Raw genomic sequence first — 105,564 nt, forward strand, 5'->3', positions numbered from 1 at the left:
GGTGCTGTAACATGATCATTTCCCTTGTGGGACCAATAAGGTTTCTGCCTACCTACCTGCCTGCCTAACTACCCCTTTATCTGAAAAAAGAGATCTAGGATCTTGTGCACATCTTTACCATTTTCAGTATTTGTACTTGTGTGCTTCTGGGCTCTGAATCTTTTCCAGTGTGTCAAAACTGCAATCAATAAAACATGATTTTCATTTTCAGGAAGTGGATCAAATTGCAGGCAAATCTGTCGGTCAACAAAGATTGCGTTGATATGACTAACAAAAAAGGAAAAAAAGACAAACCCAATACAAAATCCCTCCTGTGCTATTGCGATTGCAAGCTGACACAAACTACAGATATTATTATTAAATCCTTTATTTAAACAGGTGTTTTCATTGAGATTGAGATCTCTTTTTTGAGAGACGCCCGTGTACAAAGACATATGCAAAAATGAATAAAACAGGCGTTACACATGATCACAGTTTAAGAAAAACTTGCAAGAGATATAACCTTTTTAAAATCAGAGAATGTAGCTTTATAGCTTTTCATGGCCTGTTGCATTTAGACGACATCATTTTTATACAAGCTGCAAAGGTGAGTCAGAAACTAACAGTAAGAAACTATGAATGAGAATTTGTTTATCTATACAAATCCAAATTTGGGTCTCAATGTTCTTGAGAAAGTGGTTTTTAGAAGTGAGTTCAGATGGTTTCGGGAATGTTCTCCCTCACGCACTTCAGGATGTTAATGTAAGACGTTTGTGCTGACATCCTTACCCTGATGAATGTTGAAATAACGACAAGTGAGCTCCCGCTCGTGCACCTCACCTGTGGGGCTGTTTTGGAGCTCCTGCTGTCTTTGAATAAAAATTGGTTGTAACAGGACACCCAGCTCTCATGGCCGGGCGGTTACCCTTCGTATGAACCTTCGGGTCAGTTTGAAGCAGATTTTGACACTGCCTCTGTCTTCAGACACTGCTTTGTGATCACACCTCGTGAACGAGAAATACATAAAGCCTTCTGAAATACATCATTATATACTGGCACTGTAATATCAAAGATCTGTGACACTTAACTTGTAGAATAGCTAATGGAAAGGAAATGTACTGATATGCAGTGGCCTAGATATTAATCAGTCCTCTTTGAGTCATCGAATCTATTAGATAAATGACAGATAATTTTTTTTAAGATGGACATATTCACAAGTGTATTCTTTATAGCAGTTAAAGTAAGAATTACTGCACAGTGATTACGATCCAAATAGAAAGTCAGCAGGAAGAAGCAGAAGTTGAAAAGTGAATGGAAAGCCCAGAAAAGCCTGTTTGCAGTATGACTAATCTCACTATTGTGAGGGTTATCTTAATATCCACCAAGGTTTTTCCTTCTTTTTGTCCAGTATCAGATTTTGTCAAATACAGCACATTTTGAAATGATTTTATTCAGATGTCTGCAGTAGATCTTGCTGTTGCCGTTTCAAAGCTGCATGCTTTGCCTCATGTCGTTCAGTAATTGTTAATTATTTTATTCCTTAGATTTTGATACGTCTGTGATATTTGTAAGACTGAGGAGCCCATAGAGTCGTCGCTGGAGGATCTGTGCTCTAACGCTTGCGTGTAATAATGAGAATCGTGTTATGCACTGAAGATGAGACACAAAAGGAAGGCGTGAGACTGAATAGGAACATTAGAAGGCATTGTGATGGGAGAGTGTGTGTGTGAGAGTGTGTGTGTGTGTGTGTGTGTGTGTGTGTGTAAGGGCAGCTGTAGGTCAGAAGCACTATGGGTTTTAACATCTTGAAGGGTAGCAGACCTCAGTCGAGGCAGGCCGTGAGACTCCTTATCTCATCCAGTGTTATTTATCACTCGTTCTTTCTTTCTTTTCTTCTTCAAAAAGCTATGATTGCTTTCCAGTCAGTCATTAAAAGTGAAAAATGTTCTGCAAAGTCCTTCACTATAATACAAAAAACATGTCAGAAGTTTCATCCGCTCGCCTATGATGCAAACAGAAACACTTAAGAGGTTGTGTAGTATTGATTGAGCAATCGTCAAGGCCATGCCGGACAGGTTCCAGGTTCCCAGGAGATCATTGAACTGTACCCTTCTTCTTCTCCGCCCTCTTCTCTCTTCTCATGGTTAGTCATCTTTTTTTTTTTTTTTCTCGTCCTGTCAGTGAGGGCTGGTCCGCCTTCCAGGATCCCCTGCTTTTAGCGATTGTGTCAACAGTAGTCAACCAGCTCTTCCTCTGGCACTGAGCCAGTTTCACTCAGGTTGGTTTCACTGTAGTCAAAGCCTGGCAAGGAGGCCTGGGAATCAGCAGGTGCACCAACAGGTCTGCCTAGCTGGGGACAAAGCCTATTGGCTCACCGCTGCTCTTCCTCGGTCATCCAAATTGGCAGTTTGAACTTGGCAGTGCTTGTAGTTTCTCTTTCACACAGACAGAAAACTGACTTTTGTGATTATAATTGTTTTCTTCTTCTTTTTTTTTTTTTTTGCTCCTGTTATTGTTGCCTTTGGTCTAAATTTTGAGACATGTGCATGACAGAGTTGCAGCGTTCTTAAACTAAATAAGCTATTAAATGCTTAAATTACTATGGTAATCATTGTTTTCCGTGCAGTATCTATATTGATGTGTTTTGTAGAGCAAAAACAACCTGTCAGTCACATTCAGTGTGCAGAACACTGCATTATAAAAAACACAACTGCCAGTTTCGATGTCAAGCAAAGCCAATAAGGAAAGGTCCCAGTTCTCGACTCTGGCTTTGCCTGGAGGCAGCAACGATAATTTCTGTCCCACAGTCAACAGCATAAGTTCTTCTCCATGCATATGCATGTGCTGGGCTTAATATTCATGTTGGATAGTTGAGTTATACATGGGTAATAATACATCACCACCGACACGTGAGCATTGCTCCTTTTGCACTTGTCATTTCTATGGGCACGTGAGCCATTCAGCTTGTTATCAAATGCAACTCTTTCTTTCTGTTCATGCTGAGTTTTAACCTGCAAGTGAATCTGCAGCTATCAAGAGGGACAAAATGACTTCAGAGTGACCATCAACAATCACATATGATCAAAGGAGTGTGCATATAAAGGTGCACGCTGCTTTCGAAATGAGATGATTAGCACTTCAAATGGGCCTCATCACAAGGCTCGTTATTACCACAGATGACCCTCAAACACCCAGACACTATCGCCCCTTCACAGCTCAGGACAACAGCAGGACACTAAAGCTGTGACAAAGTAGCAAAATCAGTATTTTTATTGATTTTTTTTATGTGGTGTAAAAGAAGAAAGGCCTGCATGTAATGTGATGCTGTTTGTTCACTGCATCCACATCCATGTTGTGACATTTATTCTTTATCATTATTAATCAAAAGGGATTTTCTTGACTGATAGCAAATATTCATAATGAAAAAAAAAACTACAGCAGATAATATAAGGCTCCGAGCTGCAGTGCTCACATGGAAACATGGCATGAAAATCAACTCGTAGATGAATAATTAATGCTACAATAAGCAGAGCACGCTATGTGAAATTCTCAGTGCCAAGGTGCTCAAAGCTGAAGTTTGCACACAAATTTATGTGAGTCATCTTATGTGATACTCCTATGCTGTTGAAATAGCACATGCTAATGTTACACCCTAATAAATGTTTTATATTTGTGTGTATATTAGACCTGCAATAAAGAAATCTCAGCAGCTCTGTATCAATCCAAAAAAAGGTGCCAAAGTAAGTATTTTCATATAATACTCAATTACAGGCAACAACAGTCTGACCAAACTATGACTCACATACAGTACAAGTGTAGTTTTCATGAACAGAATGAGTAATCATTCACAGTATAAACTGAAAAAAAAGCAGGGGAAGTCTTTACTTTAGTAACTTTCACAACCTCCTTCAGCAGGAACTGCCTTCATCTCAGGTTTTATGCTTCCAATCTAGTCACCACTTGGATAAAAACATTATTTTAAATCTTTTCTTTGCTTGTTTTCATGAACTTGTTGCATATACCAGAGGGCAACAGCCACCGTCCTCTAAGCTTCAGGTCATGGTGGGCTGTCCCGACACTCTTCTGTAAAATGTTTTGATAAAAATCAGAATTCAATTTTGTTCTCGGTGATTCCCGGGCATTCAAGGTAAAGCAGCCGCAAACCATGATGCTCCCTCCACCATGCTGAACAGTTCACAGGAAAGTGCTGTTAAACACATTTGATTGGACAATATAGTGAGAAACTGGGACTGTTATGGAGGACCACTCCAATAAGCTGAACTATATTCTGCTTAATAATAATAATAATAATAATAATAATAATGATTGGCAGCAGTTTGTTACACACTAAAAGAAGAGTGCAACAACCACACTGAATAATAATACTGAGAAGAAGTGAAATCAGCTTATTGGTGTGGACCTCCACAACAGTCCCAGTTTCTCATGTGGCCCTTTGGAAAAATCAAGTACCCGTCCCCGAATTAAGTTTTTTGTTTATTTGTTTATTTTTCCACACTTAAGATATGCTGAAATGTGTTTTTGTCATTTTTCAAGAGAAGTTTGGGTTTCTTTTATTCACGCCATTTTATTCAGTGTATTCAGTCTTTCATAGGACAGAGAATTAGACAAAGAAGAAGCTGGATGCAGAAAGACCCACCTCAGAGAAGCCACAGCCCTGCCTTTTTTGTGTTATGGACACACAAACATTCAGGTCTAGCTTTTGTAGGATATTCCATTTTGGATTGTCACTTTAATGCTTCTTTGAAGATCCTCTTAAAATTGCTGTGATTGAGGCATGGTTTGCATCAACACGTCTTTCTTGCGAAAGAAAACTTAATATACGAGAAAGGTCATGCTTTGTTTACAGGGAGGGCCAAGCTTCACAAAACATTCTAGCTTGCACTCGAAGTGATCACTCAGTGTGAACAACAATCACATGAGAAGTTTGAGCACAAACCTTGTATGTTATTAGTTTAGTCACTCTACCATTGTCTACACTTTGGACTGGCACAGATCTTAATCAGAAGTTAGAGGGGGGTGGGGGGGTGGAGGCATCAGTGACACAAAGAGGGGATCAAAAAAATAATTCACTTTTTAACTGTATTGTTAATAAGTGCTTATTCTGTCTATGTATGGGTCTTATTTATCTCAATCAAAACAAGTATAATGAGTCTGTTACCTTTCCATGTTACTTTTGGGCTAGTAGAAACTAGTCCAAAAGTACTGGGACACGTTATCTAAATCTTCAGTGAAACCACACACTTTTCTTAACTGTTCCCACGAACCCAGAGAAATATGAGTCAGTCAAGTTACATCAAAACTAAGCCAACTTAAATGAAAATTAAACCAGATTTTATGAATAATCAATGGTGAAACCCTTGTAATTACAAATGGTTCACAAGGTGCTTCCCGGGGGAGACACACTGAATACTGACAGCAGGAAGGCGTCCTAAATTGTAAATTTTAAATCATTTTGTTATTTGTGCGTAAAGATGAGCTCATGTGTTGTATGTGAAACCAGTCTCCAGTGCCTAAACTTGTATCTGTGATGAAATACACATGCATTCGAACCAAAGTCTTCACTGAGTAATCATTTACTCAGTGCCACACTCAACTGAATAGAGACTGAAGATGAGTGAGCCTAACGCCTGCTTTCCAGTTTGAATTAAAAGAGTCTGTGGTTGTATGTGAGACTGATCGTCTTGCTCAGCGACTGTGACTACATGAATCATTATAAAGTGTGAATACACACTGGATGTGTATTAAACCAGCCACCAAAGTGTTTTCCAAACTTTTGTGACAAACTTATAGAAAAGGCAACATACAGAGTGATGGAAATGTGATGATCTTGCCAGCGTATTAAACAGTATTGAGTAATATAGTGTCAAATGAATTATAAGTAACTGATACTAACGCGAGTTTGTTTTTATCTTGCTTATCGAGTCGCATCTTAATCTGTAGCAAAGCTGGAGATGGAGCAGACAGATAAATAGAGGCAGGACTACATCAGTGTTTTAGATTCAAATCCTTAAAAAAGTGACAGTTAACTTTAGGAGGGAATATGATAGTCATTTGCATATGGGAACTAGGCAATTTGATTGGATGTGAGTCTGTGAATTGGGTGTGTGCGCGTCTGGGAATCAAGGGGGTGAGGTGTTCTCACAGTGGCGTTGGGGGATGAGGAGAGGAGGGAGGGGGTGTTGTGACATTCACATATGATGGCAGTGAAGCAAGTGAGAGCGTGATGCAAGTCAACACAACTCTCATTGTCCCAAGCCCCTTCGTTGACAAGTATATTGATTCGCACAAACAGACACGCGTGTACAGATACCACTATGTGCACATGTAGTGTTAATAGAAATGCAAGAATATAAACAAAAATATAGGTAAACCTACATGTAAACGCTCACAGTCCCCAGACTTGGAAGGACAGGTTTGACAAGACGTGATGTGGTCTGGAAGGTCAATGACAATAGATAAATAGCTAGATTGTGCGTTTCAGTCACTCTTTTTGTGAGAGTAATATGCCGTGCCTGGACTTGTTCAGCAGAGAGTGACGGATTACTCACAGAAAGTAAATCGGCTTACTCAAGATGTTTTTGTGTCACCACCGCCATCACAAAAGCGCGTCTACGTGTTTGGGGCATCTTTACAATGAAGGTGAAAAAGAGATGTCAGAAAACAGTGTATCAGTTTCTTTCTGCCTAATTGGCTGCTGTAACCTCAAGTGTTTGCATATTTTTGGAGTAAAAGTGGTAACACTAGAAGAACTATTTTATACTGATTCCAATTTGAGATTTTTTGTTTTGTTTTTAACTAAATAATGCCTCTCTTATATATATATAGAATATTATTTTAAAAAAATTGTCCTTCTACATGCCATGAGTGCTGCAAACTGCAGTTCCTGGAATGGCCACTTGTGGCTGCTTGTTAAAGCAAACAAGTAATGTTTATTTATGAAATCGCCTTTTGGTCACACAGTACTGGATATAAAACAGAGTAAACTAAAAATGAAATGCCATAAAAAAAGTTGTAGATAAAAAATAATTAAATTAGTGCAAGTATCTAGAAAAAAAGACTGTTTAAACAGAAAGATTTTTAACAAAAGAAATGTTCGAATTTAAACTCTAAAAAAATGGTGAAGTCTCTGTGACTAATTCACCAATTCTGTCTTTTCACTAGCTTGAAATGTTTTTTTGCCTCAGTAGGGGCGTGGCTGCCTTCCAGGTGGGTGTGGCCACATTTTGCTGTAGTCAGCATGCATGACAAATTCAAATCACTGAGTAGGACCCATGTTCTTGCTTTTTGGGACATTTTCAATGCAGTGATCGGACACATACAGTAATGTTTCCAGTTGCACTCACATCTTTCCCAATAGAATAGAATAGAATAGAATAGAATAGCCCTTTATTGTCATTGTACATGCACAACGAAATTGTGTGAAACTGTGCAGAAATATAAATAGTAAGACAGCAGGAATAAGAAACATGAGAGATATGTAGAAACAGCAGGAATATAAAAAAAAAAACAAGAGGAATATATATATAATATGCTACTAAGTTTCCTGCTAAGTTTATTTTATCTATAATTACTTATCTGTTACTTATCTAGTCATTCTATTTATTTATTTATTGTTGTTTTTATCTTAAGAGAAAATTAAACCAAGTTCCATGTTACATGTAGTTGTATAAAGCAGGTCTGTTGACAACAACTGTTTATGTCAAGAAAACAGGAGGAGGTCTAAGCTGTATTTTAACACTGACACAAAGACCCAGCAGAGCTAACCACAATGTCTCATCAGCTCCCTTAGCCGCTACGCTAACTGTGGTAGGGGTTGGTTTTATCATGTTTGAAGTCGTGGATCTCCTGCTAGCAAAGTTGTTTATATACAGACTCCAAGTCTCCCTTTTCAGATACACAAGTCTGTTGGGCCAGTGTGCATGTGTCATGTGTTCATGGTGACACAACAGAAATGTGCTGCGGGGCTTTCCAAGAACTGGCTCATGAGACAGCCTCCAGGATGAATCTTCTTAGTGTTGTCTCCAGAGGATGAGTCTCACTTCAGCAACAACAAAAAACGTTTCAGGATCATTTTATTGGAATTTTGCTGTCTTGTTGTTAAACAGATATTAATCTTTCTATTTCTTTTGCTCAACAATATCTGAGCTGAGCTCCACTCAGAAATGTTCTACAATTTAAAAGCCAACCAGTCCATTTTCATTGTAACCTTAATAGCGTGGACGTGAATAAGAAATTCCGATATTTTGTTTGAGGAAACTTTCAGTAGCTTCCTTTCTTCCCCTTAACTCCTCGTCCGCTCATCCCTTCTGTGTCTCAAGCCACTGTTATGTCACTTTGCATGCCACTGCAGCACGATCACCGTGCGGGTATTTTGGAAGAAATGACGGAGTGTCTTCATAATTTGCATCTTTTTGCAGCAGCTGATTACAGAGCAAGCATACCTCTCAGCGTTACACAGTGATGGGCAAAGTGACACGCATATGCGCATGCCTATCTGGAATCGCACATGAGGGGAAGAGGCCCCGAGTATTTTTCATGCTGGGATGTGTCACAGTTAAGACTGATACAAAAGTTAGGGATGGAAATTAACACAAGGCTTTCAGATGAACAATAAAAGACGTACAGCTTGGTAGGGTTGTTTGCGGCCTGCTTTTTATTTGTTTTCAATTTATTGCTGTAATATTTTATGCAAACCACAATAGCTGTGACTGAATGACTGGTCACAGACAGCTCGGCACCACTGGAAGTGAAGATACTCAGCAGCTGTCATCGTACAGCAATGGTATTTGACAGATGTGGGAGTAATGGAATGAGGATGCATACGCAATAGAAGGACAATCAGATCTCTTATTTCCAGACCACTAAAAGCACAAACCTACCCAGTGGATTTGAATACGGCAGTTTAGGCCTGCCTTCATCCACACACACAGTATTACAGGCCTGTATGCACTCATAACAATGGTTGGCTCTTTTCAATAGAGAGCGAAAGGAAGAAAAAAAGGATGTGTGTTTTAGCAGGTAGCTCCCTGCTGTCAGCTCCCCCCTGACAGACCTGTAGAGCAGGCTTGTCTTTCTTATCTGCTGCCAGCTGGTCTGACAAGAAGTTTGTCTCGCTTACCTCATGTACAGGTGACTCTGCAAGGGTGTGGCCTGAGAAGAGCCTCTTGCTTCATTGCAGATTTTAAAACAATGATTTTTTTTCTTTCTTTCTTTTAAACTGAGTGAATGGCAGATTACAAAAGCTCAAAAGAAGGGAGTCTTTTGGCTGTAACTGTGCCAAAAGGCTCAATCGTCAGCTCATCAAGAACTACAGCTGCAGCAGTAGGCAGGCAGGTTGACTGAAGTGATAGAGTGAGCCTGAGGAAAGAAAGAAGGCAACACCAGACTTTCCTGTTCAAGAGGGAAACTAATCTCTGTGTAAATAAGAACTGAAAAGAAAAGTAATGACCATGATGGAAGCTGTCCAAACCTCCACCGCTGTCACACCTTAGGTTGGACTGGTGGATTACATGAATATCAGTGAACATGTATAAAATCATAAGACAGTGTCCCCATCACTTCTAGGGGATCATCATATTATTGAGGATCTCACTATAATTTTTACTTCAAAATATAAAGTGGCTTATATACATAAAACTGAGTTGAATAGAATGAATTAAAATTTAGAATAAAAAAAATATATTGATGGGTTCTATTCAGTCAAAGTGGGCAGAATGTTATTTTTAAATAAAAGATCATTTGCATAGTTATCATATATTTATTTTAATCTAGTTTTTGTTTCATAAAATCACAGCAACAGTTGACTCAAGGCGCTTTATATTGTAAGGTAAAGACCTTCCAATAATACAGAGAAAAATCCCATCAATCAGGGTACCCCCTATGAGCAAGCACATCAGCCACAGTGGAAAAGAGTCTCTGTGAAGTGAAAACCAATTCAGGTGACTACATTATGAAGCTCATTGAGAGAAAGCCAAGGGTTTGCAGCAGTGTCAACAAAGCAAAGGGTGGTTACTTTAAGGAATCAAAAATATAAGACATATTTAGAGTAATTTAACAATTTAAATATATATATATATATATATATATATATATATATATATATATATATATTAGGGGTGCAACGATACACAACATTCACGGTTCGGTTCGGTTCAATACTTTGGTGTCACGGTTTGATATTTTTTTGATACAAAAAAAATGTTCATGCCTTTTTAATTTGTCATTTATTAAAATTATAAATATATATTTTAACTCAAAGGTACAGTTTTTAAATTTAATGTTGCTGAAACAAAAGTAATTAAAAAAATAAATATATCTCAGGGCTCTCAAAATTTCAAAATCCCTGGTAGCCCTTCAGGCTGGGACTCTTCAGTTTTTGGTAGCCCAAAATAAATTTAAGTAGCCCGAATAAAAAAGAGAGCAATTTTTTGATTGATGTTTTGTTTCCTTTACAATATTATACATTAAAGTATAATATTGTAAAGGAAACAAAACATTTATCAAAAAATTGTTGAAAAACAAATTACAGCATTGTATAAAAATTACAATCATCGACTCAAATACTTGGTTCTAATTGAACAGAAATTTCTATGAACTTGTAAGAACTGTGTAGGACATGAATCAGTCTGTGTCAGATCCTGAATTTGAAATTTCCGCTGAAGTCACGGGTAAGAGACAAGTGGAACCAAGATCGAGGCCATTTGCTTTTTGAAATACGAGAGAAAACCAACAACACACCCGGCAGAACATTATGTTATTTACACGGGTGCACATAAGTGGTCCGCATGTGCGCATTCGCTGTCAAAATAAAAGACGCGCACCAGATAAGAAGTTGCAATGCGCGTTTGCGTCCATATAAAAAGCACTGTTTTTGCCCGCTAGAGTGGGATTTTCACGGCACATTCCGCACCACATCTCTGTGCGTTCATCATTTGTTTAAAGCCAGCTCACCTCCTGCAACCACTTTTCCGAGAATACGTGCTTCTTTTGTGGTTCGGACTCCTTCTGACATTTGTTTGGAGGTAGAGGAACACCAAAGTAATTGCTTAAAGGAGCTTCTTCGACATCTTTAAGAGTTCTAAACAAATGTCTGTCCTCCTCCAGAAAATCTTATGTATGCAAACAAGCCTGAGGACAGCTAGGGCCAACCTTTCCCGTGGCATCAGAGAGGCTAAGAGACAGTACTCCAGGAAAATATCTCATCACTTCAAAGACAGCAGAGACTCACGGAGCCTGTGGCGGGGCATTCAGACCATCACAGATTACAAGCCCCCACCACAGACCTGTGATAGCACTATCCCCCTGCTGAACGAGCTGAATACTTTCTTTGCTTGCTTTGAAGTCCGAAACAGCACCACTGCACAGAAGACCCCACCCCCTCCTGGTGACCAGGTGATGACTCTGTCCCCGGACAGCGTGAGGAGATCCCTCAGCAGGATCAATGCACGAAAAGCTCCGGGTCCTGACAACATTCCTGGTCGTGTACTGAGAGACTGTGCAGTGGAGCACAATCATTCCGGTTCCAAAAAAGTCATCTCCCTCCTGCTTTAATGACTACCGTCCTGTTGCACTTACTCCCATCCTGATGAAGTGCTTCGAACGACTAGTCATGCAACACATCAAGACTGTCCTGCCCCCCTCCCTGGATCCCTTCCAGTTTGCGTATCGGCCAAACCGCTCAACCGATGATGCCATCTCCACTGCACTCCACTCAGCACTCACACACCTGGACAAAAAAGACTCATATGTTCGAATGCTGTTCATAGATTTCAGTTCAGCATTCAACACTATAATCCCCCAACAGCTCACTCAAAAACTGGTCCAGCTGGGGCTCAACACCTCACTGTGCAACTGGCTGTTGGATTTCCTCACCGGAAGACCTCAAGCAGTACGGGTCGGCAGTAATACATCCAGCACCATCATTTTAAACACGGGGGCCCCGCAGGGATGTGTGCTGAGCCCCCTCCTCTTCACTCTGCTGACCCATGACTGCACTCCATCATGCACTGCACTCCAACCTCTTCATCAAGTTTGCGGACGACACAACGGTGGTGGGTCTCATTAGCAACAGGGATGAGACCGACTACAGAAGTGAGGTGAGACGCCTGGCCACGTGGTGTGCTGACAACAATCTCTCTCTGAATGTGGAGAAGACAAAGGAGATTGTTGTGGACTTCAGGAGAGTGCACACCCAACATGCTCCTCTGACCATTGACGGAGCGTCTGTGGAGAGAGTGAGCAGCACCAAGTTCTTGGGTGTGCACATCACAGAGGATCTCTCCTGGACGTACAACACCACAGCACTGGCCAAGAAATCACAGCAGCGTCTCTTCTTTCTCCGCAAACTAAGAAGAGCAGGAGCACCAGCCCCCATCATGTACACTTTCTACAGAGGCACCATCGAGAGCATCCTGTCGAGCCGCATCACTGTGTGGTTTGGAGCCTGCAATGCGTCCTGTCATAGAACCCTCCAACGCATAGTGAGGGCTGCAGAGAGGATCATTGGTGTCTCTCTCCCCTCCCTCCAGGACATTTACAGCACCCGTCTCACTAAAAAAGCCCTTTGCATAGCGGCTGATCCCACGCACCCAATGCAAAGCTTCTTCAAGCTGCTGCCGTCAGGGAGGAGACTGCGGAGTCTCCAGGCCAGGACCAGCAGACTGAAGGACAGCTTCATCCATCAGGCTGTCAGGAAGCTTAACTCCCTCCCGATTCTGCCCCCTCTCCCCTCCACAGTCTCACTGAACTCTGTCACACACACACACACACACACACACACACACACTCTCTGACTCACTCACTGGCCTGCACCAGTTACCAGTCACTTGTGGAGCATTGGACTGCCATTACCTCATAAGACTTTGTTGTTACACTATCTCTTACCACATACTACTAAATCTCCATTTGCACTATATGCCTATTTGCACTACTATGCCTCCTTACTTGAATATTGTATATTGTATATTGCATAGCTTTTTTTTTTTGTTATACGTAAAATTGTATTGTATTTATTTAAATTTTTACTTTTTAATTATTTTATTTGCATTTTTTAATCACTAGGGTTTGAGAGTAACGAAATTTCTATTCCCTGTATGTCCTGTACATGTGGCAGAATTGACAAATAAAGTTGACTTGACTTGACTTGACTTGACTTGACTTGACTTGACGCGTTGCAACTTCATATCTTGTGCGCGGTTTTTTGGGGGTTTTTTTGACAGCGAATGCGCACCTGCGGACCACTTATGTGCAGCCCCGGTTATATAGCTCGTCATATTGCAGCCACAGAAATTCTTTTGTCCATGAAACCATAAAGCTGAACTTTCTTTTTGCCTTATAGTCTGATTTGTCACAACTTTTCCATTTTGTGGTAAGCTTTTCTTTGGCTGTCACTTCTTCACCCTGACCTGTCTTATTTGGCTCAGCAGAACTAAAATATATATCCTGCTGCTTTTACACACACACACACACATAACGGTCAGCGATTCTCTGCGCGATCGACCTCTCATATGTTTAAGCTTGCTGCGGGAGATTTCACTTGTCATGTTTGCATAGTAAGCTAACGATTGATAAGACGATGTCAGAGGAATTGGTGCGCAAATTATCATCACTCACCAATCAGTACTGTCGCTCTCTATACACAGTTCGCGCGATTGCAAAGTGAAAGCAAAAAACAAGCGCAAATTCAAACACGATTTCAATATGTCACATATTGACAGTGGCTCATCGATGCCAATGACATAATTACCCAGCTACATTTCCGAAAGAATGCAAAATCATTGACATATATTTTTCCTTCCTACGATAGGCCGACGGGCAGGGCAGAGAAAGATTTTGGTAGCCCGACTGGAAAAATCGCTAGCTCCGGGACGTCGGGCTAGCGATTTTGCGAGCCCTGTATCTGATTGAGGAATCACTCATCTTTGGAAAAGAGAGTTTATTACAGAGAAATGGCTCTTTCCAAAATAAAAGCTATACTATACGCTTCTTCTGGGCTATATTCTCAGCAGCATATTGTAGCGGGTCAGGGCTGTTCGGGGTTCTGTTTGTTTATGTTTTGTTTATGTTGCCATAGTGACGGGTGACGCCCTCTCGCTGCGACGGTGTGTCCTTCCGGGGTCAGAGGGCGCCCTGTGTGTTGTTGTTGTTGTTGTTGCTGTGCGGTTGCCGCGCTGAGCAGTTAGCTAGCGGCAGTGTTCTTCTGCAGATGTCAATAAACGGCTGTGCTCCCTGGCTAGCTCACGGGAAGCAAGACCAAACGACACCTCTGTCTCCTCCTTGTCTGAGCTCGCCACATTGGTGTCAGAAGTGGGATGATGGTGGCACCCCATGTTCTGACCCGAGTGACTTTTCCCCCGCCGGTCGTGATCGGCCGGTGCGCCAAAAGAAGGCACCTGAACATTTGCAGGACTTTGTGTGGGGTAATGGGGTCATCGGGGACGACTGACCCCTTAGGTGGGGGCTATGTAGCGGGTCAGGGCTGTTCGGGGTTCTGTTTGTACAGTTATGTTTTGTTTATGTTGCCATAGTGACGGGTGACGCCCTCTCGCTGCGACGGTGTGTCCTTCCGGGATCATAGGGCGCCCTGTGTGTTGTTGTTGTTGTTGCTGTGCGGTTGCTGCGCTGAGCAGTTAGCTAGCGGCAGTGTTCTTCTGCAGATGTCAATAAACGGCTGTGCTCCCTGGCTAGCTCACGGGAAGCAAGACCAAACGACACCTCCGTCTCCTCCTTGTCTGAGCTCGCCACATTGGTGTCAGAAGTGGGATGATGGTGGCACCCCATGTTCTGACCCGAGTGACTTTTCCGCCGCCGGTGCGCCAAAAGAAGGCACCTGGACATTTGCAGGACTTTGTGTGGGGTAATGGGGTCGTCGGGGACGACTGACCCCTTAGGTGGGGGCTATGTAGCGGGTCAGGGCTGTTCGGGGTTCTGTTTGTACAGTTATGTTTTGTTTATGTTGCCATAGTGACGGGTGACGCCCTCTCGCTGCGACAGTATGTCCTTCCGGAGTCAGAGGGCGCTCTGTGTGTTGTTGTTGCTGTGCGGTTGCCGCGCTGAGCAGTTAGCTAGCGGCAGTGTTCTTCTGCAGATGTCAATAAACGGCTGTGCTCCCTGGCTAGCTCACGGGAAGCAAGACCAAACGACACCTCCGTCTCCACCTTGTCTGATTAAACATATCAGGTCCCCATAAGGAGAATCATGTGCTAACGGCTGTCTAAATGACTCGGGTAAAGTTTGTAGCATGCATGCTTGTTGTTTTTGTCTGCTTCCACTTGTCTTTGCACTAGGATGATGTCGGCGTAAACGTGCAGTCATATTCGTTGTGTTCCCACTAGTGCTGTCAGCGTTAATCTCGTTGAAATGACGTTAACGCCACAACACGGCAAATCTCCGTTAACGAGCTACCCCTGATCGCCCCGTGTGTGGGGCTAGACGGCCAACACGTTAACGAGCTAACTGCGCTAACACACTAGTTCCCACCCATGTAATTGAGCATTGCGTGGCACATCCAACATACTGTTTTACTTTAGTCCATGACGTGGGTCATACGGGTCATACAGGGCCATACGTCACATGAAAACCAAAATAATTCCAAACACCAGATCTGAATGAGGGTGGGGGAGGTTCAGTTTGCCATGTTGCAAGGAGAGCTTAACTTCTGTCTCGCTAGCTTGCCCTGCGCTCTTCCTTCTGACTATGCTGTCTGTGTTGAGCGCTCAGTGGATTTGCGCTCGACAGTGCAACCTAGGCGGAGTAGTCGAACACAGATTCACTGTGCGCTCAACACAGACAGCATCGTCAGAAGGAAAATTGATAAAATAAATTACAAATGTTGTATTGTTCGATACATATGCGTACCGAACCGAAAGCACTGTATCGAACGGTTCAATATCGATACGAATATCGTTGCACCCCTAATATATATATATATATACACACACATATATATATATATATATACACATATATATATATATAGGTCCCTCATGTTTGTGTCGTTAATACATAGCTGGAGCAAGCTCCCAGGCCTCTGGTAGAGGACCTGAGCTTGAAGGATTGACCGCCCGCAGGGGCGAGTGGGGAATTAATTTTTATATATATATATATATATATATATATATATATATATATATATATATATATATATATATATATATATTAAATTCATATATTTAATGTGTTCTGTATGTATCTACAACGTAGGAAGTAGTAAAAAATAAAGAAAAAACATTAAATTAGAAGGTGTGTTTCTCTTTAGCCTGCCCTTGGCCCTTGGAAGCACACTATAAAGACAAAGGCTTGTTTTGAGTGAGGCTTGATCAAGCACATTTTTAGCGTTGAACTGAAGAACAATGAGGCTCTGCAGCTGGAGTCAGGGGTGGGAGGTCAGCCAGGTGGAGCTCCAGTGCCAAGAAGTTTTTTTTCCTAAGCTTTCCATGACAGGCAGATTAAAACTATCCGTGGATAAAAACGCCCCCCGAGGGAGACATGTAAATGCGAGTCCCACCGGAAAAATACACTTTTACACTTCTACCAAAGCACTGTAGGCAGTGTTCAACATGGAGGAGAGATAAGTGACCGGTAAAAGCCCCTGTGACGTTGCCAGTGAGGCGGGGAAGGCTTTTTTTTTTTCTTTTTGAGATTCAAATCCAAACTGACATCATGTTGCTCCTGCCTGTTTGAACTGGTAGATAAAGAAGATAAACTGACACATTTTAAACAATACAATAACGTTTTCTTCCTGCACCTGTCAGCCAGGAACTGGTGCGCATACACACACAGCACAACAATACAAGGACAGAACATTGTGAATACAAAGAGTAGCTTATATGCAACAAATGAAAAACCGCAGCACACAATTAATTTCAGTGGACTGCCCTAACATGTGTGTTCTGTGCAGTTCATTCATTTTGATTTTTTAGCATAAAGCTCCGAACATTACATGTAAAACATGGAGTGGAAGTAAAGCGAATGAATTTGAGTGTGTTGACTTTTAACAACAAGTACCTTGGATCCTTTATAAAATGTATATATTATTATTAGATTATTGATCTTGGAAAGAGATGAGAATACCATCATGTAAATGTTTGTATCGTTAATACGTAGCTGGAGCTAGCCTTTGGTTGGCTTGGCATAAATACTAGAATTAAAGGTATAAGGAAAGGGCAACATCGCCTCAGGACAAGAAGGTCCTGGTTTTGGGTTCTTTCCAGGTACTTCAGTTTCCGCCCACAGTCCCACAGCACGTTAGGTTAATGGCTGACTTAACTGACTGTAGTACCGGTTGTACCGGTTGAACCCCGTACCTCCGGCTGGGGTACGGGATAGGCTCATGCCCAACCATAGCCATGAGTTGGATAAGTGGAGCAAAATGGATGGGTGGTGGTATAGTGTACAGTCTAATGTAAAGCGTCTTAGATCCTCCCCTCAAACCTGGTTAAATGACTGTATATATACGAGATTTACGTCTTATCTGTCATCAATTTGAGAGGAGGTGGAAAAAAGATAAGCTTCGGGTATCCCTCTACATTTTACATAGCTGCCGCACTATATATCAGGACGCTTTTTTGTCCGACATCATCGCGACTAATAGCCATAACCCCCGGGCCCTGTTTAAAATGTTCAATTCTGCCATCAATCCTTGCCCTGATAAACTAGACTTTGCCTCCCCAGCTCTCTGTGAGCAATTTTTCAATTATTTTATGAGGAAAATCTCACTTCTAAAAACCTCACTCTCTCATCCATTGTGGTGAATCCTCTTCCTCCTGGTGGATCTCCGTCCAACTTCTACCAGTTTGAACCAATCTCACTTTCTGCTTTTAAAAGTTCAATTAATCAATTGAGAAGTTCGAACTCTGCTCGGCTCACCGAGGTGACCGTAGTGCTAAAGAGTGAAAAAGAGCCACAATCGTGCCTATCCCTGAGATCTCCACTACAGCTCAGATGGTGAGGTGGGTGGGCATGGTTGGGGTGGGGGTTGTGTTTGTGAAAAGATTTCGTATTAATTCAAAATTAAAGTTCATCCTCTCACTCGCTAGATCTATTTGTTTAATCCAAAGTTTGCATATGTATTGCATATGAACACTGAACATTTTCAGAATGCACTAAAAGAAACGATTTTGAGTGTCTTATTATCAGTAGTTATTATACATTATTAGGCATGGATTTTAGTGCTCGTATTTGAATGATCTTTAATTGTTTTGATATTCCTGGTTTAATCTGCTTTACACTGGTGTAATTACCTCAGTCTTTTATTGTCTGAAAGCAGTCAAGACTCAGAGTTTCTGTTTGTGCTTTAGTGTTTGTGAGATTTGATCCGGCCAATAATAATTTATAAATTTGTGTATTTTCGCAGTGCGTTTAGGTAGGTGGGGTTATTATTTCAGAGTCCCCTGTCTTCATGCTAAGTTAAGCTGCTGCTGATCAGCCTTAAGAGTGGTGCTGTCTCTTCCATGAAGAAAATTATGATGACTATTGGGGAAAACGTTGAATTATACCTCAAATCTACTTTAGAGTGTTTGGAAAGTGTGGGAATTCTGTTTTAATGTCTCAGAAACAAAAAAATAAATAAAATGTGTGCAGGTGTGTGGGTGTAAGTGTGTGTGTGTGTGCGCACTGCAGGAGGTAAAGGGGTTAACGCCCCTCCTCTCCCACTGAAGCACAAGATTCTCACACCCAAAACATTCAGCTGATCTTAAGCATCTGCCATCTGCTTAGATAACAGAGAAATACAGTCTTTATATAAAAAACACATTTGACTGAATTCATACATTACAATACGTGAGTCCACAACATACACAGAAGGGGAGGCACAATCGTCACAGCCCTGCTGCTATCATGGGCAATTAACGGTCCACAGCTGTAGCTCACAGGGTTTTTGCTGTTTCAAATCTTTCCCCTACTTAGGTGGAGGGGGGGTGGGGGTGTGTGATGGTGTTCCTCCTGCTTTATGGGGCCTATTTAAAAGCCCAGAGGTGCCACTCCTGGTCACTCCCAGGTTTTCTTCTTGAATTGGCTCCTGGCTGTTTTACACCTCCAGGAGGGACTATTATCCTGTCAAGGGGCTACTTCTCACAGCAGTGCGATGCTTCACCCCGTGAAAATCACACCCTTCTGCTTTTTTTTTTTTTGTTTGTTTGTTTTTTTTTTTTGGTCTGTACCACATGGAGTTCACACACGGGTCTGACTTGAATTTACTGAGTCGCCATGAAAAGGCCCTACAAAAATAAGGCCTAAAAAGAGGAAACAGAAGTGAAAGGTGGCGATGACTTGTGAGTGGCCTAGGCATTAATCTGATAGGCAGTTAGACAGTTATTGGTGTATTAACATTTATAATGTCACACTTTAAAAAAAAAAAAATTCACACTGTAATAGGTAGACACTTTACTGATGCCACAAGGGTTATTATAGTAATTACAGTGTTACAGCTGCAGGATAAAAAGAATACAATTACTGCAATAACAATATATTGATTGTCATTCAGTTGATGAGGTAACCTTGAAAAACAGTTCTGAAAACAGGTCTGGTATGCCAACAGTGATATTTCAGACTTCAGTGGTAAACGTGACCTACTGTTCCTAAGAGATGAAGGTGCAAGTAGATATGAGGAAGTGAAAATACTTTTAGGAAAAGGGTGTAGATCTTTATTTTACACTTACACACACACACACACACACACACACACACACACAGTCCATCTTATACACATATACAACTGTTGCCTTATATAACTGTGCTCAGGCTTTTGTTTTCTCACAGAGATTATATTCAAAAGCAATTCATGGAAAAAAAAACAACAATGAGCCAACAAAGAACAGGACATGGTGTACATTTGAATCACTTGTAGAAACTGATGCGTGGACCCAAAAGTTTGTGAGTAGTGCTGCCCCCTAGTGGTAAAACTAAACAACTACAACTTTTAAAGATGAGCAAATGCTACCTATATGTATGTAATTAATGAATATTGGTTTGTTATATTCTATGAATTATTTTTTTTTTTTGGGGGGGGGGGACAAAAACAAATACACAAAAGAGTGTGCTAATGGTGCCAAAATACACAAACTTGTATCATTTGTGGAATTCTAAGCATATAAAAAAACTATAAGGTTAAATATTATTTTTATGATCTTACATTACAAGTTACATTTCAAGTTAAAGAATTTGGCTTTTTAGGTTTAAACAAGTAGTCAAGACCAGTGTTTTATTTATTTTAAATTAATCATGTAACACAGTACAACATTATGACACCATTATCCTTGAAAGCAAAACATTAAGAAATGCAATGTATATAAAATACACCTAAGATGTATTAACACAAACAAGGAAGAGGCTAAAAGAAAAACATGGTGAATGACCTCAGGTGTTCCTGTATGACATGTGCTTCATTGGCACTTTGAAAGAATCTCCTGACAGCTTTTGTAGACTTTCACCAAGCAGTTCAGCCTTGGCTTTGAACTCTAAAGGGAAAAAAATAGAGTTAATTAAAAACAGGTTCCTATGAATGACACCACATCAACAGCCCTGCAGGTAATCAAGTCACTAAACAGGCTCTTGAGATATGTTCATCCTCACCTGAAACAATGGCACAACACTTGACACTGCATTGGGCTCTGAGGGGTCCTTCAACAGTACACAGAGGTAGTAGATGATCTGATGCTGAAATAAAAGCATTAGACATTAATCCAATCTTCCATGGCAAACTGTAGAATAACTACATGAGAAAATGTCAACATGTCACACAAGTACAGAGGCACAGGTTCACCAACGCACCATGTAAATAGCTTCATTGATGACAATATCCTTGATCTTGCTCATCTCAATGAAAGTGGTTATCTCGCGGCCCGAGGCATAGCTGGAGGACACCTGGATGCCTAAGGAGCCAATGACGAGAAGGGACTCGTGGTCTACCTTCACAAAGTGGATGTGAAGCATCATGCCAACAAGGGTGACAAGAATAGCGCCAGACAGAACGGCAGTGTTCTGCAAGAGAGGAAAGGTATTAAATTAAAAATAATCATTGTAAATTAAAATAATATACAACCATTCAAAAGTACCTAATGCTAGCAACAGAATGACATTATATACAGAACATCTACATACTGAGTTGGAGAGCTAAACAAAACTTTGAGCGCACTTTTGCATGATGCCAATTTGCAGGATACTAATGGTGTGGCATCCAGTCTATTCTGAGTCCAACAGAAGAGGAAGAGGAAATGCTGATAGAGAGATATCCTAGTGAATGGATCAGAAAACAATGGCCGATGCACCTGAAAAGTGACTTTTATCACCCACTCCCGGAAAGAAACCACGCTCAGTTGGAAAGAACAGAAATGATGTGAAACAAAACAACAGTAAACATCCAACTATCTTTTCATCACTGGAAAAGTCTCAAAGTGTATATATATTTATTCTTATTCTTACTCTTCCTACATTTATTGTTGTTATTTTGCACTGAATGGAACTGGAGCCTCGTCATCTCGTCTCTCTATATACTGTACTGTAAATAGCAGAGATGACAATAAAGTTTACTTTAAATGATCACACTGGACGCTCACGTAACAAGCACAGCTTTGAACACAAAGAACCCAGAGCCATTTAAAAAAAAATGCTGCAAAATTACTGCACTAACTAAAAAAGTGCATCGTCTGGATCTTAGACCGGGCGACTAGATTGAGACTTTCTTGTAAAATACTGGCCCCTTGTGGTGGGAATTAGTGTTCAATTTTACAAATTCTGATTACAACAAGTATCTTTAAGAAAGAAAGAAAGAAAGAAAGAACTGTATTCTGCCTTCTTTTTGCTGCTCCGTTTAGGGGTCACCATAGCAGATCATCTGTCTCTATCAAACCCTATCCCGCCTATGTCACACCAATCCTCTTCATGTAAATCCATTAATCTTCTCTATGGTCTTCCTCATTTCCTCCTGCCTGCCAGCTCCATATTCAACATCCTTTATCTGATATATATGGTGGTGGTGGTTACCACTGTTCTCTTACAGCAAGAGGGTACCACCACCCTCCATCTGGAGGGGGCCTTACTGTGTGGAGTATGAATGTTCTCCCCATATCAGCGTGGGTTCTCTCCGGGTACTCAGACTTCCTCCCACAGTCCAAAAACATGCAATTAGTTGGGTTAGGTTAATTGGTGATTCTAAATTGCTCAGAGGTGTGAATATGAGAGCGAGTGGTTGTCTGTCTGTCTGTGTTAGCCCTACGACAGACTGCGGACCTATCCAGCACCCCCTGCGGCACTGAATTGGAAAAGTGGAAGCGAATGAATGGATTGATTGATGGATGGATGCGTCCGGGTCATGGTAGTCAAGGTAGCTTGGAAATATCACAATGTCTCTGTAAACATCAGTCTATGGACACTCCTGCCTGACCGTCATCATCGCAAACAAGAAGGGGCTCAGAGCAGATCCCTGATGCAATCCCACTCCACCTTGAAGCCACCTGCGGCTCCTACTGCACACCTCACCACTGCCTCGCTGTCCTCAGAAACTTTGCACCTCAACCCCACAGTGAGAAGGATTTGTCAGTAAATCTGCATCACTTTGGTCTCGCCTTCATCATCTTACCTGGGTGAAGAAGAACACTGCATATGCCAGAAGCCACACGGAGCAGGTGTATACCATCACTTTGCCCATGGACACTTTTGGGGAGCTGATAATGAACTCCCTGCAAAAGCTGGAGTGACTCTGACAGTCCAGAGAGATTGGTTTACCGCTAATGTCAGTGAAGGCTTCGTCTTCCATGACGACTGAACAGCGAAACAAGGTGAATGAGCATAAAAGACGAGTGATGACCTTTGTATGGTGTCAACGCGGTTACCCTGTCAAGTTAGCATCGAGCTAGCATTAGTTGTTAACTGCAAATAGACAGGGTCAGCAGCACATTAAGACAGGCGGTGATAAATTTATAACGATGACGAAAAAAGAAAGCTGCTTTAAATGAATTAAAAGGGAAAAATAGCTAAAGAGCTGAATTAAAGAGTCAACTACAACTGTAGTGGTGCCACAATCCATCCCCACTCATGTGGCTGCACTGTTTTTACACCGGGGTGTCCAGAAAGGGTGGGGGGCTCTCGCATACACAAAAGCAAAAGACCGCGAAAAAACTCGTTCATAAAACAACTACATGTACTTTAATGCATAGAACAACTTGTAAGTGTAACATTTATTATTCTTCGTTTGATATCAACGAGATACGTGTCAGTTTCAGCTTCTGTCTCCGTCTCAGCTTGTGCCTACGGCCCACGCTGGTGTAGAACAAAAGCAGACCCTATAGTCGCTGGAAAAAGCAAAGCATTCTGGGCAACGATTGATTTTTCGTCGATATCTCCGTCAATAACTCAAGCTGGTCCACAGCTTTCGTCAAACAGTCTGTAAAAGTCAAATGCGGGGTATACGTTGGTGTATGTGCCATAAACAGGTTACAAACAGCTCGTCTTTAGCAAGCGCTTTTCCATGTCACTTGCAAGGCCTTCGTTTCCCAAAATGCTTTGTGTTTCCGTGACTTTTGACCTCTGGATAAAAACAAGCCGATCAGCTGATGTAAAAGCAGCAACATCTACAGGGGTCTGACACAATAACAGCTTGCTAACTTTGCCCCCCCTCCAGCGTCAGCTCTCCGTGGCATTCGGCGGTATGGTGTTAGGTAGTGTACGTGTCCACTTTTAGACTGTGTCGATTCAGCAGGTTATTTAACGAGACAGCCGTCGGACTGGTAGCAACTGTTAGGTCAGTCGACTCAAAAGAAGGTTGTTTGTTTCAGGAGTGTCTCTTTGTGTGAATGCTGTTAGCTAATGACTCTTTACTACTGAGTTTGAATGCCTGTTTTTAGGCATTTCTAATGTATAGAACAGTGTGGGATACTCTCATGTAGAAAGTTAGCGTTACCAGAACAAGAAAACAGATGCCGGCCAGCTATTGTTAGCTACAGAGCTGTTGTGTCAAAAGGTAAACAAACTAGTCCGAGTTTTGTGTGTTTAATTTTGCTGTTTTAATAAACTGAATATCCCCATTTAAAAAGTAAGGAGAGAGAAAAGGGGCATGGATTGCTATCGTTTTGTTGACAGTACTGCTCATGAGTGAATTTGTTTTTGGGTTTTTTTCAGTATTTCAACAAAACAGGTTATCTGACATCTGGTTATATAGATTCACGAGACGGTGCCATAACCTTGTGCCCTCTCCTGCAGTGCTTTTGCCGTCCCAATTACCCACAGTAATCCTTTGTACTTGTTTTCACACCAGGGGATTCCTGACCTCACAGGTTTGAGATGAGTGGTCAAGGTCCAGCTGTAAACAAAGGAATGAGCACCATCCTGGTCTGTCAGGAGAGCTATGCCTGTGGGGGCTCGGACGAGGCTGTGTTTGAATGCGATGAGTGTGGCAGCTTGCAGTGTGCCCGCTGTGAACTGGAGCTACATCGGCAGGAGCGCATGAGGAATCACGACCGGGTTCGGGTCGCCTCGGGCCATGTTCCTTTCTGTGACTCCTGCAAAGGGGATGGCAGCTGCTCTGGGAGACTCAGAGCGGTGGTCCGCTGCCAGGGCTGTAAGATCAACCTGTGTTTGGATTGCCAAAAACGCACCCACGGGGGAGTCAACAAGAGGAAGCACCCTCTGGTATCTTACCCACCTGCCAAAGCTCCTCAAGAGAACAGTGTCAGTGCTGGGGAGAGTGAAATGGAAATCCTCAAATCCAAACTGGAGAAGGTGCGCAGCTTCCTGCTAGTGGATGAGAAGGAGGAAATGCAGGTAAGCACTTGTTGAGGTACTCGGTGTTTGATGGTGTTTTATTAATGATGCGTTACAACGGTTGAGCTGATCTTGTCTGCATTCTCAGGTGAAGGATGAGGAGGACTTTGTCTGCAGACTGGATTGTAGTCCAGATGAACTTCTCAAGGTGGTCTCCATTTTTGGGAACACTGGTGAGGGAAAATCCTACACCCTGAACCATACGTTCTTTCTTGGGAGAGAAGTGTTCAAGACGTCTCCCACTCAGGAGTCCTGCACTGTGGGTGTTTGGGCAGCTATGGACCCTCTGCATCGGGTTGTAGTCATCGATACAGAGGGACTGCTTGGAGCTGGTATGAAATTATTGATTTACTTAATATTATGAAACAAACGGGGGTAGAAGCAGGCAGGCATTCATGATTCTTTTTTTTTCTTTCTTTTTTTTAAACTCATCAGGGGCTAATCAGGGTCAGAGAACTCGGCTGCTCCTCAAGGTCCTGGCTATCTCTGATGTGGTAATCTACCGAACACACGCTGACCGTCTCCATGACGATCTCTTCAAGTTCCTTGGTGATGCATCAGATGCCTACCTGAAACATTTCACTAGAGAATTAAAGGCAACTACCAATCGCTGTGGTCTTGATGTACCGTTGTCCACCCTGGGCCCCGCGGTGATCATCTTCCACGAGACTGTCCACACCAATCTACTAGGATCAGGTACATCAAAGAAGTTTGTCTCATCTCAGTGTTTTTCAAAGATAAGCACACAAACCACCGCCTCAATACTTTGTCTCCATCTGTATGTGTACCCCGAATTTAGACGCGCCCTCAGAATCTGCTGAGCGCCTTATCCAGGAGCGTTTCAGGAAGCTGGGCTTATTTCCGGAAGCATTCAGCTCCATCCAGTACCGTGGGACTCGAACCTACAACCCTCCCACGGACTTCAGTGGTTTGCTCCGCAGCCTGGAGCAGCAGCTGGACAACAATACGACACGCTCGCCACGATCTGCCAGTGTCATCTTCAAGGCCCTGCAGGTAGCTGTGCTTACATTTAAGTATGTTTTGGCATAGCCAATGGAAATGTGTTTATACCTTTCTCATCTCCACCTGGGGCCTTCTTTCAGGCCCTGAGTGAGCGCTTCAGTGGGGAGATTCCAGATGAACATATGACCAGTAACTCCTTCTTTCCAGATGAATACTTTACCTGCTCCAGCATCTGCCTCAGTTGTGGGTGCGTGTCCCTGCTTTGCTAAAAAAAAATATCAAAAATACTTTAAGTCAGATTTCTACAGCATCATCACTGCCAGTACCTTTTACTTTTATTTATTTATACAAACTTGCTGACTTACTGGGCACCAACTTTCAGGTCAGGCTGTAAGAGGAGCATGAATCACCTAAAGGAAGGTCTTGACCATGAAGCCAAACATCGCTGCCGGTACTCTGCACAGTACGACAACCGCATCTACACATGCAAGGCAAGTACAAACATACATCTACGCCACATTTGAAGTATACCTGCTTGACAAGGTTCTGAGCAACTGTGCTGAACTTCTCAGGCCTGCTACGAAAGGGGAAAGGAAGTCATAGTGGTTCCCAAAACGACGGCCTCGTCTGACTCGCCGTGGTTTGGCTTGGCCATCTACGCTTGGTCAGGGTGAGTCCTGCGAGTATAGAATGATTTTTCATAAATATCTTCATATGTCCCTTTAAAGTTTATGAAAAATTGAGCACAGTTGATATAAAAAGTGTGTGGCACCTCTGGAATCTTTCCTCCCTGTGCTGAAACTGAGATGGTTTTGTCTTTTTACAGGTATGTCATTGAATGTTCCCAACTGTTCAGTGATCTACAGAAGCAGGCAGTACTGGTATGGAAACCAGGACCCAGTGGAAACAGTGGTCAGAACAGAAATCCAGCACATCTGGCCTGGGGTAAGGCCACGGTGAATTCATTTAAACCACTGAAATCTAAAAGCTCAGTTTTCGTTTGCTTTGAGTCGTATGAATTTGGCCACTATGAGGCGAGTGGCTTATACTGTATGTAAATATCCAGAAAAGTAACGTCGCATGTTCTCCTGGAACATGTTGATCTAAGCATAATTAGTCACAAGTCTGAATATAGCAGTGCAAACGCCAGCTGGTAAGGCAGGCATTGTATTTCTGTCAGCACTGTTGTCAGTATTTAGTGATAATTGTGAGGGACGCTTGTATAAACACAACTTCTATGGCGTACTGTAATTATGTGTTTTTACACCGTTCTTTGCAGTCTGATGGCTTTTTGAAAGACAACAACAACGCTGCTCAGAGGTTGTTGGACGGAGTCAAATACATTTCTCAGTCTGTGTCTGAACTCAGCGTCAAGCCTGCCAAAGCGGTCACTTCCTGGCTCACTGACCAAATTGCTCCTGCCTACTGGAAACCCAATTCCCTCATCCTGGTATGCAACCAATATTTAGCTAACTATATATAAGGAATCACAGGCCCAGAATGTGTAGTTGTGAATGAAACATCACTTGTGTAACTAAAACATTTTCTTGGTGATAGCCCATGTTCCTGTTATGTTACTGTTATGCCGATAAATCACATTACTTATTATTGTGCCGTAGAAATGTCATAAATGTGGGGAGGAGTTCCAGCCCAACGACACCAAGCACCACTGCCGTGCCTGCGGAGAGGGCTTCTGTGACGCCTGCTCCTCCAAAACCCGGCCGGTCCCTGAGAGGGGCTGGGGTCTTGCGCCTGTTAGGGTCTGTGATGCGTGTTTCCACAACAGAGGAATTCCAACTGGTACACAAATGAGTCTCTCTGTGGGAATTTAAGAGTGCGGTATTGTTTGCCGGGCTGGTTCAGGCGGTTTTAATGTTCACAACATGATATGATTTGATGTGTGCATGTTGTAGAGTTGCTGGACGCTGCGTTGGAGGAGGAGGGAGGCACCCTGATAGCGAGGAAGGTTGGAGAGGCTGTCCAGAACACTTTGGGGGCTGTAGTTGGTGCCATCGATATACCTCTTGGTAAGCATAGGATCTAAAAAATAATATAGCGAGCAAGAGAAACAACTTTACAAAAAACAAAAAAGAGTGAGAGAAATAAAAACTTTTTTTCCAGGCCTAGTGAAGGACGCAGCTCGGCCGGCCTACTGGGTGCCAGATCAGGACATCCACTCTTGTTGCGAGTGCCAAAGGGAGTTCTCACCACGTCTCTCCATCCACCACTGTCGCGCCTGTGGGCAGGGCGTGTGCGATGACTGCTCCCAGGAGCGGCGCCCCGTGCCGTCCCGTGGATGGGACCACCCCGTGAGGGTCTGCAACGGCTGCAACCAGAAAACAGGGGAACTCTAGCAGGACTCAATGGAGCAATTAAAGATGCCAGCGTTTGTGGAAACTGGAATCTGCGACATCTTGAGTCTAACAGGTTTCATTGGGGGTATTTTTGTTTTTCTGGATGCCTCTAGACTGTACAGGTGGAACTCGTTTATTATTTGTTAGTGCTGGCCTCATGTAACATCAGTCCATCGATCGCTTTTCTCTTTAATATGCCTATAATTTACACTGTGAAGACAGGCCAGAGCAAGGCTTGAATATTATAAGGACAGGAGAGAAAAATAACAGAGAGATGATCAAAGTGAGTTTTGTACAAGCTTGCTTACAAATGACTTCAGGTAAATTTCCATGTTGCTCTGTAGATCCGTTCAGATTTGTATTCTTGCACACTAATCCCTGCACACCCTCTATGTGATATGCTAGTACCATTAGCTCCTTTTGCCTGGTTTGGAGCTACATATTTAAGCCTTTTAAAAAAAATACAAGTACTGACCTGTTTTTTTTCTTTTTCATAGCATTTCCAGGTAATCATGTCTTATTAGTTCTAAAATGGTTTGTGCAGGTGATCTGGATGTAATATTTAGGACCAGCTTTAGATAGAACACCTCAAAAGTCATCAACCACATTGAATTCTGATCCCTTTCTTTTGAAATACTGAGGTAGATTACCTCTAATTCACCCCTGCTAGAGCTACTTTTCTTTCGTCTTGGCTTCACAGGGACTATATTAGATCATTATATCGGAAGCCACTGATGTACTGTAGCAGCAAGATGCATTCCAACATATATAATTCGTAATTACTACTTAAATAGTCCCATTGATTATTTGTGGTTGTTCGTGAATTTGAATGGGCAGATTTAAAACAAACAAAAAAAACAAGAACAGCCTTAATAATGCTGTCCATGTTAACTGTTTGAATTCTACTTAGTATGCACAGTACATATATGGGAAAAATGTTTACTTTAATAGGGAATTTTTTTTTTAATTGCCTCATTTTATTTTTAAATGTCATAACTGCGTATCAGGACAAATCTGACTAAGGTGGGATTCAATGCAACAGAAACTGCTTTATAGTGGCTGGATCACAGTAGGGACTTAACACAGTTGAGGTTTCAAACCATGTTTGGGGCTGGCCCCTCAAAACGGAGATCATTAGTAAGAGTAGTCTTTTACTGTCAGCTCAGGCTGCGTCGCTCTTCTTTGTCAGCAACATTCAAAGTTGCTTGTATTTCAACAGGACTGTACAGAGTATCTGACCTGATTACTATTAAATGAAGATGACACTTGATGCATTCAGGCTTTCTAATGAATATCTTGGTATTATGAGATTTGACTGTGTAAGATTTTTTTTTTTGTTTGTTTGTTTCTTGTTAACGAACTGGAAGAGTTGGTTTGCTTGTGATCAATCAGATAAGCTGAAATAACAGACTTCAACATGAATAATAGATTTATCCTGTCTCAAACAGAGATCAATGACTATAGATATCACATGGAACCAATCAATACCTTGTATTTATGTATGCTCATACATATGTATTAAACAGTGGAATCTTAAGGTGTCTGTGTATGGGTTGAATACAATGCAGTGGGATAAGGTTTTTAATAAACTTTACTGGGAATCAACAAAGACTATAAAACATGTTGATTTAGTAAACAAACAGTATCATCATTTTCAAATTTCAATCCCAGCACCCTTATTTCCAGTAACAATCAAGGTTAGGTGTGTTTAAAATAAGTGCACTTCTTCTGTAAAAAGAACAGTAAGGAAAACCGAACTGTACCGGTGTGCACATGTGAATGCAGCACTTCCATTTCCTTTTGGCACAAAAACACGATCATGTGTATGATGAGGCAACTCCCATGAAATTTAAAAGCAGTTCTTTGAGGTCACCACTTCAGTCTAAATTTAGTGTAAATGGTTGTCACATAACATCTTTACCCAGCCACACTCTCAAATACACAGTGATACAGCTGGCCTCAGCACTCCTCATTCTTGGTAGTCAGTGTTGTACGGGAAGTAATAGAGGTCGTGTTTGACAGCCATGAGCAGCCCGGGGAGGCCCCTGCTGCCACCCAGGTTAGATGAAAACACAACACTTGGGATCAAGTCGTTTGCGGCCGGGTGGGGTGATGGGATGGTTCTCAATAGATGACCGTCCTTAAGGCTCCATAACCTTGTGTAGCAATCCTGACCCACTGTAGAAAGGATGGTAAACATTGAAACTGCACGCAAAAAAGGTTTATACCAGTGAGAGTATTGAGTGTTGAGAGTGTTTTATCCTCTCCTACCTGCTAGCAAAAGCCCTTCCCACTCATTGACATGGATGGGAAGGTAGGCATGCTCGTTATGATGACCTTTGTACTCCTGCACTGGCTTTGTGCCTCGCACATCCCACAGCTTAATCTGCGAAGAAATTAGAAAACACACAAAGGCTCAACAGAACTATCCTTGAATTATTACCTTTTTCAAATCATTCCTTTCTGATATTTTCTACCACAGTTTGTCAGTATGGCCTGATGGTTCTGTGTTTACCAAGTCTTTCCGCATGAGGCTAAAACATAAGTAAAATACCTGTAATTAAGAACCTGAAAGTATTATCTGCTGTAAAAAGAAAATTAAAGAGTCAAGTCAAGAACCTGACCTGGCCCAGCATGTCAGCAGCCAGCAGGTAGTTCTCATCCTGCAGGACGCGTACAGAGGTGATGGCTGATTCTTGATGGAAGCGACTGGCCTTCCAGCTGTGATCTCTGCGGCCGCGCTGTCGGAGGTCGATGCTGAAGATCTCCCCCGATCTGCAACCGTTAAACAGGACAGGAACCTGTGGACGGAAAGGTGTATTTCTTTTGCTTGGTGTTCTTCCAGAGTGCTTCAACAACTTTAAAGTTACAAATGCCTCACCCTAAGGGCAAACTGCTGAGCCAGGACATCACTGCCGACGCTGTACGTCTGTGTTCTGCCCGTCTCTGCATCCTTCACAATCACTCTACGAGACAGGCCTGTCAACACACACATAAACATGATTATTTTAGATGTGTAATTTTCTCCTTTCTATAACGACAAAAATGTTTAGCTGCAGTACTAACCAGTGCTGAACGTCTTGTCAAACTGGGGGTTGAGGCACCAAGCACAAGACCAGGCTGAGGATATCTTAAAGCTGCACAGCATCCCAGGCTGATCTGAAGGAGTACAAGAAGTAAGAGGAGAAGGGTGTTGAGGGTAACGGGGAGGTACACAACAACAGCAAAACTGCTTTCAAAACATATTTCAAAATAAAAGTCTTCTAGAATAATAATTCCAAGACTGAAGAAGCTTCTTTGAATAGCATGTTTTACCATACTGCTACCTGGGTCCTTCACAAATGAACTACAGAAGGGCAATGTGACTGCTGCATATTGCGCAAGAACCCTGACAAACCTGGGTTGGAGTTGCTGAAGAGGGAAGCAGGAAGTAAACTCACGCAGCCAGGGGTGTCTGCTACTCCCACCAGACACAGCCTGATAGTTACTTCAGTCAAGGACATACAAGTTTCACCAAAACAGTGAAGAGATGACACGCTGTGACACAGGTGTGCACTTTATAGAGCTAAAATGTTACCATTTTGATGATAGTCACCAAGTGTATTCTTTTAGAAACAACAGCAGTATGAATCCACAAATAATGCAAATGAAAAGGACAACTTATAAGTGATCTTTGTTGCCAGGTTAAGCCCTTTATTTGAAGGTTAAGTGAACTAGAGTTAGAGCTCTAATTAAACTGTGGAAGGATACAACACATGAGAATCGGGGTAATTTACCGAAGCCCAGCAGATGGAATTGACCTGAAACATGTTAACCAGATCAGAGTGATTAATATTATTTAAACAGACCAAATGTTTGTAGACACATCATAAAAACAGGCTCCAAGATAAATGTGAGTTAATTAATTTTTATTTCCTGCAGTGTACTAAATAGAAACTACAAAAATGCAAACATATTCTTTGTATTCAGGGAGGGTCTTTTATCTCCAAAGAAATGCTCCTACCTTCCGATTAGTGAAGTAGAGGTTATCACACATTTCCACAGACAGAGACCCCTTGCTGCTGCTGCTGAAGTTCATGATGCCATACTTGCAGCCGCCATGAGAGACATCGTTGACTGTGAACACTCGCTCACACGCCGAATCCCCCTGAAAAAGAAACGGCAACAAAGAAACAAAGCGTATGCACATCATCAAGTACAGATAGAGGCCATTTTTAAAGGTAACCTACTGTGTTCATTTCCAGCAATTAAGAAAAAAAAAAGGACTCTAACGTCAACGTTTAACATTCAAAACAATCTTTTTTGTTGTTGTTGTTTTTTTTTTTTTTGTTTTGTTTTTTTAAAAATCATACACAGGGCCTTGGTGGACCCAAATCATCCTCTGGATGAAGCAAACTGTTCTTACTCCCTCTCTCTCCCTTGAAACCAACTATAACAAACATTTATTCTATTGAAACATGTGTTTTGCACTGTGTTTGTGTGTGTTCTCACCACTATGAGTCTGAAGTTGTCAGTGTTCGAGATGCTGTTGTCTGTGCTCTGGATCTCTAGTTTGTGGCGTCTCATTTCACTGACCTTCACCTCATGGACGAGCCTGGAGACAAACAGTAAATGGCCTGTATTTGTATAGCGCTTTACTTAGTCCCTAAGGACCCCAAAGCGCTCTACACTACATTCAGTCATTCACCCATTCACACACACAACAGTAACCATAGTAACAGACTAGCACTGTCTGCAGACAATCTACTAACCCAGGATAATTGATACACTTTTCTCTTAGCTTTCTGACAGTGTCTCTGTAGTAATTTATGTATTTATTTAGACAGTTTGCCTGTAGCATAAAAAGAACTAGAAACTTCCTCATATGCATTTCATTACTTTTTGTTTTTCCATTTATTCATATCATTCCCAGTGATGCAGAGTATTTTCTTTGACTGCATTTATGCATGTTTCTCCATCTTTTTATTACCATTTAAAATAACTTGTCTAAATAGATTAGCATCATTATTAGTGGCCAGCAAAGCTCAGAAGAAAAGTCACTCTACACATGCAGAACTGATTAGCGTTAAAGTTTCTCTTTGTTTCCCATAATCCGTTACAGCTGTGGCTAGGACACGGGAAAAACAGTGTTATGTTGAGTTTTGCGTGCCTGCAGGGCTGTGACACAGTACCTGCAATAGGAGTGCTCAGGTAATACACCTAGATGTCGTTTCTGAAGTAGCAGCGAAGTGTTTAGTCCTTTTCTTGGTGCTTTCTGTAAATGAAAAGGAAAATATGCGTACATGTTTACGACCAAGGTTTCTTTCTTTACAACTTCTTAAACATTTATGTCCCGGATTGAAGAAAAGCATGTGCTTCTGCTAAGATCAACTGTGATCTCAAGTGTTTTATTCCTACACAGTTTGCAGTTGTGCTCTAATGCTGTACTGTGATGATGTCATTACAGCTGCTGCCATAGCCATAATCCTTTAGTACACTGCATGAGGTTTATGGTAAGCTTTCATCTAGAGGGCATAACTTTAGCATATCAGATGACTGTGTCTGTCTACAGCAACAGGAAAAAGCTTAATGGAATCTTAAAGAATAAATATGATAAAAATGCTAAAAGACAAAGAAGATTAAAAAGATTTGCCCACCACCCTTGATGACAGACTTACTTTTCTTGTTTTTTCATCTTCTGCCAACATCTTGTTCCTCTCCTTCTCTCTTTCTTTTTGTTGTAGCTGCTCTCTGGTTAGTGGGTTACAGTTGTTGTGCCCGGGCAACAGCCGGAAGTAACGGTTTTTCTCTGGGTCAAAATAGAAACCTGGCAGCTCTGGCAGGAGAAAAGGAGGCAAAAATTAGGCTTGTGCATCTTTCATTGCATCTATTTGATTTTCCAAGTGTACAACAAGAATTTTCCTGTCAATATCCTTCTACTTTAAGTGCTCCTGGACAAGACACTGCATGTAAAACTACTGTTTATGTACATATGTGTTCAATTTAAGTGTTGTGCTCTTCTGATACCTTTAATAATAAGAAATGGGGGCTTCCAACGCAAACGTGCACTTTCAATGCTGTACGTTACTGACCTGGTGCAGCACTGCTGGCCTTAGAAGAAGACGAGGAAGGCAAGGAAGAAGAGGAATGTGAGGCAGGTTGGTTAGCATGGTGCTTCTGAGATGGTCTGTGTGAGGGCCCTGCATCATCACGTTCATACCTTTGAACAGGAAACGCACACACACAACAATGATACTGACATACTGATCACTGTCATTACAAACACTGTATTCTAGTATGGCACATGCTCCATACTTTAACGTGATATAAGTGTCATTTAACGTAGCTACCACTGCTGTCGGTTTCCTCGGTGCCATCCACGGCGCTGACCAGCACCTTGTCGCGTGTGCGGTCGCTGTCCTTCTCGCCAGTTCCACTTCCTCATTTCTTATGGTTCGGTCTAGAAGTAAAATGGTCCTGACGGCGTGTTGCTTTTCATTCACTTCTCTGTGTTTGGCAGTCCAGGTGTTTACAGGCAGATTACCATCAACACCGTTGGGCTAACGTTAGCTGCACATCTTTCTACACACGTTTTGACACGTTTGCTGGACATTCACCATCGATTAAAGTAAACGACGTATTTATAGGTCGATAAACAAACTTTGAGTTGATACTGTGCTGGGTTTACCTTCTTAATAACATGGCACTAACGTGAAAGTAAATAGTCACTAGCTAGCTAACTCCCGTGTAGTAACGTCCAGCCACGCCATCCCCGCCTCCACACGGCGTTCATTGGTCCATTGAAAACAATAATGTCTGACGTTCTAGACAGCTATTGGTGAGTTTCTCCGCGAGTAGAAAATTACTTTTATTTCACTGGATTCTCGGAAAAAGTTGGATATTGAAATACAAAATAAAGTGACTGTTCGACATATATACGCCCTTAACACTATATAATTTAAAGCGGCACTGACTTTAAATTACAAAAAAAAACAATTAATGTTTGATATGTCGTTGGATTTATTTTCCAGCCGTTAAAACCTCAAACCCATCCCCCCCCCCCCCCGCCTCCCCCAAAATAAACAAAAACAAAAAACAACATTACAAGTGAGACTGTAATAGTATCCCATGCTACATAGCATTCATGTTGTGTTTTTCACTGATAAGGCTAAATTAAGTTAATTTCATGGCGTTATTACAATTGGGGTCTGGGCCATTCATTTTGACAGATTTATCTGAAGCCACGCCTAAAGTCCTGATGCTGGTGTTGTATTGGCAGGGAGCACAGCGCACAGGACCGCATTGGCTGTTTTTTTCTTCTTTTTTCTTTTTTTCATAAGGGTCCCAAACTACACCGAGATTTGGAATATTACGTTATAGTCCTACAGGAAGATGGCGACTGTCATTCATAATCCTTTGAAATCGTAAGTACATTTCTTTTTTGTTATTATTATTTTAACGAAATTACTGCATCGTGTAAGATGAATGCAACGAGCTATTATGACTGTATGGGGATTGCACGCGCTTTTAAATAAGTCTAACATTTAACACCTTTAGTATATACTTGGGCAGTCTCCGTATCTTCAGGTACCGTTGCCTAGTTGCTGTATTGTACAATACGAATATAAAAGCATGCACTTATGCACGGTGTGCGAACGGAAAACATCACCAGTCCGCGCGCAAATGACTACATTCAGTTTCATTTATGCATAAAGTTGCGGACATTCCACTTTTAAAAATAAATAGAATTAAAAAAAAAAACCCGTCTGTCAGAAGTTTGCCTGCGCTCCTTGTCGGGGATATTTGTGTAGTTAATATAATGCAAGTACTGACACAAAGCTCCCACTGCGCGACTCGTGCTTGTCTGAGCCTGACAAGCTCACGCACAGCAGGTTATTACATTAACTTTAATTTGTGTGCGTGGAGGAATAAACTGCTTAAAGCCGATCTTGGCGGTTTGAAAATGCATTTGTAGAAAAATACGTATATGAGCATGGGTTTAAAAAAAAAGGTTAATGGGATGTGATCCTAAGTAGAGTAAAGATTTAGGGGATAAAACCAACTTTCATTATATCACAGAATGCATGTCCCCCCCGCCCCTGCTGCTGGCTGACGGCAGATGTTTACCACTGGTCATGTGGAATGCGCAGTGTTTGACAGTTTCTTGTGCAAGAGGCAAGTGTTTTATTAATTTGAACGGAATGCTGCTGCGGGTCCCTTAAAATAGATTCTGAAATGATGCTCTTATTTTGTAGAGCTCTTTATTGTTGTTGTTTTTGTTGTTGTTGACAACCAGAAACATGTCATACATGGTTACTGTGTGGAGGAGGGGGGGGGACTTAATGCTTCTGTGTTGTACCGAAACAGATTAGGCTGTAGGGAATGAAGGTATATGTGTTTGCTTTTGTGTGCATGTAGAGCAGCAGATTAGAGAGCGTCCCAGTATTTCAGTGTTTCGCTGGGTCCATCTGTTAACGGAGGTACACGTAAAAAAAAAAAAAAAAAAAAAAAAAGACAGGCTGATGCTGGGGCAGAGGGAGGGAGGGAGTCCCATCTGCCCTTTGCATGCAGCAGGGCTTTCTCAGATAGACACCCCCCACCAATCTAATATCTGCAAAAAAGGGAAAGCGATATGCATATGGACACAGGACCCCACCTACCACAACAGACATACTAGTATAAGCTCAGAGCAAAATATGAGAGGCAACTGTAATGAAAAGTGTATGTGAAGTGTAATGTGTTGGAATGTAAGACCCAATATCAAGTAACATGTGAGTTACAACCTTGGGAAGTAAAGTCGCGGTCTACGTTTTAGACAGAGTCTACTGTGTTTGAAACAAAAGGCCTTACTTCTGAGTCGTACTCAGGATGTGGCATGTTAATAATGCGCGCTCAGTGAGGACGTGGTAATAATCTAGCCTGCTCTCTTGTCAGTGCCCAGCTCTGACAGATGAATTATAACCATAAGGAACATGGCAGTAAATATGTCTGGCTTTGTGGACTCGCTCGCTCATGTTTAGCAGTGCATATTTTCCTCGACTGACTCAAATTCTCATTTTCAAAAAGACTTTTGGTAATTGAATCCTGGGAGGCCGGGTGGGATAATGAGAAGCCGACATGAGAAGTATTCAAATAAGCGCTGCGATTCATATGCAGAGATGTGCATATCGCGCCTGTTACCTTCTTTCATTAGAGTTGGATTTGTAAATAAAAACCAAAGAGCTCAGGTGGGATGTGGATTGGTTGTGTTTGCACAAGGATTGAGAGAACTTGAACTGAGATTAGAGGAAATGTAAGAGAGATGTAGGGTTGTCAGTGTGTTTGGGGTCGTGGATTTTTATTGTGGGGTTTTTTTTTTTTTTTGCATGTTTGCGTAGACGTGCGCCCCTCCCCCAGTTCTTGTGAGAGGGAGCGTGAGTGAGTGATGGAGGTGGGTGGAGGGGTGTCTGTCTGGCTGCATTTAGTCCTGCTGCATACATTTATACTACACTCTGAGCGCTGGGTTGAACCCTGGCCTTTGTCTATCCGAGCTCAGGGAATGGGAATAGAATGGTTTCCAGGCACAGACAATTAAATGGACAGGAACATTGTTTTAAATGGAAACCTCCAAGCAGTGATCAATGCTTTTTCTTTTTTTCCATGTTCTGCACATGGAAACATTTTTCTCTCTCTATGGGTATATGTGAGACTTTGGAGAGCTGAGAGATAAGCATGTGGTATCCTTTACAATACAAAATAGAATCTTTTATGTTGGACAAACATTTTATCCTCCACATTTCCTCCAGTAATGCTCATGCTGAGTTGAAATGACGTATGGGTCAAGCCATGTCTACACCTTCCACTCCTTCACCTCTCCTGACTTCTGGCGTCTCTGGTCCTCCACCCATCCCTCAGCAAAACAACAGCAAGAGCATCTAATTCAGGGTTTCCCCCCTTCTGCGACACCCTTTCCTCTTCAGCTGTTTGCCCTGCCTCTCTCCTTCTTCCCTCCACCTCAGACTGCACTTTGCACCTTTCCCTTTTACTCCCTTTGTGTGTCTGTTTGCGTACAGGCAAGAGTGTGTGTGTGTGTGTGTGTGTGTGCATGAATGTGCTCGTGTGTACGGTCATTTGTGTGTTTGGGAGAAAAATGAGTGTGACAGGATTTGAAAGGGAACACGTGTGCCCCAGGACATATCGAATCCCCACCCTGTACCCCGCCACCCCCTTTCCCTCCCATTCTGCCTCCTTGGCCCCTCCTCCTCCGTCTCCCTTCTCTATGCTTCACACTGCTCGACCTACAAAGTGCCACACAAAGAAGCCGATCAGTACCCACATGCTGTTGCCCCGCTTCACACATCCCCCTAGGGCTCCTACATACTCCTATACTGGATTAGATCTCCTCTGACCATCTTTTGCTCAATATGTGGTTAACCTCCAGCATTCCCTAATGCTATTAACTTTCCTTCGAGATGCTGTGTATATGTTGTACTGTCCAGCACAGTCTATTAGAAAGATGCATCTGTGTAATGTTACAGAGATCATCCTAATTACTGTATTGTGAAAGCGTTGCCCATACAGCTTTCCATTACCTCTGACTTGCGTCCAGGCACACAACATTTAAACAGTTCTGCATGTTTCAGGGCTCCACCTCCAAAGTATTTGACACAGTCTCTTTTGCAGGATTGTTCAGTTTTCCTGTAACTCAAGACTTTTATCTATTGAACTGCAAATGCCACAACTGTACTGTACTGCGAGGTGGAAAAAATATTTCAGAAAACATGCCATACTGTTATAGTCCATGACATAAGTCATCATTTAATTACCAATCAGTGAATATACTGCTCCAATACAGTACAGAAGCTGCTCATTTAAACTATAATTAACAAAAAACAACAATAAAAACAAAAATTGCATGCCATGGTCTGTATTGATGAACCGCTTATACTCCTATATGTGAATAACAGTATTGGGTCACCTGTACACGACACCTGCTTGACCATGGAAAGCCTGCCGTGAAGCTACCAGTGCACAGTCTTTGTGATGATGTTAATGTCAGATAAGGTCTGAAACTCTGAATTTACTGAGTGAGCAGATTGTTGGTAACTTATGAGCCTCATCAGTCGATGACCTCGCTCTGTAACATTACATCAGGGGTCGGCAACCTTTCTGATGATGAATGCCATCTAAAATCTCCTCAGAAGTCAACGTGCCATATGATTGCATTAGCAATAAATTTAATAACGCTCTATATTAACAGTTACAGACTATATAGAAAAACTTTATAGAATTATATTTGTTCGCAGATGTTTGCAGCTATCAGCAAATAGTTATCAGCTATTTTGAAACAAAAAAAAGACACTTTTTTTTATCCATAACAAGAATTCAAATGAACTGTAAAACAGAAAATGCAAATGCTATTTATGGTCTCCTCACAACAATGATAAGAAAAATAACATGTGTATCTCTGTTAATACAGAGACACACATGTTAATGTGATCTATCCTCTCCCACTCAGAGGCACAGGTCCCCGAGTGTCCAGCATTCAGACGGCTACCCTGAGGACACTCTTCGTGTGAGAGAAAATCTGCTCACACAGATATGTAGAGCCAAATACTGTCAATAAGGCCTCTGTAATTTTCTAAAGACAGCTAAACTTGTCAGGTAGTGATGTCCAGCAGGTGAAAATGCAAGCTCCATGAACACGCACAGCTGTGGATTCCAGTATTGTTGGTATATGTATGATTTCTATACATTTTACGTCAGATAAAAACTTTGGTTGTAAGATTCAGATAATTATTTAATAAAAGCCAGACACTTTAAATGAGAATAAGAAAGAAAAATATTTCTTTGTGCCCCACTTTCCCTGTTTATGCCCTACCTGGAGCCCTGGCAAAACTTTTCTAGACCCGCCCCTGCACAGTTACCAGCTGTCAGCTAAATAGAAAAGGATCCTGGTGTTATTTGTCTCTCAGAAACAGTTCATAACTTCCCTTCAACTCATTCATGTCACCTAAAAGGTAAACCTGTTTCTCCATCACCTGTCCAGCTCTGATGATTCAGTAAGGACATCTCCTGGTTTCATCTTCATGTTTCCCTCTCACCACATATCCAAACCGATATCATGACCAGAAGCTTTACGGCTGTGGCTCCAACAAACATCAGCTGATACTAGAAATTAATATTGAATCAATTCTAACAACAGCTGATCAAGCTTAAACGTGCTGCTGAAAAGACACAGAATAACTCCAGCTTTGTGTCTTTTCTTTCATTCTAGCTGAAGTCCAGGACAAACTGTGTTCCTTTTCAGCTCAATACGAAATGCGTAATATTTTCTCTGAATATGTGACGATTCTGTTTTTTACAGGACGGTTGGCAACTCTACTAACTAACCTTATGAATAAAATAAAGTTCACTATCAGTAACATCATAGCACCCACCCAGCTGTATAGAAACTCCGTCATGCTAGCTAGCACACAGTACGAGTTATAGTAACTGACTGTAAAGTCAGCACAACGAAAATAAACTCCACCTAAACTTGGTGTATATCTGACCCAGATAGACTGCAGGTCATAACTTCTTACCCAAAGTTCAGTTCACCTGACACTCAGACCTGCCTCCCCTTTCCCCTCATCCACTTGCTGGCCTCTGGGAGCTGCGCCATAGCCACCACCAAACAACTGAGTTATTTTTACACACGGGCCAGCATCTGGCCAATCCACCACCTTTCATTGTTTATACCATTACCGTTACATCTTGCATACCGGGCAAATGCCTGATGGCCAGTCCAGCTTGTGCCATCAGTTAACCCTTGGCGTGTCAGCTGTGGCAGGCGTGCCCAGGGTTGCCGACCCCTGCTTTACATGGTCTGCCACTTCATGCTGTGGTTGAGTTGCTGTGTTCCTTAACACTTCCACTTTGCAATGTTACATGCTACTACAGCACCACGCTCAGATTCAGTAAACTCTTTATTCTTTCAGTAATGTTTGTGGATAGGTGTGTGATTTTATACCTGTGGCAACTGGACTGAAAATGCCAGAAATCAAAGATTAAAAGGTGTAGCCCAATACTTTTGTCCATATAGTGTGTACTAAAAACCTGGCCTTGATGGCCTTGATGACTGATATCCGCCCAGTTTATAAACTAGTGTGATAAAGAGCTGCCTACATCTCAAAATTCCAAATAACTGTAGTGAAAGAGCAACAGTTTAATCTGCTATGCATTCACACCTGCAAACATGCCTGCCCCCAGACACACAAACGCTCCGTCCAAAAGCAGGCTCAGACAGTTTAATGTGCTGTAATTAGGGTCTCATTTTGTGGTTAAGAATTGGAACTATATTAGTCGGTGCTTGCTGGAGTTCACCTACAAAAAGCATTTTTGCATGTTAGCAGATGTAATAATTTCTCATATTTGTGTTCAGAAGAAAATCAGCCCATTAATTTTACCATCCATTTTCTTCCACCTGTCCAAAACAGAATTGCGGGAAGGGGGCCTATCCCAGCTGTCATAGGGCAAGAGGTGGGGTACACCCTGGACAGACTGTCAGTCTATGGCACATGACACTTTTCTTATTTTATGTGACCATTCATAATGTCGTTTTGTGAGTTTATTTATCGCGAAAAATTGTTAAACTAAGCACTAAAGTGCTTTTAACTTTTACAAGCCAGTATAACTCACCCTTGTTAAATTAATGCAACTTAACAATTAAGCTTAAAGTTGAATCAGATGACCCCGAACCATCCCGTAGTTATGCTGCAGGGGCATAGGCCTAGGCTGTTGGGGGTTTCCCATGATGCACTGAGCACGTCTTCTTCGCTTATCTGTTTTCACTCTCTGTGTGTTTATATACCACTACTGCATTTAATCATTAGTTATTATTAAACTCTTGCTCTGTTTCTCATAGTGTGTCTTTTGTCCTGTCTCTCTGCTGTCTTCTCTTTCCCCTCACCACCAAGTGGTCGCGGCAGATGCTTGCCCATCCCTGGGCCATGAGTTTCTTCCTGTTAAAAGGGAGTTTTTCCTTCTCGCTGTCACCAAATGCTTCCTCATAGGTGGTCGTGTGATTGTTGAGGGTTCTTTCTAATATTGTAGGGTCTTTACCTTACAATATAAAGCGCCTTGAGGTGATTATTGTTGTGAATTGGCACCATATAAATAAAATAGAATAGAATTTATTTTTTCAAGTCAACAGGTTTGGATAATAAGTAAAGGCAGTTTATCACACATGGGAACGAAAGTGTTAAATGTTCACATTTGAGAACACAGGTCTAAATTTTGGGGGCCAATTTTTTTTTCTTTTTGTGTTAAAAATGCAAAGACTATTAAAAACAAAGCAAATAATCGGCTGTGAGACACAGTAGCACATTATAGCAAACTGAGATGGGATCAAAACAGCAAGAAAACAGAGAGTCTTGAGAGATTAACACAAATGCGAAGAGACGGATGACAGTGATTTATTTTGCTGTTGATGAGTTCTTTCAGTGGCTAAATATTCAATTCACCGAGGAGGAAGAGAAAGTGACAGATACGAGTAAGACTGATGAAGAGAAATGACAGCAGATATCCAAACACAAAGGCTGATTAATGGAGCCTCCACTCCCCTTGGCTAAGGACTGAGTACCACATTAAATATTCATAACGTTCATTAGCCCTTTTTGGACTTCCTTCTCTAGCATGTGTGCGTGTGAGACCCTGTTTGCTCGCCTTGAGCTGAATGCAAATGAAATTAGCCCCTCAACTGTTCAATGATGTCTCCCTTTAACTGTGATACATCATTAATGGGTACCTGTGAGGGCAATAGCCCCTGATGTCCAAACACAGAACAAAGGATGGGATTGAAATGTTCTTTACCTCTGTAAGCTTTTACCGATAGACCTACCTGCGCCTATAGGTATAGAATGAAATAGTGATCCAAGACCAATGAAACCTATACTGACTGTTGTATACACAGCTCTTTTGTGCCAGCATGGAATGAGCTGAAACAGTCGTAGTGGTGCACACAGACACAAAAACACACTTAACAACTGCAGATTCCATCAGTATCCAGGAAGCTGGTGTCCAAGAGGAATGCGTTCCCTGACATGCAAAACTCGCCTTACATAAGCTCCATCACTGCACTCAGCCATACAGTTAACTCACGGTTGGAGCACAGAGCAATTGAGGATAGTCAAATCAAGTTTGGGTAGGAATGTCTCAGGACACGCAAGCCGCAGACAGAAGTCTCGGAGGCATCCTCATACACTATTTACTCTCACGTAATGAATACAACACACAGACAAATGCACAGCAGGCAAACGAGCTGTGCACGAACACTCACTTACGTAAGAGTTTATGAAGCCGCCCGGGGAGGTTATGCAGACGCTTTGTTGTCGGAAACGGGACAGAAACGTACAGGCAATATGGGATGACACGGGGGAGGGAAAAAAATGAGGGAGGAAGGATGAGGAGAAATACCCGTAGGTACACACACACACACACACACACACACACACACACACACACACACACACACACACACACACACACACACACACACAATTCAATCTAGCCAACTGATAGTGACAGCAGAGATAACACTTTACCTCTGGGAACATGAGTTATGTGACAGGAAGTCTCTTCTGGAGATTTGGATTTGAGTGGATCACTGTGACTGCTGGTCTCATACTGTAAAAACACGTGTCACAAAAAGCACCAGCTGCATCCCTCATTTCTGGAGGTCTCTGCACAAAAACCTTAGTCAACATGAAGAGAATTATTCCTGATATAAACGAATTCCAGTCCACAGTCACCAGCAGATTTGAGTTAGAGAAATCTATACTAACAGCAGATTGACTTATATTTGTGGACTTATGGGGATCACTTGTTGGACTGTTTATTGCCTGGTAGCAATCTTGGAGTTTCTGCTGGCTGCCTGTTTCTGAAAGGAGTTGCTTCTCTCTGACATTAATCCAAAGTCATTTTTGTAGCACTGTGGATTAGATTAAATATACTTTTGATAACAATTCATTCTCTGTCAGTGCGCCCCAGGGTGGCTGTGGCTACAATGTAGCTTGCCATCACCAGTGTGTGAATGTGTGTGTGAATGGGTGGATGACTGGATGTGTAAAGCGGTTTGGGGTCCTTAGGGACTAGTAAAGCGCTATACAAATACAGGCCATTTTACAATTCACAGACAAGACACTGAGCTTTGATGGGATTTCAGTGGCATTTCTGCAATTATCATTCCTTAATAACACGAATAACTAGAGTTAAATGTGATGATTTACCCGAAGTGCGTGTGTCAGGCAGTGCTGTGCATCCAGATATAGGACACAACAGTCCTTTGTATGTTTCCAGACATGTGATATGTTTTCCACTAGGACTTTTTGCCTCCCATAAAAAGCCATTTCTGTTACTGCATTTACATTCTACAAAACTATACCCTCTAAAGCTAATTGTTGGACCAAATTTTGAGAGCCAAAAAGGTCACCAAGCAATTAAAGGTACAGATTTGCATGATTCCTTCTACACTGTGACGTGTGGTCAAACCCAGTAAAGAGGGTTCTGGGTTTAGACGAGCCTTTGTTCTCCCTGCAGATGCAACATGTGGGGAGTAAAACAAGGAAAACATCCTTGTCCATATGCACCAGTATAGCCAAAGCTGAGGTTCACATTTAACAAATATGAAAAACATGCAGCTGCCATTTGTTCTACACATGTCCGATTGTTCAGTTTTCTCTCTTCCTATTCCTATTTATGTCCTCTTTGCTCTTGCAAAGTAGGCACCCCCTTCTTACTTCTTATGTGACACTCACCCCCTCTTTTCCTTCATCTTATGCGTGCACTACCTGGTTCACGCTCCACTGCTAGTCACTCCACTTCTTACCCTTCTCCCTTCCCACTATCCATCCCTCCTTCCTTCACCCTCTGCACCCTCCATCTCCAAACACTGCACATCTTTGTGAGATTCAGTGTGACCAGAGAGCTGGTCTTTGTCCAGCTTGGCATTCTTTACATATCTGTGCGCAGTATCCACAGACCGCCCGTCTTAGCTTGGCCAGTCAGAGAGACGGGTGATAGGCAGCCAGATAGACTATGATATGTAAATAAACAGAAAAACTGACGCTGTTCTGCTGCTTTCGATATGTTCCAGCCTAGCAACAGAAAGTCCTTGTGGCATTATGGAAAACAACCTCCTTGACACTAATTATGCTGCATTGGATTAAATGATCAGGGATTTCATGCTAAACAGAAAAGTCTCTTTTACATGTGTCTCATTTAAGAAAGACTTAATCATTAAGGGAAGCAAATAAATCTTGGTTTGTTCTCTCTGACTCTAATGATCTTAGCTGCAGAAATCCTGCTGTGAGACTGGGACTGTGTAGGTTATTGATGGTTCACAACCTGATTTGTATCCTCTTATCAGTCGATGCACATCTGTTTATAGCACATCTGTTGTGTGGACTTCATTGTGGCACACTTAGTCATCTACAAATTTGACAGCATGAAACATTTCATCTCCTAATCATTTCCTGTTATATTTGTCCTCACTGTTCTAATGCCAATCACTTTCAGTTCAGCTGCCTTTATGCCGTAAAGCCAGAACAAATTTTTGTATTATACTAACACCCAGCTGATATCCAATTTATACTAGTGGCGTTAACGATCCACAAATGTTAGCATTTAGTTAATAAGATATAAACAGTTGTTGTGAGTGACTCAGTAGCCACATATAATGCATTTAATTCAGGTGTTGAATGAATGGGGCAGTTGATGTAGAAGTTAATGCTAACAAACCTGATGGATTACACTGGAATCAAAGCTGTGTGTGCCTGTTTTCCTAACATGTTCTTCGTGTTTCTCTGTGGACAGGCTTGGCGACCAGTTCTACAAGGAGGCCATCGAACACTGTAGGAACTACAATGCCCGACTCTGTGCAGAGCGCAGCGTGCGCATGCCTTTCTTGGACTCACAAACCGGTGTGGCACAGAACAACTGTTACATCTGGATGGAAAAACACCAACGTCAGCCAGGTGAGAAACACCGCAAAGGTTGAAAAATGTAGCAAAAGTTATTCATTCATTAAGTCTGCATTTGGAGATATCTGCATTTTTTTTTTGCTTCAGGGAGATGATTGATGTCACTCTCGTTTAAAAATTCAACATAAGGCTACAGCTACTGGCTGCAGCACTTAATGCAAACAGTAGTAAAAATGTAAACTTCTAATCTGTACTGCCACTAGTGTGGATTTTTTTACTCACTAAATATGTCATATGTAAAGACCTGATCAGGCTCTATTCATGAATGTGTTCATAAAAAAAATAAAAATCATTCTTGAGTAGGTGCACCATTTAACTCACTGGGTTAAACAAATAACCCATATGCCATGAGGCTAACGCAGCAGCCCAGATTTGAAACCGCCCCAGGCCATTTGGTGCATGTCTTCCTCTTACTAAAATAAATCAACTAAAAAAATATCTTGAATAAAGTACCTGGGCTATGGTTATACCTCTATAGCTACAAGTTGGCAGATATTAGAGCCCAACCAATTTATCAATGAGCCAATATTTTCGGCTGATATTAGCCTTGGTCTGATCTATCAGTACTGACATTTTTACCATCTGATAAATGAATACTTCAAAAAGTGAACAGACAGGAGAAACGGCTTTTATTTTGCATAGTTTGTCCAGAGGGCGCTCTGCAACATCCCTATCAGGCTCTCAGCAGACTGGGCAGAGTCACATTTCCCTAACAAATGTTAAAGAAATCTGTTCTTGTTTTGTGTGTCTGAAAGAAAAAAAAATATCGACCAACATATCAGATTATTGGATTTTTAAATCACTAAATATCAGCATCAGTATTCGTCTTAAAAATCCTGTATCATCGGTGTCTAGGAGATATTACATATCAACTAACTGAACTTCATCAAATCTTGTGAGTGTAGTTTATGCTTTGTGTGACATGGCACACTATGTTTATAATAAACCTTTTTTTGGCCAATAAAGCTACAGTAACTCTTTTTGGAGCTGAAAGAACTTAAACTAAAAAAAAAGACTTTAAAAAGAACCACATTATTTGTTTGCTTTTGGGATCTGAATTATGATTTTGGCCAGAAAGAAGTTACTTTCTCAGATTTAAGAAAAGAAGGAAGAACAGCTCCCTTGACTTGACTATGAATATACAAACAGTCAGTCTACAACTCACTCACCGATACAGTATATCTGCTAACAAAAGTCAAAAGTCTGAATTACTGCTGGATTAATTTTTTGGCCAGAAACAATCACTCCTCAGGGAATATTGAAATGAGCCTGCCAGGAAACCAGTGCAGACTCCAGGAAATGACTGTGAAATATAGCATGTTAATTTGCGAGCTTTACAAGTTCTGGTAGGTGAATTTAGAGCTGGGCTAGCTATTAGCTTTTGCCTTCCAGTTTTTACGCTAAGATAAGATGAACAGCCTCATGCTGGAGCTTCATCTTCACTGCACAGGCATGAGAGTGGTATCAATCTTCTTGCCCAACTCCCTGCAGGAAAGTTAATAAACATATATCAGAAAACACTGATAAATATGAATTAATGGATTTCCTCCATCAGTAAAAAAAAGTCTGCCAGCTCATCTTTTGTATATTCCCCGAGTTACTGTTCGCTGATTTATCCTTAAGCAGTTAGAATGCATTATGCACATCTGGTTCTTCTGTAAAGCCAAAGGGAACAATCTGCTATTTACTGGGAGCTGGACACAAATAGCCTGCTCTCCATCTTGTATGCAAAGCCCTTCAGGCCACACCCTATACTTTGTGGCAGACCTAAGTCACATTATATGCATTTATTCTAGGTTTATCCCTCCCCCTCCATCTCTTGATTTTCATTCACCGCTCATGCAGACTTAAAACCCCTGTTTTTCATCTCTCCCTCCTACGTGGCTATTGGTGGAATACGATTAGGGTTTGAGAGCAAACAGCATTTGACTGGAAAAAAGTAAAACTGCATCTTCTCAACATTAGCATACTGGTGTATCTTTTGGTACTTCTCAGATAAATGTCATTAAAAATCTTCAAAGAGCTGCAATTTTAGCTTGCGAGTGATACATAGTCTCTAGAATTTGATCACAAGAGCTGGACCCCTCTGAATATATGGGGTAGTGCCTGAGCACTACTGAAATCATATTGCAACATATTAAGTGTCAGGAAAGACCAGGTCTCTGTGTGCATTACTGTGTTTGTGTGTTGCAGAGCTCAATGCAAGGTTTGTTAAAATGGTATGCTTGCCAGTGGTTGTTAAAATTCTTCCTGTGTGCCTGTGTGACTCTCTGTGTGTACATATATATGGATACATATGTGTGTGTGTGTATGTGTTTCCAGGCCAGGCAGCAGGACAGATGTATACCTACCCCGCTCGTTGCTGGAGAAAGAAGAGGCGACTCCACCCTCCCCTGGATCCCCAGCTCCGCCTGTGTGAGCTTCGACTAGGTGAGACAAACAGCACAGCCATGCAGTGAAAGTCAAGACCCACAGTTACGCAACGGAGCCTACTTTAATGCATTTTATTTTATTTATTCATGCCGTCACATAAATACATCTGTTTTATTTGTGGCCTCTGTGCTGCTGGGTATCTGCATGTAGCTATTGCGCACGCTTGCTGTCTGGCCATCTGGCTCGGGTTAGCTCGTCTCTCCTACCAGGTCTCCAGGTTCATTTTCTCCCTGGAATCAATGCCGCCTCTCTCTCTGTTCTGTGGCTATAGGCGCACATATGCATAGGCACACAAATACCCCCCCGACACACACACACGACTCTTGCTCCCCGTTGCACCACAGAAGCACCCTAACTGGGCCTCTATAATCATTTGTCCATGAGGCATAACAATGTAAGTGAGTCCTATGAGGTGGAAGTGTGTTCTCTCTTATGAGTGTGTGCATCCATGCATGCATACAGAATGTGTGTTATAACGGGTGGGTTGGGATTTTAGCAAAGGAATGCCCCCAGGAACCTGTGAAGGAGGGGAATGAAGGCAAGTCTTTGTTTCTGCTTTTCTACTCTATTGTTTCCCCTCTCGCTGTCTTCCAGATGCAATCTAATACTCTGGAGCTTTCCGCTAAGAATGACTTGCTTTGCTTTCAAGATGAGGACAGAGAGTCCTTCTGATGAGGAAAAAAAACAACAAGAAAAAAACAAAAAAAACAAAAGCTACAGCTAACCAACTCATCAACCAACAAGCTTGCATAAAAACAGAAGAAATTAGAGAAGGTAACACTGTAGTTAAAGAGGCATGCAAAACATTCGGACGCCGAGAGTAGAAGTGCAGAATTCTTGTCTTTTGTTTTTGAGATATCCTATTGTGTAGTTTGGACCAGATGTCTATCATAACAAAACAGAAGAATGTGAATTCTCCCCTCGTGGGCTTTTGCAAAATGCTTTATGTTTATTTAATGCTTCCTGAGCAGAGAGGTTTGTCTCTGTGAATACACAGAAGCCATGCCACATATGAATTCCTTGTTCTTGTAGAGTTTCGCTTTTCCTTTTTCACGTCCCAGCTCATGTTAGGGTTTCAGGAACCATTTTTCTGTCCTCTCAACTAGTCTTCTATATAGCAGGTTAAAACAAAACACATGAGATCTGTGTAGGAGCAGCAGAAGCCAAGATATCCTGACTGTGAAGTCACTATCAAAATCTCACAAAGCAACTCAGCAGCATCTTCCATCGGGCCCACTTCTTTCAAACATCCAAAAACCTCTTTCTGTCACCTATTTTGATCCTCCAGAGGGAAAAAAGGTGTTGTGCAACTGCTTTCACAGGCTGAAGATGAGTAAACTGGACTTTACATGTGAAATTATTGATGCACACCTAAGAATTTAAATCCAGGCAACTTGTGCATGCATGTATTAAATGAGGCAATGTGTTCTTTAGCCCCAAAAAAGAAGGTAAAGACACGAATGAAGGACAATCTAGAGGAGGAAAGTGGGTTTCATGTACAGGAAGGAGGTTGTCAAAAGAGACCAAAGTAAAGGACAACGTGTATGTGCTGGGGAGGGGAGGCAGAGCGGTGGTTGAATGAAGAGAACACAGAGGCAGTGCAAGCACAAAGTCATAGCATACAAAAAGACAAATGAGAGGAGGAGGAAGAGGAGGAGGGAAGACGCAGAGGTACAGAAGCTCTGTATTCAATAAGTGTCTTACATCCTCAGCAGCTGTGCTCGCTCCCTGCTTTTCTTATCATAGCCTTAGTTTCATTCGGCTCTCATCCTGGTATTAGAGATGAAAGGAGAGGACAAAGAGGCAGGGCTGCTGCAGCAAGTTCGTCTCTGTGGAAATGAACAGAGCAAAAGCAGGAACGATGAAGGAGATTAGATAGGGGGAGAAATAAAGAAGAATGAGATATATGAGAAATATTACAGGCTTAAAAGCAGTGAGTGTTTTTTAAAAATATATGTATTTGGCTAATTTCCTTCCCATAGCACGCTTGTCTTATCTTTTATTGATGTTGGATCTGGTAGCCTGCTTTTCATTATTCCCAAAGCTCCCTCCTTCCTCATAAAACCTCGTCCACCCCGATGATAATCATTAAACTCTGTCACCTACCATCTGTGCTAAATTACCACAACTGCACCTCACATAATAAAACGATAAATAAAATAAATGGACTAGACGACCTGTTAACGAATGACTTTGAGGCATTTAGGCAAAATGTAACTAAATACACGTGTAAGTAACCACAGAGCTTCTTTCTTCTTTCTTCTTTCTTCTTCCTCTGTATTTATAGGAAGATATATTTACTTTTAAATGCCGTCACTCTATTTTTCTTTAATATCATCATTATATGATTTTATCTTACCAGCGGCAGCCTGGAGAGCACAGGCCGACATGAGCTGCATGGCTCACAGGCGACTTCTTATGGTGGAATATATGCTTTCAGTTTAGTAGCTTAATCTAGCATACTGCAATAAAAAATGTTTTTACATTTTTTACAGATAGATTTGAGCATCACTGTGGTTCTGTCAGGAGATTTATACTGTACAGTTGTACTTGTAAGTGTCGAGAAGCACGAGGTGCAGTGTGAAAGGATGCATTCACATAAGAGCTTTACTTATAGCAGCCTTACACCCCAAGTGCTCCTTTCTGCCTGACCACAGGTTAACAGCTTTTAGCCACTTTAGTACGAAATGCCGGGATGAAAAAGTGGGATTAAAACACACAGGTTGATGCACACTTGCCTTGCTATACACAGACACATACACATGCCACCTCAAGTGGTCTTTGTTTCCTTTTTGTCATTCCCTCCTTCGCCTTCTCTCTTCAGAAGCAGAACTGGCTCCAAAGCGTGAGGGGGCACCGGGGGAGGCCACAGCCCTGGAGGCCCTACTAAGGGGGGACAACCTGCTGGAGAAAAAAAACAACCTCAGTAAGGAAGACGAGACATTGCTAGAAATACAGGTATGGTTAATAAGATAAGGAAGATTAGTATATGTCACCAGCAGGGGTCCCTTTAACTTCATGTATGCGTCTCATTTGACATCTTATTTGGCCAATGCCCGAATATTTTTTTTTTTTCAATAAATCACAGCAGCATCTCAAGTTTTGTTTCTCCACCAACTTTCCCTGAAAATTGACCAGGTAGATTTGATGTCTTCCTGCAACAAATGACAATGAAAACCCCCTGACAATTAAATCAAACATTAACCAGGAGAATTGTAAATATGTCTGCATCTATATATTTCCAGCTTCCTGAGACCTAATGCTACCTCTGTCTAACCCCTGTCTTTCTGTTTGCGTTTGCGCTCTGCAGAGAGTACTTGAGGCAGAGGAAAATGGGGATGGCTTCCATGACGATGAAGACTTTGAACTCGATACTCCGAAGAGAAAGAACAGAAACAGAGGCAAAGTGAGTGTCGAAAGCATAAACAGGATTTATATATGACGGTGTGTGTTTTGAATTGTAATGCAATACAGAATACAATACAGAAAAATTGTCACATTAGTACAAAATCCAAATAAGTTAAGACTCAACACCACCATCAACCTGAAAGCAGAATACTTTACCAGCATTATAGGATACAGTAAGCTTTTTTTTTAACTTGTGTTGGAGGAAATAAATGGATGATCACGAGTGTCTTGTGTATCCTTTCAGAACCGAGGCTCGAGCCGCAGAAGGGCAGAACCCGTTAACATCGAGGACCAGGATAAACCTTATGTCTGTGACAGTAAGGGCAAAGAAAACTTCATTCTTTGTACATGTACCATCCTGCGATCGGTGCGATTACAGTCACTGTGTTTTCTCAGAGCAGAGATACTGTGTTCTCCTGAGATCTGGCTGTTAAGAGAAAAACCACGTGTATCAATATATATATATATATATATATTTTAAAGCCCTCTCTCTGTTGCTAAGAGCAGTCCTCTGCAGCATGAAGAAAGAGTTTGCTGTTAATCCAGACCTGACCAGCATGCCACTTTCGTACTTGGACAGAATTCCTCAGTAATGGATTGCCGCGGGAATTGTGGCTAGAGATGCTGACTGAGCCTCAGACAGATGAATTTCATCCTCATTTTTGTGTCTTGTTCTGTCTTTCCGATATTGTTTGCTTTTGTGTCTTCTCTGTTCCAGATAGATACAAACAAAAGTATAACTCAAAAAAGGCTGAAGAAGGTATCTCAACCTGTCTCCATCTTGTCTTTCTAGGAGCTTCTTGAGCTGTCTTTATGAATGGCCTTTTTGCTAGTGGGCATTTGGCGTCCTTGACTGACTGAATGCTAATGCTCTGAATATGTGCAATGCTTTAATTGCTTTAAGGTAGTCTAGGCATCCCTGTGCAAGCACTGCATGATGCTAACAGTAAACCTAATGCCTCAATGCTTGCTTGTTGCAAAGCATGCGCCAACTGATGCTTAAACACCAGCTCATCTAAGGGGTGCATGCTTAATAGGTTTCTCTATAGCTGTGTGCGATTCTTAGATAAGTGTTTGCACTGGTTTGATTTATTTCTATATATTTGAAAATAGAATTGATTGGTTAATTGTTGTTAAGGCTGAAATAGCTGGATCAATAATGCACCAGAGAGCTGTGTAATGAGAAACGTCTATAATGGCTACAAGGCCAGTGTACCCATGTAAAAAATCCTAAATGAACATGAAAATAATCATAACAAGTCTAGGTCAGCGTTAAAAGTTTCAATAAACTTGCTTATAAAATACCTCTATGTATATATAGAAATATAAATAAATGAGATGATTTTTCTTTTAAGTCTTTGTCTTTCTTTTAACTTTGCTATAGTTCCACTTATTTACCTTAGGAAACATTTTCTTAGCAACAAATAGTTGTAGTTATTTCGCAGATAGAGGTTCTGCCTTACCGTCTCCCACTGACTCTCTAGGTGTTCACAGCAACTAACTTAGACCAGTGTCATACACTGATGTTTTCACCTGACAGTGTGCAGTTTTCATGGTTTTAACTTTCCTGTGATCTAAAAAAAAAATCTGTAGTGTGTGGAAAGCGCTACAAGAACCGGCCTGGCCTGAGCTACCATTACACACACACTCACCTGGCAGAGGAGGAGGGAGAAGAGGAGAAGGAACCAGAGATGGCTCCGTCTTCTCCTCAGAGTTCAGAGAACCATAAACGTAAGTTGCTGGCTGGTATTTAATCATACTGATTAACGGGATATTTCCAGGTCACAAAAACTTGCACTTACTTACGAAAGCTCAGACTGAATGGAAGCTCGTGGACCATTCCCCTTATTTCTCCTGCTAACAGCTCAAAAGGGCCCTGATGGTGCTGTTATCCCCAACGACTACTGTGACTTCTGCCTGGGAGACCAGGACTCCAACAGGAAAACAGGACAAGCAGAGGAGCTGGTGTCCTGCTCTGACTGCGGACGTTCTGGTGAGTCCTCACTTACTGGTCATAGATGGTTTATGTGAAAACCTGAGATTTTGTATTTGCCTAAGCACTAATTGATACTACAAGTGGAGCAATAGTTATATAATCCCTCCAGTAGACTTAGTAGAAAAAAGTGAATGCCATATTAGTGATTTCAGTAGGACAGCAAGAAGGCGTATGTGCCCATTCACTTTTCTGCCAAGAGTGACATGAAAGTATTGATACAACTCATGTGTCTGTTCATATACAGTTTGCACCATCTAAGCTTAACACTAAGTTAATGGGGACCATTTGTGCTCATTTCCAGCTGTATATTTTTATTCATTGTCTGTACTAAAGTAGCTTTGTATCATTCGTATTTCAGAATGAAAATTGTTATCATACACTGGGCCTTTATGCCATCTCTTAGTTCATCCTCTGCCTGAAACAACCCACATTATTCCTTTTACGACCATCGTTCCTTTAAGCCAACTTTCTTCCAGTTGGCTTGTGTTTTGTAACCTGAAGGTTTCAGCAACTTGTGGGAATGGCTACTGTGCTCACAGCCAGATTTGTGTGCCTGCTAATAAAGTTTCTAACGAATGTACACAACTGTAAGAAAACTCTGTACGTATGTGATAACAACAGCTCAGTAACTGGAGTTTAACTGGCTTTCCTAGTTGTTTTCCAACTTTGTTCCCACTGACTTAAGTGGAAAGACAATAAAATTCCTCAAGTGGAAACTATTTTTTTTTTATTAGTTAAGCGTAAATACTGAAGTATGAGATTTGATACCATGCATAAGGTTAGGTTTTATGTATCTATTACATAGTGTCCCTGGTGGGTGATGAGCACTTGCTTCACCCCCTGAAAGTCCCATCTGTTCCAGCTTTGCCATTACTGTCCTCCACCTGGTGGTCTTAAGCCTGCCCCCCTCTCCATAAGCTTAGGCTGCCCATGTGCTGTTACCTTGCCGTGGAGGGTAGGCTTGAGCACTTGAAGCTATATTGTTGGGAGGGTTTAACCCTGGCAAGGCATGGCAAAAACAGCACATGACCCTTTGTGTTTGGGGCTAGGCATTGGGCTAACACCTCCATCTCATAAAAACGCTAACAAGTTACAGAAACTTTCATGAGAACACGGTACACTTAGGTTAGCTTAGTCCAATTTAAAAGGAACAGTTAGCCTCGTTTGCTTCAGAGGTAACAAAATCTCCTTTTTGGTTTTTAAACAGATTAAAAAAACAAAACAAAATGTGAACTTTAGGTGTGCTGGTAAGATGTTGTTACCTCATGAAAGAGCCTGTAACCCCACCGCTCCTGCCCGTTCTACATTTTTATGCTAAGCTAAGCTAACTGCCCTCTAGCTGTGTGTGAGTTGTATCAATCACTTCATTGATCTCTCTTTGCAGGTAAGAATGACAGTGGAGATTTTTCAGAAATGTGTTGTCTGCTAGACTCATACTTTACTTTAAGTCTTACTACACATCTCATTTTTGTTTCTCTTTACTTCCTTTTTGTCCACGATCTTGTTCATGTGTATCTCTCGCTTTCTTGCGATGTTAATCTTTGCCACACGGATTTAAATTGTGTTTCTCTATCGGCCACAGATGTGATGCAGTTTAAAAGTTTGCATCAAATATAAAGGAATAAATTACACACATATATTTAGGAGGGAGATGAGGGGAGGTACATGTTGTTACCCAGTTTAATGTAGTCCTTCTATATTTCAGAACAAGTTCCCCAAAAATTCAAACAAATCTGTACCTTCAGGTGATAATGTAGATTTAGATGCTTTTGGTGTGCAATAAAAGCTTTCAAGTGTCTCTTCAATGGGGTTGTCAATGAGCCTTTCAGATCATAAGAACTGAGAGCCAACCACAGGAAAGAATCATATGAATTTGCAGAATCCGCCGCTTGCTTCCATCCTGCATGCTTCTCCATGTCAGCCTCGTTCATCAGTAAAGACCTCTGCCTTTAGACAACATGCTTTCACTCTTTTGTTGCTCAGTTTTCATGCATTATCCTTTGGCACATGTGGCTGCATTTTTCCCCTTTTTTCCCCCCCGTTTTGTTTCCCACACTAGCCGAAAACGGCATCTGCTGGATATCTCAGCAAAAAACCTTTGGTTGAATCATTTCAGCAAGCAAGATGTTGTCTTACTACGGTAGAGTGTGCTAGAACAACTGGGAGACTGTGTGGCCTTGTCTGTGTTGCTCTGATGCTGATGTTTTCATGGTAGCTGGAAGAGGAGGAGCGAAGAAGGATGGGAGGAAGCGGAGCACTTTCGAAGAATTGTTCGGCAGCGCGTCAGACAGCGAGGCCTCCACGTTTCATGGCTTTGAAGATGCAGAGCTGGAAGATATTTCGTTCTCAGACAGTGATGTAGTTGCTGACAGCTAATAATGGGACAACTTGACTAGCTGAGCCTTCTGCCATTAAAGTTTTAATTGAGGGAACAATGAAAGACTCATGAGGCACATAATGGACTGCAGAAAACCACAGTGAAGACATTTCTGGAAAGTGTCTTGGAAAGGATGCAGGATATATATTCACATATGCTTCTGCTTGGGAATTTGTTTCTCATGGACACACTAATATATATATTTTTTTACCATCCTCATGGATTTTTCAACAGTTGAGCCATTTTCCATTTTTCATAAACAAAAAAATAAATAAATAAAAATGTCCTTACATTTGACTTTGCTTGCATCAGATAATCAATATAACAAACTATACATCTTTGCTACATGCCACTTAAATCTGGACCAAAAACGTTGATAGCGCTGTGGACTACGGACTAAGGAATTAAAAACATGACTTTTCCATGGTAAAATGAACACGTGACATGGGGGAGGGAGGCACTTGGACTCTCAAGTCACTCCACTAGCTAAAGAGGACAGTGAGCAGCGAGGTAAGAGCCAGTCACCACTCCATTATCCATTTAAGCCAACAGGATGTCTGTTAAAAGTGTCTCAGCGGATTTCTTCTCAACTGCAATTCCTTAGAGTAATTTGTGAGGACGGCAGCAACTCAAATATCTACACAGGTCACATTCCTTGTTATTTTACCCATGAGGCTTAGAGGGATCAGTGCGATCAGTGTTTTGGGCTTCTTTCCCAGTCCAGATATATGTCAGTTCACCCTTGCATATGGCTCATTGATACCCCATTGACACCAGTGTACTTATGATTGTCCTCTCATAACTGTGATGATGTGGGCAGGCTACAAAAACAATGTTATTAAGGCAGGCAACAAGAGGACCACTTTACATATTTCTTTTTGTGTTGTCATGGTTGTAGTTTTACCAGAAGAGGATAAAATATGTCTCGGCTGTGTTTAACTGTGCACACATGACTGCATGTGTTTTGTTTTCATGTCATATAATCACTTGCTGTATACACTGTCAACACTGTCATAGAAGACAAAGACAGAGAAACACGCAGCCATCTGGGTGAAGAGTCAAATCCTTTTTTTGTGTGTGAACTAGATCACATTAGAGGAAATATTTCACAATGTTAGCCAAGTCATTTTATGTATATAGCACATTTACACACAGCAGACATTGGTCAATGTGCTACACAGAGCAGAAATCTAACATTCATACTCTGTTGGATGCTTCGGAGAGCAACTCTGGGTTCATTATTTTGTCCAATTTGGCATGCAGACTGGAGCAGCCGGGAATCAAACCAAAAACCCTCCAATTAGTGGATGACTTGCTCTACAGCCACTCCGTTAACGTAGACAAACAACCAGCTAAAGTTCAGGAAGACAGGGGATTAAAGTGACCTTGAATGCGCCATGTTTGCTGGTGCCAAACACGGTGCATGGTGGGTATTTCAGAAAGTGCTGATCCACTGGGATTTTCCCACACAGCCGTCCTAGCCATCACACAAAGCATCAAACCATGAAACAGACAGATTACAACAGCAGAAGACCACACCAGCTGTTACTTCTGTCAGCTAAGAACAGGAGAGTTAGGGTAGAATTTACATGACTTTACCAAAATTGGAAAACGGAACCATTGAAAGAAACGCTGCCTGGTCTGATGAGTTGAATTCTGCTTGGACATTCAGATGGGATACTTTGGTCCCCTTAGTACAGTTGCTATCTTATTGCCAAACATGTTCATGCTTTTAAGACCACAGTGTACCCATCTACTGATCCAGAAGGATAATGTGCTGTCACAAATTGCTAATCAGTGATCGGAGTTTGTTTGAACATGACAATGAACTCACTGGCCTTCACAATCACCAGACAGATGGCCAGTGTTAAAATTAATTCAAAACACGTAACTGTAACCGGGCAAAGCTGCTAGGTGAGTCACAAAATAAGAGAATAAGAATATAAAGCTAGAAATCAGTTTAACAGATCCACTTTAAAATCACTCCAAAACAGTTTGTAAACTTTTTTTCGGCAATCCACTTCTCCTGCCCCTGCTTCCCTTTGTCTTTGTCTCATCGTCCCGACACAGGTCATCCGACATGTCTGCAGTTCACTGAGAACATGATGCAGGCCGTCAGGACATACCAGTGGCAGTGCATCGAGTGCAAGTCCTGCAGCCTCTGTGGCACCTCGGAAAATGATGTATGTATCACAGAGGAAAACCTTGTGTCAACCTTTGTGTCTCCAGAAATGTCGGCTCTCACTTTGAATTGGCTGTGAAGCTGTGGAATGACCTTTCACCAGCTTGTGTGCAGCCTATCAGAGAAATAATACATATTAAATTATCTGTGTGTAGATATAGAATTATATGGAGCCAAGTACGCAAAAAAAATTTGAAAGTCTGTAAAGATTAATTAAGATTTTAATTTTATATGCAATGTGCAACCAGCAAGCCCCTGTTTTATAATGTATTGTATAAAATAATGACAGTGACTGTGTGTTCATGCAGGACCAGCTGCTGTTCTGCGATGACTGTGACAGAGGATACCACATGTATTGCCTGAAGCCACCGATGACCCAGCCTCCTGAAGGTACCGCAGCCGAAAGCCACTCTGACAGCTTTTAGTGTACATCAGTGGTGCTATATTATTATATTATATGTTTGAAAGCTGCTACAGGCAAAGTCTATATATGGAAAAGATTTCAACCTTTCCTTCTCTCCTCTCTTTACAGGAAGCTGGAGCTGTCACTTGTGTTTGGACTTGTTAAAAGACAAGGCCTCAGCCTATGGAGAAGCATAAAGGACACCCTGGACATTTTTTAAAGCACATGTAAACACAATATATATATATTTGTACAGATGCACTTACTGTTTGACATATACTTTCTCCCTAGATACAACCCAACACACACACACACACACACACACAATACCCACAGATACACACTCCGGTGCATTAGCAGGCTCAGGGCTTAGTTTCCCGTGTGAGGCTCAGAGATCCTCTACCTCTCATAAAGCCAAGCAACACTCACAGATGCAAATGCCATACGCCATCTTAAGCGTAAGTCAGCTAACAGCAGATCTGCTGTTCCCTCGTTTCTCTACCTCACCTCTCAGCAGACAGCAAAAAGCCAAAGCAAGATTGATAATGGCCAATACGGTGTAGAACATGTGCATGTGAAGTACACGTTTATTTTAACTGCATTTCTGCATGTTTCCCCCCCCTGATTTGGATTTATTTGAGTATGATTTGGAAGGTGTTTCTCCTAAAGTATTTGCTGAAGCTGCATCACTTCCTTCCCTTGTAGCTTAAGTTCTCCAGTGGGGGAACCTTGAGTGAGTTTGACTAATGTTTGTTTAGATTTCTCCTTCCAGCTCTACTCCTCTGCTATGTTTAGACTTTACAGTGACATTCCCACTTTACATCTGGACAGACTCAGTATTAGTTATGCCATCTTTCACAGGTTTTGTCAAGCTTGGTGAAATTTATATCCTGCGTTAAGAGGAAATGGGGCGATAAAACAGCCTCCACTATCATTCCCTTTGGAGCGTAGTGACTTTATAGCCACGTCTGTTTTTCTGTATTCGTTCAGTTACCAGGATACTGTGGTGCTCAGTAGGACACCTTACTAATGGTGAAATACTTTAAAAAAGTAGAATTAAAAAATTATTCATCTAAATTTCATCTGTAAATCTGTGGTTCCCAAACCTTTTCTATCACCTACTTCCCAGCCAAATTATAGACTGATTGCATTTTATTAAATAAATACCTGAAATTTCTCATTAAAAATACAACTTTACGTCTTCAGTGAGCTAAGAATACAACTTCATACTTTATTTGACTGACATGTCAATGAGCCAGAGCTACAGGTTTTCTTCTCAGTAAATTTTGACATTAACCTGAATATCGTTAGCCTTGCTAGCATCAGAGCGCACTTTTGTTCTTTAAACAATTCCTTATTAATCCTTCTGTTTTTTTATAGTTAATTTGAAGGGAACGCTTGCAGTGGTAGATTCACATATCACAGTTTAAACAATTTATTTTCCTACACTTTTGCTGAATTTGGTTTTTGTCTGAAAAAATAACTTCACTAGCAGCTGCTGCTAGCCAGCTATTTCATGCTAACTCCATGAGTTGATTGAACGTTTTAAGCTATTCAGCCGACTCATTTTAAAAGAAAAAACACCAAAAAAAGGGTTTAATCAATACCATCATGCCTACAAAGCCACAACTAAAACACTGAAGCTAAGCTATCAATTCATTTTGACATAGAAGGTAAATGGATATGTTACTAATGACAATAATGAACATCTTCTATTAAGGAGCAAGGCTTAATTAAAAATGATTTCTGTGAAAAAGGTTCAATAACTAGCATTGTGATTTTAGCCTCTAACCATACATCATATCTTTAATTGGAGATTGATTATAACTCTTCATCAGACAGCAATCCAATCCATTTCTTATTATACTCAAGTCTTTCAGTGTTGCCTGTCCGGTTAAGTGCTTAGAAGTCCAATGCTGTGGACTGGTCAGCAGTAAGTAGTTGCTCTTTCTAAGCTTTGATGGAACAGCCTTTATTTTTTGAAAAATGTTCAGCTTTTATTGTTTCACTCTACACTACCCATACATACACAGGTATTTTGATAAACATAGCCTTTTCTATGCATTTTGACCTTTCGTCCAAGGCACTGAAAATGGGAGCTTCGTCCAGGGTGAAGATTTTCAAAAAGTTACGTTTCTTAGTTTTTTTTCCAGATTTTGTCCACTCTTATCATCTTTTTTTTTATATCAGACTTTGCTTTCTGCTAGTTTTTTTAGGCTCCATATTGTCTAACATTTCTATAAGGTCCGGTTTATACCATCACCTGTTGCTTTGGCAGCATGCTCTTTCATTTGGGTGAAGACATCTTTCAAAATGAACATCCATATAGAGGGCCTTTCCAACAGTTTGGGAACCACTCGTGTAAATTTTCCAATGCAACGTGTTTATAATGAAACCTTCATACATTATTATCTCTCAAGGAAGCAGCATATACTGTTGTGTCCTGTGTTTTGTATGCAGTTAAAAACAGAATATATTCTGGGAGTGCTGCATTTGTACAGCTGTGTGAATAAGGTTAATGTTTACTTGGTTCCATGTTAGACTGAGCACTAAAATCTGTGAAAACTGTTTATATTATGAAAAAAAAGTTGACTCTCAAAAACGAAACACCTCAAGAGAAGAAACGAGAAAAAGAGAAAATGATCCTCAAAGTACACATAGTGTGCTTCTCCTGACAGGATATCACATTTTGCATTTGTGTTTTGTGTTATTATGTGTTTGTATTTGATAACACGTTTCCACTGACAATCATGAGGTAGCATAGACACATTATTAACACACTGAGGGTTTCACTGTGCTTTTCTCTGGTGAGTTTTCAATATCATTTGCGTCTTCCTTACACAAATGTCATGTATGGTGTTTTTGGGTGGGGAAGAGGGGGTGATGCCATCAACTACAGTGATCCAAATGTGTGATGTTTTGTTAAAATAAATGTTTCATTATTGTGTTAAAATAAAGAGCTTGATTCTTGTTTGCTTGTATATTAAGCATATAATGAAAATAGCCCGGTCAGTAGCAGACATGTTTCCAATTTCTCCTGTGGGAATACTCTCTCATTCCAGTGAACTGTTTTACATAAACTGACAATTAGACATTGAAGTACTAGCCAAGATGACTGTGTCTAATGTGAACATGTCCTCCCCATCACATATTGCTGCTTTCCTGTCTCTCACCCTCTGTGTATGAATACTCTACGGTGAGCAGTGACAGAAAAATAAACTCATTTTCCAGTAGTATCAAATGAATGTTCACCTTATGAAAAGCACTTTCCACTCTCATCAATGATTATATTATATAGATAGATAGTCATATATTATAGATCCGTATAGTCATTGCTAGAAATCTTACTTGGTAGTATTTACATTTTTTTTACCACTAGGTACCAGTATTGGTCTGGAGTTGAACTCTGGATTTACGCTGCAGTAGACTACTCATTGTTGAATTCATGGAACACTTATTTCTTTAGATTTAGGCATAGGTCAAAATCATTGAGAATTTGTTTTAAATGAGATCAGATCGTGAGATCATGCTTGAGCTAAACTATAAACCCATCTAGCAGAGCTTTTTTTTTTTTTTTATAATCATATCCTTAATTAAGTAGAAGTAGCTGTACTACAGTGGAAACATATTGCTGGAAAATGATTATTTGTGGAAAAAAACTTAAAAAAAACAAATCTGTGAGACACATTTTAGAACACTAGTTGAACTGGAGCCAAGAAATTACTTTAATGTACTGCCAGGTATACACCACAGATAAGTGCAACAAGTTGACCTTAAAAAACAGTGACAAAACAACTTTGTTTAATGGACAAAAATGTCCATTAAACAGGAGAAAAAAAATAATTTCAGGAGAAAAAATTAATACCGTTATGTATTTATCTTGTGTGTTTGACTCAGCAGCTTGTAGTCATCTCAGAGATGATGGACAGGAAAGTGCTTGTAGCAAAGCTGGGATTCAGGAGGAGCTGCTCCAGCACCTGTGCACCTTTTTGCCTTGTGTTTACTGAACACATGGCACCTTTCCACAGACGCACCAATGTCCCACCTGGTAGATCATCATCATGAGCAAAACTTAAAATAAAATCTTAGCAATAATATTTTGTGTTTGCTTGTGTGCATGTGTGCGTGTGTCCTACCAAGCAGACTGTCAATAGTCTTCATCCAGCTGAAGATATACAGTGTGTGGTTCTCCTCTGCAGTCAGATCAGCAATGTTAGGGGCGCTGTCGCCGTCCTAAAACGATAAGACAGAATGGAGAGTGGACAAAAGCCTTCTCTCACTTTGTGTGTTTCAGGAAAAAAAGAAGTGATGTGTAAAATAAACAGATGGAAAAGGTTGAAGATATGTACCTGTAAAATCCGACTTGGCAGAGGGGTTAGGAAAAGCACTGCTTTTTCCATGTTGGTCTGGAATCGAGCTGCTGCTACATATTCTGCTGAGTTCAGCCAGCTGTGAGCAAATGACACTTCTACAGAGGAATAGTGGCTCTGCCTGTAGGAGAAGCGAGAACACAGAAGCTGAGATTAAGAGAGCTGAAATTTGAGATAAATGTTTGGCTTTTTTGACCACTTGCAGGGAAAAACAGCAAGGCCTCGTCCTTGGTAGTTTTGGTGTGCACTGAACTACCAAAAATAGTTCAGTGGACAAATTTTTTTTTTGTTTATAAACATTTATAAATAATAAGGATAGTGATCACTTTTGCTCTAATACTTTTTCCAGCATCATTAGTATTGGCAATAAGGGCATTGATGTTAAAATTTGTGCAGGAAAGAGTACTGACACTGCTAAAACTAACAAGACTGCCAGAAAAAAAAAAGATGAAGTAGATTTAGTCAATGTCATTGTCATGTATGAATGTGTGTGTACATGATTTGTAATATGTAAAAACAGGATGGGTGACTGGGGGAGGAGGGTATGTGTAAATGTTTACTAATGAAATGCATTAAAATGATAGATTTTATGATAGATAAAAATAGATACTTTATTGATCTAACAAGGGATGTTGTGTTACAGCAGTAGAATAAAAAATGAAAATGATATAGTCTACAATTAATAAGCAACATGGTTACAGTAAAAGTAAAAGAAATTACCTGGATTTACATGCTGCAGAGGCATAGGTTGAAGCCATTTGGGCGTCCCAGTAGACACCAAGGATAGTGTCTTTCTTCACATCATCAGGCAGAAGAGATTCACTAGTAGTCTTCAGACCCTTAAAACAATATGAACAATTAAAGGAGTACATGTAGCTTTGTTGCTTCATAAAGCTGGTGCATTCAGGGAACACAGACCCATTTTGAACTATAATGGCACATGGCCCTGACTTTTTAAAATGTAATGTTTTCTGCTAAGGGCAAAATAATACAAGTTCAGTTCCCCCTTTAAAATTGCGGGATAATATGATGTGAATAGAAACTGTGTGTATATGTACCAGTGTATATCTGTGTTTCAATACCTGAAAAAAAGCATCCCACTTAGACATGGCATCAGGGTATTTAGCTTTACAGTCAGTATAAGTTGTACAATAGTCCTGTACTCCTGCAGGCACCTGCATCTGGACCTGGTAATGTAATAACATACATGATAATATGCACTATATAACATACATTATAAATAATACAAAATGGTCATATTCATTATTATTTAAACTGCAAATATTTGTGTGATGGCATGAAAAAGTGTCCTCTTCTTCTTCTTCTTCTTCTTTTCCTTCTCCTTCTTATTATTATTATTGCAGTTGCTGTTGTTGTTGTTTTATTTTCAAAGTGTTCATTTTCAGTTTAAGATAATACCTGAGCTCCTGCTCCCATGAAGCCCTGTTGTGCAGCAGACAGAAAGGAAAGTACAGATGCAAAATAGTTCACACCTGGAGAAACATAAAGAGGTCATTTGTATTTCCCCTGTGTTTATTTTTTATGCATTTGTTTCTTGTACTTACAGGCCCACCAACTCTGGGTAGAAATGCACATAGGCTCTGCTTCCAGGCCACAAGTTGTTGCACCCGTTGGATCAGCAAGACGCCCTGTAAAAACAACAGATCATTAGCTGTGGTCTTGTTTCTTTGTTAGTTGCATTATTAGGAGGCTCTTTATTCAGTTTTGTACTACAAAGTTTGTTAAATTGTGATGAAAGGATTATTATTGACTTAAAAAAAAAAAAGAAATGATACTTTGACTACACCTGAAGTTAACATCCATCCGAGCTGCAGTGGCAGTCCCCACAGCGGACTGTCAGTAGCATTTGTCCCCATGGATCCCATGAAGGGGTCTGTAGCAGCTATCATCAGCCGGTATAAACTCATGCGGTGAAGGTAGTTCCAGGGGTCTGGAACCAGAATCCCATCGTGCATTGGCAACTCAGTCACTTGGCTGGCCGTTTGTGCCCAAAGGATGGGAGCGCCATTTTCTAGAATTACTGCAGAGCTGCTGAGAGACACTGCACATGCCAGGACAAGGCCAAGGACCAGCAAACGAAGCATGACTGAGGTGTTGGGTCTGCAGAGAAGGACAGAGTCAAGAGCAGCTACTCTGGACTGAGAGTTTTCCCTTAAATACAGCATTTGTAACTTCTCTGAATATCAAAGTCAGTGCATGCAGATGTGCACCAATCACATTAGTCCATGTGACATATGGCTCACTGGACCCTGACCAACAGATAAGAGAATTTAAGTACATAGAGCTCAATTTTGTCCAAACATAGAATACTGAGTTCAGTGCAAAGTACATCTGTTCATCGTTCAAGCTGATTTGTTTACATGAACCCAAATCCACAACTTTTATAGTGATACCATCAGTAAATTGAATCTGGAAACACAAACCCCCAAATAAATTCTAAGAATTCTTGGAAAAAGTATACAGATTTTTACCCCCTTAAGTAGCCAAAGATAACACTTTTTATCTGGAAAAACTCATAAAATTTACTTTCACATACACTCACCGAAGACTTCATTATTTACACCTTGCTCGCACCAGGTTGGGCCCCCTTTTCTCATCAGAACTGCCTTAATTCTTTGTGTCACACACTCAACAAGGTGCTGACCATAGCCTTAGTTTTATGTTCTTGGCTGATAGGAGTGGCATCCAGCGTGCTGCTGGAGCCCATCTGCTTCAAGGTTCAGTGGTTATTTGAGTTACTGTTGCCTTACTATAATCTTGAAGCAGTCTTTTTTCTCTTTTTTGGACCTTTCTTTGTAAACCCTAGAGATGGCTGAGTGGGGAAATTCCTAAAAGAGCCAGACCAGCCCACAACAACCGACACCTTTAAAGCCACTATAACCTTTCATCCCCATTCTGATCCTCAGTTTGAACTTCATTAGGTTATCTTGGCCTTGGCTATGTGCCTGGACATTTAGATATGGTCTACATGTCTATGCATGTAGTTGCAGCCATGAGATTGGCTGATTAGAGAATCACCTTAAGAATCAGTCAAACCAGTGCACCTAACAAAGTGCAGTATACTCCAGTGAGTCTGTACTGGATACAGAAGTTAAGACTGTTATTGATTTGGTTAATCTGAGTGAACTTTGATGTGCCTGATGCGTCTGGTAAACAGAACATGTCTCGTAGCTTTATGTAACATCATAATGTGTTTTGTAAAATTACCACACTTTGCATGGAGTAAACACCAAGAACCAAATTATAACTACAATTTTAAAAAGTTGAGGTGGTGTTAGCAAGTGAACTGTTAGGTAATACTATTTAATCCAGAATCTGCATTATTCTGAAAGCAAAGCCAATTTTATATGTAAAGTAGGGTAGCAAATTAAAAAGAAATATCTTTCAGCAATATGGTGGCATGTATGTATAAATGGCCTGTATTTGTATAGCGCTTTACTAGTCCCTAAGGACCCCAAAGCGCTTTACACATCCAGTCATCCACCCATTCACACACACATTCACACACTGGTGATGGCAAGCTACATTGTAGCCACAGCCACCCTGGGGCGCACTGACAAAGGTGAGGCTGCCGGACACTGGCGCCACCGGGCTCTCTGACCACCACCAGTAGGCAACGAGTGAAGTGTCTTGCCCAAGGACACAACGACCGAGACTGTCCAAGCCGGGGCTTGAACCGGCAATCTAGCACATATAAACCACAGAAGGTGAACCAAAGCGCTTTAGAGACAGACACATTTACATTACATCCATCATTTGTACACAGTTCAGTTCTGGCCCATTAACGCATGAACATGAGCCCTTTGGTCTTGTTGGTGTGTCCACCGTGGATGATCTATTCTGGCTCCTTCGTGGATGTTCAGGTTGGGATCTGAGGAGTTTGATTTATGCAAATTAAGTGTCCAGAGCAGCTTTGTGGAGTGGCAAGATGCGCTGTCCTGCAATAGGAGGATGCTGCCATTGGAGGGTGCTAGTGAAATATTTGGTGGATAGACACCTGTAAAAGTAACATTCACAAGAATTTTAAAATACAAGGTTTTCCATGAAAACGCTGCATTGCAAAGAGATAATGAATGTATTCATTTCACCTGTCAGTTGTTTGTTTTTGTTGTGGTTAATCAGTTATGACCCATGTTAGCTGCAGGACCACTGTTTCTTTCCCCACCTTCAAGGGACATTTCCCACAAACTCTGTATTCACAAAGCCACCATCATTGTGTATGATCCCCCACACACCTGACACAAACCTTTTACTCTCCTGCCGCCTCACAAGATGTACCAGAACATCTAGTCCCTCACTTCCAGTCAGTGCAACAATTTCTTCCTTCAGGCCTCAGAAAGCTCAGTACTCAGAGTCTGGACTGGAAACTCATGCACATAGAAGTGAACACCCTACATGAATCAACTAGACTAGTAACATACATACACACTGAAGCACATGGACACACTTTACACATTCATACTTATATTGTTGTGCACATTTCTGCACACATAGTGCAATTAAATTTTACTTAATGCCAAATCAAAAGTAGATTTATATTTTAAGGTAAAGAACCTACAATAACAGTGAGAAAACTGCTACAATCAAATGACCCTCTATGAGAAAGCAAATTGTGACAGTGGGAATAAAAAACTTTCCATTTAACAGGAAGAAACCTCTGGAAGAACAAGGCTCAACAAGGGGAGGCCATCTGCAGTGACTAGTTGGGCACGATGGGAAGGAAACAGGCTAAAAAACACACTGTGGAAACCAACCAGCCAACTTTACCATGTAGAAAAACGGCATAGGTGTGAGGTTGAAATTGCACTAATTGTTTCTTATATAAAAGGGGATTAATTGTGCTGTTAAACGTCTTTACGTTCAGAGAAAGGGGCTTTTGTAAAGTTGGCTGTATGTGGCCCACGATTTAAAAGGAATGTATTCAATTCAATGTGAATTCAATTTATTAGGCCGATTCTGGGCCCCGAGCATCATATATGACACCCAAGACCTAAACAGAATTATAATCCTTTTTATGGCTCTGACACTAACTAAAAGCACTGATGTTGTCCAGTGTAAACTAGCATTTTTGGAACTGATTTGGACCCCTCACCTGCCCACGAACCAGCATCTCACCTGGTAGCCTACAGTCGATAAATACCTAAGAATGAAAGATCATGAAGCACTTAACTTGTGCTGCGTCGTTGCTCTGTTTTTAAGAAAAGGACAGTTTTTTGTTTCTATACTTTTCTGGGCTCCATTATGTTACCGTTTGACACCTTTAATTTACAGCTGCGGTCTCGCTGTGAGTGCAGCAGACATCATGTGACGGAGGAGTGGCCAAAAGAAAAAATCAGGAAGCACAACGACGCAAGAAACAAGTCACGAGAAAGGTAAAGTTCAAACTTTTACACAACTCAAGTAAACTTTTAGTCATTCTTGACAATTTCACTAACGTTTGAGACGACCAACGTATTTTTACGAGGTTGTTTCGTATTTTTAAGTTTTTTTGTTTTACAACGAAAAGCGACAAACATCTTCATACTGACTTCCCTTGTAACTTCATGACTCTTAAACCCGCTAATGTTAAAATGAAGAGCAGTGTACAGGTAACATTAGGACAGCGTTAACCCCAACAAACACAAGTAGGTCATAACTAAGTATTTGCAGTTTATCCGTTCATGTTGATGGCATAAAAAATACTCTGGTGATTTCCGCATTTTTTCCTTGTTGGCAAGGAGACAGAAACAGAACATGCACGTTGGTTTAATTAACCCTAATCACACTTTAATTTTTAATTAAAGCAAACGAGAAATATCCTGTCACTGTGACAGTTTCTTAGCAGGTGGCTATTTGCATACTAAGTTTCAGTCTTTTTTGAGTCAGGAAGTCTGCATGAGGAGCTTGTGCTAAATATTCCCGGCCCAACACTCCTTCACTTCAGGTTGTACAGTATGATATGAGCACCTTTATCAGACTGTAGGACTTTCCTTTTGGCCTTGATAGCTGTTTTTTTTTTTTTTTTTTAAGGTTAAAAGATGAAAATATTTTAATTCTGCAGCATATTTATAATATTTTATTTCACAGCATTGATATCAAATCATTTTAGCTGTAATGATCATTTGTGTGATCCCTCAATAATGTAAGTGTATTAGTTTCGCAGTGTTTTTAGTGGATAAGTACCAGCATAAAACTTGTTATTGTTACAGTATTTTTTATTGTTTCAGGTTACTCATGTTTACAGTATCACATTCCAAAGAAGCTGGACCTCTGAACCATTTCTAGGTCATGAGTTATATTATAAAGTGATTTATTTAAGCCACTCCTTCACTTTACTATTTCAGCTTCCATCCTTGCTCCTCTTAGCTTGAAGCTTAAGCTTACTGTGACTAATCACACACTGTACTCAGTGTTTGGGGGTGGGTCCACTGTATTCCTGTATAAAAGAAATAAACTTGCCTTCTCAGAGCTCTGAACTCAAATTTATTAAACACTGTGAGCAATGAGGACACCAGCCGTGTGGCAGGCTTTACTGTGTTGTGTGAGAATAAAACCTCGGACTGAGTTCATGAGTATTAAGGAGCACCCAGTGAAAGATAGTAGTGAGCTTCTCAACAGATATTTCTGGAGCTTTGCTTCAAGATGAAAACCTGTAGAAAGAAGGTGAAATGTAAGGGGGTGTCACAAACGTTGCATCATTTTTGGGGAGAGGAGATCACAGAAATCACTGTTTTATCTTGTATTTAATGCTGTACCTAATGTCAAAGATGCCATAAATAGAAACACAGTTGCAACATCTCTTCTTGGAAATTTGCAAGATACAATGATTATACTATATCTACACAAATGCTTTCACCCCGAAAGCCTGATTTTTTTTTTTCTACACATGACAGTCACGAGAACAGTGAGCTGACTCCAGACGCTAATTAGATCTCACTGTTAACTCATGAGCGAGTCGAGTGAAGCCTGTGGTCTTGTGTGTCCTCGTAGCTTTCATCATGGCCTACCAGGCTGGGATTCCAGAGGAGCCCAGTGTTTTGGTTAACCAGATCAGCTCCAACATCCAGAAGATCACACTGCTGAGTAAGAAATGCACACATAAAAACGCATTATTGTCAGCCAGCGCGTCCAGCACGTGGACACACTTCAATACAAATAAACAACATGCTTCTCTGTGACTTTCTTGCCAGCCTCCGAGCTGCAAAGGGCAATCTCTGTGCTGGGAACTGAACAGGACAGCAGCCAGCTACTACAGACGATGTGAGTTACTGGGGCTTGGTTGGATTTACATACCTGGGCTGTTATCAGAAGTATCTTAGTGAAAGTGCAAATGTGCAAGCGTAGAAAATGTTAGACTATTACAGCAATGTTTAATGCCGGCTAATTTTTTTTATATACTCTAAATTACTTCTGATTCCTTTTAAACCTATGCACAGTATTATGCCTACCATCCTTTGTCTTTGTAATGTCTGAGTACTATTCTCTACTTTAACAAATTCATTTTTTAATGTCATTAGTCAACAGAAGCAGCAACAAGGCAACCACTTGGCAAAGGAGACTGACCGACTGATGAAAGCTTTTACTGCACTCCCGGTCGGACCTGATCAGGTAATGAGTTTGTAAAGTCTTCCTGATCTAAAAGGTTTGTCACAGTCAAGCAAACCACAAAGAACAACCTCTCGGTCTAAAAAATAAACTCACTGGCACAAAGGCTGTAGTTCCTCACATGTCCATGGGGCCTGGTTACAAAATTGAGTCAGTCTTCATAGACTCCCATGTTAAATGCCCAACTTCACAGCTTCACTGCAGAAATAAATGTGTTGACAGATTGAAACAAAAATGCTTTTGACTTCTTCTTAGCTATAATTGTTATTTATATATCACATCATAGCGCTTCACTCTTTCATTCAAAGTGGTTACTTGTAGTTCCAAAGAAACCATGGCAACCTCTAAATGTTCAGAATAGCAGTCCACTGACCAATGAGCATTGTAATCCATCTTTTCTGTAGAATCTGTGGTACCATACCAGACTGATTAACTACAGACCATAGTTCTGACAAGTCCATTTGTTCATCTGTTTACAATATTTTTGTGTTTACTTTAGCGTCAGAGAAAGATACAGAGAGAGCGCCTGCTGAACGACTTCTCCGCTGCTCTGAACAGCTTTCAAAAGTCGCAGCGAGAAGCCGCCAGCAAAGAGAAGGAGTTTGTGGCCAGAGTCAGAGCCAGCTCCAGACTGTCTGTAAGTAACTGCCTGTCATCAGATCACCAAGTTGTTGGGTAGAGCATTAAACGACAGTTATAAAATAGGTACTGTATGGGAGTATGAGAGTGGGGTGAAGCCACTGCTATAAATGTAAACACATATATTACATCATTGCGTAGATTTAGATGGAATTCAGGTCTTTTGACACGCGTGTGAAGTGCTGTTTAAGAAGTGTTGTGTTTTTCTGCTTAGCCATAAACTGGACGACACATACAGGCGATTTTTTTTGTCAGCATAAGTGGTTGTGATGGATAGCAGAGGAGAATATGTTTGGTATCCTATTGAAAACCTACAGAAGAGTAGAGACTTGAAAATTAGACATTCTTGAAACCATAGAAAAAAAAAAAAAAAAGGTTTTATGCAAAGCTTTTTAGTAGCTTGTTTAAGCTTTGCACTAACAATCCAGCAAAACAAGTAGGTGCTGTACATCAAGGCTCACTGCCTTTTTCCTTTCAGCAGCAGATTTCACTAGTGTTTGTTCTCACTTTCGTGTTTCTTACTGTTTTCACTCTCTGCTTCCCCTCTCCCCAGCCTTCCGAGGCAGATGGTCACCATCGCCGAGTGTAGTTCTGCTGCATGTTAAGGGGGTTATCTTTCTCTCCCCACTGTCACAAAGTGCTCGTTCACAAACCTTGTTGGGTTTCTCTCTTCAGTATGTCGGCTTCTGCTGAGAAATTTCTACTTTTTATTTTTTTATTTTTACAAAAATCCACATAAAATTGTTATTGCACTGTATTCCACCACAGTGCTTGCTTGAAATAGTCACAGCTGGTTACAGTTTCACTCCTCTCTTAAAATTGTTGCAACCGCAGGCGTCAGTTCAGAAGTAGTTTCACATGAAGCTGTCACATGATTGTGAATCAAAGTATCTTTAATTGTGATTGTTGTAGTCACAGATTCCCATGATTGGACCCACTCACAGCTGTGTTCCCGTATCTCACTCTTGCTTATCTCGCTTCACTCAAAGTTTTTTTTTTTTTTTTATCTGCTATGCTGCTGATAAGTAGGAACAGCGTGTTACTGCTGCTATGTTTAATAATTTATTTTTGCACAGTAAATAAAGCTGCAAGGTGAATTTATTCAACTTGGCCATGCATATATTTTAACAATGAAGTGTTCTGCAAATACTGAATAATTCTTTTTCTTTTACTTATATATTGCAGCAAAGGACATTCTGTACTTACTGAATCATTGCTATACCCATAATCAGGAATAGAAGGACCTCTGCAGATTTGCAACAATAAGACTTAAATGTGTTCAATTGACTTCTAGCAGGGTGGTCAGCCTGAAGACAGCTTTCGAAATGTTCCTCCTATACCGAGGTAAGCCCACTGTTTCTGAACAGTATTATTCTTTCTGCTTTTTATTATTATAGTAAATAATGTTTTAACTACTCTCGTTGCATCTGTATGTAGTGATTCCCAGATACAGGTTCAGGCTGACGCTGTCACTGAAGAAGATCTGAGACTGATCCAGGAGAGAGAATCAGCTCTAAGGCAGCTGGAGGTAGAGATCAAATTTCAACACCTAATATCTGTGCAAAAAAATTCCACAAACACAAAGTCACAAACATACTGTAAGTGCCTCTTGAATATGGACCGGCTCTCTTGATTTTTAGTCTGACATCGTAGACATAAATGACATCTTCAAGGACCTGGGTGTGATGGTCCACGAGCAAGGAGACATGATAGGTAAGAATCTTTCAGTAAGTTAATGCTGACAGGTGTAACAGCTTCACATTGACAGTTTACGGCTCAGTGAGCAGGATTGTGCAGTTTCTACTCTTACCGCAAGTAAATTATGTATTTTGTTTTGTTTCCTGCAGACAGCATAGAAGCCAACGTGGAGAATACCGAGACCAATATCCAGAAAGGGATGCACCAGCTGGCCCGAGCTGCAGACCACCAGGTAATGTGACAGAGATATCTTAATGTATGATATGACAGAAGTGGTGAGGAACAGGAGTATGAAAAGACAGATGAGCTGTAATAAATGCTAGAAAAATGAGATTTTAACTTGGATTAGTAAAGCAAGACTGGTTGTTAGAGCCTGTTTCTGTAAAGCAGAATGTGTGCATGACTCTACATCATTTAATCAACTTATTAGTTAGATCATAAAGGAAAGAAAATTCAAAAACATTAAATTCCTTCTGCTTATTTTCTTCCAGCAAAGCTCCCGGAAGAAGATTTGCATTATATTGATAGTGTTGGTTGTTGTTGCTGTTGTAGTAGGACTAATCATCTGGGGCTCCCTCAAAGCCTGAGGGCTTCCTCCTCCTCCTCCTCCTCCTGTGTTTATCACCATGGACCAAGAATGAAATTTCATTCTTAATCTTTTTCTTCTTCAAAAACGGACAGAGGGGGGGAAAAAGATTGAAACACCGTCTGTCTTTTTTTTTTTTTTTTTTTTTTTTTTTTTTTGAAGCTTTGATTTAAAAAAAAAAAAAAAAAAAAAAAAATCATGTTTTTAAGATATTGTAGTCCTCAATGTCAGGACTACAACCTTGTTTGCTGTGAAGCAAATCTAGCTCTGGTAGCTTTATTGTCATGATCAGTGTCTGATTTAGGCATGGTTTCCTCTGAAATGGAAGACTTATCAGATGAAAGAGGCGAGTATTCGTGTTTAGTGGCAGTCATTGTTGTTGAGTACGTCCTGCCCTAGCAATGTGGAGTCGCTCCAATAAATTGAATGTACACAGTACACACAACGCTCCTGGGTGCAATAAGCAGCATGTTGGTAGGGGATGCTGCTGCAGCTGCCTCTTTTTGTCTGGTTACATATGCAAAATCCACATACTATAAGTTTCTCAGCAATAAAACAATGAAGTGCAGTATGTAAATTAAGTGGAAATGAACAAGCGCTAGGTGTGGGTTGCAGTAAAATGTAGCCAAACTACAGTCAGAATATTTAAAGCCTCTGAGGGGCAACAGTGTTTTTATCTGTTGTTTCCAATATTTTAAATGATTTGATTTTTATTCAGTCTTATGTATAACAAAAATAAAAGCAAGTGCAACTTTAATCTTGCTGTTAAGACGTTAGACTACACTCCAAATAATAAGGGGAAGGGTTTGTTATTATGAGACCAATTCTGGAAAAATGGCAGCGCTGTGTTAAATGTAAGTAAAAGCAGAATTCAGTGAACACAGAAAACGTAGCCAACCATGAAAAAAATATTTTACCCAGCGTCCCTTTTTTTCTTTTTCTTTTTTTCTTTCTTCAATAATCATGTTTGTACATTCAGTAGGGACTTATTTCTTTTAGCTTGTCAGGGAAATCCTTTTCATTTCACTGCCTGTCACACAAAGGATTGAAGTAAAATATTCACAGTAAATAGTGGCAAGTCAAGTAATACACAGTGAGAGCATTTGTAGGTTATTTGGCATTCACTTGTGGTTCTCAGGAAAAGGCATCTAATTGAGCAAATTACGTAAGAGCTGAAGGAAAGTTGTCACTAGTTTCTGTGAGAACTCTCTTATCCCTTGTTTTTAAAAACAAATAATTAGACAACCGATCTTAAACCAAAATATACTAATGCAAAGTATCCTAAGTTACCTTCTATTAGTAAATACTAACACTGTTGTTGTCATGCTTCTGTATTTGAACCCGATGGAAAATTATGTGTGTGTGCGTGCGAACTGTCTTCTATTTGCTAAATAAAAATTCAGAATCTGAAGTGTGAAGAGTGATTTTTAACCAAAATTGTAGGATACTTGAAACTAGATTATGCACTTTCTGAGACTGTTGTACTGCTACCAAGTTGGAGGTAGAAAGCTGAAGTGAGATAGCAAATTAATAATTTTTTTTGAAATATATTTTTAAAACTTTATTTTGATTCATTTTCCTTTTCAGTAACATATAGAAGAAGGAGGTGAAAATGAGCAGGGGGAAAAGGGAGGTGGAGGTGGGGGGTTGAACTTAACCCATGAACAGTTTGGATTGTTTTGTCTTATTCATCTTCTTCTTGATCTTATGACCTCTTTGTGATTTGCCTCCCATCATACTGGAGCTGAGACAGATTCATTGTCAACTGTGACCTTTTATTTTGAAAATCTAAGCACTTTGTTAATGACTTGAATTGACATTTTAAATTTCACAAAATAAAAAAATTTCTTGGTGGGGAAAAAAAGCTGAGATTTCACAGCCTCCTATTCAGTTCCTGTAATTATCCCAGGGCAAAATTTAGAGCAGTTTTTAAAAAAAAAAAATTATTTATTATTATTATTATTATTATTATTATTATTATTAAGGATATGTATGAGAGAAAGACAAGAAAATGATGATAATCAATACTTAAGTCTGTGATGATTTCGATTTAAACTATAGTATGACCTGAAAGTTTAATATAGATTGGTGTTTACTGTATGCCCATACTCAAAATCACAGACAGCCAGATGAAATTTAAATCTACCAATTACTCAATTTCAAGTTAGTCATCACCATCACCAATATGTCAATAGTTAGTTACCATGGTGAGAGCATTTTGTGTAACAGGCTGCAACCAACTGTTGACTTTTGCAAAATGGGCTTGGCATTCCTCTTGCACAATGCCTCATAAAAATCAAACCTGTAATTCACATCAAAGCGTTTTAAAATCCATGAGGTTCCCAAGAAGTTGCTTTGCAGATTCATGTTTTTGTGTTTCATGGAAGCAAGATGGAAAAGAAAGTAGTCAAGAACCATTTAAACGTTGGTTCCTCTGGTACTATGGTAAATATTTGCAATTATTTTTGTAGAAGCTTTAGATTTAGAGTACAAAGTGGTCATCATCTCATTTCTAGCAAATCTAGTATTGGAAATTTATCTGATCAAGATCTGAGTCTTGCTAGCTGTATGTACCCAGGGTTGAGTGTAAACTTTGAGTGTCATTTGAGAGCTGGTTCTTATTTCTTGGTGACAATACTGAGTCAGCATTTTTTCCAGATAAGGGTGGCCTAAGTAAATGTTTCATTAAAGGCTGGGGTTATGCCAGACCCAGTGTTGTTTACATAAAAGTGAATGTCTCTGATTTCACAAAAATAGCATTTAAATATAAATAGTGAATTGAAAAACAAAAAAAGAAAAAAAAAGAGGACTAGTAATAGATCTTGTGGTACACCTCATGGGAATTTTAATGAAAAACATCTTCAAGTGTACCTCGAAAATAGTTAAAAATCCGCGTTGTACGGTAGGTTATATGATATTCTTGTTTAATGTAAACAGGAGGAAATAGCATTCAACAGAGGATGAGATCAGGGAGCAGTTGAGGTAGCTAGAATATTTCAGAACAGACAGTGTTGGAGTTGGACTCGGATGTGGAAGTAACAGATTGCTGTGACGCAGAAAGCAAAAGTTTCCATGGCAGAGCGAGTGATGAGGAATACTGGACACTGTTGCAAATTCATCACTGAGGCACAGAAAGAGTTGAACTGAGCGTCAGTAGGACAGGGAATATTTTGAGCTGCTTACACACACAGAAAGTAGCAGGTTGCTGCAAATAGCTGAGCAGGATTTTCCTTCCCAACAGAAACCTCCCAGCTGTGGAGGATGAGGAAAGTTTGACTGGGTACAAAGTTACCACAAGAGAAGCTGGAGATTGTTAGGTTTTGGAGGACAAATTAAAGGACTTATTATTTTTAAAAGGATTTAACTTTTTGGTGGAAGTGTTAATGCATATCATTTTATAATAATATAATGTGTCTAGAAAAACCCCAATTTATCACACAAGTACAGCTAACAGCAGCAATAGTATATGGAAACTACACTCTTTTGCTCAAAAGTTAAAAAGTGGAGATAATAACCTCCTCTGGAACGAACAATGACCTCACTGAAGCGAGGTTTGTTAGTGCGTCATCAGAAGATGGACCAGAGGAAATAACAAGTTTCTATTAGCTTTCCTTTTCTTTTTTTTTCCTGAAAGAAGCTGTTTGAAAAAACGTAAATGGAAGAGAAGGTGGCATTGCTTGTGTCAACTTTTTTTTCCCCAGAGACGAGAGAAGAAATTTTGATCATTGTAACTCAAATTCTGAATTATCCATTGCCTAGTTACATTAATTCACAGAGCAGAAAACTGATATACATTTCAACTGGTCCAGAGTCACGGCCGAACCAAAGTAATAAATATTAGACTTCCAACAGATCGAGGGACATGAAAGAGAACATTGTTAAAAACATGGAACTCAAAATTGAAGCCAACAAGAAGTGGCAGAAATGGCAGTTCCTCTAATGGCCTTTTGAATGTTTAGCTCCAAGAGAAGCTTAGGAGTTCGAGGGTTATGTACAGTACCTATCTGAAATACTATGACTTGAAATCTGTCCAAGAGGCCTGTATTTCTGTTTTAGGGATTGAAATGACGGTGTTTATTAATCTAGTAGCAATCCCTAATTAGCAGCTAACATGTACATGGATTTAAATTGCTCAGTTCAGAAACCGTGGCTGAGGTCACAGTGGGTGTGTCCACCATTTATATCCAGTTTATAGCCCCTAAAAGCTCCAAAAACACTGGAACCTACATTTCCTACAATGCACCTGATCCAATCTTTTGTCAGATTTACCTGGTTTGCTTTACACAGATGCTTTTAGACTCATTAAATCTAGGTTTCATTGCATTTTTCCCAGACGCAGAAAACAAAACTGTTTTCACGAAGTGAAGTCATTTGAAATGATAACACATTTCTTTATGTGTAAATTTAGGTGCTCACCACATTCAAAGCACTTTTCACAGCAGGTACTTTATAATATACATTTCCTTAATGATAATGGGTATGTTTGGTAAAAAGCCCATTTCTGAATTAGAAAGTAGGTAATTATTGCTGCCAGCAGGGGGCAGTGTTGTATTGGCTGCTATAAAGCTCATAATATACCACAGTGCAATGACCTTACTTTTTATTTTTCAGTGGCATTCTAATGATGTTATTAGAGTGGTATGTTAATGTGCTTATGAAACACTTTTTTCCAGAAACAGAACAGCTACATAAACACTTCTGCTGCCTGCTGTTTTATAGTAGTGCTCACATGCAGACAAATCATTATGTAGTGACACAATTAAATCAGTCCAACCAATCAGGGCTCTGATCTTTCCTTAAATTAGATCATCTGTGTATGATCCATGTTAATTCACTTGAATCAAAGTCCAGACTGTCCCCTAAAGAAACTACAATTTCGAGCCCTTCAGTAGCCATGCAGTGCATTGAGTGTCCTTGAGATGGACAAAGTGTCCCCTCCTGATGTAGGGTGCAAATCTACTAATAAGTACTATTATCCGATGGAGCAATGGAGCAGTAGCTTATTTATCTTTTCAGCTGAAATCTTGTTAGCAGCAGACTTGTTCCCATCATAAATCAATCGTATTTTTATCCATTTGTTTTAACCTCCTTTTGTCCTGTCCGTTGTTATGGCTCATGCTACCTCTTGTCCATTCTACTTTGTTATTAAATGCATCAGTCAGCCGCAGCATTAAAACTACTGATGGGTTAGGTGAATACGAGTGATCGTCTTGTTGCGATGCACTGTTCTGCTAAGAAACACTGGGTCTAGCATTCTTGTTAATGTTACCTTGACATTTACCACGCAACCTGAACATTGTTAAAGAAGCGCACCCCACTCTGAGGGTTCAGAGCTATCATGGTAGGAATATGGAGACCTGCACAATGTTAGATAAGTTGTACATAACTTTATTCATTATTTTTGGTTTCATGAGGATCCAGTCTCTATTTTGAAGGTAGTCAGGGTTACTGACAGTATTTTCATTGCTATTAAATCTCATGGATTGCTGAAGTTCATAACTCATAATCAGAAATTAATTTCAAATCATCTAAAGTTCAGTAAACAGAAGAATAGATAAGTCAACTCAATTACTTTCTTGTCTCAGTGTCTTCACTCTCTTTCTGCAATCCCAGGTTGTCTCTGTAATGTTGAGATAAGGACTTTGGACTTTCTAAATAAGGTTTGTGTTGCATAACCTCTCCTTAAGCATCCCAGTCTCCATCCACTTGTATTCCTCGAGGGGGTCCAGAGCTGCAGAGGGCAGCATTCCACCCAATATCCCAGGAATGTAAACTTTACTTTGGAGTCTAGCAGAAGGAATGCAGAATGTTTGCTGTCAAAATGTCCTCTCTGTGGTGTATGAATATTAGAAGAAAAAAGGTCATAAATAAAGATGAGGTACAGCTCTCACTGGTGGGATGACAACTGGCACTAGAACAGAAAAGCATGCTGTGGGTTGGGGGGTGGATTTAGAGGCTTCTGTGTATTCCAGTAAATATTGATGTTTTTTTTCCTGAGGAGGAAGTAGCTCTCAGTTATGTGACAGGATGTTCCACGCTGAGGTGAAACCGCTGCACTCACCTGCTGTTTCAAAGCTAAAAATCGAATGTCACACACGCCAAAGAGTGCACCTGTGAAAAACTGTGTACCTCCCTGTGCTGAAAAACACAACAAAGAAATGACATTGAGACAAAGTAAATACTGTGTTTTTGAAGTCTAACGGCTTCTCGTAAAAAGGCCACAAGGAGCTTGTGGTAAATGCTTAAAAAACTTCAATAACCAATTGGTAAACACCAAACCAGGCTGATATTTACCATCGGGGATCAAAGAGGCAGAAATGTAAGGGACTTTCCTTTTTAGTGTCCAGGTTAGTAAGAATAAGGGACTGGCATCGTCTGGCTCAGATGTAGGGCTAAAAGATTACATTTACCAAGCTGAATTTAGTGTTTGTTTGTTTTTAAATTTTAACTGACATACTTTGTTTTTGTTTTGTTTTTTAAGCTTGAGTTGATTAAAAACATAGTACTATTAGCAGTATTTCTACTTAAGTATAGCTTTACAGGCCTCTTTGTGCCAATGACAGTGTGCCACTTTAAATCTGAATTGTATGTATGTTGTATGAATGGATGTGTACTTACATTAACAGTAAGACATACTTAAACATTGAAAATACTAAAAATCACCACCTGATAGAGGGTGATAGATAAACTTAAAGAGTAACTGTAAGTAACTCTACTACTAGCTTTTTTAGCTTCTTTCAGCTTGTTTTTTTATTTTAAACTGCACTAATTTGCTGTTTTGTTTTAGTCTCACTTGACTTCTGTAATTTATTCTGTCTGCAGCAGACAGTGAGAAATTTTCTTGAAAGTTGCAAACCTCAATCGTACCTTTGCAAACTGTCTTCGTTTTGAGCAGGTTCTGTACTGGTTATCATACAAGGCTTAAGTGTGAGTTAATGAAGGGGAAAGCTTAGCTTAAAAGAGAGAGAATATTTAGCTTAGCTTACATTATGAAAAAATAAGCTACCGCAGACGTACTCGTTTACAAAATGAGGGAATGTATGTGTTAGCATACAGGGCTGTGTTCCTTGGGCCTAACAGGAACATTACGCTGATAACGATTGGTTCCAGTGTGACCAGTTACACTTATCTGCTAAGTTGGTTGTTACAATCACCAGATTCAGCAACTCAAAGCACTTTGGCAGAATGGGGAAGAAAGGGGATTTACGTGACTTTGAACATGGCATGGTTGTTGGTGTCAAATGGGCTGTTCAAATTATTTTTAGAAACTGCTGATCTACTTGGATTTTCACACATGACCATCTCTAAAATGGTCTAAAAAAGAGGAAAATATCCAGTGAGCTGCAGTTCTCTGGGAGAAAATGCCTTGTTGATGCCAGCGATCAGAACAGAATGACCAGAATGCTTTGAGCTCATAGGAAGGCAACAGTAACTCGAACAGGTAAAAATAAATAATTAAAGGAAACTCATTACACTGATTACAAATAGGGTATACAGAAGAGCGTCTCTGAATGCACACACATCAAACTTTGAAGCAGATGGGCTACAGCAGCAGAAGACCACACTGAGTGGCACTCCAGTCAACTAAGAACAGGAAAGTGAGGCTAAAGTTCACACGGACTCACCAAAATTAGACAATAGATGCACGATAGCACTGTGGTTAGCCCCGTTACCCCATAGCAAGAAGGTCCTGAGTTCAATTACACCATCAGGATGGGGTCTTTTTGTGCAGAGTTTGCATGTTACTCCCTGTGTTTGTGTGGGTTCACCCCGGGTACTCTGGCTTCCTCCCACAGTCCAAAAACATGCAATTAGTGGAGATAGGATAAATTGCCCATAGGTGTAAATATGGGAGTGAATGTCAACGCCAATGTTTTTTTTGTCTATGTGTTAGCCCTGCGACAGACTAGTGACCTGTCCAGTGTGTACCCTGCCTCTCACCCTAAGACAGCTGGGATAGGCTCCAGCGCCTCCCGCGACCCTGAAAAAGCAGAAGTGAATGGATGGATTCTTGGAAAACAGTTGCCTGGTCTGTTGAATCTCTATTTCTGCTGTAGTTGGTAGGGTCACAATTAGGCATAAACAACATGAAAGTATCGATCCACCCTTGCTTAGATCAACAGCTAATCATGGTATAATGGTGTGGAGGATAGTTCTTAGCACACTGTGGGCACCTAAATACCAACTGAGCATTGTTTAAACATCAAATTCTACCTTAGTATTGCTACTGACAATGTCATGCCAATATGGACCAATATCCCTGAGGAATGTGTCCAGGAATTTACTGAATCTATGTCACAAAAACTTACAGCAGTTCTAAAGGAAAAGGAGAGTCCAACCTGGTATTAGCGAGGTGCACCTAATAAATTGGTTGGTAAGTGTGTATAATTCATCTTCCAAAGCCAGGAGCATGATCAACTTCTAGAGTCCCGCTTACCCTGCAGACATACTTGATTGAGTGGATTTAACTGTCAAATGGGCAGGACGTTCATTTATTTACTCGTTAATAAACAAGAAGCAAAGTAAAGAAGGATTTCTTCAACCTCCCCTTCAAATGTCTTGTGTGAACAAGTGTGGTTTGCTCAGCTCAAATCACCTCCTATATATGTAGGAGGCTGTTTGAACAGAGGAATGTCACCACGAGGAAAAAATGCTGGAAGACAAACTATGGCGAATTCGTATTACACAACAGACGTCATAGCCTCCAGCCGCCTCGCTGTTGGAGGGAATGAAGGATGAATGATGAGGGAATGGATGGAAGAAGGCAGGGAGGTAATTGAGGAATGAATGTGCGTCTCCTAGGTGGCCATGTTGTTGTCCTGGAAGGATGTGGGCACCAGTCAGACCACACACACACACACACACACACGTACACACACTAGCACCATGGCCTCGCCAGAATCCAGCTCTTGTTATTGTTATGTAGTGGTAAGATTTAACTTCATGGTGGACCATTGGAATTAGAGTCTGGATCCTGGTAGATATTTGATTCTTGGTTTCCATAATGGCGGGTAATAAATTGTGGGTGTATGTCACGGTGGGAGTGTAGGAATTTGGCTCTAGTTTCTAGTTCCTGTTGAACCACAGTTACACTTAAAATATTGAGATGGTATACAGTCTTCCATGCTAACTGCATGGTTTTAGGCGGTCGGGGAAACAAATCCACACCATTTTCTGTTTCCTCTCATTCCATGGTAGCTCATTGGAGGGCTAAGAGCAAACCAGAAAATATAATTGTAATGGAAAGGAAAAGAATGAGGTAACCTGTACGCTGCACACAGCCTTATGGAGAGTCCTCAAGAATCTGCGTGGTCATTAGAGTTACTGACATTAAGTGTTTACATGTGTATAATGAAACACCTCTTTCTCTCTCCTCCCCAACCATTTTCAGAGACTGAAAAAGATGTTTAAAAACATACAATTTTAAATCTTTTTCTGTGTACCCGACTGGCTGGACAACGTCTCGTGAGTAAGAATGTGATTCCATGTTTGTGGATCCCATAGACTTGAGTCTCAAGTGAGATATACCTGTTAATGAGCTTCACTGACAGGGGTTTTGACGTCAGAGACGGAAAGGGCTAACAGAGGAAGAGGTGTCAACAGTGTGTGCACAAGCGTGTTTGAGGAGGCAGGTGGAGCGGACGGGGTCAAGGGTTAAGAGGGTTCGATGGGTGGAGCGATGGTGGTGATCGAATGAATGGTGCTCCGCAAACACAGCTTGCTGTCACGAGCATGCTGGAGATGTGTGGACGTCCACGAAACCGTGAGAGAGGAATAAGTGGATGAGTGTGTGAGAAAGGAAGAGGAAGGAAGAGAAGGTAGACGGAGTGCTTACGAGAAGGAAAGAGTGAAGGAGGGAGGCCCTCAGTTTACTCACAGTGTTGTGATAGATTCGTCATGTTTCCACAGCAGGGGGATTCTCAGACTGTTTGTTTCCATTTTGTCGTCTGGTATTTACCTTTAACTGTAAAAATGTAGCTGTGTGTTAAAGATCGGGTCTATGAGAATAACTGAGACAAGACTTCAAACGAATTCTGTACATTAAGGAAAAATACTTGTTTGGCCATGTGATGAGAAGTGATATAACAGTGCTGAGAAATAAGTTTTTGCATATATTTTTTGCATATTTGTCATACTTACATGTCTTCAGATCATCAAACTCATTTTAATATTAAAAAAATTACCAGAGTTTCTAAATGATGATTTTGTTTATTAGGTGAAAAAAAGCTATCCAGACCTTCCTGTGTGAAAAAGCTAACGGTGAGATGAATTTTATGTCATACATGAAATCAGATGTATATACATGTCATAAGATGAGCTCAATCACACTGAAAAGGTGAAACGAAGATAAAAGGAGAAGAGGTGACATTCACTACCAAAATTAAAAAAAGAAAATGTATGAGATACACAGTACTGTGCAAAAGTCTTGAGCCATCCCAAATTTATTTCTACTTATCCAGGTAAATTGTAAATAGGTGGTAAATGGAAATGCGGTACATAAGCCAAAATAAAGTTTGTACAATTCTAATCAGCTTCAAAGTCCATATTTGGTATGACCGCCTTTATTCTTCAACACAACTCTCTTAGACTTGTCGTAATCTTCAGGAATTGTTCTCCAGGCTTCCTGAAGAACATTTAAAGCTCTTCTTTGGCTGCTGGTTGTCTTGTTTCACTATTTTTCAAGATGATCCCACACTGCTTCAATAATGTTGAGATCTGGGTTCTGAGGAGGTCAGTCCATGACTGATAGTGTTTAACTGTGTGCTTTTCTATCCAGGTATGCTTTCCTGCAGTGGCCGTGTGTTTGGGATCATTGTTATGCTGAAAATGAAGCTGTTGGCAATCAGATGCTTTCCAGATGGCATTGCATGATGTCTGTTTCTGATGACACTTTTGAGTGTTCATAATTCCATCAGTTTTGACAAGATGCCCAACACCACTGGCTGAAATGCAGTCCCAAACCATGAAAGAGGCTCCACCATGTTTCACAGATGGTTGCAGACCCTCACTGTTGCACCTCTCTCTAACCTCCTCCATATACGAACAGAACCCACATAATTCTAACTAAACCAGCCTCAGGAAATAAACATAAAGAAACCAAGAATGAAAACTGTATAAATTGTAACAAACTAATCATATAAGAGAAACGCTGAAAAACAGAAAAGAAAGTCCCAAACCCACAGGACTCGGTAAAAAAGCTGGGATCATGATAAGGAGTTTATATTTTTGCAAAGCCTATACCTTTTCACATTTTTTTTAAAAAATTTTTTATTTGTCGGTGACTTCAAGCGGCAGTAAGACACAACAAGCCAAAAAGAATCAATGTCAGACTTCAGCTAAATTCATCTCCATGTTTCTGCACTGACTGGTTCAATCCGACCATCAAAGGCACAAATCTGCCACCACATCAAGCATTTCTTTTTTTGGTTCTCAGTATAGACTTTTGCTTTTTTGCCTTAATTTATCCTGGGAATATTTGCCAAGTACACACAGTCTCTTTCATCAACACCCTTCTTCACACGTACAAAGTTACACACATTCATACCTGGCAGTTGCCCAGTGCAACCACAGTCTTCTACTGTTCGTCCAGTGAGCAGCTCCATCAGAGTTCAGAAAATTGCTCAAGGTATTAGTTAAAAAAGAAAGAATCAGGTCACATTCACTTCCCAGAGCTGGATTTTTCTTGGCAAATCCAAGAACTATCTCAATTTTCACATCAGCTTTCTTGTTTAAAGTTAAGACTGGCACATATTGGAACTAGTCCCTTTGTATAATGAGACATATTAAAAAGAAAAAACTCAGTGAAACTCATCCAATCAAGAGTAATTTTTAAGCCTCAGCTAATAAAAAATATTTTATTAATTGCGAGAGCCAAATTTTAGATCAGCAGATTTAGAACATATTGTTAAACTTGGCAGTGAAAATCTGTAATCATCCTGATACACATTTTAGGCCTAATTTCTGTTGATTGCATTCTGTAAGAAGACTGCTATATGCTAATTTAAGCGTGATTATGACATAGACTGTATGTAAAAGATGGAGATAGCCAAGAGCTTTGACAATATTTTTTGCATATACATTTGTAAATGTATCAGGTTGATAAGGTATATTGGCTATGATGTTAATAATTAGCTGACAAACTAATACTAGCTGTAAGCAAAATATTTTATGTAATAAAAATAAATAATAAATAAAACAAAGACTAGAATTTGACTAGAGAACTAACTAAAAATGTTGTGTGGTTGAAAAACTAAATAAACTAAAATAAAAAAAAATGAAACATGTCTTTAGTTCTAGTTTTACTTTTTACTGTTTATTCATAATGGTCAACAAAAGCAGCATGGGGATTGTTTTATGCATGTTTAAAAGGATCTGACTGACTAAATGGCTGTGAGTGAATTACCTTCACAAAGTGTTGTGTCCTATTGTTACCATCATTCTGGATTTAAATCATATTTCTATCACTTTCCTCAATTATTTTCTCAATTTGTGTTTGATCGATGTAATTGTTACAATGTAACAATGGTTCTTGGCAATAAATCCTACTGTTGAAAACATAAAAGTTTATGTCCGTTTAAATGGTGTTGAGCAGCAGAGTTGAGTATGTACTGACTCTTTGAGCTTGTGGTACCCCAGGTTGATTGACAGTGCTGCTCAGCGACAAGTCCAAATTCTGCCTATGGCAATTAGATTGTGGGGTCAAAGTGTGGGGAAGACACAGAGAACGCTGTGCTGGTTGCTACACCAATACAGTAGCAGCTTTTGATAGTTTGGTGCAGCATCTCCATCACTAGAAAAACAAGGTTTGTAATCTTTGGAAGCAATCTGAATGCATAGAGATATGAAGATAAGATTCTGCAACCACTCCCACATCTCCGCAATTGAACCCTGTACTCAAAGATTCTGGCACTTGCCTCCACAGAGTGGGGTTTATTAGAAACTACCTCCAGAATTTGGGAGTTGAGAAGATGGAACGACCTGCTGGCAGTCCTGATCTTAATTTCACAGAACTTGTGGGATCAGTTTGGACATGCTCTTTGTGCGAGAGTGGCCAACACAACCACACTGCCCGAGTTGTGCAAAATGGTGGTTGAAGAATAGGATGCCACCTCACGGCAGTGTGTGACAAAACTGGCGACCAGCATGATGAGGAGGTGCCAGGCTGATGTGGCTGTGTATGGATCTTCCACAAGCTACTGAGGCCCATGTTTTATAAATGAATAAATTCTTAAATTGTCAATATGTCTTATTTCATCTAATCCCATAAAAGACACCAATCATGAGACAATAGCTGAATAACCTGTTTGGCACTGGCAGAGAAGATATGGCAAGTTTCAACAGTCGCATCCCCTTAAATCCACATACTCAACTCTGTTGCTCAACCTTCAAATGTATTTTGCTTACAAAAGTGGCACCATTTAAGGTGAAATAAACAGGCTTTCCAATGGCAATCTAAAAGTGACACTTGGATGTTCATTCTCAGTGAGCGAACCGTTCAGTGCTCATCTTTTCATAAGAGCCATCCTTTCACGCAGCATGTTGCTCTGCTCAGACCAGTCTGAACTGCCCGTTGCTAGGACAGAGCCACTTCAGCATCAAACGATATTTTTAATCAAGTGGTCAAACGCTATTGCACAAACATTCTAAAGTAGCTTAGGTCAACAGCATCCCAGAGCCTGTTCTGTTAGCTGGAATGCTCCCGTATGCAGTGAACAGGCCTCTCTTTGTGTTTCAGTCCAGCAGCCTCACGCCACAGCGCACCGCTCTGGAATCCTGTTTGTTTTCTTTCAAATTTCTCAACCTAGTTCCCTCCGCTGTAGAGGCGCAGTGTACTTTGTGTATGTTCTTACTCTGTTTTAAGATGCATCTGTGTTTGAACCAGCGTAGCAACAGTATGGCTCATTGAGCGTGCGCTCATTTTAAACTGGTGCCAGAGTTCATATGCTTTAAAGTGGAATATGCTGGAAAGTGAGAATTTTACAGGGTTTTGTGCCTGTGTAAATCCAGTCAGCCCCAGCGCTGGTTGTTAATGTGAAGGATAGCAGGTAGATGCGTACTGGATTGAACTCAGCTTTCTGTGGCCAGCAGGCCTGGTTTCTAATTTGCAGTGCAAAATATTTGCTCTGGTAGTTTCCTCCCTCTGATCGAAGTACCAGGGTTCATGAAGACTTGACGAAGTTCTACCTTAAAAAGACACTTTCAAAATAAAATTCAGTTTGTTGTTTTGCATTTCTGTACTCCCACACATTTCTAGTCAATCCACTTATCTAACCAGTAATCTGCAATTATCCACAATACAGAGGACTTGCTAACACCCTCCATGCTGACTGGACAATCACCTCAGGCCTCCTCTCTCCCTCTTTAAGTCCTTCTCCCCTCTTTATCCTGGTTTTTCACTGTTGGCTGACCAAAACCAGAGGAATTCATTATCCAGGAAACTTTGCAGAACAGTGTCAGCCAAGCAGGGCAAGGCTATTCTTCTCCCTCATGCTTCCTGACAATGAAACCATAGCAAACAATTGCCCTGTCAGTACTTCTAAACAGGATGACCACTGTTATCTTATCATCCTGTTTCAAATACTGACAACACCATTTAATGTTTGGAAAAGATGACACTGGGAAAATGCCTTTTCATTTTCATTTTGAGCAAAGATATTCTTCTGAGATTACACTTGAGCTGAATTTACAGCAAAGAGGTTGATTTATTTCAAGAGCTGATTAACTCACTCTTAACTAGATAAAGATTTCTACAAAAAAAAACCAGAAGGCTTATCTCGACAAGTCTTCTTAGGTATTATCTTAGGTCTGGAAACCTCCCTCTTTGAAAGGGGTAGATTACAACCTGGACACTTCACCAGTCTGCCAAACAGAAAGAAAACCATTCAGAGTCACACCTACAGGCAATTTAGAGGTGGCACTTTATGCAACCTGCAAATCTGGCACACACATCAGATAAACATATGCACTGAATAGACAATACAAACAGCGGTTTGGTCCAAAGGTTTCAAAAGACAGAAGTTTTACATTTGCTTCTAAAGCTGTTCCATCTGGATATTTTACAGTCTCTTAGCAACAAAGCATTGCATGTTTTTTCCTGTGATATCAAGCAAGCCCTTTAAACTAGTTTCCTTGATTATGATTTGCTTAACTCAAAGAGAATGGCAGTGCTTTTTTGCTCAAGAAACACACACTAACACACAAAAAATAAGGTGGCTTATGTAACGCGTGCTCAGCATTCTTCTTTTCGATGATCTTGTTGTCTCACATTGTGTATGGGAACATCAATCTTTCTGCTGTCATTAGAGCATTTCTCACTATGATGTGTTTGACTCCGTTTCAAGCTTTTTAAGACTCCATTTCCAGTAAGCCGAGGAAATGCCTTTTCTGGGCTGTCCCACTTAAATGCCACATATAGGCGGCCCCTTCTAATACTGCAGGGTAAGCTGCTCTGAAAAGCACCTCCGAAATACTCTGCAGGGCGGTGTGTCCTGAACGTCCCGCACCTGCATAAACACATCGAGCCAGGAGAGCTGCCTGCCGCCTTGCCAGGCACGCTAAACCACATGTCCAAAAGGCAGGAGAATAACATACCTGGGAACAGTTACCGTGAGAAGCGAAGGTATCGTAGCATATAGTTAACCGCAGAAGGTCGCGCTCAAAAGGCAGGAAAGGCACAACCTTCAGTTTATACAGTACGTGCTTAATGAAAGTCCGCCGGCCAAGTTTGGTTTAAGTGTTTGAAGTACAGACAAAAAATACCCGGTAACAAAATACAGAGGACTATACACAATATGTCACAGAGTGGAAAATGAAGGGGGGAAACAGATGGGTGGAGGAGGCAAACAAAAGGGAATGTGTTAAAATTGATAATTCAGCATAGGGAATGTATAAAGGTTATAAAGGAAATGTGTTGGGAACAGTAAGTGTACCTGAGACAGGCTACGTGTTCATGCTGCGACAGAACACCTTCCTGTCAGATGTGCTCTGTAAAAACTCTGCTCACCAGGACAAGGCTTCATAGTCACATAGCATCACATGACACGTTGTAATCACCTAACTATCAAACCCTTCAGTCATTGTACTTGTGAGACCCTACAAGCCACCAGGGTTTTAGATTTGAAGAAATGCTATTACGAGGTTATTTAGTCTAATGTTTAGTCTTGTTTGCCGAGTTTATAAACATTAACTGGGAATAGCGAATGGGAGGTGACCCTGTCTTTTCCCTACAGAGTACCCAGACAGACTGTAAACATGACAGTGATCTCAAAGAGAAAAAAAATAAGCTGAAAATAGCAATTTAATACAGTGAATTTTGTTTAATAAATGAGTATAAATACGGAATTATAAATCGTCTGCAGTCATGTCTACAAAATGCATTAGAACAGCTGCAAAACATCCAGGTTTGCTGCCACTGATTAAACAGATGGAGTGATAGTTCCTTCCTGCGTCATTGCCTTCATGTTTGCTGGTGATGACTGAATACAGCTGTAGAAATAGCAGTGAGCTCACAGTTGATGATTCATTCAAAGTATTTGGGGAGTAGAAGATAACAATGATGCTTTTAGGTGGACTTGTACAAGAAATCAGCCCTAAAAGAAAAAGAATGCTACAGTATGAACAAGTCAGAAATGTGTTGAAGGGGAATGTATTATATTTAATACATGTATCCTGGTTTTTCAGTCACATGACTATTAACCGAGTGACTATAACTTGTTCACCATTTTGGACATGTGTTGCTGTAGAGTCAAGTGAATTAGGCCCCATTCACACAGACCTATCGGCAACAAATGTGTATTCCTTTTTAGGCAATGGTTGCTGGAGGTCTGCAGCAGTTGCTAGGTGAAATTGGTCACAAACAGGTATACGGTGCTGCAATGAAAAAGGCATTATGATCTCTTTGGTCTTTATCAGACTGGTTACTCATAGTTTCCATGGAAGATGGTAATTTTTCTGCCAACACCTGCTAACTACTACTAAGCGCTAAAGTGCGAGATAAACCAGAAAGAAAATATTAACCTTCAGTGTAAAACTTGCACATTTCAAAACATGTTGGTTGCAAGGCTAAGGCATAACTTTTACTTTGAAGGCTAACATTCTTCATTTTTCATTTGCATTTTTCAAGCATGACTACAGCTGGACTGGTAGTTTATGATTGTTTGCTGACAAGTTGCAGTCTCCATGCAAACCACAGGGGACTGCAGTAATCTAGTAATTTACTAGTAAACAAGCAAGCACAAGGAGGTTTTTGGTGAGTTTCACCTAGCAACAGCCACCAACCTCCAGGAACCTCAAGCAATATATTTAATTAGCAAGCAGATATTCTGTATTAGGTAAATTTAGTAACTTGGTTCTGAGGACAGTTAGCTTGGCTCAGAATATAATAAAAAGAGATTTTTGCGCATTCACACACTCTTCTTATGGTCTGCAAGTTGCTCTTCTGACTTTGTTAGGGTTAGCATCCTGCCAATAAATCATGTTGTTAAACAGTTTAGGTCACTATGTGCAACTAAATGTCACGGTACTGGGTCGTGTGGCCCAGTGTTTGAGTTTTAATGCATATTTTTGTATTCATTTGTGTTATAGTTTAACTCATCTAGTTGATTTCTAGGTTGCAGTTTAGTCCTTTGTTTCTTAGTCCCTTTTGTCATCTCTCCCTGGTCTGTGCATCTACCTGTCATGTCTATGTCTCTGTGTTTCCTGTTTTATTTTTTTATTTTATTAGTCTGGTGTTCTTTGTTCATTGTAGTTAGTGTTACTCTCCCCTATGTTGTCATTATGCTTCTAGTCAGCTGTGTCCTCATGTGTCTCCACTTCCCCTGATCACCTCATGTGTGTATTTAAGTCCTCAGTCTTCCTTTGTTCGGTGTCGCATCGTCTGTTTAACTTCCCCCATGCTATGTGAGGTTTCAGGACTCTGTGCTGGTCATGCTCATATTGCTTATGTGTATACGTTCCATAGTTCTTTCTTGTTCCAGCACAGAGTCCTGTTCATAGTTTTCTCAATCATATGCATCATTGTCACCTTATCTTAGCCTTCCCTGTTGTCTGAGTTAAGTGTCAGTTCTTAGTTTTCCCAGTTCAGCTTCTAGTTTTGTCTTGCCTCGGTGCTTTCTGTTATTTTCCACATTAATCAGCCCAAATAAAGGCTTGCTTTTGATTTCAAGTTCAGTACTGTCTCCTCTTCTGTCTGCACCTGGATCCTCACACTCCCACACACCAAGAGTGTATAACACTATACGAAAAATTAAATCTTGCAAATAATGACAACACGAATTTCCACCATAAATCTAAAATTTCTTACCGATAACCACTTTTCCAAGTTGTTTTAACTTTAGGCTCTCTTGATCCATGCTCAATCATCCGGGTAAGAAAATCCCAGAAAGTTGTTTCTGTTCATCTGGATTTAGCATTTTTAGTGGAAGAAACGCATATTAATGAACTGATCTCACGGCTTATTGTTAGTCAGTGGTGCTAGTTTTGGTCATTATGTAACCAAGTATGCACCAAGTCAAGTGAGACTGAAGAAGACACTTGGATGAGTGACGAAATGTTTCTCCCACTGAAAAATCTTAATCCAGAAGAACAGAATCGACTTTCCGGGGAGTTTAGGGTCCATTCATGTTGGGAACACATTTTTATGCACCACAATACACATAGTTAGCTTCACACAAAGACTGAACCAATGTTTATAGGAGGAAATATGACTCAGACAGTACAAAAAAACATGAATGAGGCCACCGTGACATCACCCACTGGTTAGCGAAGTCAATTAAAAGTCTACTGCTATAAGCTACAGTGGATAATCTTCCTCACTCTATTAACGACAGTAATATATAAAATGAAACTCATGTTTTTTTTAGTAAGATCTGAAACTAGAAATTTAGCCCATAAAGTTATGAAGAAAGTCTTTACTAAGGCCACGGAGTTCTTTAGGCACTTCCACAAAGGTTTCACAAGCTACATCCATCTGTTATACCATTTAAGACTTGAATATATTTGGTCTTGTTAAGCCAAGCTAAGCTAGCTACCTCTGGCTACAATAGATAGCAAACAAACGTGAGACTGCGATCCATCCTCTCACTTAAATCTCAGAAAGAGGGCAAAAAAATGTTCTTCAGAAATGTTCAAATAGTTTCTTTATGCTGTAACATGCAAAAACACAATTAGCACTTCACAATGACACCTCAATGGTTTACATTTTTTAACCACTACACTATTGTAAGACTTGCCCTGAATCACTCCTGCTTAGAATGGAAAACATGTTTCTTGTGTCTGTGGTGAAGTAGGAGAAACTTGTGAAACCTGGGTTGTCTGCAGCTGGCTTGACAGTTTGCTGACTGATAACTCCTTCCTGCGTCATCACTTCCTCCTCACTTTGCTGAGGAATCCACTGTCAACTGGTCCATGGTTGCTGTGAAAAGTGTGGTGGGAGGAAAAGATTTTCCACTGTCACTCTCAGCTTTGGTACAGGTATGATAATGTGAAGAGCATTCAATCAGCACACAGTCATGTGATGAAAAAATAATTTCACAGTCCTGTGAAAACTAAGTACACCCCCACATTTTGATAGCTTGTAGAAGCATCTGTAGCAGCATTAACTTTAAGTAAAGGTTTTCTGTATAATTTATCAATCTCTCGCATCATAGTGGATGGATTTTAGCCAACTCTTTTTTACAACATTGCTTGAGTTCATTAGGTTTTGAGGCTGTTTGTTTATGAACATCTTTCCTATAAGGTCCCATTAGAGCATTTCAATCAGGTCGAGGTATTGTCTTTGACCTTGATTCTTTTTGTTTTCAGCAATTTTATTAAAGATTTGCTGCAGTAGTTTGCATCATTACCCTGTTGCATGACACAATTTAGGTTAAGCTTTACCTGTCAGACAGATGGCCTCACATTTGACTCCAGAATACTTTTGCATACAGAAGAGTTCATAGCAAACTCAATGACTGCAAGGTGTCACAGTCCTGTGGCTGCAAAAAAATCCCAAATCATCCACAAACATCCACCAACATTCTTACATTCGTACACGGTATGAGATGTTTGTGCTGATATGCTGTATTTGGCTTTTCTCAAATGTGATGCTGTGCAGTATTGCCAGTTTTAATATTCTCTCCCCAAATAGTATAATTTACCCAATATCAAGTCCAAAAACACAGCAAAATCCATTGAGGACAAAGCGCAAACCAGGACCAAATCGACAAAAGGAAACTGAAGTTAAATGCACACACTGGTAGTAAGCAAGAAGAATAGAAACAACAAGATTGAAACAAGAGGATGACAAGGAAATAAAACTGACAGTGAGGCAAAAGAAACAGGGACTTCTTGATAATTAAACAAGGATATACCCAAAACAGAGATTAAGGAATTAAATATATAGCTACAGCTCTAAACACAAACTGAAGCTAGATTTTCAAAGGCAGCATTAGTACAGGTTAAGAAACCTAAAGAATAAACCAAGAATATGACCAACAAGGAACTGTATAGTACCTTAAAAAGAGTACAAAACTCAGACCCCTGGTATGGTCATAAACACGAGAATCGTGACTCAAAATAAAACATAGCTAAGATCAACAATGGACCCCATCCCAGAAGCCAAAATAACAATACAAATAAATCAAAACTAGGCGTCCATGACATTGGTCTTTTCTCCTTGACTCAAAATTAACACACACCTGAATGCTAACACACACCTGAATGCTCCAGCGCAGCGAACTGTCAAACCCTGGATTTTATAAAGGTGTTTACACTTGCCGATGAGCAAGTAATCAAGTACATTTAATTAACAGCACCTGGCTGCTGCTTACCCTCTTAATTCATATGGAAATAGACTTAGTGGACTTTTTCCACATGACTGTAGTTGGAATTTGTTTCCCATGTTTATCCCAGGATCTCACATTCTCCCAGTGTTTGTGTTAGTGCAGTACTTAGACCTATTATTACTTTTGTATTACACTGAAAACTACAAATTAATAGAGTAAATACTCGCTATCTTGTTTCGCAGATTGTTAGATCTGTGAGAAATGTTAAATTCAGCTGTTGTGGTAGCCATTTGAGAGAAAACCTGATAAGTTTCAGCGGTTGATCTTTTTGAGTTTAGGGGAATGTAAAAACAGACCAGCTGTGACCTTCCAGTTAGACAATCACAGAGCATCAGGTTGCCAGCAGACAAACAGACAGATGCAAGGCGAGGGTGTAGTCTGCAGTCTGACCTTGCAGCTCGCAGACAGATGGAGAGAAGCCTTTTTGCTCCAGACGCTAAGACAGACTGGGAGGGGTCCTCATAGCCACTGTGCGAGACTGTATATCTGGAAACAATTAGTGCTGATGGGAACCCTGGCCAGATTACTTCTATACGGCGCAGCACAATTCTGTTAGGAGCTTACAGTTTGCTCCTTTGTACAAAGCATTTCACTGTTCCAACACTTTACTTTTCCCACAGCTGAGAGCATTGTTTTATAATCCTTTATTTCACTGAAAGCACATTTATGTTTATACTAACAGCTTAGCAGAAGGGGAAAAACCCCAGAAAAGTCATATTTTCACAGCCATTTATGAAATTGAAGTCCTCCTCGAAGTAATCTTTCACTTTTTGTCCATTCGCATTAGTCATGTGAAAACAGTGTTCACTTCTGCAGCATTCAGCACTAACAACTCCATCAAAAGACAAACCTGCTGTTGACTTTGACTGTACTTTCACCTCAGACATCGCACAGATGCTATTTTTTTGACATCAGTGCCAAAGAGTCCGACCAGGTTTCACTAGTAAAGCCAAAAAGCACGGCAGTGCTGAGAGGCGCTCATAGCACACTTCAATAATAAGACTGTCTGTGGCTTGAAATTTGCTATTTCACATTCTCTTTGTGTTAGAACCTTTGGGCTAGTTTTCTGTTTAAACCACAAGCAAAATACTTGAAGATGAACTTTTTGAAGATGAGTCATTAGGCATGCAGTACTATGTGTTTTGTATTACATAAGAACATAGACAGGGAGTACAGGCACAGGACAAAGTATTTAAAGACAAGAGTCCTGTGCACTGAGGACTGGTTTTGTACATCGAACTTTATGTTTTAACATCAACAGTACAGTATATTATATCTTTAAAGGTTCCTTCCACCTACTTTATACATAAGTCAGTTTCCATGGAGAGTGCTTCCCAGCCTTAGAAAACTCATTACTCATTACTATTCTGCCTGTGTTTATCATGTCTCCTGGCTCTGGAGGAGTTTTGTTAAGTCTTAGAGAATAATCCTAATGATGACATAAGGGTTTTCTCAGCTTGGGTTTTGAGCTTACAAATTTAAACACAAAGTCTACGTTCCAAACTAGGGCTGTGGAGTGGAAAAGCCATGCTGACCAGGCAGGGGGTGGTCTAACTAAACATGTGAATTACACTATAGCAAGGCATTTTTGAAGACTGACCCAAGAACTCAGCTTCTACAAGAACACCTAACGACTGCAATGGAAAATCCCCTGAGGTACTATTTCATTATCTAGCTCCATCTGGAGCTGTTCTGGAGCTTTCGACCATATCTGTTCATCAGCAGGTTTCCCCAGTTGTGATGTACTTGTAGATATTGAAATATATTATATACTTATATTTATACATAAAAATTAGCAATATGCAATTTCTGTAAACTGCAAACTTTACCATGTAGAAAGTCCCTAAGGTATCCCAGAAGCTATGTTGTCAGTGAAGGGGCTAATACCATAAAGGCCTTCATAGGTAGCATGTATGTGTAAGTATGTGGCTTCTTCAGGCCAACCTGGCTGGAACCCATAGGACCCAATACAATACAATACAGTACAGTTTTTCCCTGTCAGTGCAACCTGGCAACCCACAACCTGACTGGTTAGGCGGTTAATCCTGGATTCACAGAAAGATTGGCTGAATGCTACTATCTCCCCTGTCCTTACACTGTAAAGACAGAGACTAAACACAAAGAGTAAATAATTGTCAGTTGAGCTATGTGCGTGTCTCTTTGAGTAAATGGCTTTTCTATAGTTGAAATTTAAATTAATCCACACTTCCAGAATAACAAAAACGGCAATTGAACCACTGTAGAAACACAAACAATGCATCTGTCCAGCTGCAGACAAGCTGAACAATTTGATGATGAATATCCTTGAATTTGAAACCTAAATGTTGTCTTGTTTGGACCCTACAGTTGGCAGACTGAGCAGGGTTGGCAGGTCAGTGAAGCCTAGGAAAGGCCGGGTGCTTTGTGGACTGGGCAACAAGAAGGGACCTAAACATTCCCAAAAAGTGGCTTTAGACACATGGAACATCGACAGACCTTCAAAGGAGCCGATTGAGGTAGTTTGGACATCTGACAAGGTCAGGTGTTTCAGGTATGTTCAACTGGTAAGAAATCCCAGTTCAAAATGGATAAATGGATACATGGACAGATGGAGATGTGAAATGATCCAAAGCAAGTCTAGTCAAGCTAGTCAGTCAACAGAAGCTGCAGTTGTGTTATAGGATAACTGAGATATAGATGTATAGATATATTTTCCAGTGTTTTGTCTATATGTACTATTGATGACTTGATTGAGAAAGTAATCAGTACAAATGATTGGCTTCAATGACTGTTATTGACTGTTAAATGGATTTTGGGAAAATAGTAGCCAGTGTCAAGATTTCATGTTGGAAGTATTATGACCACAACATGTCTAAAAGTTATTACTCCTTGCATGTGGGCTGGTTCTGCTGCTTATGTAGGGCTTTTCTACTCTAAATGAGCACTCAAAGTGGGGTTCAGAATCTTGTTCAGGGATACTTTGGCATGCAGACTGAGCAACTAGGGATCCAACTACCAACCTTTCAATTAGTGGATGACCTTCTCTGTCGCCTGAGCTACCGTCACCCCAAGGTGCAAGGGAATCCTGCAATAACTTTTTAAATTAAAACCTGTTTTCACCTTAATGAATGGGGGTCTACAAGATGTTGTATGTCTATTCATAAAAGTCAAATAAGCAGCTGCAAACAGGTAAACAGCATTAAATTATTTCTATGTTTGAATTGGTGTATTGCAGTAAATGGAGATTTGTGTTACCGGCATTTGCTAAATAATCAAATTCGAGTCAACAAGCTATGTAGCAAGTACACTATTTATCTAACAGTAAACAAACTTTTAAAGCAGCCCTAAGCTTTATGTGAATCTGTATGAGAGCACGGTTTCCCTCTGACAGCCAGTAAATAACCATCCAGTAAAACAGACACTAAACAAACACTCCTGAAACCAGTTTGACATCTCAGGCACCTTCAGTGTGAGAGACTCGAGTAGATAGAAAAACACTGAGTTGGTTTGATGTTCAGGAATTTTTAAGGTAACATCTTGACCTGTGTCGCTGCACATCACAGAGTGAAACACCTGTCTGGGAAGTAGAAGCCCATGAAGCAAAACGTCAATTTTTTTTTAAACGCTTGAAGTAACATTTACCTTGGCAGCGAATGAGACGAGGCAGTAGCGTGTGATTAAAGGAGATGTTTTTATTCAAGGCTTTCACGGGAAGCTAATTAACCGAGGTATGCAGTCGTGTGCCAGGCTAATAGGGGGAAGCTGCCGTTCCTGCAGGGAAGCAGTGGCCTCAGAAAGCTAAAGAAGACGTGTTTACATTCACAGCCTCCTCTGTGTGAGCCGCAAGATGTTCAATTCAAACTATTCACGACATGATTTTTTTTTCCCCCCCCCAAGTGAAAAACGAAGAAAAGCTTGGATGTGGTCAAGCTCACTTTTACCGCAAAATGAGAAAATTTGGCAGAGGAGAGCTCGAATTATTTCTCCTTTTAAACATGGTGATAAAGGTTACTTTGAAATGTAGTATAAGCACCCAAACAGGAACTAGTGCAAAGTTACCCTTTTAATAAGTGGTCAGATAATTCCTGCTGAGCAAAGCTGCTGGGTTTAGTTTGGCAATATCAAACTAAAAGCAACTTGTTGTCAGGGGGACTGAAGATATTCTCTCTTCACTGTACACTATATATTAAAGATAGATATGGGTCTCCCAAAGTAAAGCTACTGTAAATGTGCCTTAAGCCTACATTCTTCTAGTGTCCATCAGGGGGCAGCTCCTGAAGTGCGACAGTATAGAAGTCTACTTCTCCTTTGATCTCCGACCTTATTGGACACTTTCTCCAAATTAAACTGATTGTATCCATCACTAGTTTAAGATAATTAATACTATATTATGTTAATTTTTAAAATATTGATCCCATTTAGAGTATAACAGGGTAGAATTTAGAGCACTGTTACTTTGTGATTGACAAAATTGTTATTACATGCATTTGCAGTGTCCTTGGTCTCTTATGCAAGACCAGCACTTGGTTTTAAAAACACAAGAGGGTTGTCAGCCAAAATGCTGAATTTGAGTTTACAAACGTAATCAGTGATGTCACTTTGAGGGTCTGCGGTGTTCACAGAGGGAACATGGTCGTCTCAAGTCAATAGGAATGGCTTTTCCCATCACATCTGGTAGACTTGAAGGACAAACTGAGGTGAACATTCTTGTACATTTCCACTCACTGCACCACCGTGGTGTCAGTGAACAACACTGGACTGGTACTTTCACCACCAATCACACACACATAAACACATGTGCTTTCACTCTGTCTCTTTAATGGGTAAATTAGGTTTTAGGGGTGTTTGTAGGTACGTTTTAAAGCTCACAAATCTGCACCTGACGTAGGATTGTTATTCACCTAAATCTGATAAAGAAGTGACCAAGTGGGTTTTTTGTATTTTGTTTTCTTTTAAGTGAACAATTCTTTTCATCTCGGATCTTTAACAAATTTTCAAATCACTCTGAAGGAGCTGCCTCTGCTGTAGTTATAGCACAGTGTGTGGCCGGGCTGATGCCATATTTAGAAAACTATCATCTGTTCAGGCTGGTCCATCTTTAGGGCCACAGAGACTTGATGACCCCTAGAATTCACAGTTTTTTTTAGCTGCTGCTGGCATTTGTAGGTCTGAAAAGTTAATTCTGATCAGTAGTGATGGTTTCATGATGGTGTAAAACTTCCTGGCAGGACTGAAGTCAGGTTGCCAAAATACCACCTGGTTTCATCAACCCTCATAGCTCGGCATGAGGTCCACAGGATGAAGCGCTCAGTGAGAACCCAGAGAGTCAGAGATTATTTCTAAGTTTAGAAACCCGCTCGACCTCCAGCTGAGAAGTCACAGAAACAGAACAGATGCTGTACTGGACCCACATGTAGTTGTGTTTAGGTGAAGACCATCTGACTTCCACATCCATGTGTGTGGCAGTAAATCTCGAGCTGTGATGAGCTTCTGTTGTTTGTTGAAAGAGCTATAGCCCAAAATTCTCATCTGTGTCTCTAGTCTAAACAATTTCCAGGATGCAGGATTTAAACAGGCAGTTTCCACTCTCTCTTCCTTTGACAGCTCAGAAACTCATCCGTCCTCCGGTTATATCTGTACAGATGTTCCCAGGCTCTCAGCCTGTTACTATAGTTTCCACCTGTGACACTATTTTGCAGCTAGGGAAAAATGCTTTGTCCACAGGAGATGAAAATGATATCTTCCCTTTCCCTTCTACCCAACTTAATGATTTATGAGAAAATTTGACTGAAAAATGCAATCTACCTTTCAACTATGCCTCTTTGGCATCAAATTGTCAGTATATTATACTTAGGTCCATTACCCCAAGTAATATTAAACCCAACTATTTCATGCAGGCTGTGCCTGAAAAAGATTAGGTCTCATGCATGTTTCCAGGCCGAACATTTTCCCCCAGCGCAGCCTTTAAATAGACTCAGTTTCCAGCTTGACAGTTTATCTGCCCACCAACCCCATTGTTAAATATCCACAAATCATACCAGGCTCCAGATCCATTATTGGTCTCCACTGCTTGTCTCTTCATAGACAGCCTTCAAAGGGTTTCCATCGGTTTTCAACCTTTTCTGTCAGTAATGGACCAGTCCCTTCTCCATTGTTAAATATCTACAGATCATCATCCAATTCATTTAAAATTTCCCCTCTGAGTGTTTTTGCAGACTGACTCCAAACTGTGAAACAAAGGAGCAATTTACTGTTCCAGCAAGTCTTCATTAGCCTGTTTGCTTTGCTGCTGAAACAAAGACACTGCAAATGACATGTTATGCACTTATTCTGCTGTTGTGATCGAGTTTTGCCTTCCTTGTGGAGTGGCTGTGCGTGCAGCTTTGACGCAAAAGTATGTGCACCGTGCTTTCGGAAAGACAATTAAAATGCCCGACATCTTAATTAAGTGCAAAATAATAATAAGGTCTCTCTGGGTTGTTTTCAGCTTTTACGCTCTCGCCATCTCTCTGCAGTCAGCCACCGAGTTCAAAGAAGCAGAAATATGCAGGCAGGAAAATCATTTTGAGATCTTGGCTTCATGTTCGGTTTAGTGGTACATAGATGGTTTGTTTGAAGGCCAAAGCCATGGAACATTCCTCGAATAGTCTGCCAGCTACCGCTAATGGAATTTAGTTTAATGGACAGCTGAGTGGAGGTAACACAACTACAGCCTGAAATGTGGACAAAGTTTGGGAAAAACATACTGGATTTGCCAGCATATGCGTATAGATGCACATTTATAAAGTGAGCATAAATCAGAACAAAAGCTAACTCTGACCTTCATGACGGCTGTAATAGCATGCATTAGTTTTAATTAGGTGTATCTAACAAACTGGCAACAGGGTGCAGCAATAAAGTCCACTAAGTACTTCTGCACTGCTTGGATAAATGCATCTACTAAACCTCATGCACTTTTTTTAAACAAGCAAGAAATGGAAAGTACATAAAAGCAAACTGAAGGCCGACACTTTTAGGTGCAATGTGTGTACTGAAGGTGTTCGTAGTGTATCTGACCTGGTTCGGAACAAAAGTGAAACCTCAGGACAGAATGTTTTGTGCGACTGCTAATTTTGGTTTTTATATTCCTGTTTAACTTTGAAAGTGCTGGGAAGGCCTACTGTGACTGCAGTGGTGCTGAACGCAGACAGTGTCCGCGAAGCTTGGAAAAGGTGAGGAGATGCCCCACGGGACACAGAGGCCTGCTCTGTGTCGTCAGCACCAGCTATGAAGTCATCAACCGTGGTGTGATAGAACACACATATGAGGTGTTTAAGAAAACTGGGAATTATTTCCACTTTCCAGAGGCGGCTAAATGAGGAAAGCGTTGTTCCCAGAACCTGACGTAGGCGTATGAAAATGTAGCGTGGTCAGACACTGAGTCTGTCATCACCGCAGATCCTAAAGTTGGTGAGCTCCCAGCTGACGTTCTTCTGCTGCCTTGTGATGTCACACAGTAAGAATGAATGAAGCACGAACGTAATGAGGCTATAACGAGCAAGCGGCGACTAGAGTAAATCTGGACTGTAAGAGGCAGGCCTTGACCTCAAATTACTACACAGGCCACATGATCTTATGTGATGTCATGGCTAAATTTTAGTCTAATGGTGAGGCTGGATGTGCAAAGGGTTATTTTTTTATCTTTATCTACAGTACCTGGCAGTTTTGGTTCACTCTCGTCACTCTGATCAGCATCATAAAATAGCAACTAGCATCCAAACACAGTGGGAAGTTTGACAGCAAGAGTCAGATATGAGGCAGACATAACTGAAGATATGCTAGTTTCACTTAAAGCAGGAGTCGGATGTTGCTAAAGAAATTAAGTGTCATGTAAACCACATTATTTTGCGCTCTCCAAAATTGCACAACAGAAGATTAGAAAAACGTTGCCTGGTCTGACGAGTTTCAATTTCTTGTGTGACATTTGGATTTTTTGCACTCTTTAGAGCCATTAATACCAACTGAGCATCATTTAAACACTACAGCCTACCTGAGTGTTCTTGCTGACTGGGCCCATTAGTTTATGACCACGTTGTACATATCCTCTGATGGCTTCTGATGGCAGAATCCAATAGAGAACACTTTGGTGGGACTGGAGTTTCCCATTATGGATGTAAAGTAACTCTGTGGTCCTATCATGTCAACACGGTCCAGAATCTCTGAGGGATGTTTCCAGCACCTAGCTGTGTGGCATGATTTAAAGGTTTTCAGAAGGCAAAGGAGGGTCCAACCTAGTTCTAGCAAAGTAGTTGGTGAGTTATTTAACATCTAACATTCACTCCAACTATAACAATCAAAAGTAAACTAGTGAACTAAACAACAGATTTTTCCACTGTGTAAAATTGTCAGTTAGCATACAGACATGTTTAATAACAGTGGTGCTAAAAAGTACAAAGCTCTCCAGACTCCCCTGTAACACCACCACAGCTCCATTATGGATTCTAACCAACTCTCCGAGGCAAATATCTCAGTCTATACTTAGCCCTGACATATCTGAGCCTGCCACACACAGAGCCATATGTTTCCTTTGGCCACCACAGCCATCACGTCCACACATCCAGATCTGCAAAACAGGGAGAACGCAGCCAGTCGGCCTGCTGTTATTCAGAACGAAAAAAGATTCCTGAAGCTGACAGGCCAAAGTTAGTGAGCGCTCGCTGTGACAGCATCATAACAACATCCAGAAAGATAAGTTTCCTAACCTAGGCCCAGGGTTACGGTGGCTGTCCAGGACACAGCTGACCTTAAACGAAGCAGCATTCATTCATTGTACTTTTGTTACAACTGCAAACATCTTCAAACCACATTTCTAAAAAGCAGCTTAAAAACTGCCTGTGACGCATGAATCAGCCTGACAGACTCTAGATTACTCCGCACGTCAGATAACAATGTCAGTCAGAGTGTTGTTTGTGGCAGGAGTCTATTTCTCCATCAAGCTGTTTCCTTCAGATATCCCTGAACTTGAATTTAGGTCCTGAGGCTGTAATGACTGACAACACACACACACACACACACACACACACTGTTTCTGGTCTGTTTAAACAGACCAGAGACTCATACACACACCACACTTTCTCTCACAACTGTGGTCCAGGAGTCCCTACTGTACTGAGCCAGCACAGAGAGAGAACATATCCTTATTAGGAAAAGAGCAGACGCCCTTATATGGGGAAACTTCCTCTGTAGTAACAGCCCAGTCTGCTGGCTTTCTCACTCACATTCTTTCAGCTCCAGGTTTCTCTGGGAGTTTTTCATTTCCGATTCGCTGGCTGGAGAAGGAGCAGGGCGGCCTTTCATAAGAGTCTAGCCTGGTGTGTGATCCCCCCTTTTTTTTTTTTTAAAAAAAAAAAAAAAAAATACACAAACCTCCGTCTCGGCCCTTTCCTGCAATCTCCACTTTGGGGTTTGATGTAATAAAATAAGCCTGGCCAGGGACATGGCACACCTGGCCTTTCAAGTTTCTCATAGACTAAACCTCATTAGGCAGGTGAGAAGTCAGAGAGCACGCAGCCTTTGTTCTTCTCATATTTGCCTCATGGGTCTTCGTGTGCCAGGCTGCACTTTCACTGCAGTCAGGATTTGTAATCATCATTTATCCTGACTAAGACCAAATGCAGTCAAAACTTCTTGTCAGATGTGAAACAAAATCTCCGGCCTTTTCAGAATCCTCTGAAAAATGTTGTCTTTCGGGAAGTAAGAAAAGCCGCCTAAGACTCAAATCAACAAACATCCATTTCGGGAAGTGCCACTTGGACTGAGAACATTAGTCTTTGTTCCCTTAATACTTGTCCTGCATACCTTGGCTGAGCTGCTTATTCAGCTCAGGTAACTCAGAAAACTGACCATTAGGATAATGAGCAGGATGTACACTGGATGCATTCTTTTAACTGTTTGATGAATATTGGCCAGGTTGCCAGATAAATTTAGATTTAGCCGTGGTGTAAAAACTTTCTATCTTTTTAAATAACAAAGCAAAAACAGTGACAGTAACTAAGTCACTTTTGCCACTTTTGCCACAATATTAACAGGCTGTGTTTATCACCTGTATAGGTTAGCAAGGTGCATTCAGGGACTCTATGGGTCTGATACCTACTAATTACCACTTACTGGCCCACTCACTCCTAGACATGGATAATGTTAAGTCCTAATGTAGTTGACAAGGGTAAAATAAAAAGTGCCATGCAAAAGTCTTTAACCGTCCTTCATTTCTAGATATTTTGCTAGGAAAATCATAATTAACTCAGCCTGAACTCTCTTAGGCAAACCTTCTTTTCATGTTTGTATTTCAGTAGTCTTCAGGAGTAGTTCTCCAGGCTTCTTAAAAGACATTTAAAGCTCTTCTTTGGATGTTGGCTGCCTTTTGTTCTGTTCTCTTTCAAGATGATCCCACAGTGCTTAAAAAATGATGAGGTCTGGACTCCGGGGAAACCAGTCCATCACTGACTGTGTTCCATTGTGTGTTTTTCCATCCAGGTATGCTTTTATTACATTAGCAGTGTGTTTGGGATCACTGTCATGCTGAAAAATGAATCTGTTGACGATCACCTTCCAGATGGTATTGCATGGCGGATCAAAATGCTCTGGGTGAAATGCAATGCCAAATCCTGATAGAGCCTCCACCGTGTTTTACAGATGGCTGTAGACACTCATTGTTGTACTTCTCCTGACCACCTCTGTACATCTTGTTGATTATTTTAATATTTGTTGATTATTTTTTACCAAAAGCATGAAAATTAGAGACCTTTTTACACTGATTTTCAGTTTGGTTCTTAGGTAGCTTGACACTTCTCTGTGTATGATTTCCTTCAGAACCACTTCCACTTCCACTGAGAGCATCTCTGAAGAGTTTTAAATGAATCATGAATGAATCACCAGAAGGGCCATATGCATCTCTTAGGTCCTTTTCCTCAAATTTTGTTAAGAACACACTGCACATCATACCAAGATACGGCAAGTTTTCAGCTACTAGAGCTTTGAGA

General features: G+C 40.7%; 6 protein-coding genes across 11 annotated transcripts; 3 read left to right on the plus strand and 3 right to left on the minus strand.

Annotated features, from left to right (window-relative positions):
• Positions 1–19,624: 19,624 nt before the first annotated feature.
• On the minus strand, positions 19,625–23,053 carry pigh (phosphatidylinositol glycan anchor biosynthesis, class H). The gene is made up of 4 exons (XM_040017484.1): positions 22,574–23,053; positions 20,767–20,976; positions 20,569–20,652; positions 19,625–20,453 (listed from the first exon to the last, which is right to left on the minus strand). The coding sequence occupies exons 1-4, from the start codon at positions 22,748–22,750 to the stop codon at positions 20,379–20,381; spliced, it is 546 nt and encodes a 181-aa protein (XP_039873418.1). The 5' UTR covers positions 22,751–23,053; the 3' UTR covers positions 19,625–20,378.
• Positions 23,054–23,778: 725 nt separating this feature from the next.
• Positions 23,779–28,532, plus strand: zfyve1 (zinc finger, FYVE domain containing 1). Its single transcript, XM_040017426.1, is given in 14 exon segments — positions 23,779–23,953; positions 24,248–24,753; positions 24,842–25,085; positions 25,189–25,449; positions 25,553–25,767; positions 25,857–25,963; positions 26,099–26,207; positions 26,289–26,386; positions 26,543–26,558; positions 26,560–26,661; positions 26,996–27,166; positions 27,336–27,516; positions 27,630–27,743; positions 27,838–28,532. Coding segments are annotated over 13 exon segments (2,331 nt in total). The 5' UTR covers positions 23,779–23,953; positions 24,248–24,273; the 3' UTR covers positions 28,071–28,532.
• Positions 28,533–29,635: 1,103 nt separating this feature from the next.
• wdr21 (WD repeat domain 21) lies at positions 29,636–34,812 on the minus strand. Its single transcript, XM_040017459.1, has 13 exons — positions 34,400–34,812; positions 34,142–34,269; positions 33,728–33,885; positions 33,242–33,324; positions 32,562–32,664; positions 32,074–32,217; positions 31,821–31,870; positions 31,468–31,547; positions 31,137–31,229; positions 30,952–31,049; positions 30,695–30,871; positions 30,342–30,456; positions 29,636–30,248 (listed from the first exon to the last, which is right to left on the minus strand). The coding sequence occupies exons 1-13, from the start codon at positions 34,492–34,494 to the stop codon at positions 30,040–30,042; spliced, it is 1,533 nt and encodes a 510-aa protein (XP_039873393.1). The 5' UTR covers positions 34,495–34,812; the 3' UTR covers positions 29,636–30,039.
• A 435-nt stretch (positions 34,813–35,247) lies between these two features.
• On the plus strand, positions 35,248–61,443 carry dpf3 (D4, zinc and double PHD fingers, family 3). 5 transcript variants are annotated; one of them, XM_040017463.1, is made up of 12 exons: positions 35,255–35,473; positions 45,882–46,042; positions 48,371–48,478; positions 51,306–51,439; positions 51,792–51,887; positions 52,134–52,206; positions 52,608–52,649; positions 53,483–53,620; positions 53,754–53,882; positions 58,333–58,445; positions 58,753–58,834; positions 58,977–61,443. In XM_040017463.1, the coding sequence occupies exons 1-12, from the start codon at positions 35,442–35,444 to the stop codon at positions 59,042–59,044; spliced, it is 1,176 nt and encodes a 391-aa protein (XP_039873397.1). In that variant the 5' UTR covers positions 35,255–35,441; the 3' UTR covers positions 59,045–61,443. The 5 variants fall into 5 exon arrangements, 4 of the variants coding, with proteins under 4 accessions (XP_039873400.1, XP_039873399.1, XP_039873397.1 ...); XR_005694022.1 differs by lacking the exons at positions 58,753–58,834; positions 58,977–61,443 and adding an exon at positions 56,101–56,772 and having other exon boundaries at positions 35,248–35,473; positions 58,333–58,444; XM_040017464.1 differs by lacking the exon at positions 52,608–52,649 and having other exon boundaries at positions 35,257–35,473.
• A 1,295-nt stretch (positions 61,444–62,738) lies between these two features.
• Positions 62,739–65,390, minus strand: LOC120724934 (protein LEG1 homolog). The gene is made up of 8 exons (XM_040017467.1): positions 65,025–65,390; positions 64,783–64,866; positions 64,637–64,710; positions 64,300–64,404; positions 63,938–64,056; positions 63,197–63,338; positions 62,984–63,080; positions 62,739–62,892 (listed from the first exon to the last, which is right to left on the minus strand). Exons 1-8 carry the CDS (start codon positions 65,320–65,322, stop codon positions 62,741–62,743), a joined length of 1,071 nt encoding a protein of 356 aa, XP_039873401.1. The 5' UTR covers positions 65,323–65,390; the 3' UTR covers positions 62,739–62,740.
• Positions 65,391–68,477: 3,087 nt separating this feature from the next.
• On the plus strand, positions 68,478–73,847 carry LOC120724943 (syntaxin-7-like). 2 transcript variants are annotated; one of them, XM_040017481.1, is made up of 10 exons: positions 68,478–68,610; positions 70,208–70,300; positions 70,408–70,477; positions 70,735–70,825; positions 71,322–71,459; positions 72,756–72,805; positions 72,899–72,989; positions 73,102–73,174; positions 73,309–73,391; positions 73,651–73,847. In XM_040017481.1, exons 2-10 carry the CDS (start codon positions 70,216–70,218, stop codon positions 73,744–73,746), a joined length of 777 nt encoding a protein of 258 aa, XP_039873415.1. In that variant the 5' UTR covers positions 68,478–68,610; positions 70,208–70,215; the 3' UTR covers positions 73,747–73,847. The 2 variants fall into 2 exon arrangements, with proteins under 2 accessions (XP_039873415.1, XP_039873416.1); XM_040017482.1 differs by having other exon boundaries at positions 72,759–72,805.
• Positions 73,848–105,564: the final 31,717 nt, after the last annotated feature.

The sequence above is a fragment of the Simochromis diagramma genome, unplaced genomic scaffold (genome assembly GCF_900408965.1).
Source record: "Simochromis diagramma unplaced genomic scaffold, fSimDia1.1 OVJJ01000802.1, whole genome shotgun sequence".
Taxonomy (NCBI): domain Eukaryota; kingdom Metazoa; phylum Chordata; class Actinopteri; order Cichliformes; family Cichlidae; genus Simochromis; species Simochromis diagramma.

Coding starts and splice junctions, on each gene's coding strand:
- pigh (XM_040017484.1), bottom strand. CDS start 22,750: ATGGAAGACGAAGCCTTCACTGACATTAGCGGTAAACCAATCTCTCTG. Junction 20,653..20,766: donor TCAATGAAGCTATTTACATG/GTGCGTTGGTGA, acceptor CTTTTATTTCAG/CATCAGATCATCTACTACCT. Junction 20,454..20,568: donor GTGTTGTGCCATTGTTTCAG/GTGAGGATGAAC, acceptor TTTTCCCTTTAG/AGTTCAAAGCCAAGGCTGAA.
- LOC120724934 (XM_040017467.1), bottom strand. CDS start 65,322: ATGCTTCGTTTGCTGGTCCTTGGCCTTGTCCTGGCATGTGCAGTGTCT. Junction 63,339..63,937: donor TCTGCAGCATGTAAATCCAG/GTAATTTCTTTT, acceptor CTTCTCCTACAG/GCAGAGCCACTATTCCTCTG. Junction 63,081..63,196: donor TGCCAAGTCGGATTTTACAG/GTACATATCTTC, acceptor TTATCGTTTTAG/GACGGCGACAGCGCCCCTAA.
- wdr21 (XM_040017459.1), bottom strand. CDS start 34,494: ATGAGGAAGTGGAACTGGCGAGAAGGACAGCGACCGCACACGCGACAA. Junction 34,270..34,399: donor CGAGGAAACCGACAGCAGTG/GTAGCTACGTTA, acceptor TCCTGTTCAAAG/GTATGAACGTGATGATGCAG. Junction 31,050..31,136: donor TGACAAGACGTTCAGCACTG/GTTAGTACTGCA, acceptor GTGTGTTGACAG/GCCTGTCTCGTAGAGTGATT.
- LOC120724943 (XM_040017481.1), top strand. CDS start 70,216: ATGGCCTACCAGGCTGGGATTCCAGAGGAGCCCAGTGTTTTGGTTAAC. Junction 72,806..72,898: donor AATGTTCCTCCTATACCGAG/GTAAGCCCACTG, acceptor ATCTGTATGTAG/TGATTCCCAGATACAGGTTC. Junction 73,392..73,650: donor CCCGAGCTGCAGACCACCAG/GTAATGTGACAG, acceptor ATTTTCTTCCAG/CAAAGCTCCCGGAAGAAGAT.
- dpf3 (XM_040017463.1), top strand. CDS start 35,442: ATGGCGACTGTCATTCATAATCCTTTGAAATC. Junction 46,043..48,370: donor AAAACACCAACGTCAGCCAG/GTGAGAAACACC, acceptor ATGTGTTTCCAG/GCCAGGCAGCAGGACAGATG. Junction 58,835..58,976: donor GATGACCCAGCCTCCTGAAG/GTACCGCAGCCG, acceptor CTCTCTTTACAG/GAAGCTGGAGCTGTCACTTG.